The 120,751-nt window shown below is 38.6% G+C and overlaps 6 protein-coding genes and 1 pseudogene across 13 annotated transcripts in view; 3 read left to right on the forward strand and 4 right to left on the reverse strand.

Moving 5' to 3' along the window:
* The first annotated feature begins 9,810 nt into the window (after positions 1 to 9,810).
* Positions 9,811 to 18,879, forward strand: LOC307171456 (lysozyme g-like). 2 transcript variants are annotated; one of them, XM_079893068.1, is made up of 6 exons: positions 9,811 to 10,031; positions 17,222 to 17,355; positions 17,511 to 17,594; positions 17,704 to 17,900; positions 18,086 to 18,224; positions 18,557 to 18,879. In XM_079893068.1, the coding sequence occupies exons 2-6, from the start codon at positions 17,352 to 17,354 to the stop codon at positions 18,688 to 18,690; spliced, it is 558 nt and encodes a 185-aa protein (XP_079749194.1). In that variant the 5' UTR covers positions 9,811 to 10,031; positions 17,222 to 17,351; the 3' UTR covers positions 18,691 to 18,879. The 2 variants fall into 2 exon arrangements, with proteins under 2 accessions (XP_079749194.1, XP_079749193.1); XM_079893067.1 differs by lacking the exon at positions 9,811 to 10,031 and having other exon boundaries at positions 16,099 to 17,355.
* Positions 18,880 to 19,013: 134 nt separating this feature from the next.
* LOC307171659 (uncharacterized protein) lies at positions 19,014 to 62,094 on the forward strand. 4 transcript variants are annotated; one of them, XM_079893417.1, is made up of 14 exons: positions 19,014 to 19,126; positions 30,271 to 30,327; positions 38,960 to 39,039; positions 45,682 to 45,850; positions 45,986 to 46,118; positions 48,951 to 49,109; positions 50,893 to 50,952; positions 54,583 to 54,741; positions 54,942 to 55,038; positions 55,904 to 56,280; positions 57,043 to 58,246; positions 58,948 to 59,060; positions 59,412 to 59,499; positions 60,867 to 62,094. In XM_079893417.1, the coding sequence occupies exons 2-14, from the start codon at positions 30,278 to 30,280 to the stop codon at positions 61,028 to 61,030; spliced, it is 2,853 nt and encodes a 950-aa protein (XP_079749543.1). In that variant the 5' UTR covers positions 19,014 to 19,126; positions 30,271 to 30,277; the 3' UTR covers positions 61,031 to 62,094. The 4 variants fall into 4 exon arrangements, with proteins under 4 accessions (XP_079749543.1, XP_079749545.1, XP_079749544.1 ...); XM_079893416.1 differs by lacking the exon at positions 19,014 to 19,126 and adding an exon at positions 26,169 to 26,523; XM_079893419.1 differs by lacking the exon at positions 30,271 to 30,327 and having other exon boundaries at positions 19,015 to 19,126.
* A 661-nt stretch (positions 62,095 to 62,755) lies between these two features.
* Positions 62,756 to 71,608, reverse strand: LOC307171011 (uncharacterized protein). 2 transcript variants are annotated; one of them, XM_079892373.1, is made up of 4 exons: positions 69,961 to 71,608; positions 68,938 to 68,997; positions 65,874 to 65,976; positions 62,756 to 64,121 (listed from the first exon to the last, which is right to left on the reverse strand). In XM_079892373.1, exons 1-4 carry the CDS (start codon positions 70,171 to 70,173, stop codon positions 63,766 to 63,768), a joined length of 732 nt encoding a protein of 243 aa, XP_079748499.1. In that variant the 5' UTR covers positions 70,174 to 71,608; the 3' UTR covers positions 62,756 to 63,765. The 2 variants fall into 2 exon arrangements, with proteins under 2 accessions (XP_079748499.1, XP_079748500.1); XM_079892374.1 differs by lacking the exon at positions 68,938 to 68,997 and having other exon boundaries at positions 62,757 to 64,121.
* Positions 71,609 to 72,133: 525 nt separating this feature from the next.
* On the reverse strand, positions 72,134 to 94,287 carry rnf20 (ring finger protein 20, E3 ubiquitin protein ligase). 2 transcript variants are annotated; one of them, XM_079892354.1, is made up of 22 exons: positions 94,169 to 94,287; positions 93,107 to 93,279; positions 92,644 to 92,712; positions 92,386 to 92,484; positions 92,148 to 92,295; positions 90,155 to 90,340; positions 89,928 to 90,043; positions 89,704 to 89,850; positions 87,630 to 87,704; positions 86,561 to 86,680; positions 84,139 to 84,318; positions 83,894 to 84,029; positions 83,670 to 83,791; positions 83,408 to 83,564; positions 80,509 to 80,803; positions 77,678 to 77,795; positions 77,369 to 77,518; positions 77,061 to 77,273; positions 74,060 to 74,185; positions 72,866 to 73,006; positions 72,611 to 72,715; positions 72,134 to 72,516 (listed from the first exon to the last, which is right to left on the reverse strand). In XM_079892354.1, exons 2-22 carry the CDS (start codon positions 93,266 to 93,268, stop codon positions 72,340 to 72,342), a joined length of 3,042 nt encoding a protein of 1,013 aa, XP_079748480.1. In that variant the 5' UTR covers positions 93,269 to 93,279; positions 94,169 to 94,287; the 3' UTR covers positions 72,134 to 72,339. The 2 variants fall into 2 exon arrangements, with proteins under 2 accessions (XP_079748480.1, XP_079748479.1); XM_079892353.1 differs by having other exon boundaries at positions 83,670 to 83,812; positions 94,169 to 94,286.
* A 1,828-nt stretch (positions 94,288 to 96,115) lies between these two features.
* On the forward strand, positions 96,116 to 100,802 carry aldob (aldolase b, fructose-bisphosphate). The gene is made up of 9 exons (XM_079893535.1): positions 96,116 to 96,502; positions 97,163 to 97,275; positions 97,490 to 97,701; positions 97,863 to 97,917; positions 98,017 to 98,177; positions 98,346 to 98,429; positions 100,032 to 100,206; positions 100,294 to 100,493; positions 100,610 to 100,802. The coding sequence occupies exons 2-9, from the start codon at positions 97,164 to 97,166 to the stop codon at positions 100,703 to 100,705; spliced, it is 1,095 nt and encodes a 364-aa protein (XP_079749661.1). The 5' UTR covers positions 96,116 to 96,502; position 97,163; the 3' UTR covers positions 100,706 to 100,802.
* A 433-nt stretch (positions 100,803 to 101,235) lies between these two features.
* LOC307171744 (L-asparaginase) lies at positions 101,236 to 104,871 on the reverse strand. The gene is made up of 7 exons (XM_079893536.1): positions 104,753 to 104,871; positions 104,505 to 104,644; positions 104,296 to 104,391; positions 104,043 to 104,203; positions 103,880 to 103,963; positions 103,642 to 103,804; positions 101,236 to 101,485 (listed from the first exon to the last, which is right to left on the reverse strand). The coding sequence occupies exons 1-7, from the start codon at positions 104,757 to 104,759 to the stop codon at positions 101,396 to 101,398; spliced, it is 741 nt and encodes a 246-aa protein (XP_079749662.1). The 5' UTR covers positions 104,760 to 104,871; the 3' UTR covers positions 101,236 to 101,395.
* Positions 104,872 to 118,291: 13,420 nt separating this feature from the next.
* LOC307171405 overlaps positions 118,292 to 120,751 on the reverse strand; it is a 3,372-nt pseudogene continuing 912 nt past the window's right edge. The window contains exons 2-8 of the transcript in view: positions 120,378 to 120,411; positions 120,236 to 120,255; positions 119,793 to 119,832; positions 119,551 to 119,637; positions 118,880 to 119,030; positions 118,687 to 118,772; positions 118,292 to 118,470 (exon numbers count right to left, since the gene is read on the reverse strand). The product of the transcript in view is annotated as an uncharacterized misc_RNA (transcript). The remainder of the gene's footprint in view (positions 118,471 to 118,686; positions 118,773 to 118,879; positions 119,031 to 119,550; positions 119,638 to 119,792; positions 119,833 to 120,235; positions 120,256 to 120,377; positions 120,412 to 120,751) is intronic.

Here is a 120,751-nt window from a genome sequence, read left to right on the forward strand (position 1 = left end):
CAATGGCATTGCTCCTTTGCTCAATCTCCCTCCAACTCTTAGGAGTCCATCTTCCAATATCGGATCCAGCTTATAGATGGTACTTTGTCTGCTTACTATCCCTTTCTCAGATAACAAGGAAGTGATTTCATCCTGAAACCTTTGCTGTTGACAATAGCGAACAATAGCCAACTCCGCTTTCTCCAGATCCTTTGGTGTAAAGATATCATGCTTCGATGTAATTGTAACCTTTACTCTTTCCCTTTGATCAGCCTGTACATTTCCACTGGCCTCCAAACCCTTTCTTCCACGGCTGAGCTCCAACAGCATTGTCTTCAGCCTGAGAAACCAAGCCACTGCAACTTTAAGCCTCTTCCAGTCTGAAAAATAACTCACAAGACGATCTGTAGCTTTAAGTGTATCGTCAACCACACTGTTCACCAAGGCTTCTCTTTTGACCTCTGGATCATCAGTGTCCACTCTGATATCACCGTCATACCTTGCTGGCCAATCTTTCTCCAACTTCAAAAGAAACCTTGGACCCTCCAGCCAAGCGCTATTCTTCAGGAAGTCCGGAACTTTCATTCCTCTGGATGCAATATCAGCAGGGTTGTCTTTGGAGCTGATGTGCCTCCGTTGGAAAGGGTTAGAAACCTTATGGCGGTAATCCTGTTTGCCACAAAGGTTTGAAATTGTTTGTCTTCGTTATTAATATACTTAAGTACTGAAGTACTGTCCGTCCAAAACACAGATTCCTCCAACTCAAATTGAAGCCCTGACTTCAGCATCACATCCACTCTGGCAGCTACAACTGCAGCTGTTAGTTCCAATCGTGGAATAGTTATAGACTTCAGGGGTACGACTCTGGCTTTACCCAACAGGAAAGCTACATGAACTTCGTTTCTGCAATTCTGCAGCCTGATGTAGGACACAGTTCCGTAGCCATCCTTACTGGCATCAGCAAAGTGATGTAACTGCCTGTGTATGGGTGCTCCAAAGTCCTTCGGCCTTATACATCTGTCCAATCTGAATGAAATCAGCAACTTAATATCTTCCAACCACCGCTTCCATTGAGTCAAGATATCTGATGGTATGACATCATCCCATCCACACTTTCTCCTGCAGAGCTCCTGTTGCATCATCTTTGCAGACAAAGTGACTGGTGCCAAAATACCCAAAGGATCATACACCGAGCTTGTGATGGACAACATGCCATGTCTGGATAGCGGTTGCTGTTTCACTTCGACTTTGATCTTAAAGGAGTCTGACTCGACACACCAAAGTAGACCTAAAGCTCTTTTCATTGGAAGAGTATCTCTATCAAGATTCAACTCCTTTAACTCCTTAGCCCGCTGTTCTTCTGCAATTGTGTGCAAAACTGCCCGGCTATTGCTGATCCATTTCTCCAGTACAAATCCACCTCTTTCACAAAGAGCATTGAGTTCTTTAACTATCTGGATGGCCTCCGTTTCCGAGCTCATGCTCATCAAACAGTCATCTACATAGAAGTTTTGGTGAACAGCTTGAACGGTCTTAGCAGAAAAGTCCGATTGATTGTCAGTAGCAGTTCTCCTTAGTGCATAACTAGCACAACTAGGTGATGAAACTGCCCCAAACAAATGTACAGTCATCCTATAGTCCTGAAGTTCCTTGCTCAAGTCCCCTTCTGGCCACCAGAGGAAACGAAGAAGATTTCTATCTTGTTCTACCACCTTCACTTGATGAAACATAGCCTGTATGTCCCCCATTACTGCTACAGGTTCCTGCCTGAATCGAGTGAGAACTCCTAAGAGTGAGCTGGTGAGGTTTGGTCCTTGCAATAACTGGCTGTTTAATGATGTTCCCTTATAGGTAGCTCCACAATCAAACACCACTCGTAAAGAGCCTTTTCTGGGATGGTAGACACTGTGGTGTGGGATGTACCACACCTTACCACCTCCACACCGCAACTGTCCACACTATCCGCTAGCTGCCTGTCCCCTGAACACACTGTAAAAAAACGTGATCTCTGTAGACAGCCCAGGCTCCACAAACAGCAAGAAAAACAAACTGGCCCAGCCTGGACCACGAAACATAACAAACAGTGTTCCAGCCAATAACCGACAAGAATGATTTGGGGGTGGGGGTTGGGGGGTTAGTGCGCGCGTGCACATGAAGGGGGGGGTGTGGGGTGTGGAGGAGAGAAAAGCAAGAAGTGGGAAGTTAGCCCGAGGAGAGATGTCCTAGACAACAACGACTAACGTTAAAAATTTATATTCTTGAGAATTTTGATATGGCCGACACACGAACATTCAGATTTCAAATGCAGTTTGCTTTTGTAGCGTTGCGAGTGTAAGAGGATTGAGAAAGGTTTACCACACTTTTAACAGAAATGGCAATATATGATCGACTACGCCACCCCGGAAAACCAGGGAAATAGCCCTAAGGGCACACAGGTTCGTTTTGAGTGGATGGGTGAGAGGACATGAGACATATATAGAAAAATAGAAGTTTATTTTGCTCGTCAATGTTGAATAATAAATAGCTAGATATTTCAACGTTAAAAACTCACATTGGCATTATAATAAATGAACACCATCAATTAGCATCTACTCATAAACACACTTTAAATAACAAACGCAATTTAAAGAAACTCAACAATCAAGAGCAGAGGTATCTGGAGGTCCGGGCCGGCTGCCAAATTGGAAAACAAACCCGCCCAAATAATCCACTACAAATACCCACACACACACGTGAAGGGTTAAATGCCAGAAGACACACGGCACTAGGTGTGAACACACCACACAAATGGCAGCTTCGCCTTCACCCTCCAGAAACCCCCAGCTCCTGCAACAAAGACAAAAATGAGAAACACAAAACATGAATACAATCCAAAAGAATAAAACAAGTCAAATAATTCAAAGATCTAAACCACTTGACATAATTAGGACTCAGTACCACATAAAAACAAGTTAACATTGAAATAAACCAAATAATCAAACATACAACCATACATTACCCACAATTAAACATACATTCATACATACAAGATGCTTCAAACCAATGGAATTCAATAGATGGCGGCCAGAGGAGACAACCAACAATACACAATACTCAATAGCAACGTGCGACAGCATTGTTCAGCATTGATACTCGATTCTCACGAATAGCCCAAGAGACCCTCAGTTACGCAAGGGGGCCGCGGGATGATCCCGGCACACAAACCGCTTCGCAGTCGCGCACCATATTGCAGTACAGCAGCTCAGTCAGGAACACATGCTATCAATGACATGCTGTGAGGCGTAGGCAGCCAGCACACAGCAGACGAGGAAGCCAGCTTACAGTCTAAGCCTGCGGCAACCACGAATGATGTCACTAGGGCAATACCAAGACCCAATCACACATCCCTTATATCAAATAAGAAAGGGGCGGGGGCTTAAACTAAGCACAGGTGAATGAGATCCTTGTAAGAACAATGGGTCGTACATTAATATTAATATTAGCTCAAATGATCTATAGGGAATTTTAATAATTAATCATGAATATGATTAATATTTTGTATGTTACAGTTACATTAATTTATCGCAGCTGAACTAGATTGATATATGAACGATTACCGTAACGGGTTATGGTTCGTCATTAATACATCAATTGTTCTTATTTCAGCTCGAAGTTATGGGATAACTTTAATGGAATTAATTTAGTTATCAAACAATCTGTTTGTCCAGCGAACAGATTGTACGTAAGATTAAATTAACTCTCAAGGAAAATTATCCTTCTTACAAACACGAGAAAGAGTATCTTTTCCAGGCCTTGAAAAGACACTCTCGGTGTTTGTAGACTAAAATTAGGTTACTTAAATCGTAGCCTACCAAGATAAAGCATATAGCTAAGATCGAACATTTCAGGGACTAAGTAACATGGGCAATTAAATCAGAGTCAGTCAATGGCATATGGAATTTAATAATTGGACCAATACATCGAACTAAGGAATATATCAAACTACACAATACACACGGATTATATGTCTATGTACATCAAATACAGTTAAACAATACAAGATAACGAATAACGAAAATGAGAGAGAGAGAGATAGATAGATAGAGAGAGAGAGATCGGAAGATGCGAGAGATGGAGAGAAGGATGGGGGACGAGATCGGAAGTGAAAGCAAAAATCTGCGATCAGAGATCGCAGTTGGCTATGGCAAAATCACAGACAGTAACCCTTAAGACACAACAAAGAAATCACATCATAAGTTCAATTCAATAATCGATACTTGCATGGCATATGGTTCTCTTTGTATGAGGTGTGTAGGACCGCAGGGTTCTGCGTGTCTTTAAAAGCAGCGCGAGTCGTCTGAGGGGAGGCGTGCGCGTGCTGTCTTCCGGCGCGCGTGCGAGCGCGGGAGCTTCAAAGAGTTGCCGGGAATGATTCAGGCTAAGTTCATTCAGCTCGTGAATGAACAGAGGCGAAGAGGAAAACGAAACTAGACTATAGAAAAACATAAAAGAAATAAATAAAAAGAAAAGAGAAGCAGGCCGAAGCCGGTCCGGACTTGGGTTTTGGAGGAGGAAGGAGAGTAGGAATAAGAGGAGTTTCTGAGTCGGTCTTTTATGGACAATATGGGTTGACGCCTCTGTTCGCGCGAACAACCAATGAACGTCCAAAGGTCTGAAGCGGGAAAAAATGTCTTTGTCTCTGGGGCCACGCCCACTCGGATGAGTCATGAGGAGATGAGCTTTGAGCTGTTCGGCTCCCGAAATATGAAAAAGTGTAAAATAATGCACATTACTTCATTCTGCTATCGAAATTCGACTCTGTTAGATTGAGAGAATTTCAACGATATCACACACGTCATATGAAGATTAAGAAAATCAAGTTACATAAGATATGCATATTTACAAGCATTTTAAAGTTCGTTACATGTCTAGAAATAAGATTTACCCAAAATGTGTTGTACCCTATAGGGTACAAATGGATATGAAGCTTGAGGAACTAAACACGGTACACACCTGATTTGTCTAACCTTATTACCAAAGTTTACCAGAATACACAAACTACACCACGTAAAAGAAAAATTATGAGATGGGAAATTACATCCATGTTTACATTTCTTCGGTGGTTATGCATATAGAAAATTTAGGATTTAAGTAGAAAATGTAGGATTTAAGTAGGAGTAAAGATTACCACGTTAATTCTGCTCCACTCCTAAAAATCTTTGTTGCTGGACATTCCTTTAGGCAATAAAACACAGTTCAACACATGGGGGAAGGGATTGCCAGAGAATGTTAGTGAACCTTCTCTAACTAAAACACTATTGATTAAAGAATACATTTCAAAACCACACCTCTAGAAAATCATAATTATATGATCAAACAAATTACTAACATGCATACAGGAAGGTCAAACCCAAATCTGAGTTACATACATTAAAACTATATTTCTATAGGAGGATGTTTGTGTGTGTGTGTGTGTGTGTCTGTGTGTAGAAAGTTTCAAGTTTCGTTATCTCTCTGTGGTCCAGAGAGGGGAAAGGGGGGGTTCGGAATGTCTCTGAGGTGAAATTAGTGTCGTAAAAGTCAATTGGCCGACTAGCTGGAGCCAAAGCCTGATTTGCACTCACGAGTTCAAAGTGCACCAGCTTTTGTATTCAGGAAGAAATGTTTTTAGCAACACAGAGTATTTGAATTTGTTAATTCAAACCAACGACGAATGATTCGATAGCCAATGTTGTTACATCCTCATTAGTGGATTCAGTCACCCTGCTACACTTTCATTGTGACAAGACTGGCTGGGTTGATTACATTAAATAGACAAGTATCTTTACACTGGGAATTCCAACATGGGATCTTGACATCTAGTTTTCCCTATTTGGACCTAATGAGTGGAGTTTGAAGGTTTAGCCAAACCTTAACTTTACCCCTAAACCTAACTGGGTCAAGCTCCACACAGTTGGCACTGCTGTGAGCACCACTTGATTTCAGCAGTATTAATTACAACATGATTACAATGGGAAATATGCAAGCTTTGTTTCCAAATGTCCAAAGTACAGATACCGTGTCAATAGTGAAACTATTAGATGCAGCTTCTTATGCAATGTCTCGTTCCCATTATCTCAGGGAACCAGGAAACAGGACAATTTAGCTCATAGGGAATTCATATTTATGTTAAAGGGGACATATCATGCTAAATCCACTTTTTTAGCCCTTAAATGCATTTTGTTGTATATTTGGAGTGTTTAGAAGTACAGAAAAGTTGAAATTATTCTCCTCAGGTGCTTCGTTGATATCTTTATATTCTGTTTTGGCCTTATTTTTCAACCTGTTCCGATTTTTCTGTTATCTATGACGTTTTGTGAACTATTACGTCACAGTATTTGCAGCGGAACTGCCAAATAAGGACATTGACTTCCAGCCCAACACTTCGAGCAATCCGCCATTTTTATTTCTCGCTGCAATTTTGTAGTCCAAGCTAAAAGATGCAGAAGTTACGAGAGGGTAAGTTAAAATGTTCGGTTGTTGGATGTAGTAACCCACACGCTTCATTACACCGACTAATGTAGATGAACTGCCGCGCTTGTGACAGGCCGCATGTTTAACTGAAAGAACGAGCAGAGAGAGAGACCCGGTCGCTCGGAGCCAGGCGAAAATGTAAACAAGACACCGTCTCCAAACTAGACGCTGTCTTGCTCTCTCTCCCTCGCACACATTAATCAAAATAAATCGACACGGTGGTAAAAGGTCGGAAGACCAAAGTTTCATGTGTAAATCATAGAGGTGTAAATACAGTAACACACCATTGCGATACATCCATATGAAGACGTTGTTCTGCAGGTTCGTCGTCTTCATTTTCATCTCGCTCCGGCTCCGACTCTGGCTCGAACATGTAAGGCTGGCTGGACAAGTCTTCCGTTGTTGACATTTTGTTAATAACGTGTGAATAAAAAGTTTCTGTGCCGCTAGATAATCGTATCTCTGCTGTCAAACTACAAAAATGGCCGAACGGGGTGGAGTTGAACCTCTGCATCCTGGAGAGGGGGCGGGGTATGAAGTGTCTCAATTGTATTTAAAGAGACCGCACCAAAACGAGTTGCTCTCAGACGCACATCAGAAAAGGGTTAGAAAAGGGGCCTGTGGAGCTATAATAATGAGGAATTCAGACCCAAGCATTGCAGTTCCGCTTTATATAGACCACAAATGTATGATTTATATGTAAAAAGGAACGATTTAAAAGCATGATATGTCTCCTTTAATAGAGTATTTTGAAAGAAGCACTTGTTTTAGGGGCGAACAAATGAATCGTCCAGCACTCAATTGAACAGGCTGTAACTATCAACTCTGCAGCAGATATTAATATCCGAACTATAGTGAAAACACTAATTATTAGTATAGTAACAAGATCAGCAGTTTAAGACATTAAATTCGTAAGCACATAACATAAGACACTTCTCTTTAAATACAAACAAGACTTTGACTATTCTAAAACATAAACTAATATCTAACATATAAACACTCACACATACACATTCAAACGAGTTGCAAAAAGGAAGAAAGTGAGGAAAGAATTAATTTTAAGAGAGTGAAATGATGAAATTTATTTTAGAAGAAAGTTATTAGAAAGTTATAATAAACAAGTAATAAAAACTCGGTGAGTGTTTTAGCGCAATTTTCTCACCTCATGGGATCACAACACTAAGAGATAGTAAATCTTTTCCTGGAATTTTTTTTTTGTGCGTTCCCGAGATTAGACCTTCCTTAACATAATGCCGAAAACCCGAAGTCTCTAGGTGGTCTGATTGAGGAGTAGATAGAAGTGCAAAATTGGTGCGCACAGATGCACAGAACAGAAATCATGAGTTAACAAGCGCAATTTTGTCCGGTGGAAAATTGCGCTAAAAAGTTATTAGCAATGCAATTTATAAGACCTAACCTGAATGAAACATAAATCATAAAATTAACCCCTTTTCTTAGGTGGGGCTATTAAATTTTATATCAATGCACCAGTTCGGAGACGTTACTTGCTTTTGTTGTTTGTGTCTTTGATGGGAATTCCTTTCTGTGGCATCTATCTGGAGTGATGACTTGGGAAGCCAATCACGTTGTGATGTGTTACCAGATGAATGGAAAAAGGAGGCTGTGTCCCAATGCAAAGGCCACGCCTTCGAAGGCCATGAAGGTCGGACTGTGTCGTTAAATGGGACGGTCTAGCATACAGAGGATTGTAATTGTCACCTATCAACTTTGACAGCTACCGTTTATGAGTGACAGTAATGTTTGTACTAGACTTTTTTGAAAATGTTATTTGAAACTTTTTGGAAAGTTTGTACAAGACTTTTTTATGAACCCTGTCTAAAAACAAAACATGGTTCACAAACTCTCTAAATATGTTCAGCATGGGCCATTTCTGTATATAATATAGATATAAACTATATATAACTAGTATAAGTATATAACCATATAGTATAAACTATATTATATCTTAGTAAGATATAAGTCAACATTTGCTTTAAAGTGTCTTTTTTTACGTTTGTATCATTAGATATTTGAGTAAGTTGAAACCCAATACTTGATAAAAAATCATTTTATGTTCATCATCAACAGTAATCATAATGGAGCACATTTTATTATCAAGCAAAAGACAGAGACTTCAAACACATTTCAGAATAGCTCAGAAGATGACAACATACTTACTGTTCTCTTGTAATCTTCCATTGGTGAGTAGCTACTTTGGGGGCTTAAAGGCCCCCATAAACTCACAGCAAAGTTATTTTTTGTTCTTTGCTTTGGACTGGAGTCAAACGAAGTTTGAAATACCTGAGCAGAAGTACAGTACACTGTTAGCAAATTCATGATTCATCACTACTGAAACAGGCTTTGGGCCGCCCCCAAATCTGGTAGCCCACTCCTCAGAGCACTCTCTGCAATTGCTCATCAGTGATAAGGACTACAGTTTCAACTGTAATGGTAATGCCTGTAAGGTCGGTAGGAAGTCCTGCACGAAATGCTTCCATAAGTAATCACTGAGTATCTGTCTGTAATTATGTCTGTGTCTCCACCTCTTCTAACTGAGTAGATCAGACTCAGGATAGACCATCTGAGGTAGGGAGGAGTCAGGCCGCCCAATAAGCAAGGAATTCAGAATCATGGGATCTGGATCTGCTACATCACTAGAGACATAACCCCAAGGGGTTTGAATTTAAGATACCATCAACCTCAACTAAGATGTTTCTCAATACCTATATGGTGACAATCTGAGCACCCAGTGTCGTCCGTAGGGCTGATTTCATACACCTCTCACTTCTCTTTCCTAGGACTCACCAAAGTGAGGTGCGCTGGGAGGAATTAAATGGAACCTGATCTGTTCTTTGGTAAGCTGATCTCTAGGGTGGGTTTGCATATAATTCTACCAACAACAACGGGAAGTAAGTTTACTTCGTTACATTTACTTGAGTATTTTTTGGGAAAAAAATGTACTTTTAAGAGTAGATTTGAATGTGGATAGGCTACTTTTCTTTAATTCGAGTACATTTCTAATGAAAAAAACTGTACTTTTACTTCGTTACGTTGGGCGACGTTCCTCTCGTTACTTTATTTTAATGCAATATGTGTTGTTAAATGCGTAGTTTATTCCAAGCGTGATGTATGTTTTTTCTGGGCTTGAGCGATGCTCAATTCACAAATGAATCACTCTTTTGAGTCGATTCTGTTCAAAGACTTCATCAAACAAGTTGGCAGATCTGTCTAAATCGGTTCACGAATCAGTTTGAATGATCTGTTCAGTTCTACCAGAAAGACTCGGGAGAATAAATACTGTGACAATTATCCATTTATTAGCAACCCAGCAAGCAATAAAGTTCTTTGGCGTAGGCCCCGTCCGTAGCTCGCAATCTGAGGGTCCGGACTCTGCATATCCTGCCTGAAGATCAAGGCAGGGGCGCAGCCGACCCCCGTGAGGTATGGAAGGGACCATCCTGGTGGTGGTGGTGAGGAGGATGGAGGGAAGGATTCAATTTGGAGGAGGTGGGGAGGATGGTGGTGAATTGAAGCGTCAGCATCTGCGAACTCAAACATGAGTAAGTACCGATCTTTTATACCACAAGTGTTGGAATGTGATTGGATAAATGAAAAGGTAGAGTGACGTAACAATTAAGTCTTCCTGGCAGAACTTAATGCTAAATTTAGCTTTCATTTCCTGCACGCACTGAATCGTCTGAAGCGATTTCAATTCACACTCGACTCGGAGTCGTAACAGGAAGATTTAAGAACATCAAGAGCGTTGGATGAAGTGGCCATGGACCTACAGTACAGTCAAGTGAAAGCAAATCTTCAAATGCATCATATATTTGCCAGCGATGAAGATCTTTATTAGTTGAACATCTTCGTATGTTGTCTGTGAATGAATGATTCCACAGGACGATATATTCGATTTCATTTCACTCAGGTAATACATTTTACAACCAAACAGATTATTAGGCCACGATAGCACTACTAGAAAGTATGACATTACCTGTTTTTTGGACATATACATTAATTTATACATTAAATAAGCTACCTGTAATGGTCACCAGCTGGAGTGCCCTTGAGAGCCACTAGAGGGCACTCCACACCAGACTCTCACGTTCACTCACAGACTACATCTCCCATCATTCTCTGCCTGGACTCATCAGCACTCATTATCACATTCACCTGTATCTCATTATCTTGTTTAGTTCACCCCATATAAGCCTGGTTCACCCCTTCACTCACTGCAAAGTTTTGTTTAGTGTCACACTGCAACTCTGAGCGTTTTCCTGGTTTTCTTGTTTCTTGGTTTTTGGATTTCTTGCCTGTTCCTTGGATTACTCTCTTGCCTCTGACCCCTGCCTGTCTTGTTTTTGTTGTTGTTGTTGTTTGTTTGTTTTGTTTTGTTTTGTTTTGTTTTGTTTTGTTTTGTTTTGTTTTGTTTTGTTTTGTTTGGTTTTGTTTTGTTTTGTTTTGTTTTGTTTGGTTTGGTTTGTTTGGACTGTCTACCTGTGTTTGGACCCATTGCCTGTTTATTGGATTACGTGTCTGGATTGCCCCTTAATAAAGCTGCTATTGGATCTCACCTTCGAGTCTCGGAGCAGTTTCGTGACAGAAAACTTCGCCAACACAGATCCAGCAGCTAACTAAGACCCAGACCCATCATGAATCCAGCAGCACAGATCATGCGTCTCCGTCAGGGAGACCAGCCCATAGAGGAATACGTCATGGACTTTTTGGAGCTGGCTCGCTTGACCTTGAGTTATGTCTGATGATCTTTTTCGTGGAGGACTATCCGAGCCGCTTAGCTCCGTAATGCCACTTTATCACCCTAGCTAGACTCTGAAACAGTATGTTGACTTGGCCCTGCAACTGAGTGGCTCAACTTTTTCTGTGGGTTTCACGTCTGCCGATCCAGAGACTTTTCACGTCACGTCTGCCGATCCAGAGACTGTTCACGTCACATCTGCCGATCCAGAGACTGTTCACGTCACGTCTGCCGATCCAGAGACTGTTCACGTCACGTCACTTCTGCCGATCCAGAGACTGTTCACGTCACTTCTGCCGATCCAGAGACTGTTCACGTCACGTCTGCCGATCCAGAGACTGTTCACGTCACATCTGCCGATCCAGAGACTGTTCACGTCACATCTGCCGATCCAGAGACTGTTCACGTCACGTCTGCCGATCCAGAGACTGTTCACGTCACATCTGCTGATCCAGAGACTGTTCACGTCACATCTGTCAAACCAGTGTCTCCGGACAAGATGGCCGCCGCCGAGCCAGTGTCTCCGGACAAGATGGCCGCCGCCGAGCCAGTGTCTCCAGACAAGATGGCCGCCGCCGAACCAGTGTCTCAGGACAAGATGGTCTCTGCCGAGCCAGTGTCTCAGGACAAGATGGCCGCCACCGCCGCCGCCGAACCAGTGTCTCAAGACAAGATGGTCTCCGCCGAGCCAGTGTCTCCGGACAAGATGGCCGCCGCCGAGCCAGTGTCTCAGGACAAGATGGTCTCCGCTGAGCCAGTGTCTCAGGACAAGATGGTTTCCGCCGAACCAGTGATTCAGGACAAGATGGTCTCCGCCGAGCCAGTGTCTTCGGACAAGATGGCCACCGCCGAGCCAGTGTCTCCAGACAAGATGGCCGCTGCCACGTTGCCTGAGCCCTCAGCAGAGATGGCCGCCGACACGCCTGAACCTGAGCCCTCAGCAGAGATAGCCACGGTGTCTGTTCCTGAGTCTGTGTCTGTCCCTGAGCCGGTGTCCGTTCCTGTCCCTGAGCCCGGTGTCCGTTCCTGTCCCTGAGCACGGTGTCCGTTCCTGTCCCTGAGCCCGGTGTCTGTTCCTGTCCCTGAGCCGGTGTCTGTTCCTGTCCCTGAGCTGGTGTCTGTTCCTGTTCCTGAGCCGGTGTCGGTTCCTGTTCCTGAGCTGGTGTCTGTTCCTGTGCCAAGGTCGCCTGCAGGGTCGTCTCCACCCTGGCCGCCTGAAGGGTCGTCTCCTCCCTGGCCGCCTGCACTGCCTGCTCCGCCCTGGTCGCCTGCACAGCCTGCTCCGCCCTGGTCGCCTGCACAGCCTGCTCCGCCCTGGTCGCCTGCACAGCCTGATCCTGCACAGCCTGATCCGCCCTGGTCGCCTGCAAAGCCTGATCCGCCCTGGCCTCCCGTCTTGCCGCAGTCTCCAGGTCCTCTTCCACTTCACAGGCCTGGCCCTCCATCCCGCCCCCGGGTCCTCCTCTGCTCCACCATCCTCCTGGACTATTTTTCTGAGCGTCTGGAATCCGCTCCTTAAAGGGGGGGCTATGTAACGGTCACCAGCTGGAGTGCCCTTGAGAGCCACTAGAGGGCACTCCACACCAGACTCTCACATTCACTCACAGACTACATCTCCCATCATTCTCTGCCTGGACTCATCAGCACTCATTATCACATTCACCTGTATCTCATTATCTTGTTTAGTTCACCCCATATAAGCCTGGTTCACCCCTTCACTCACTGCGAAGTTTTGTTTAGTGTCACACTGCAACTCTGAGCATTTTCCTGGTTTTCTTGTTTATTGGTTTTCGGATTTCTTGCCTGTTCCTTGGATTACTATCTTGCCTCTGACCCCTGCCTGTCTTGTTTTTGTTTTGTTTGTTTGTTTTGTTTTGTTTGGTTTGTTTGGACTGTCTACCTGTGTTTGGACCCATTGCCTGTTTATTGGATTACGTGTCTGGATTGCCCCTTAATAAAGCTGCTATTGGATCTCACCTTCGAGTCTCGGAGCTGTTTCGTGACAGAAACAAAACTTTGCAGTGAGTGAAGGGGTGAACCAGGCTTATATGGGGTGAACTAAACAAGATAATGAGATACAGGTGAATGTGATAATGAGTGCTGATGAGTCCAGGCAGAGAATGATGGGAGATGTAGTCTGTGAGTGAACGTGAGAGAACGTGGTGTGGAGTGCCCTCTAGTGGCTCTCAAGGGCACTCCAGCTGGTGACCGTTACACTACCATTGTTCACAGTTTATGAACACCCACCATCCCGCGGTAGTTTGTGTGTATTATTGCGCAGTGGCGTGCGAACTCGTCTTGAAAACGAATGCCTTTGCCTGCCATAGACACAGTTAACCAGTTTAAACATGCTTGCAGAAATATACATTTGATTATATTTTGGAGAACAGACAGAAGAAGATCCGTCGATGTACTTTTGTTTGTTTTTATGTGTTCAGATGTTCAGTAGCAGTCATGAGCGCGAGTAGCCTGGCTAACGTCAGACCTCTTCTCATTGAGACGTGGTCTGGGAACCACATGTTCATTTTCTGGTATTTGAGGCATGGTTTACGAATGCCCAGAGCCGTTTATTGGGCGCTACGAATGTCTATCAAATGCGCCTGTACGTATCTCATAGCCAATCGTTTCAATTATACCAGATGACGTATGTAGAGCGACAGAAATTCGACGAGGAAGAAGACAAAATAAACTTGCGTTCTAAACTACTTAGAACACTATATAAGGCTGCATCGAAAGGTAACTTCGCGTCTGATGCCATGTTGGATCCATAGATATAAACAAACTGCTTCAGTGTGTCGCATAGACGTCGTCATCGTCTTGCTGCTCCCTCCCCGTTCTGTGATTGGTTCCCTTTTTGAGGGAAAAATCTGGTCCATGGTGTCCAGGCTGCCTAGCAGCGTGAATAAAATCGCGCTGTGCACAAGGCAGCATGGGGAAACCCAGGCTAGAGCGCAAGCACATGTGAAGAGTTTTAACTCTTCTCTGTGTCAATTACATGCCTTTGAATGCAACACTCTGCAGATTCACTTTATTTCGACATTGTCTAATAATCCAAATGTAGTTGTATAAGTTACTATTATACAAACCAAAGGACAGGGAATGATTTTCGGGCTACAGATGGCAGAAATAATGCTTGTCTCTTCTGTTTTTGTTGCAAAGATAGCCTATCTATTTATGATAATAATTGTCATTTAAATAAAAAAATATCTAAATAATATCATTTTATATATATGATGCAAAAGCCTCTAAGTACCATCTGAAATTTTCTTCTAAAAGAGCATTTTTATCAAGCTTGTATGTTTATGTTCAGTTATTTCAATGAAAAGTACCTATTAATTGTCATTAAAGTGAAATTACTGAACTTAAATATACAAGCTTGTTTTAGAAGAAAGTTTCAGATGGCACTCAGAGGCTTTTGCATCTGAAGTCTTCATATAATATATATATATATATATATATATATATATATATATATAAGCCTATATGATCCGAAGTAACTAGTAACTAGCTACTTGAGTAGTTTTTTCATTGGATACTTTTTTATTTTTTATTTCTATAAGTACTTGTACTTTTACTTGAGTACAGTTTTTGGATACTCTACCCACCTCTGTTGATCGGATAGAAGCTTGTAGCTTTTCCCCTACATAAAATCAAGCATTGGAGAGAAATCAAGAATAAATTAGTATCCATATGGATCAGAAGAAGTGGACTGCTCGAGTGGTGTGGCACTTAAAGAGGATATACCACCTTTTCTCTGTGCGACGACACACTTTGATAATAAAGTAGCCGGAACAATCCTCCCCAGTGGAGTAAAAGGGGGGTTTGAATAAAATAAAAAAAGGAACTTTTGGTTGGCCTCTCCACATCTGGCATTCAGGACAATAGTGTTGATGTTTCTGAACCGTCTCACTTTTGCTGTAGCTCAGAATATACCCATTAAGGTCCTAGATTAAGTAGCTGGGTGTTATAGTGCTGAATTATGAAATGAACAGGATGTAAAATGTCTTTGTACAAGTTGTCACATATTCTGAGTCTGCCACCCACTCTGATCAGGTCAGAGTCTTTGTCATGTTCAGGTGTAAGTTTTATCAGATGACTGCTGGTTGGGAGAGTCTTTGCAACCCTGAATAAGGCAGGGTTATTCAGGTGCAAACCGCTCACTGCTGCAAGGCATATAGTTGCGCACCACTACCCGTGCCCTCTTGGGACCCAGAGATAGAGGAAACTGTCAGCAGTGGTACAAAAACGCAGGGGAACAGACACCCTTGGCGAGGAGGCTGAGGGAGTAGCTTACAATGGCCTGGTAGCATTTCAGAGCGGACTCTTGATTTCCTCAGCCTGCTTCTGGACTGCCGAGAACTTTTGGGCACACTCCTCGACAGCGTCGCCGAAAAGGCCACCCTGTGAAATGGGAGCATCGAGAAAGTGTGCCTTGTGGAGATCTCACACCCCTACAAGGTTTAGCCAGGGGGCACTTCTCAACCACCAAGGTGGACATCATCCGGCCGGGGGTCTGCGCTGTGACTTGATCAAGGTCAGTTATCATGTGTAGTTCCTGCATCAACTCCGGCTCAGAACTACCCTTGTGCATTTGAGTGCTTTGGCTTAGTAGACTTGCGCCATCGTATTCATGGCAGAGGTGGCCTGACCAGAAGCACTATAAGCCCCAGCAGCGAGCTGCTGTTGTCTCACAGGTACTGGATGAGAGCTGCGGATGGGTGCCACCACTAGGTGGCAGCGCATTGGGGGCATGCACCGCAACTGCACACTCCACCTGGGGAATCCCCACGAACCCTCTGACTGCCCCACCATCGAGGGTAGCAAGAGACATTTTTGTTTTTTTGGCACCAATATGCTTCCATACTTCCAAAGTTCTTCACTTTTTAAAAATAACATTTTTAAAAAGATGCCGTGTCACACCCGTGTTTGCTCTTTTTAGGGAAATAAGCTCTTTAAGTGCTGAAGCGCACATGGAAATGTGAAACGGCCACAGCACAGCTTGCAGGAATTAGTGCAGCCTGCAGTATGCAAGGAAAGCTCTTTTAGGTTGTCATTGAAACAGCAGGAAATGCTCTCGAAGATCGTGACCACCGCTATAGTGCCTTCACACCAGCAGAGCTTCTTCCTGACTCGTAGTAAATCACTCGCACAGATGATTGCATTGGAACAACACAAATGCTTGGCTCAGAGGTGAAAAGCTGAACTGCGAGCGCACCCGCTTCCATATTTATAACGACTCTAAGGGGCAGAGCTCGCAATGCACGGTTTAGTTCATTTAGGTTACACTCGAAGGTGATTGTTCTCTCAGGCGAGATCCCAATTCGCGGATACGTTCCGACGTGACGTTGAGCGTGACCGACTGAAAGGAAACAAAGGTTGTGTTATCATTAGTTAATGCATTGTGAACTAACATGATACACTGCATTTTTATTAACTTTATTAACAAAGATTAATAAATACTGTAACAAATGTACTGTTCATCATTAGTTCATGCTATACATTAACTAATGTTAACAAATGAGACCTTACTGTAAAGTGTTACCCAATAAATCAATAAAATGACTTAATCTGGCTTTGTATTCTTGGAAAGTGCTACAAGACGGCTGCCAAATTGAATACATTTTTATTGGGGCCCATAACTTAACAAATCACACAAGCATTTGATCAAGGAAGTTGAAATTTGGCATGCTTTTACACTGGTACGAGTGCCAACATTTCCAGATAAAAGTACTTTTTCCCACAACCTTTTATTTCTCTTCAATTTCTTTTCCTGTCTGTACTAGCAAAGTTAGGAATTCACTTGTTATTGTTATGTATAAGTTGGTTAATCAAAAGTAGCTAAACCTCTTTGAGGTGTGTGAAGCCTCCAGATAAATCTGCCAGATTGTATGATTCACTGGGCTCGGGTGTGCTTAGACTAATAATAAAAAAAGGATTTGAAATTTTGCAGACACAGTTGCAAATTTTGTTACCTTACATTTCTCCACACCTCAGTGGAAGAACATCAGAGAAAAAAAAGAGAGACCACACCCTCTGTGATCGTATATAATCACGTCCTGCAGCGGTCTGATTTAGTCAAACTCATCAAACTCAGTGATTTGATCTCACACAGCAGTTATAAGTCATGGGTAAGTTATAAAATATCAGGTACTGCGTGTTTTATCTGATATTGTCTGAATTATGAGGAACTTCTTGTTAGTGTGTAGCATTGCATAAATGTGCTACAGTATAATTACTTAATGATTGAAAGAGCATCAGGACATATTTTCCATGTTGTTTCTAGCATGCATTTATGGAGACGTCAAGAAAATAGACACCACCGGTGCATCAGAGAAGACAGCAAAACAGGATAAATTAACCGTAAAGGGTGAGAAGAATGCATCACTGCTTAGAACTCACATCTGACTTTTGTATGATTGCCAAATATACAGCTCTACATTACAGCTTATATTAACATTGATTTAAACTTGTTATAGGGGTTGATGCCTCTAAAAAACTGGCTGAGGTTGATCTGGCCCGCATGGAGAAATACAAGAGTATAATCACTAAAGTTGGCAAAGCAAAGCAGATGGACCCGGCTGTGATCGCGGGGATCATATCCAGAGAGTCCAGAGCCGGAGCCGCTCTGAAGGATGGGTGGGGCGACCATGGCAATGGCTTTGGTCTCATGCAGGTTGGTTAGAGGAATAGGTCTAGTCTATTTCAAAGTCATAAGATAACATTTAACATAATAACTAAAGCTGATATCCCATGCTAAATATTTTGACATCAGCAAGGAAACGTTGCAAATAATAAGCAGAGAATGTTAAACCATTTCTGAACATTTCTTGTTCTCTTCTTTGATGGTGTTTCTTTCAGGTTGACAAACGCTACCACACTCCAGCAGGTGCATGGGACAGTGAGCAGCATATCACGCAAGCTACTGAGATTCTCATTGGCTTCATTAAAGAAATTAAAGCAAAGTTTCCCCAGTGGACTCCAGAACAATGCTTTAAAGGTAGGCTATGTTTACTCAAGAGATAAATAAAGATAAACAGCATTACAAAAAGACGAATAAATGCGGATAGCACAGGTACATCTCTAAGATGTTTGCTAAAGAGCACTTAATTTGGAAAACATCTGATAAAGTCTTAGAAAAAAGCAGTTTTACACTCTAAATCATAAACATCTTAAAGTAATTTTCTAAATGTCTACTTAACATCTGATTGGAAATATCTAAGAGATATTGCAGATGAGCAAACTAAAGAAATCTTGCAGATGTAAATGCACAATGCAGGGAGTTCATCCCTCAACTTTCATGTCTCAGTTGTTGAAAAATGTCTGTTCCAGGGGGAATATCAGCCTACAACGCAGGTGTGAAGAACGTCCGTACATACGAGCGCATGGACGTGGGCACCACAGGAGATGATTACGCCAATGATGTTGTGGCCCGAGCCCAGTGGTTCAAAAGCAAGGGTTACTGAAGAACAGCAGTTATGAACCCGTAAAACTGAAAAGAGCACAACAACTCAAGATGACAAGTCCTCATTTTTAATATTAAACCTTCTGTTTTGGAATGAATGCTGATAGGATAGCCTAGCTTTTAAGAGTTTGGGCCATTTTCAAAACAAATACATTTCCTATCTGATGAAATAAAAGTCATTTATTTACGTAAATCGTGTGTCCGTGTGTTTACTGTTTATCACATCTCTTTCTAAAGCCCACACCTCTCATATTCTTTGCTCCTGGAAGTGGAGCAGTGCAAACACGTACTGGAACAGCTTGTTGTTTTCCACGACAGAGGGCGATGTTGAGCTAATCCTGCTCTCACACACAAAACACTGGAGAATGTCATTAGTGAAAATCTGGTGTTTCGCTCGTTTTAAGGATGGCCAGATACCTCTAGGATTTCTTCGCGTCGTAAGTACATGTCTACGTTAAAGCAATAATACGTTCTTTCGGTTTTATTGAGGCTTTCTGTCGGTTTTGAGCTCACTAGCCTATACATTGGACAAAGCGGTTGTTTGGGAAGTTTGGGAAGCAAACATCTCCATCACTTTCCGCTAGTCCAGTGAATAATGTTATGCGAACTTTTTTTAGTGAGTTACAACCGACGGCGTGTTATCTTCTTTCGTGGTTTATCGCATTTTGAATTCTCTGTTGTAATGTTTGCTGTAAAACATGATAACTTAAGATAGTTGAATAGAGCTGTGTAAATATTCGTGCAGCGAGCTGTCATATAACGCCTAAAGATTTGCACATCTTGACATTTGCGGGTTTTTTTAATAGACTATATGTAACAACCTATACATTCCGATTGTATCCTGTACGTAGGCTACCTTTTTAGTTCAACTTTTTTCACGCTAGTTCTTGGTTGTTGTTGATTGGTTGTTTCTAAGTCGTGTTTATGTAGGCTATATCTTAATTTTTTTTCAAAAAACCTTTAGAGAGCCACAAAATTATCTTCACCTATTTTCTTCACCTTCATGGCTATAAGAAAAACACATGGATAGATATTAAATGACATAGACTATCTATAGCCTAATTGTAGATATTGCAACAATATGTTTTTTTCTTCTTCTGGGATTTACATTATTTACACAATATTGCAAATATATAATGTAAATCAATTTCTTGATAACCTATGTGAAAATATTAACAACATGATCTAGCCACCAACATATCTAGAAGGTTAAACAGTTTAGTTAAAAGAAAAATGAAATGTATTCTACAAACTAAATTGCAGGTTTTCATGCTCTTCAGGAAAAAACATCTGTGTTAACTGTGTCTGTGGTAACAGTGTTAACATTGTCTGTGGCGCTTGATCTGGCATCACCCTGCTGCTCAGAGATCAAATGACCCTCCTCTTGCTCTCAGTTGTGTGTGTGTGTGTGTGTGTGTGTGTATGTGTACTGTACAGGTAGTACAGCCTCATCATCAAATTAGACAAGTTTGGTCTCAGAATCATGTCTCATTTGATGTCCGGCTATACATTCAATTAGTATTTGGAGAATTTGACATGAAATTTCAAGCATTTTCAGTTTAGAGCCTTGTGGTGTGATATGTTCGAATTTATCATATTATTTATCAGTTATATGCTGACCTTATATTAATTGAGACACTAGATTTAGATATTTTTCCGTCGAAAAGGCTGTATAAGGCTAAAATGAACTTGTGAAGATATTGATTTAAAGGGTTGAAATTTTGAAAAGAAGTGGTAATTAGTTACAAGACCTAATGTAGACAAATCTAACATAGGAGCTTGTTTTCGCTATGGAATAAAAAATAAAAAAGGTAACTGAGACCCAACAACTGTGAGTTTATATCTCACAATTCAGGGTTTTTTTTCTCTCAGAATCGCAAGTTATATGCTTGCAATTTCACAGGGTATCCGCGGGGTCTTGAAAAGTATTAAAAGGTGATATATCAATTTTGGGAAAATTAACACCCTTAAAAAGTATTAAAAAGTCTTATCACGGCTTAAGTCTTACATTTTGAAAGTATTTTTTCTGAATTAGCTGTCTGAATTAGAGTCCCAAAAACATCGTAAAATTGTGTGAATTTAGTCATTTTTATTAAAAAAACAAACAGGTACATAAAAAACTAGGCTATTGTGGGTGCGTTCGTAAATTGCCTTTGAGAGCACCAGAGCGGGCAGGCGGGCGGAAGTTCAAAAGCACAATGTACGCTCTGGCGTTCCCAGTGCGTATTACAACGCACCGAAATGTTTTAAGAGAAGGTTGGTGAACGCATGAACAGAATGGGGAAGTGCAAATTTGCAGCGTCCTGGCTGGAAATGCCGGACTTCAAAGAGTGGCTGCAGCCAGTCGAGGGGAATGTCAGAGAGGCATATTGTACATTATGCAAGAAAAATATAAGTATTGTGTCAATGGGCATTAACTCGTTAAAGTCCTACATGTGTTGTGCTAGCCACAAAGCCGCTGCTAGCCGCCGAGAGCGGCAGCTCTCCATCGCTAGCTTCTGTGGTAATCGCGTTGCAAACTGAGTCCAAACTGAGAAGCTGCTGGGAACAAAATCAGAAGAACTGAGGCACATGTCAGCATGATTGTTGTTGAGGGTGGAGCAAAGTTTTGTTTTGTTTTTTAATAAACTTTGCTTTGATTTACTATCCCAGCCTATTTGATTTTTTTGTATCAGAGTGGTCTATAGTCTTTATCACAAAACTAAAACTGTTAAGTTAAAAGTATCACTGATGTAAATGGTTACAGCTTGAAGTGGCGGTGAGGTATTAAAAAATATTGAGAAGGTCTTAAAAAAGTCTTGAAAAGGTATTAAAATTAACTTCAAGATTCCTGCATATACCCTGTTTCAAGAAGTAAAGTGAGAATTGTGAGATATAAACTGACAATTGTGAGGAAAAAAAAGTCCAAATTGTAAGATGTCGGCTAAACACAATTGCGAGAAAAAAGTCAGAATTGCAACTTTTTTTTCTCGGAAATGCAAGTTTATATCTCACAATTTTGAATTTTTTTTTAAAAACTAGTAAACTTTATATCTTATAAAGTAATAAACTCTCGTAATTGTGATAAATAAAGTTAGAATTGCACGATACGTGCCCGGTTTCACAGAAAAGGCTTAATAGTCCCAGACTAAAATGCATGTTCGAGCTGTCTTAACTGAAAGCAATCTTAAAATAAATCAGTGCCATTGTTTTGCCTCAAGATGCAATAATGTTTTTTTACTAGGCACTTTTATAAAAGCTAGCCTACTTAAATGTCCTAATTTAACTAAGGCCTAATCCTGGCTTAATCTAAGCCCTGTCTGTGAAACCAAGGCTAAACTTGCAATTCTGACTTTGTTTCTCTCAACTGCAAGTGTATATCTATAAATTCTATAAAGTCAGAACTGTGAAATAAAGTCGCAGTTACAACATGAACAAGTGTTCAAGCTTCCATAATGTGACATACATTTTAAATTAGTTTTTTTGTTTTTTTGTTACCTTGTTAAAAACAAGAGATGATGCATCACACAACATCTACAGTAATTGACACTCATTAACTCTCTCTGTATTTCATATGAGTTGTGTAAGCAGGCAAATAGCTGAACTGTACTTTTATAGGTTATTAAGCCTCTCCGAGCATGTGTTAAGAGAGCCTGTTGTCCTGTGTTGATGATGAGCCATGTTAATAGTCCTGTTGTGTCGATACTTTCTAAGATACTTAGAAAAGAAAACGTCGTAAAACCCAGGGTGCAATTATTTCATTATGATCGTCTCATTAAACTATTAAGACACTCCATTTGGAAGCCTCCCTCCAGAAACGCCACACACCGAGTTTTAAAGAGCCTGGAAAACAGGGGGATACAAAGTTAACTGGTCACAGATAGAGGAAAAGAGCAGCTGAATGGGCCGTGTTCATTGGTCAAGCTGTGTGGACCCAGCTGGATACTTTCTATTGTAAGGGTGAAGGACTTAACGGACACATGGAGAGCCTGGCCTGCTCGTGGCTTTGTTTTAGGAGTTCTTTCTCAGGAGAAGATAGACTTTGCATGCTGAGAGGAACTTACATATTCATCTTATAAGTTATTTCGAAACATCAATCCACACGTCCCGCTTTTCAGGCCCTATGAGCCGAGGGGTATCATTTCTTGGGTTATTTACAGTTTGGCATACATGGCCTTAATTAGAGTGTGGGGTAGAGCGCTGCCTCAGAAGATGCGTTCCAGATGTGGGCTGGAATTCAGAGAGCTTTGTAAAGAAAAGAAACAGTGCTCTGCAGGAGATGCCTAAAGAAACTTGAGTCAGAGAAAAGTGTTGAAGGGAATTGGCAGAGTTGAGATGGGGAGGGGGTGCAAGTTTAAATATTCATGACTATGTCTATATGTCTTTAAAAGAATGTAGTCAATTTTGTTCTGGCTGATTCTGTGCTTAGATGTTTGATGTAATTGAGTGAGGGTTGGTATTACAGCACTATCACCTGTGACGGCCTGTGCCAAATGCTTACATGTAAAAGAAAATAATGATTTTAGGTTAAAATTCACATGGAAAAGTATTTTTTAAAACTACACTCTAACTCTACAGGTCAAGTACCGTTTGGGGTCGGTAAGACTTTTGAACGTTTTTGAAAGAAAGAAGATTAACGTTCGGAAACTTCTCCGAAGTTTTGGCTCAGACTTTTGATTTTGTTAGTATTTTTTCTGAAGAAAGAAAGACAAACATAAATGGTGATGAAAGCCAAAATATTAAATGTAATGGATGTATGTATATTGACTGACTAATCCGCTATTTTGTCGAGGGGGGCAAAATTACAATTTTCACAACAGATGTGGAGCCAAATTACAGGGAGTAAAAATTAATAAAAAAATGGCAGCATAATTTTTATTTATTTTTACACAGAGATTGCTAGGTTTATCAGTTAAATCTGTTTAATTTAGCAATCTTTGTTGCATTTTATGCCAATGGTGATAGTTCAAAAATGGGAAAAAGCACTTCTTGTGTCTTTTGTCCTAAGTTTGCTTGCCTGTAACTCATGAAATAGGCTATTAAAGATATCTTAGTATCATTTTAGATTTAGGTTTTTAACAAATATTTATTTTGGTATCTTTATTTTCATTTAATTTAAAGGCCAGATATGGACACTTTGCACACAGCTAATTAATATGTTGGCTTTTTTTCTTCATTTATGTATTTCTTTCACCAGAAAAAGTTGACACGGAATGACCCAATACTATTTTTTTTCTTTAACGAGTTCAAAGGAACAGCATTTTTCTGAAATAGAAATCTTTTGTAACATTATAAATGTATTTACTGTCACTTTTGATCAAATTAGTTCATCCTTGCTGAATAAAGGTTTTAATTTCTTTAAAAAAAAAAAAAGTGGTGTAGTAATCTTAGATGCTGTAACAAGTTTCTTGTATCGTTTGGAATCACCTTTTTTTCATTAACTAGCTCAATACTATTCCATGTAGTCTAATCAACTACTATGATCATGGAAAGGATGCATAATAATTAGCCTATAAAAGAATTGTAGCAATCATGACATGTCCTGTGGTGTGATATGCTATACATGACATGTCAGCTTTCCAAAAGTATTTAACTATCCAAATGTGAAGAAGGCTGTGGAGGGGAGTCAAGGACGTTTGATAGAGTTTGTTTTGCTGATTATCAGACAACCGCATACTATGACTGAATGAATGAATCTACTGATAATATGGCCCTTTTGAGTAACCATATGCCTGAAACAAAATATGGGTTTCTTCAGCGGCAGAGCAAAAAGGTCTCAGGAAATACCAACGTGTTTTTTTTTTGTTTTTTTTCATGACATTCCACCCAGTTTTGAGGAAGAGAACTGTAGGACATATGCCTGCAGTGCAACTCCATAGGCATTCTGTTCACCATATGTGTGAGGTTAAAATAAAGGGGTCTGAGCACCATTAACGAGTGTGAACTTGATTTCTCTGGATACCTATGTTGGTCTAAGCTGTTTAGTATGAAAGCCAGATCTCCACCCCCCAATACCGGAAGAAAATACTCTTTAGAAATCCAGCATTTGCCATTGTTTGTGTTTAAGAAAAGGAATCATCTGGCGGAAAGCTTGTTTACACTTTTGCTGGATACTCCTACACGATTTGCCTGAGGGGAAGGAAAATATTCAAAACTGGCAGCAAGGCGAAACATTTGTAGGCTATGTAGTGAAGACGTATGGGTTGAGGTTGAGTGCACAGCACATTTTCTAAAGAAAACAGGGTAAATGACAAATGTCCTGTTACTAAAAATGTCATTTGCAGCCTGCTGAAGCTTGCTCTTTAAAAGTCATCTTTTTATCTGCATGAACCAGCAACACTTTGGTAAACGTTTTAGCTAAGACATAATAAGCACTAAGTTTCCACTATTACACAGTACGCTCTTAAAAATAAAGGTTCTGTTGGCATCGATGGTTTCATGAATAACCTTTAATATCCATGGAATCTTTCCATTTCACACAAGATTCTTTTTAGTTCTTCAGATTAATAAAATGTTCTTTACACTCAGAAAGTGGTTATTTTCAGAACTGTTCACTGAAAGGAGAACCCAAAAATGGTTCTTCTATGTCATCACTGTGAATACCCCCTTTTGAAACCTTTGTGTTTAACAGTGTAACTTGACGTAAGGGATAATGTACATCCAGCCGGTTGTTATCACAGAATAAACCCCAACAGGGTGATCAGGACCCCGATGCGAAGAATCACCCCGAACTGGGTTTATATTGCAACCGCTTGGATGTACATTATCCCGCTTATTACACGGCTACGTACTTGCCACATAAGTGAATAATTAGACATGAAATATTGACTTATATTTGATTAGTTCTTTAAACGCAAAGCTTCCACAAAGGAAGCAATAGCTAGCAAGCGGCAAGTTCAAACTAGACAGACATTTAAGGGATACGGTACAGTCTTAATACACCACTTAATATACAGCATTTCGCCATGTAAATAATTATGGGGATACGAGTTATTGATTTGAAATTAAACTGTTTTAAAATCATACTTGTTTATTATCTTATAATCCGTTACAGTGTACAAAACAATCGATGAAAAATGGCAGCAGCTGCGTTTGTATGAAATGAGAGCGAGTCATCGATACCAGATGACATAATAAAATAATTGTTCACAAAATATTGATTTGAGTTTTAATATTTTATAAGCTCACCAAACGCAAAACTTCAACGAAGAAAAAAACATTCCTAGCAAGCGTATAGCGCTGACTTAAGTTACCTGGATGAGCCTGTGTTATCGGGGAATAACAAACCGCTGGATGGTGCAATTGACCAATCAGAATCAAGTATTCCATAGAGCTGTGTAATAAATATTGGGTAAAAATGTTACTAATGATTTATTCAGAGCCCTCAGCTGACTGGCTTTCCAACCCCCTTCGTGGGCCAGTATGAGCCTCCTCAGACACGAAGGTGGTATCTCTCTCCTCAGGGAGCTGCCCCATCTAATTATCAAATGACGCCTGGCCTGCCGGCGGTAAGCTGCTGGGCTGAGACAATAGTAGCTGATTCTCTGGATTAGGTGACGGGGGTTGGAGAGGGACGGGAGGGGGAATCCAAGAGGAAGAGACAGAGAGCATGCTCAGTCCTGAGAGACAGGCTACTGGAGCACACATGTGCCTTCCCTGTGAAGGATACACATTCTCAGCCAGAAGCTCATGTGAAGATATGAGAAAGGAGATATTGAGGATTTAACAAAACCGGCGTGAAAATTCACTTTTGGACCTTGAACAGATTCTTTCAAAGGATGCACTAAGGAAACTCAGTTTTTAGGGTGAACTTTGACACCATGTCTCGACTTTACAGCTGCTTTGGGGACAGAAAGTAAGTTGGAGTCTTTTGTTTATATGAAAAGTATAGTTTAAAAATAGTTTGTGGTAGCACTTATCTCTTGTTAGCGTGCTTGAGTTTGAGGTTTAGTCATGGTTGCATATAAAACTCTTTTAGTGTAGTTGTTTTTTAGTGGAACACTGATGAACATGGTCGTGTTGATAATATGATTACATACTCCACATGAAGTATTTTTTACTGTAAGGCTTCGGTTGTGCTCTCTGAGAATGTACTGTAATAGCTTATTTGATGAACTCGCTCAATTAGAGTCTCTTTAAAAGCTCTTCTATCTAATGGTCTCATGACATGTCCAACAAGACCCTACTCATCACCACTGAGAGAACATGTTGTTTACCATTGGGTTTCGTCCAGATTCTTAGTATGGAAAAGAGACTGTTTAGTGTACTATTTCTCTTCACTGAATTAGCCATTTATTATTGTTTATTGTAGTCCAGCCCCCCAGAGACTAGATAAATGTACAATAAGTGAGTTTGGACCAGTTATTGAGACATAATGTTCCATATTCACATATAAATGGCAAATATGCCCTTGCAAAGAGACTGGAACTTTTTTGTGTACTAGAATCAGCTTTATCTTTACATTCTGTCCTACCTCCATTTTCACACCATTTATGGTGCTTGCGCTCCTTTGAGAGTGCTGCTTTGTTTGTATCTACACAGTGAATCTATTTGGCAAGGAACTTGAGCCATCTCATGAAATAAGAGTCCAAATGTTAATGTTCAGACCCCTTTTGTGTTGACCTCAGTGTTTTCTCTGAGCTTGTTGATGTTGAGCATCAAACTCTTCCTAGTTTCTCATATTTTCTTGTGCAGTTGATGAGGTTGTTGTTTTTAGCAGGCTTCTGCTATCTTTTAAGATATCTGTTCTCAAAGAAGTCTCAAGTCAGTGAGAGACTGTTGGGTTAAAGTGTGAGCTAGTTAAATTTGCATATTGTGGAGAGTGGGGTAAGATGTGTCAGTGAGTACATCTTATTTTAAACATTTTTCTAATCCTGATATATAATCCTGATATTTCACCTCTCTTTTTTCTTTTTTTTTTTTTTTTTTGGACTGGCTTAAAGGAATAGTTCACTTAAAAATGAAAATTCTATCATCATTTACTCACCCTCAAGTTGTTTCAAACCTGTATGAATTTATTTCTTCTGCTGAACACAAAAGAAGATATTTTGAAGAATGTCGTTAACCAAACAGTTGATTTAGCCCATTGACTTCCATAGTATTGTTTTCCTACTATGGAAGTCAATGGGGTCCATCAACTGTTTGGTTATTGACATTCTTCAAAATATCTTATTTTGCTTTCAGCAGAAGAAAGAAATTCTTACAGGTTTGAAACAACTTGAGGGAGAGTAAATGATGACACATTTTCATTTTTAAATGAACTATTCCTTTAAGTAAAAGGTGGCATTTCCAACACCACTCTTCTTTACTCTGTAAAACATTTCTGCTGTGGTTTGCTTATGGATTCTCTAATAATGAATCATCCAATATCAGATAGCCAGAATGTGCTGCTCTTTCTCTACTGGTTTAGTTACAGCTAAAGGAGTTTTGTATTTTGTGGTTAAAGTTCAGAAGAACCACAAAAGTACAGATGGTTTTGTAGTATGTGTGGATTTATGCTGCCCCTGCTATTCATAAGAGTTTTTAAACTATCAATCAATATCAACAGCAAAGGCCTTCCAAACACAGCTCATTGAGTCCATGCAGTAATATTGCCTAAAATATCTTCCTGAATAGAAAAAACAAACATATTTTCAGATAATTCAGAGCTCGCTAAATGTTCTGTGTCTGTAATTTTAGGGTACTTTAAATATACAGCTCTTTTAAATTTTAGGGTACTTTAAATATACAGCATTTTTTTATTCACGTAAAGCTCCCACATTTTGTGTAAGATGTGTGTATCATACTTAAAGTCTGTCTATGTAAAACTTCAGGGGTGTAGCCTACATTTACCAGAAACTATAAAAACTCTATTTACAAACTCATTTTTTGGAAGTCTAATGTGATTACGAATGGTTTGTTTCCTATTCATGAGGAACTAATTTAATTTAAACCACTAATTTTGCTAGATGTTAGAATCTAACCAAAAATAATTTACTCATCAGTAGTAGCCTACTCATCAGTAGTAAACTTATGATGGTGTGGTGGCTGTTTAAAAGCTAAATAGCATGGTAAACTATATGAGAAAATAAAATGAAAATCACAGAAGATTGCTTTCATTTTGCTCCTGCCCTATAACAAAACTGCCAGGAAATAGAATTAGACCTCATTGTTTAGTGAGCCAAATTTTGTTAGCCCAGTAAATGTTTTAGGACGTTCTTTCTCTTCAAATATAAGTTAAGGAATGAGATGGGGATGGTCACCACTTTAGCTAATGTTGTCAACTGATTGAGCCAAATGGTGACTGCAACTGGTTGGTTTCATAACTAATTAGTGTAGTTTACTCCTCGTTTCTCTCTGCTTAAAATGTAATTTTTTGTATACAAAAGCAAAATACCATAATATGTTTGCAGATATTTAGGAAACATGCTAAGTTCACATACTCGTTTCTCTGATAAACAATACCACAGCCAGTTATTCTTCTTTGAAACTTCCATGTCGGAATGTCTGTTTTTGTTTTGGTCTGTGTGATCCCGCCCACTGCCCGTTTACCCAATAGTATTAGTATTTCCCAATAGTAATAGTTGGCGGAAAACACAGCGCAATTCAGTCATGGAAGCCGGCGAACAAAATTGCAGATTCTACCCGACCCAAAAAGCCTCGGCATCCTTCTAAAAATCTCTATGAATGGAAGCATGTTAAAATGAGGATGAATCAACTCATCGACTTACAGTGTGTAAGTCTCCTCGCCTTCCATTGTCAATCCTGCTTGCTCCTGTTGCATGTCCTTGGGTCTAATCCAGTATTGCATAAGATACTCTGATCATCAGGATGTTGAACGACGAGGGCTGGCATTTAAATAACTTAACTGATCAACTTCTGATAACTAAACTGATCTGACACAAATAATAAAATGTAATTATATAATGTAATAGAACAATTCAATATCAGATCATATTTACACAAAATTTGGTAGCCTTTATATAGGCTTAATATTGTGTGAAGTTGTGAACACACCCTTAATATTGATTGTTTATCTGTAAGCCTTTTAATGGAAATAATAATTTACCTGTATGCATGTATTTTCCTCACTTGTATTATTGGTGCATACCTACACAAAATTGCTACATTTTTACACTTAGTTTACACAGTTAAATTCACACACAAAAAATGTTGACAACAGAAAATGTGCACTTATATGAACACACACTCTGTCTGTTTGGAGCTGACACAAGATGGAATTACCACATTTGGTATTAATCCACAATGGCACAGTTATTGGCTTGTGCCAATACTCTCAAAATAGCCAAACATCAGCCTGGACTAAATATCAGTCTGTCACTAGGTCCATAGTAGTTTCATAGTCTTGATTATTCCTCAACCTTTCTTACTGACGTAATTCACACTGTGCATTTCAAGTATTTTGTTTAACAAAAGCAAGTTTTGCATATGCGCATATAAATATTTACAGTCTCCTGTCTGATAACTCTCTAAAAACAAAATGTTTGATGCTAACACAGCATGCTTGCTAATATCTTCTGCTTGAACGCTTCTCTCCACTAACTCTCATTCTTTCTTTCTTTCTCTCTCTCTTATTCCTCCATTCCTCCTCCCTGTCCAAAAGTTAAGACATGAAACGTCGGACGTCATCACAGAACTCTGGCGTTGGAGGCAGTCCAAGGTCAGTCCATTAGTCCCTGTAGAGCTCTGAACTACATCTCTGCTATCATAGTCACGCACTGGCCAGTGATAAGGACTTTTTAGTCAGAAGAGACTCTTGCAAAAGAGGTCAGTTTGGTTTGCTTGTTTAAATTATTTAATCATGTACTCATCCTCATGTCATTCCAAAACAGTATGACTTTTTCATCCTTGGAACGCAAAAGAAGATGCTTTGCATCCAGGCTGCTCTTTTCTAGTGGCAGTCTGCTTAAATCATAAAACTATACAACAGATTTTCAGATTTCATACAATAGCTCCAACAGGGCCCCAGACTTTCCGATGCAACTGAATTATTTTAGAGGTCGCACTGGTACCACCACCACCACGTTGCCCAACTGATAAGAAATGGCATTTCTGTTGCATATGAAAAATGGCAAGCTCAGAACAGGTTTACTTACGGGCCGATCTCGATCACGCGACACCATTCTACACAGTACTGCGAGATCTAGTGAGAAGCATTCAAATTCGATTCAAAATGCTCTGTATTAAACCATAGATATCATATCAAACAGTGCTGACATGGAAACTTGGATAAACATTGTGCCATGAACAAACATGTTATAGAAGGCTTTTCAGTCCACAAATCACCAACATTCACCATGGATTTAATGTAGCAATGCTAACTGTAACCATGAGATTGTGGCAAAAATAGTCGAATGTTTTCACAGGATTCATTTCAGGGTTCGTACAACCTTTTGAGAGTGAAATTCAGGCACTTTTTTCAAGGACTTTCAAGTGCTTCTCACTTTTTTCAGCACTGCAAAGCTCTAAATCTTATACAATTTAAATGTTATTTTAATGTGATGACCAAAAATATAAAGTTAACATTTTCCTTATGAAAAATGGTTTTTTTTGTTTTTTTTTAACGTTAGTGTTGTTAATAGAAGTTACTGTAATTGTATCTGCTTTTTAACTCAAGCTCAGTGCTTTACTGTCAAATGTGCATATCCAAGAAATACAAATTTTGTATTAGTTACTGCACTTAATAATGCGCTACCAAATCAGGTGCTGGCGCCACCATCTGTAGAATGCAAATGTTAGTCTGGAGCCCTGATGTAAGGAACACATTTAAATTGAAGTCATTATATATGCTAAAAACCGAACAAATTGAGATTTGAAATGCTGAAATCCTTCCCACCGGCTGCAGCTCTCAAATGTCTTTCAAAATTGTCCGGACAAGGGTGAGTGAAGGTGTGGTCACATTAGAGAAATTGATAACACTTCACAATAAGGTTTCATTAGTTAATGTATTAACTAACATGAACTAACAATGAACAATACACTTGTTACAGTATTTATTAATCTTTGTTAATGTTAGTTAATAAAAATACAGTCATTCATTGTTTGTTAATTTTAGTTCATGGTGGCATTAACTAATATCAGCAAATAGTTTTGATTTTAATAATGCATTAGTAAATGTTCAAATTAACATCAATTTAGATGAATTACCGCTGCAGAAGTGCAGTTCATTTTTAAGTCATGTTAACTAAAGTAGTTAACTATTGAAACCTTATTGTAGAGTGTTTCTGCGAAATTTTGTGAATTTTTGTGGGTAAAAAACAATGGCACAAAAGTCATTGTTACCCCAAACTCTCTGTTGGTCAGCAAAGTTATTTTCTCAAGACCAACTTGAAGGCATTACAATTCTGCATGGACAAGTCTTTCCCCCTCACGGGAAATTTCTGGTCATATGGATTCCTATTTAAATGATTGGGTCTCACCCACTAAAATTCACAGAACAATGGTACATGTGACTGCAATTAAAGCAACTCTAAATAACTTTTTTTTTAATAATGTTTCCAAAATCGTTTCAGTGGTTCATCAAGTCGTAACAGGGTGAAAGGCACTTCTGCATTCGCTTTGCGGCCCTATATCTGCTATAACCTTAAGTTTGCCAGATCGGGTAGCGTTTCTGTAGTTCGAATGAGACTACAAATTTGACTTGCTTTACAGCAACTGTTACAATAGTCATTATTTGTTTTTTCTTCGCAATACATCATACTTTCATAAAATCATGCAACATACTCTACCTTGTCTGTGGACATTGTTCATTCCAAAGCCGATGCTGGATAAACAGCGAGCATACGTGCGACGGTAGGCTAAATTATTTACGACAGCGGTAATGGACAATTCTGCTTCCAACCTGTAGGGTGACTGAAGAGGAAAAGTTCTTTAGTGTTGCTTTAACTGAAAATATATATTTTTACAGTATTTAGGGCTGAAGTGTGTAATGTCGCTGGTGCCAGCAAGCAGAAATGGTTTCTCAGGTTTCTGACACCAGATGACACGCACAACTTGTGCGTTTACTGTTTGGGCTCAGAGCATGCACAATCAGCTCTTGAGGGATCTGATCGTGCAGAATGTGAGAGTTTTTCTCTAAGAAAACTCCGCTCTCGTCTGCTCTCTTCTCGAGGGAGGAGGGACAGACATCTGTGCCAGGCGATTCAGGTCCCGCTCGCGCTGAGGCAGAGCAGAGACTGGAATCGTGGGGTTTCAGAGGGAGCTCACCGAGGAGTTTGAGAGAGTTGTTAATCTCTCACGCCCTTCAGAGACTCGCGAGAGTGAGCTGCAGGATGAGGATGTGTTGTCACTAACATCCTCTGATCTGACAGCGAGTGCTCTGCTGGCAGCCCAAGAAAGCAGGAGATGGCTGATGAGGGTGAAGAGGATTTACAACCCGAACCCTCACAGCCACCCTGCCCCGCGTATAATGAGTTGTGAGTGTTATAGAACACGTTCAGCGAGGCTTTGCTGCCGTAGGAGCGTGTGAGGGAAGAGACTGCTCGTGACAGACTTTACAAACGGGGATGTCTGCTGAACAGTCCCTTCAGACGAAACTGGATGACATGTTCTCTAGGCGCACTAGTAGTGACGTCATAGGCTGTCGCCGGTCAATATCGATTGCCATGATTGGATAGTTTTTCAAACACTGGTTCACATGGAGGGCGTTCCCCAATAGCGTCATCTACGCAGTGTCTCGTTCCCTGTTCTCAGGGAACAGAGGTTACAGTCGTAACCTAGACATTTTCAAATAAAAAACCTGAACATGTGGTGTTTCTGGGATTGGTTCAGCAAACAGATAGCCCCGCCCCAAACTCACGTCATTGGTTGACTCAGTGTTGCTGGGTTGATGCTCAAACAAATAGACCAATGTTTTAATGACAAAAGTGTTTACACTTTTCAGGAGAACCAACCTACAGATGGCTTATAATAGTTCCCTTTGCACTGGGATGGAAGAAAGTTTTACACACTTTAGCTTTATTAGATGGACTTGCCTGTTCGTTTTCTTGTAAAACGAATACGGAATCTGTGGCAAAACTCTCTTGGTAATGTAACATGTTTATTGGTTTAGAGACTTTCACAAGCTAAAAGTAACCAAAGTACTTGGGATTGTACTATTCTTTGCACACCCTTATGTAAATATCATGGTACATAGAGTACAGTATGGTAATAATTAACTACCAAAGTATCACTGTACCATGGTACTGCCACAGTACTTGATTGTAAGGGTTGTTTTCTTTGTGACCTAAAACTGTCAGTGAAGGAGATGTGTGGACACAAGCCCAGCTGTGTGAACAATCCCAGGTGGTCCTTCATCCAGAGTTTGTCACAAGCCACACAATGCTGACCTGAAAGGGGTCAAAAAGTTTCTGGAATTTAAAAAATGGATCTGATCATGATGCTGATCATAATGAGTCACATAACTTTCATATTCTCACCCTTAGGCAATAACTGGACGAAATGATCATGTGTATGAGTGTATGTTTTCATTATGTCTCTGAATATCCTCATCATCAGTGCTTTATGGTGTGTGTTTATGCTTTAGCCGTGACTGTTCTTTGTATCTGTGGTTTTTCTTGTTTTCTTGTCTTGTTCTCTCATATGCTATCATAAGCTATCTGTGAATCACTCGTCTGTGAATGTGAAGGAGACTTTATATGAACTTCCCCTGAGATAGAGAGAGGAAATGAATGAGTGCTATCTGATGACTTCACGTACGGGTCATCAATGTGCTCTGGTGTCCCACCAGCCCCTCTAACCATTACAACCCCTTCTAACAAATTAAGTATCACCAGAAACTGCAAATCTGGTTTCTGTTAAGCAGTGAAGGACGGATAGTACTTGCATGCCGTGGTAAGAAAGATTGTTTCTCATTAGATGACTGCTGTTATCTGGTCTCATGTGATGTGAAAGCTCAAAACATGAATGTTCTCAGTCTGTTAAATTGGCTTCCTGTGTAAATTGCATAAGTGAAAGTAGATTTTTACAAATGTGATTGGTGCTTGCCTGTGCGGAAGTGCTGTAGGTTAGTAGAAGAGTATTACTTTCTTCAAAAAAACAACAACAAAATATCCTACTGATCGAAAGTTTGTGTCTCATGTTTCTCTTTCATTGGCGGTTGTTTTATCATATGCCAGGTGGAATAAGTTTAATCTCTTCGAAAAGTAATAGTATTACTTGACTACATATAGGAGTATGTAATTGTAGTAATTGTAGTAATTGACTACATATAAGTAGTACAATAACTACAATAAGAGTACTCTCTTCAATCAGCTTTACGATTCAAGGCAAGGCTTGACATTAACATTGAATTTTAGATATTATGTTATATACATTTTTCAATTGTAGTCTTTTAAAAAGGCATCTGAAATAATAAACTAAGTGCAATGTAGTGTTGTCAAAAATATAGATTTTTCTATACACATCGACACTGAAATATCTGAAACATTCCCACAGATTTTGTGCTCACTCCCAAAGTGCGGCACATGAAGCTCTCAGTACTAATTTGAGTTCTTTTTTGCTGCTAATTGCACGTAAACTGTCAAATAAACACAAAATAATGCGCCAAAATGCCGGTCTTGGTGAGTATTCATGTAAACACAGTCAATATGTTTTAAGTGGACACAAACACATGTGTAACAGTATAATGGATCAATGCGTCAGGTCTTTAAGTGACAGCAGCCTAATATCCCTGCTACCAAATTATGAGATAATACTAAAAATACCTATTGCAGTTTTTCCCCATGGTATCGATGTCAAAGTTGAGGCTAGTAACTTTGGAAAACCAGTAGTCACAGTGGCTGGCGAGCAAAAAACGTTAATGTCAAGCCCTGATTCAAGGTATTAAAAGTGTCATGTCTGTAGTTCTCAATGTAGAGTCTCTCTCAATAATACTATGCTAGGGCTAGGGTTTTGGTCACCAAACAGGAGAAAAATGACCAAGAGCATCTTGATTGTGCTTGATTTGTAAAAATGTTGTATTGCTGTTGAATGTGAACGTGAATATGAATGATATTTGGCTCAGTCTTTGTTAAGCAGTGTTTGGCAGACATGTTGAAGGTGTGAGCCAGATGGAACTCACTGATGACTTGGGTTTTTCTAATTTTGCTCTTGCGGATGTATTTCAGTACATTGTTTCCTTTAAATAGTTATTTCTGATTGTCTTCTGCACTATATTAACAAGTGTCAGTAGTACATTACAATGTTATTTTTTAAATAACCTTCAAAACATGCAAATTATAATTTTTATAGGCAGATGAGAGGTGCACAAAATTCAGGGTTCCTACACATTTTGGAAAATAGATGACTACTGTATATAATGCTAAAAATAATGCTGTATGAACCATTTATGTTTTGTTCTGAAAAATCTACAGAGAGGTTTGGAAATTTGAGTCTGAAAAATATGGAATTTTGAAATGGAAAATGTGAAGGAACCCTGAAAAGTGTGCATAGTAAATAAACACTTTTTTTACACAATATTTGCTCACAATTATCGAAAAATATCTTAAAACAGTAAGATGCTGCTGATGATCCCAAAAATAGTTTATTTGAATTAGTTGATAGCTCAGTCGATACAGATTTGAATTTGGCTTGCAACTTCCTCTTCCTAATAATTTCCTGTCACTTTCTACTACTTCTGTTTAATGTAAATGGTAAAAATGCGAAGCATAACAGAGAGTTTAGCAGAGACTATGGAACATAATTATATTTAGCTGTGACTGCCACATGACTTAAATTTAAAAGATAACACATTTGAAGGTCTGATATGAAGAGTATCACATCACAACACACAGTCATGAACTCCACAGACGCCCTGCAGTTTTGAGTTGAAAATATTTGTCATTTTCCTCTTTTGTTATGTTGATGAAAGAATGCAGCAGAAACCTGCTTGAATCTAACATCACAGGAAGTGGATGGTGGGATGAGTACAGGAAGTGGTACAAGAGAGGGTGGGAGTGATGACAGAATGCCAGATGTTTTAGGTTACGTGAGTGTATGGATGAAAAGGAGGATGGGTAAAGATAAATACTTACACAAGTTAGATTAAAACCATTGCATGTCTCTTAAATTGAACTGAAACTATGTGGCATGCAAAATATAAAACTAATGCTTTGTATAGACCGATTTATGAAAGAAATGCTCATTTTAAAATAATATTTGTTATGACATCTGCTTCGAACATTACAATGCCATAGAAATGTACAGAGCTACTACAAAAAAACAAAGTTCAAACACAAAATTCTAAAGATGCACGCTTGTTTTTCTGGCGCATAAGGTCTATAGGCACTATTAAAATGAAAGGCTTTGAAAATGGCTTTACATAGGTCATTGTAATAGTTGCTTGCCATCAATAGAGAAGAGAACCAGTCAAGCAATTATATATCCTGCCCTAATTAAACTGGAATAATCCTTGTCAAATTGATGCATGTCAAACTAGACTGCAAATTGCCTCCACATCCTGTTGGGCCGTTCCTCCCGCCTGGAGCTTCAGCCGTCTGTCATAGATACTGTTTGAGAGTTTCCTCCTTGAGAGCTGGAGGTGTTCCAGAGGAGAGTCTGATCCAGGATTAGGCTGTAGTCGCTCGTCAGGATAAACACTGAGGCCTCAGCTGGTCTGGAGTCTGTTTTGGGCTGCTGCTAGTATCAGCAAGTCTGGTACTGCAGATATAGTGGATCCACTGGAGTGACTCGGCTCCAGTGTTGTAATCTAAATGAGTCAGCGTTAAATGAGTCTTATCACCAACACCTCCTGTGCGTCCTTGGGTGTATAGACACACTCTTATGAAGGACAGTATAGACAAACAAAGACAGACCTAAACAGTCTCCATTTTCTCTAATGATTAATTACTTGAATTACTTTATATATATATATAATTCAACCCCCATTGCAAATCAGGTTTATTGTCAAAATGAACAGACTTTCAGCTGTTTGCATTGAACAAATCAAACAAAAGTAAAAGAAAAAGTTTTTTTAAGTGGTTTCTCCAAATTCAACTGAAAATGCAACTTTTAATGACTTCTGCAGTCTCAGAGTTATTCAATCCCTTCATGGCAACTTGGCAAACATCTTTAGTACTTAGGAGCGTTTTGCTGTTATGACCTGCTGCAAACGAGATGTAGCCTATAACCAGACACCGGCTTTTTCCTCACCAGTGTTTCTGAGGAATCTTATCCCATTCTTCATGAGCCTCCAGTTCAGTCATTTTCTTGGGTTTGCGTGTATATAAGTATATAATTTACATATAAGAAATTATTTAGCCTAACCCCCATTGCAAATCAGTTTTTTGGGAAAAATGTATAGACGTCCAGTTGCTTGCAATGAACACATCAAAGAAAAATAATTGAAATATATTATGTATAATAGTACGCTATTTATTATACTATATAATATATTATACTATATAATATCATATATATTATATATTATAGTAATTCAAGCAATTACTCATTTTATATATATAATGGTTGATAACATGTTTAGTGTATTGATATGAAGTTATGGTGTAAAACATTGGTCGTCCAGATAAAATGCCAGGCATAGGAATAAGGAGGAAATTGAATGGGGACTGATGTTGTTGAAAGCACCATAAAAGTTTCACATTTTAAAACACATTATGTCATTAAGTTATTTTTTTTTTTTTTTTACTGTATTTTGGTTTCTTTCCCACACATATATGTGTATTCAGCTCCACAGTTTATTTTTGTCAAATGGAAGAGAACAGCCCAGGAATTTTGCTAAATTTCTTGCTTAAGGTGTGGTAACATTAGCTAAATTTAGGCAAAATTTTAGGGGCAAAAAATGGTTCATTCATCATCTATAGCGTAGCAATGTATAAAGCACAGCTTACACAGAAGTCACTTTCAAAAGTCAGCTTTCTGAAAATTTGCATGACTATCCTGAACATGAGTGGAATCTGTGTAGGGAACATTTTCGCCTTCGCACAAAACTCTGACAAAAGAAAAAAAGTCAAATCGGTTTGGAACATCATGAAATTGAATAAATAATGGCTGATTTTTTATTTTTAATGAACTGTCCTCCTTATGTGTGTACATTCTGAAAAATGCTGGGTTGTTTCAACCCGTGTTTGGGTCAAATATGGACAAACCCCAACCGTTGGTTTCAGTTTTTTAATTGAAATGGTTGGATTTGTCCATATTTGACCTGAACGTGTTGAAACAACCCAGCATTTTTAGATAGTAGGTTATGAGATTTAGATTTATGGTTCCATTCTAGATCACAGACCTCACATTCAGCTGCACATCAGTAGTAGTGTCCAACCATTTATCTGACAAACCTTTTTTTTCCTCAACAGCAATTGTGACATCATGGCCTCGGGATCTCCAGACGTCACAGATGCTACTGAACCATCAGATGCAGGAGAAGAGTGTTCAGGTAATGTTCAAGTCCCGTTCAGTGCATTATCATCTATGAGAACAAAGAGAATGTCATAATTTTTTCCTCATGTAGAGATCATACATGAAGAATTAGGACACTCTACTCAATGAAGTGATACAAGATGTTAGTTCTCACTGACAGGAAGCCATGTAGCACACAGACAAAGCCAACATTTGCCTCTCCGATACGAGCATGCTTTCCGCTGTCCGACATTTGACCTTTCTCTCCAGTTTAGTGTGGGAATGAGGAAGCTCAGACTGCTAGAGTCAGATCCTGAAGTACAGACAGCGGGCCTATGTGGGGATGTGGATTAGCCATTTCCTTGCGAAACAGGGTGCTTGCAAAGCATCCATAATCTCCTCTATCGGATTGTGGGTCTCTCTAAGTCCATTAAGTTCAAGAGTTAGCCAATGTCAGTGTGTATGGGAGGTGTTAGACTTGTACAGATTTATCACAGGATACTGGTAATTGATCCATGACCAGGGTCACATTAATTACACTAATGGCTGTTACCTTACACATGACATGAGTGAAAGGATCTAAAAATAGTCATATGTCAGTCAATAGTCAAAAATTAAAAATTTTAGTGTCATCTGAATCTTTTTCTTTTGAAAAAATCATTCAGATTCACTCTATTATTTGTTTAATAATTCTTCCCATAGGCTTCTTTATTATACACGTTAAAAGTATTTTTATAATTGCCGATCCAAAAATAGAGGCTAGATTTTAGATTTAGACTCGATCTTCTGATTCAGTTCACCAAAAAAGCTCATTCAGATTCATTCTTTGATTCATTCAATAACCCTTCCTGTAGACTACATTAATAGAGGCTAGATTTTACTACAGTCTCAAATCTTCTGAATCAGTTCACTAAAAAAGCTAATTCAGATTTATTCTTTGATTAATTCAATAACCCATCTTGTAGGCTACATTATTTCACCTTTCAGTTATTATATTGCACTTTGAGTATATTTGATCATCCAAAGTTACATGCAAATTGTTGGAACATTTATTCTTGCAAGTGATTCAAGTTATCTGAATTAATTCACCAAAAAAAGCTCATTCAGATTCAGTAACAATTGCTGTAGTATTATTTTTTTCACTTTCACAAACTCAGTCATACATATGTTCAGTAGGTTCATCTATTCTAATCAATAATATCCTCCTTTAAAATCAACACTATTAGGCTGTTTGCTTACGCTGTAGTCAATCTTTGAAGGTAGAAAAAGCAATCACATCTCTGCTACAAGGGAGAGACTTGAATGGAAAATATGAGTCATTGTAGTGAACGGAACTGCATGGCTCACTTAAAAGATTCATTCGTTCACGACCAAACCTAGTCAAATAGATGCAGTGCAGATCCTGGGAAGAAGACAGGTCTAGTACATTAAAAGTTAATATTAAATTTGATACTAATCGGAATATTATTAAATGTACCGTTATTTTGACAAAGATAAAGTTGATTTATAATAATCTTTGTGTGATGTACTAGCATAAACAATTGTATTGTACATCCCTGAAATAAAGCCACGCCGCAAACAATGCACTTTTTTCCCTTATGTACTTAGACATACTGAGGCTCTGTTCTTAGAAGGGAATATTTAGCATCCCTCACTGTGTAATCAAATAACCGAGCTTTGAGTGGTTTATAAGAGACTGTGAGATCTCTTTCTCTGTGCGTTGTTTACTGCCTTTAGATGGGCCACAGCTGGAGACTGTAGGCTTTGCCAGTAGAGCTGTATCATGTGAATCTCCCCGAGACGAGAGAGAGAGAGACAGGATGTCAGGCAGAAAGGGAACACCAATACACAAAGCCTTAAGTCATAATCTAGACTCCTCAAAGACTGTGTGTTGAGTTGTTGAGTTGAGTTGAGTTGTTGAGTTGAGTTGTTGAGTTGAGTTGTTGAGTTGAGTTGTTGAGTTGAGTTGTTGAGCTGAATTGAGTTGAGTTGAGTTGAGTTGAGTTGTTGAGTTGAGTTGTTGAGTTGAGTTGTTGAGTTGAGTTGTTGAGTTGAGTTGTTGAGTTGAGTTGTTGAGTTGAGTTGTTGAGTTGAGTTGTTGAGTTGAGTTGTTGAGTTGAGTTGTTGAGTTGAGTTGTTGAGTTGAGTTGAGTTGTTGAGTTGAGTTGTTGAGTTGAGCTGAATTGAGTTGAGTTGTTGAGTTGAGTTGTTGAGTTGTTGAGTTGAGTTGAGTTGAGTTGAGTTGAGTTGAGTTGAGTGACTGCTGTTGCAAAACCTAGCGAGACAGGTTTTTTAAGGGATCACCTGCAAATCTCATGACAATTCCAAAAGGTAGGCAGCAACATGTCTAAAATACCTTATTTTGGCCTAGTCTCATGTATCCTTCATAAAGAAGGCGATTGAAGAAAGAGAAATGTGGCGGAATTATAGCCTGGCAAGCCAGACCTACATCAAGATGTTAGGTCTGGCAACTCACCATAGACACGGCTCAATCCGAGGGGCGGGATAAACGGCTGTCTTTCAAATTCCCTCTGCACGCAATAGGACAGCGCTTCAACCAACCAGGGGTGCGTTTCCCAGAAGCATCGTTGGCCAACTATGGTCGCAAGTTCATCGCAATGTCCATTGAACTCTATTGATAACGAGGGAACTTGCGACCATAGTTGGCTAACGATGCTTTCGGGAAACGCACCCCAGAGCGTTTTCCCAACAGCGGAGCTAGTTGATAGATTCAACTTTTGCCATATCTGGCCGGCAAAACTACGAACACATCTTCCTTTTTTTAAGAATGACTTAAGTGCCGTTCTTTGCTCTTTTCTCAAAGAAAAACTTAACTCCAAGTCCTCCAGAGTCGCGGCCAAAGCCGATTCGAAAGACTGTTCGCCGGCAGCAGCCGCCATTCTTTGTTTTCAAGTAGCAGCAACCGTCGCAACTCTGTCGTCATCATGTTAATCCCGCCCCGCCTACTCTATACACGATGTGATTGGCCTGACCCAATTTAGGTTTTTGCAGCTCGAAAGTCAACGGAGAGTTGCTAGACTACCCTGGCTGCAAAATACATTTTGCTGCTGCTAGGGTGTGTCTAGATTTCTAGGCTAGCGGAATTAAACATTGAATTAAATTAGTCTTTTTTATCATTTTTGTGTGTGTGTGTGTGTGTGTGTGTGTGACTACTACACATGTGTTTGTGAGACTATCATTTTATTAGCCAAATTCTATTTGAATCAGCTGTGATTGGAGTCAATGGCTGATAGGATGAACAGATCTGGCATGCTCAAAGGAGTCAAATAAGGATTTTCTAAAGTTATTTTTAAAAATCACCCCACAACAGCAGGCAAGCCAGCACTGAGAATTGTTTGTTCTCAGTAGAATGAATGACTCACTAATAAAGGTTGCCGTCCCAGTATTGTTCACACAGCTGTACTATTTTTTTAAATACTGGCTCTTTCACTTGAATGAGAATGACCTTTCAATGTTTGTTTTGGCTTTTAGAAGCCTTTCTGGGTCTTAACCTTTGGCATGAATAAAATTAGTTTGTGATCTAATTGTTAAAATAGCAGCTAGATTGTGGCTGCGTCCGAAAGCTTAGGCTGCTGACTTATTGCCTTGCTGCCTAATGGCAATGACTTTGCATGCAGCGTTTGCGCACCGTATAAAACCTAATAAAACTGATTTCAGTTCACGCTTCAAATGCCCTGTTTACACCTGGTATTAAAATGAGTTTTGGTCGATCAGATCACTAGTAGATGGAGACAAATTTCCGTTTGCACCAGGTGTTTTAATCTGTCTCTTTTGTCCACTTTCAACCTCTGCTGTCCTGATTTCTTCAAGGTGAAGGTCTATGGGCGGGTAAATGAATGGGTTTTTTCAAATCTTTCGATCTAATGGATGAAATAAGCTTGTGCAATTTACATATGAACACAGCCAAAGACAACAGGAAAACATACAGAGAGGAGAAGCTTTTGTTTCTGCTCTGACAGCCACAAGACCAGCCGAACACTGTGACTGGGTGTTAGAAATCAGGAATGGTGAGAACATTGTGCTTGGTACTTTTTTCGTCTTCAAACTAAACTTGGGTCTTCAGCTGACAAAGTTTAAATCCCGTCTGGCTAGAGCGCTTCCCATAATGTTTAAGCATTAGGTCAGTAGGCGGAGAGCAGAGGGTCTTTTGTGGCTGTTTGAACTCATTCGATCACATGAGCATTTACGCTATGAAAGCTATGTTAAATGCGTCTTCGACTATCTCTGGAAGTGGTTGAAAGTGGACGAGCTCAAAACGTTTTAGACCCTGTTTACACCTGTAGTTAGCGTTGTCCACTTGTGATCCGATCGACCAAAGAGCATCCTAATAGGTGTACACTGGGCCTGAGGCAGCGTAACGCTTTAATGATCTACCACAAAATGGAGCGAGCTTGGGTGATTACTAAGAACATATTTAATTACTTTAATAGTAATTTCTCTCTAGAAATGACATCAAAAGTGGAAAAAGTGGAAAAAACACAAACTGACCACCAACCGCAATTTTTAGACGCAATATTTAGCTCGACTGTCACAGAATGGAAAGCACAGGATTGTGGGATATCAAAGGCAGTGAAGGATACATCTATGCTGCCTTCAAAAATTGACCAGATGAAGGTATCTCAGGAGACAGGAAGTGAAGTTAACATTGTTTTCAGACATGTCTTGATGCCTTGCTACCTCCGAAGGCAGCATTTTTAAGCTTTTGGCTTAAGCCAGTGAATTAGCAGCTGTTCCTATGGACTGCTGTACATAAGCTAAACAGCATATTGGAATGGTCAAAGCCAGATTGTAAACACTCGAGCGCAAGTTTACTGCAACCTACACTGAAAAATATATTTTTTTTTTTTCTTCATTACAATTATATAAACATTCTTAAGTCAAGATACATTTACTTGAGATGCAAAATGATGATATTAAGTCTTGTTTTCTGAAAAATGTATCAAAATGAAGTGAGTTTACACTTAAAACAAGACAATCTGCCAATGGGGTCAGAAAAAAATAAAACTGAACTCAAAGGGAAAACAAGATTAATTCTCTGACCCCACTGGCAAATATTTTATTTTGATAATTTTTTATTTTCTTTATGCTTCTCAAGTAAATGTATCCAAGAATGTTTAGATATTTGTACTGGAAAACAAGACAAACATACTAAGTAAGAAATTAATTTTGCAGTGTAATTATTCACACCACATGTTACATTTACATTTATGCATTTGGCAGACGCTTTTATCCAAAGCAACTTACATTGCATTTCAATTCTTATCAGTTCTTGCTTTCCCTGGGAATCAGACCCATGACCTTGGCGTTACAAGCGCCAACGCTCTACTGTTTGAGCTACAGGAAAGTCTGTAGCATTATGTAACATCTATATCTGCAATACACACTGGCAGCTCATTTTCACTGGGTTTAATTTATCATTATTATTAGATGATTCTTTGGTAAATAAAAAAAGAGTATTAGTTAAATCTCTTATAAATATACATGTTAGTCATCAGAAAACCTTAAAACCATAGGCTGCACAGTTTTTATAAAATTCATTGATTTGTTAGTGTGAATGATGAGCAGCATCTGAAATGTTGACTTGACTGGAACATGCATTATCTAGGTATAGATATCTATGATAAAAACAAGAATGTTTTTATATTAAACTCAACTGCATCATTGAATAACTCAGAAATCACATGATTTAACACTAAGGGCCAGATTTAGCTCGTGCCAGTGCAGACCCTCTTTTGGCGTTAAAAACTACCGTCAGGATTTACTAAAGACACGCAGTGAAGAATTAGCGCTGAAAAGTCGCGGACACAGTTATTTTTGCGGCTGACCTTATTGCATATGCATTTGTAGGAGTTTCCCTTTCAGACGCAAAATTTATGGGAGAGTATTTAAATGAATCACGCAAGGTGATTTACTAAGGTTTGCGCTCGTCAATTTACTGGTAGTTGTGCCATTTATTACTGGCCAAAAAAAGCATGTCTTAAACCAGACGCTAATTCACGCTGCTCTTGGTAGATTGCGTTGGTCATTATGGAAATGATCTGGCTGCGTTTAGTAAACCTGGCCCTAAATGTTAAACTACAGGAGATCGGTTGTGTGCTAGACAGTATTGGTGTGTAAAATTATCCAATATTAAACCTCACTGGACCTATTAACAGTTTTTAAGTTTTTAAAACAAAAGTAACAGTGGATCAATTTTACAGCCATTTCAATAATGCAATTAGGACTTTATTGGCAATCTGAAGATAAATTAGTGTTATGTAAGCACCCAAGAATATTTAGAAGTCTACAATGACAGTTTGTTAAATAGGTATCATATAAGCACATTTTAATGGATGTATTGAACCATTTAAGGGTGCTGTCAGATGTACTTTACCACGGTCAGTAGGACTCTTCACTTTACTTGCTTGACCCCGTTACAAGTTGTATTTGTGTCATAAATTACAGCGTGATTGTTTAAACATGCTGTATGTGTAATTTCCAAGACTTGAGGGCCAGTAAACATGATTGTCTGCCAGTTGAACTTATTTTGTTTAGATAAGTGAACATTGACTAATTGACAGCATGTGTTCAGTGTTTGCTGTATGCAAGCCTCTCAAAATCCAAGATTCTCCTTTAGTGGTACTCATTTAAATATGTTTCTGTTTTGTTTTCACTCCAGGGAAAAAGAAGTCCAAATTCCAGACGTTCAAGAACTTTTTTGTGAAGAAAAAGAGGAAGGAAAGTCCTGCTCCATCGGGTGAGAGTGGCTTGAAGGCCAGTCAGTCGAGTGATGATGTCAACACCTCCGAGCCAACCATCAGCCACGCTAACAGCGACAATGACCGGGGGTGAGGGAATAAAGTCATTATTATACTTCTCCATTTCTAATATTTATATTACTATCTGTTTTCATCACATGCTATATACAGTATTAAACATTACCAATGATATGACATTTAAACCTCACTATCTTTCATTCAAAGATCCAAGATCAACTTGGGAAACAAAGCCATGTCACATGATAGTGTCTTCGTTTCTGATTCGCCCTTATCAGAGACAAATGAGGGTCTGGGGGCGTCCCAGGACAGCATTCATGGGAAAGTGAAATCTTTACAGGTATTCAGAGGCTATTATGATTTATTCAATTATGAACTGTAGGCATGTCGCGATTATTGATTTAAAGGGGTCATGACATGGCCTGGGAAAACCCAGACAACTTCCGGCAAATTTAGATTTGCTCTGCAAGTAGTCTGGCAAAGAGCTCATTCAAGCCCATTTCTAATCCGTCGAAATCGCGGCACCAATCAGAAACGTTGGGGCGGGCTTTACACAATGACGATCGCTCTGATTGGTTTTAGGTCTATCCAATTGCGCCCAGAGGCATTTGAGCAACATCCGTTGGTGAAGCACAACAACTTTTAAATGCATTATTATATTCAAATTGCAAACACATGAGGACAGTCTCCATGAAAGACCCACTGGCAGATGAATGTGCTACTACATTTCTCTCCGAAACGGTAGGAAATTAAATTAGATTTAATAGAGGATTTTAACTGTGACACGATGATTGACAGGGCAGTTTACGTGACAGGATGCACGCGACAGATCCGTCCGATAAAGATGACGAAGTAGTATGTCCCAAAGCTTGCCTACTTTTTTGCTACACATTCAAAAGTAAATACCTTTTCTTCACAAAAAGAGTACATACTGTGTAACTTAGGCGAATTGGGACGCAGCATATGGCTTTACACGATGCCGATCGCTCTGATTGGTTTTAGGTCTATCCAACTGCGCCCAGAGGCATTTGAGCGACGTCCGTTGGTGACGCCCCTTTGGAAATGAGTTATTAATGAAGCTTTGCCAGACCATAACTCAGTTACTACTGAGAATGGTCTGGTTTTAACCAGGCTAGTCATGACTCATGACATGGACTTTTTTTATTTTTCATTTACAAAACAATCTGCAGTCAAATTCCAGGACGCCATTAAAAATAAACCATCCACTTGTTTCAGTCGCTGGGATCCTTCTGAATCTATAAAGTAAAGAGCAAATGAGCTGTTCAAACTTAGTGTCGAACAGTCAAAGATTGTTCAAACTTTAATGTCAAAGCGAACAATCCTTTATGCTTCTATTTACTCTTCCTTTTGTCCTCTTGTCGGCAGACTCAAGCGCGTGGAGTGAAGTCAGTGAGCATATGTATACTGTATCCAGTGTAGACAGCGTCAGTGATTATAATGGGGTTTATTTGCTTTTGACGCAACGTGACGCTCACGTTCAGTGTAGGCCAGTGTCAGCCGTTAAATGACTGAAAGCCAGTGGGCCTATGGTGTGATGATGTAAATCTATTCGTCGATGTCTTGCTCTGGAGACAGTCATATGCAAATGTGAACAAGAACAAATGTGAGGCTCGACTTGATTTTGTCCATGGGGAATTGGTTGGGTGGTTGTGGTTTGCTATTGGTGGATCTCATGTGAGTGACAGATTGTCCCGCCCTCAAGCCAGTTGATGCAAGAGGGAGGGGAAGTCATTTTGATTAAAGATTATGAGGACACATGATGTGCAGGGATAAATCAATTATAATATATACTGCAATATTCCATAAAAATTAAAATGGTAAATTTAGACTTCATGGTGACTTTCAGGCCGTTTGTGGCATATGTGTCCTCAGAGGGAGTGTATAAGCATATTCACTTTCCTGTCCTCTTTCTTTAATGAGTATTAGTGATGGCAATTGATTGGACTTGGTATAAAATTAGCAAGTCTAAGCCTCAAGACACAGAGCCTGAGATTTTCACTGTTGACATTTTGCCACCAGCCCAATCTAGGCAGCAGGGATCATCATCAATGTCACTGAAAGACAGAATAAAAACAAGACCAAACAAAAGTGAGCTACAAAATGTCTTTCAAATGTGTACATGATGTTCAGTTAATCTTGATTGTAAGTGTATTTAAATCATCAATAATGTATCAGCATTTGAAATGGTCACCAGATGCCCACAAAAATGCACTCGTCTCGTCTGTGTCTTGGCAATGATTAACTGCTACTTAGCGTAGCCTTCTTAATGCGGTTAGCTTATTACCCGTAGACATTCCGGATAGGCACTTTGTCATGAGCCAGACATGAGAGTATCTCAGCAATGAAAGTTACCAGTCCATTAAGAAAGGAATCAACATTTCACCCACTGTTTGAAAGAAGCAGATCATCTGTGAATAGCTGAGACTGGGCTGAATGAATTTCTCCGAGGTGTTTGAATGCACTGGCTTTTAGTCTTGATTTAAAAAAAAAAAAAACATTTCTCTAATTTTTATTAAAGGACAGTTCAGACAAAACATTACGGTTTAAAAGGTTTGGGTCGGTAAAATGTATAAATGTTTTTGAAAGAAATTTCGAAAGATCTCTTATGTTCACCAACGCTGCATTTATTTGATCAAAAATACAGTAAAACCAGTAATAATATGAAATATTATTACAATTTAAAACAACTATTCCTGTGATGCAAAGCTGAATTTTCAGCATCATTACTCCAGTCTTCAGTGTCACATGATCCTTCAGAAATAATTCTCATATGATGATTTGATGATCAAAAAAAAAAAAAAAAAATCTTATTATTATCAATGTTGACAACAGTTGTGCTGCTTAATTTTTTTGTGGAAACTGATACATTTTATTTTTTTCAGGATAATTTGATGAATAGAAAGTTCCAAAGAACATTATACATGTCTTTACTGTCTCTTTTGATCAATTTAATGCATCCTTGCTGAATAATAGTATCAATTTATATAAAAACAATCACTATCACAAGTTTTTGAACATTAGTGTATACTCATTCCCATGTCAACACATTCATTTACAATATACTGCTGCGTAGTAGTAATAATAGTAGTATTATAGTTTGATTAATCTGTTTGAAGAGTTATTGATGCTTGATGTTCTGTCCCGTCTGTAGCTGCAGCTGAAACATGCGATTTGTCTGGGCTCGCCACCATCACTCCTCTGCGGGAGGAAAGGAGAGGACGCGGCGGCTTTTTCTTCTGATGATGGTCTTCCCTGCAGCCCACAGGACTATTCCAGCCTCCACACTGTGCTGACCACTCCTCTTCACACGGTACTCCTCTCTGCACACTTTGACACTCATGCATTCCTATAGCACTGATTTGTGAAATGCCCAAAATGCCGAAATGTGTCACACAAACAAATGATCAGAAACCTTGTTAAAAATAAACTTCAGTCACTCGTTTCTAATGTCGAGATCCTTCAGAAGGATCTGCAGAGAACAGCAATACAGGTTTGACAGACTTTGACACGTTTTACTTGTATTATTAGTTGTACTGGTGTTTTTAAAGGCCCCCTGAAATCGTAATTTAAGTTTTTTAGCTTTTAGTATGAAAATGTTAGCCTTAAGGTTATGAAAAAGCTGGTGTGTTCCAAAACAACAAAATTCGCATTTAGGAGATTCGCATTCAAAACTTAGTCTCTCACTAAATGGATGACAGATTTTTGTCAGCTTCTCATCACATCTTCTGACCAATCAAATGCTCTCTAGAATCTAAAGCTCCGCCCCCTATGCTATAAATACCACCTGGCCAAAGCAACGGTTGTTTTCCAACTCTACATTGGAATGATATGGCTAGAATGTATTCACACCTCTACTATTGAATCCAACATATCATCAGCCCTCGGGTTCGCTTCCATGGTGCTGTCTGTACTTGCAGTCTGTGATTTTAAACTAAACGCTATTGGCTATATGAAAAGGGGGAGGAGCCATTCAATATGCCCCGCCTTAGCTTCCTGTTTTAGTGGAAATTATATCAACGCATCACACAAAGCTGCGCGTTCCAAGGCACTTCAGTGGGCCTTTAAATAAAAATATCTATCCTACCTCCTTATTAGCTCACCCTGAATGACATGCTCTTTTTTTTCTGGGAAGTAAGTTTTGAAAGCATGTTTTCATAGTTTGAATGGCTTTTCCATATGAAACGAAATGGGAATGAAAACCACACCTATTATGCTTCTTTTGATCGTACCTTTCCTTTAATGTGTAACATTGCTGCTTGTAAATCAAAGAGAGTGAATCTCTCCAAAAGAAAACACTCGCCTGAAACGCCTTGTTTGTAGTCCTGCCATTATTTCTGTGTCTAAAGAAACAGGAGTGTTTCAGGCAGAGGGTGAAAAGAGGTGCTGCAGCAAAAGTACATTATGAGAAAAATTTGGTTATAAACTTCAAATCATGTGAATATATTCTAGCAGAACCCACAAATCTAATTATGAACTTGTAAATGAGCATGTTATGGGGGCTTTAAGCAATTTATTTGCTGCCAGTACTGGTTATTTATAACATCCAGGGGGGTTTTTTCACACAGATTTTGAAGCTGTTTTCTCATAACCAGGGTTTACTTTCATCACCGAATCAAACCATATAGAAAGTCAAGTAATGAGACGCACTGTGATGAACGTGTTCTGCAAGCGTGGCTATTTTTGGCTCTGTGAAAAGCGTGTAAGAGCCTCAGACATCACTAGGCATGATTGAAAAGACATGAAGCTCCCTGCTGCGTTCTGTAACAGGATTAGGTGCCGTGCCGTTCCCCTCTCTGTACCTGAAATCTCTTCAGAGATGTACACAGTCCCTGTCCTCACCTTCCCCGAACCTCAGCCCAACAGAGACCAAAGCTGCTCTTTAATTTAGAAAATCAAGTTTGGTTGGGAGGAATGTTTGATCAGCTGCAACCTAAATATTTTAGTCCTGACTATCAGACCATTAAAACTGTATATCAGGCAAGCATATTGCTGTGATACTGATTAAATATCAAAGTCATTTTATTAAGGAAAACATGGTTTATGTCAAACATTCAAGCAGGAAATGATTGTAATATGTCTCTATATCATTGCAGTCGGTGGATTTGACCCAGAGTTCCTTGAGCATGGAGGCATCAGACAGTGATGATGATCAGGTGACACATGCAGCACACATGGATCACTTAACACTTCATTTACCAAATATAGGAAATGCCTGGATGGTCTGTGAATGACTTTAAGCTTGTATTAAAGGGATAGTTCACCCAAATTTACTCATCCAAACCTGCATGACATTCATTCATCTTCGCAACACAAATGAGATATTTCTGTCCCAAATATGGTAAACTGAAATTCAACCTCACTAACCTCATTGGCTCTCGCGTGTCAAACAAGCACATTTGATTAGCCGATTTCCATATTTGATGTGCTCTATGTATGTGTGCTCATCAATTATGAGAGCATGAGACAGTGACATAAACCACACAAAATCAGTTTAGAGCAATCAGAATGAAACGGATTTCCAGAAATGCAATTTGAATCGGATTTCAAACCACATATGAATCGGATTTGCACAATAATCGGAATTGGATTGAAAGTCAGATCAAGTCTCAAGACCAGAAATGGATGGGTCAGATAAGATAGACATCCAGCTGTAAACACACACTTTTTTTAATAGTACTTTTTCAAATCAGTTTTATTAAAGCTACACTGTGTAGGATTTTCCCCCATCTAGCGGTGAAATTGTATATGACTACCAACTGAATATTACTTTCTAGCCCCTCCCATTCCGAGGGCGTTTTAACTTCTACGGTGGCCGTATTATTTCAAATCTGCCGGCAATTCACGGTGCCACTGAGTGTAAAAACGCGAAGGGCGAAGCTTGAATTTCCAGGTATGTCCCTTTTTGGCTAATGTATTTTCAAGATGGAGGCGCAACATGGCTGCTGCCATTCGAGCGACTCGCTCATATGTATTCTAAATGGCAGATTCTACGCTTACGAGAATACTTGATTAGTTGGTAGAAGTAATTACACATTAATGAGCACATATCATTTTGATAGAACAAAGTGTTTTTTGCTGAGAATCAACTTTAAAAATTACACAGTGTAGCTTTAACAAAGTTTGGGAGGAACACGTTCAAATGATCTATCCAATCAGAGGAGGCCTATATATGCGCAGCCGGCTCACCTATGATCCTCGACAGTTTTCAGCATCCCACCGCCACCCCGAATCCTCACTCTTGGTTGAATCTTATCCCAGCTAGGGATACGGGGAGGGGGAGTACTCTGGGTTCTGGCCAAAATACCGAGCTCTGAGCCCTCTCCTCGGACAGCACGCCAAATACGCATACTGTTTTACTCTATCTGTGAACTCGAGAATAGCCTGTTGCTGAATTTTCTGAGAAATGGTTTCGAATTATTTGTTTGCCGGTGTCATTTAATATTCGTGCATTTAAATGGGACTTAGTTTTCCAAGTAATGTTTTGAATCACTGGGACGCAGACGCTTGACATGTTTGGAATGTACCCATAAAGTCCAGCACTGGAGAGAGCCGTACTTACCCTGAGAATGTGCTTATCTGCTGTTGTTTTGGCTAGTTAGGATAGTGCAGAACTTGCTTAACTAAGTGTTGTGTTATCAGTGGTATTTACAGATACTGACATGTATTCTGAACAAGTACTTTCACAGTCAAAGGTAGTTGACAGGAGACGGATTGTATCTAGTAGTAAGTTGCATTTGAATTTCAAATAAATAGACACGCATCTCACCAGCAACTATCCAAGACTGATCCAAAACAATCTCAAACCACTGAAAAACATGCACTTTTGGATTTGTCTTGTTGCCAGGGCTTAAAATAGCTGTCATGTGTTTGTGTCATGCAATGCTCTGAGTTGGACCAGAGGCTGTTTTGGGAAATGTAATCCTTGTTGGATATTCTTTCTAAATGGGAATTCATTTTTGCCAGCTATAAGATCTGCGGATGCATGTTACTGTAAATATGCAGTATATATGTGTATATATTATACAGTATACTGTATATATACAGTTCAAAAGTTTGGGGTCGGTAAGCTTTTTTAAATGTTCTTGAAAAAAGTATTTAATGCTCACCAAGGCTGCATGCAAATCTGAATTTTAATATGCTGATTTGCTGTTATCAATGTTGAAAACAGTTGTGCTGCTTAATATTTTTGTGGATAATGTTTTATAACTTTATAACTCTCGCTTTGAATCGATTTAATGCATTGTTGCTGAATAAAAGCATTATTTTATTTTTTTTTAAAGTGCGGCGAACAAATACTATTGAATGAATAGCTTAGGAGCAATGCAGGATGGGACGCCTGAGATGCTTTTCTCTGTTCTGGATAATAAACTGTTTCTATTTTCAAATTGTCTAGTGAAATAAAATTGATGAAAAAAGTGTTCCTTACATTACAGCAATTTTTCTGATTTTCTATATTAAATGTTTTGCATTTATTGTCACCCAGCTCCCTAGATATTGAGCATTGGCCATTAAACACCCTAATTAGTCGATCTCTACTAAAAGTTCAGCGCATTAGCATTATTGAGTCCTGCCTGTCCGTTTCGGGGTCACGAGTGAAGAAGGCGTGTGGTCTGAAAGGCATTCCAGCGGTTCACCCTCGCAGCCTGGCTGTCTGCTGGAAATGGGATATTCCAGCAATCTGGGTCAAAACGGCTGCCAAGCTGGACCTGAGCACTGCACAAACACACTGCTGTCTCACATTCACACCAATCCCTAACACAGTGCGCTGTAAAAACCACGTTAATGCATGTTTTTCCACCTGCAATAATGTTCATAAATGTTGATGCCCTTATTTTGAAAAGAATATTGATGTTATATTTTTCTGCTTTTAATGGTTTTATGTTGCCACAGAGTTGCTTTGAACATCAGTATGAAACTATGCATGAAACCTTGCTTCAATAGGATAATTATAGTTATTATAGTTAACTAAAGCTAAAACCATAAAAAAAATGTTGTTACTTGAAATAAAAATATCAGCTAGTTCCCAAGGAAACATTTCCTATTTTCATTCAGGGGACGTTTGCAGGACAACGATGTGCTAAAAACGGAAAAGGTTTTCCCTTTGTTTTTCGTGCACAGATGACAACATTGTCAAAAAGACCCTGGAAAATGATTAAAAACGCTGTATTATGCTGCCAGGCCAGTAGTTGCCACTTTGTAAAGACCACGTAATACGCGTGCACATGATGTCAGAAATTCGCGTTTTTGTAGTTTACACGGAGACAATAACGTATCGTAAATCTAAACGAGTATTTCAACTTGTTTTCAAAAGTTTGCATTGTATAGGTGGTTTGAAACACATCTAATGATACTAAAAGAACACTGGTCTTCAAAGGTAAGGAATCGCGACAGTGCCGACATAACCTACAGTTGTTTCTGCTGGAGAAGCTTTTGTTTGCGTTTCATTCAGAGAGGAAATAGCTGAGGACAATCATCATAATTGGTCATGATGAGTCGGTTGTGGCGAGGTGGCGGTGGGATCTGTTTTTATTATGGTTCATGCTGTATGCGTGGGTGACCTTGCACAAGAGTTGCCTCTGCTATCATGATGCCACTCTGGTTTGCTGGCGGTTAAGAGTAGGAAGGAAATACTTTGAATACGACCATCTATTTAAAATCGCAGGCCACATATGGAGGTTTTGGTGGGAAGTGGTTTGAAAGAACTTGTAGTTGCAAACAAATCAGTTGTGGAATGTAACCGTAATTTAGATTTATTAATGTCTGTCTTTGTCTGTCGTATAAAGATGTCTTACGAAGCTTCTTCGAGACCCGCCACCCCTCAGGCATCCGTCCCCGTGGACTTCAGTCTTCCCGCCAGCTCCGTGTCCTGCTTAGACAGCTCAGCTGCCCGTCACCGCATCGCCGTCAAAGCCAACGCTCGTGCCAAGAGAAAACCTGCCAGCGTAAGATTCTTCACATTAAACATTCATGCTCTTCCATTATTTACGGTGGCCCATCATGTCAGGCCAACGAGCTGTTAGTGATGTTTTATTCTGGTGTAAGATGTCTTTTTTAACATTTAAAAGAATAGTTCATCCAAAATGATTAATTCTGTCATCAGTTTGTGTTAGTGGTTGAACTGTGTGCGCTTCTTTATGTTTAGAGGGAGATGCTGGACAAGAGAAGAGACCTGAGAGAAAGAGTGCTGCTCAGAGACACGGAGGACAAACTACGGAGTATTGGAAAGGAAGAACGGGAAGGTATGTCGGTCAAATGTTTGGGAAAATTAAGAAAATTAAGGCTTGATTACAATATTACATCAACAGTAATATTGTGAGATATTATTACAGTTTAAAATAACTGTTTTCAATTTTAATATATTTTAAAATGTGATTTATTCCTGTGATCAAAGCTGAATTTTCAGCATCATTACTCCAGTCTTCAGTGTCACATGATCCTTCAGAAATCAGTCTAATATGATGATTAGATACTCAAGAAACATTTATTATTATTATTATCAATTTTGAAAACAGTTGTGCTGCTTAATATTTCTGTGGAAACTGTGATTCACTACCATCCAAAAGTTTGGGGTAAAAAAAGAAAGAAATGAATACATTATAAATGTCTTTACTGGGAGTTTTTTCTTATGAACTTTATATTCATCAAAGAATCCTGGAAAAAATATTTTCACTTTTTGTTAAAAAATAAAAAATACACAAAGAAATGTTTAGCAGCAACAACATTTTCAACATTGATATTAACAATCATTATTAATAACTGAGCATCAATAATAATTGAGCAGCAAATCATCATATTAGAATATTTCTGAAGGATCATGTGACACTGAGGACTGGAGTAATGATGCTGAAAATGCAGCTTTGATCACAGGAATAAATCACATTTTAAAATATATTCAAATAGAAAACAGTTCTTTTAAACAGTTCTTTTGTAGCAATATTTCACTGTTTTTACTGTATTTTTGATTTTGAGTATTTGTATTTGAAACTTCTTTAAGAACATTTGAAAATCTTACTGACCCAAAACTTTAGAACAGTAGTGAATAGTAATTCAATAATTGTTGTTAGTAGTTCAATAATTGTTACTCTATTGTTCAAATTGGTCTAGATTTGGTGAATGATTCAGACCATGAGTCCTGTGCTTCTGGACTCGAGGATGAGGATGAGGAAGAGGAAGAGGAAGTGACTGACTCCAGCCAGTGTCACAAAACCTCCCCAACATCCTCCATCTCAGCAGAGAGCGTCTCTGAGGGAGAGGAACACGTCCCTGCCGAGAATCACGTCCCCAAGTCTGAGCTCCCAGAGTCCTCTTGGGAGATTCCAGTAACACTTGAGCTGCAGGCTGATGACTTCCTGTTGGACACAGGATGTGAGGTCGTTCCTGAGGAGCAGGGGTCACTGCTGGAGGAAGTGTTGAGCTCCCTAAAGAGCCCTCTTGTGTCAGGACTAGCACTGGAGCATGAGAACGTGGCTCTTCAGAGTGAGGTACAACACATTTTCAAGAAGTATTCATTTGTATTCATGTTGGATTTATATGGTTTTGAAAAGAAAAACTTGTTTAATGTTTAAATGCATCAATGTAAAATTGTAATAAAATCAAATCCTAACATCTTAAATACAAGAGTGTACATATTTTAATCATCATTTTCAAAATCGTTTTTTTTTGCAAATATAAATATTATACATTTGAATTCAGTATTATTATAGCATAATATATTGTACAAAATAATATAGTATTTTAATATAGTAATAATAAAATATTATGCCAAACTGCTCAATGAGAAATTCACATTTTTATTTAGGCAGTTGCAGTGTTAGTATCATTAACTAAAATGAAAACTATTAAAAACATTTCTGTTAATTGAAATCAATCTGAAATAAAATAAAATATTATTTTTAGTTGAAAAACTAAACGAAAAGAAGTTTAAGTTCAAGCACTAAAATAAAAAATAAAAATTCACTTTAATTAGCAATATTACAAAAAAAAAACCACATAATGAATAATAAAGCACATAATGAAATTACAAAAAATAAACAATCAACATGAAAAATATAAAAAATAAAAGCTAATTCAAAATATTGATAAAGATATGAAAACTAAACTAAACAACTAAGCATTGCGCAGTTAAAATTGTATGTTCAAGTCAGTTATGTATGAATAAATTATGTATTTTTGATGCGTATCGTCATTGACCCACATATTAAATTGAACTTGTGAATTGTAACTCTTGTGCTTGTTTTTTGCAGGTGAAAGACATAAACAGTGGGAGTGTGGTTGCTCAGCTTGAAGAAGAAGACAGCAGTGATCTTCTCGATCCCTCAAACCCTATAGTGACCACAGAGGAACCGGCTCCTCTGCCTGACTCGCTCCCAGAATCACCTGTGGATTCAGAAGACATCTCAGAGGAGACCACAGAAGAAGAGGAGCTGCTAGAAGAAGAGGAGTCTGCTGATGAAAGCCACCAAGTGCCTGAAGCTGATGCTGACAAACAAGTGGACACGGCCAAAGAGGACCAAGAGTTCTTTGAGTCGCCAAAAGCTTTCGCAGTAAACGTGAAAGAAAGAGACGAAGATGAGGGACGTGAAGATCTTGTTGAAGAAGAAGCTGATTTGGAGAGAGAAACCAAAGACGATGGAGACGATGTCGAGAAAGATGATGAGGTAGAACCTGAGAAAACCGAGAGCTCTACGAATGACGAACCTCAAGAAGCTGGAGGTCCGAGGCGAGATGAGACTTCAGTCGGCGACGGAGAATCAGTGGAAGTCAACGTTGAGAGCGTTTCTGAATCTGATCAGACAGTCAGAGATGATATCTGGAGCTCAACAGAGACCGCAGAAGCCTCTGAGGTCCTGCTTTCTTCGGCGTCTCCTGCGCTCGAGAGTCCGACTCTCCACTCTCAATTCTCCGATGCTTCAATGTCTCCTCTAGAGCAGGAGGAGGAAGATGAGTCCAGTGAGCCGGATGTGTCTACAGAGCCTCAGGAAGAGTCTTCAGAAAAACGCGAGGTTGTTTCCGAGCATCAGGATCGGCCAGTTCTTGAGTCGCCCGCAGGAGAACCATGGAGCAGCGCTGAGGGTCGACCTCGCTTCACCATCGCCCCTGCCTGGCAAAGGTCACTGTCTTCTGGAGGAACCCAAGAGCAGACTCTAGAGACTAATGCTTCATCTCCTCAGACATATGAACTCTGCACTCCCGTAAAAGAGGACCGACCCGCGGCAGATGGAGGTCAGAGTTCCCCGTCGCTTCCCATGCAGAGAGAGACGAGCCCGGAGAACCCGTTCGGCGTGCGCTTGAGGAAGACTCCCGTCCTGCACCGTTATGGTTTAGATGGAGAATCATCTTCAGGGGCGCAGGAGACGCCTGATCAGGACCAGAACGCCAGGAAGCCCGTCTTGCCAAAGAAGCCTGATCTGATCGTGGACGCTGTGATGTCGGCCAGGAAAATCCCAGGTACCTCCATTCTTAAAAAGCTGATTGTAAAGATAAATGTAAATCTTCAAAAAAAAGATACATTTACTTTAATTGCAAAATTAAATTAAATACTTTTTCTCATAATTTATAAGCGATTCTACATTTTGTTAAATCCAGTCATTAAAAAAAATTATAAAAATCTTTTTGTTACTTTTCTGTAAATTAAATTATTTTAAAATTACATTTATTTTTATTTAATTTTACAACTAAATTAAATTTATCATTTAGATATTATAGATATTTTATTGGAAAACATGACTTATTATGATGATTATTACATTTAATTAATATTTATTATTTAATAATTATATATATATATATATATATTTTACATTGCAATATACATCATAATTAAATAATAAATATGATTGTAAAATCTGTAATGCTGCTTTATAGTTAATTCAGTTTAGAAAATGTTTTTCTTTGTGTTCCTTTGGTATTTATTTGCAGGCACAAATTGAAATAATCAGCAACAACTTAACATTTGCAATATATTTAACTTGCATAACTTGACATAAATAAATAAATAAGATTATAAAGAATATCGGGGATGACTTTTGGGCAGGATTTGACTAGATCTTGAAAAATTTATTATTATATTATTGTTTATCATTATTTTTCTCTTCCATTTTATGTCATAAAGTAAAATGGCGGTTGATATTTTCTTCGGTCCTGTTCAGATGCGGTGGGCAGGACGTCTGCCGGTAGCTGTGAGTCTCCGAGCTGGATCTCTGTGGCCAGACAGAAGCAGAAGAACTTCATGGAGATCTCAGCTGAGAAACTTCCCTCACAGGTGTGTTTCATAGAATCAACAGAAATGTGTCATGGACAGTCTTTCCCGGTTTCAAGGAAGTGCTTGAAAACTGTCTTAGCGTTAAACCACAGGACAATCAGATTCACACACACATCCTACTTGGTCATCTTTGCATGTTGCAGCTTGGGAAAGTACAGTGTCCTGTGACATTTTAATGAAGTGAATCAAGCTCTGTTCCTGATATCTGATATTTTCAGATACAAATGTAATCTATAGGGTTTGTATTGAACATCCCTTTCAAAGTTTCATGGACATTTTTTCTCATGGCCCTTTTGTTCATCTCTGAAATACTGTTTCACTTATATTTAATATGCATACACTTGTTTTCAGGGGGATGACAAGAGACCGGATTCACCGCCCAGTTTATCAAATCCAGTCACCAAAGAGCAACTAGCACAGCCATGTTCACCTTTACAAGGTAATAATCTGTCCATTAGTATCAGCAAAGCTTTTCTGGATTTAGGTTTGTTCTGTTGGGTCTGAAATGTGCAGCGACCTGCAAAAGTTACAGAATATGGGTTTAATCTCTTAATAGCATGAGGTTGTGCTGTAAGCTTCGGGTGAAAAGGGAAATTATATCGATAAATGTCTGCCCCCTCGTGGATATTTATTGTAACTGTCTAAATTTAATCTAAATTAAGCATGAAAAAAAAAAAAGTCCGAAAAAAATTTAATTGAACCCTTAGACTAAATATTTATTTTAAAAACAGCTATATATATATATATATATATATATATATATATATATATATATATATATATATATATATATATATATATATATATATATATATATATACCATGGTCTGGGTGAATACTCGATTCTGATTGGCTGCAGGGTGTCGATTAAAAAGTGATAGAGGATAAACCGTCAGGCGTAACCAGGGAAACCAAGTTATTGTTTGTAAAAACTTTAGATTTCGATTGTAAAACTAATTAAAATATAAACTAATGTTTTAAAAATGTGTTATTTGGCAAGTGACCATAGTATAAGCGGGTTAATGCCCTTCGAGGTGTCCATTGTCAGGTATTAATCCACTGTCTATGGTATTAATGGACTTCGGCGGAGGCAACCGTCGTCCATTAATACCTGACAATGGACACCTTGTCGGGCATTAACCCTTACTTGTATATATTTACACACACTATATATACACTATATATATGATATATAAACTAAAGAAAAAAATTTTGTTTGGGTTTTTTCTTGTTGAGTACACATTTGATACGTCAGGCTTTTATTACCTATACACTTTGATATAATGAGAATATGGAGCTCATATTTGAGGAGGAAAAACACCTCAATTTGATTCAGAGACCCAAACTGAGCTGGAATTTGTTTCAGATATTATTTATTTAACCGAAAAGTATGATGCAGTTCTGATAGCTTGTAATGTAACTCAATGAGATCTTTATAACTATATAGCAGACCACTTACATAAAATGCATATAAATATCATTTCTCACTCTATATCTCTCAATAATATGTCTTAGTAATATTTAAATGCTTAGTTTAATGATCTGTAGTTTTAATTCTGGGAGGCAAAGCATTTAACGTAATGTAACAGAAAAATAACAATTGAAGATTCAGACAGAGTTCAATTCTGCTGTAAAGACAATAGTAAAAAGTCACTGAAATCAGTTCAGTGTTGATTCACTTCAGTTCTAATGTGTCTAATAAAGTTTGTCAATTGTGAAATGAGTTCAGTTCATCTATAAAGCAGCTCTGGAGAAATGGAATAAATGCTGTATAAAGGAAGATGACTAATATGAGCTGTTTTACAGTGTGCTGCTCCCTGGAGCTCTCCAACACGTCCATGCTAGAGAAGGAAAGCAAGAGAAGCGCTGACCCGTCCGCTGCGCCTCTGGCCCAGGACGAGCCCCCCTGGCTGGCTCTCGCCAAGAAGAAGGCCAAAGCCTGGAGTGAAATGCCACAGATTGTCCAGTGAAAGCTCAGCTGGCGTATGGACTTCAGAAGCATTCACAGGATGACGCTTCACTGACTTTCTCATCTATATGTGCACACACACGTGAGCAGTAATAGGAAACATATACAGCCTCGTTTTGCTTAATCAGCCGGTGTCATTTATTTTTTGACGTCATAAAGAATATAGATGCACTGTAGACTGGGGCTTATGGGTAATACATTGTATTTGTATTATGATTTGGTTTTCCACAAAACAGTCATTTTTTTAAACGGACTGTTTAGTCACAGGACTGAGTTGGTCGTTCAGATGGAGTGCTTCAAACTGAGGAATGAGTTTTGCCCGTTTGAAAAAGCTGTGTTTTTATTTGGGACCGTGTGAATGAACACCTTCACCGCTCTTTACTAAGTAACTCTGCTATGTCATGCTGTAGCCTTTAACGTTAGTAACACAGTTATCATCAATGGAGCTGAAGGTGTCTTTGTATTTATTTATCTCACTCTTGTATGTTTTATGTATTTTTGTATTTACGTGCACAGTTTTGTGACTTGTACATAAAATGTGAACTACAAAAAAAAACCTGAAAAATAATAAAATGGAGTCAAGTTTATTTGATCCGTCCAAAGATGCAGATATCAGATTTCCTTTCTCTCAGCAGTACTTTTTTTTCTTCTATCTATCTATCTATCTATCTATCTATCTATCTATCTATCTATCTATCTATCTATCTATCTATCTATCTATCTATCTATCTATCTATCTATCTATCTATCTATCTATCTATCTATCTATCTATTATATGTCTATATCTATATGTCTGTCTATGACTCGGTCTATCTATCATCAGTCTGTCTCTGTGTCTATCTGTATCCATTATCTGTCTTTCTATATATCTATCTGTCTGTCTCTATCTGTCTATATATGTCTCGACATACATGACTCTACATATGTCTGTCTGTCTTAATTATTTATCATAAATGTATTATTAAAAACATCAGAACAGTCTAAATAAATCAAGTAGCTGCCCTTTGAATGTGAGTGGCGCCATCTACTGGATAAATTATATATCAGTATTAGGATACAATGACAAAACTAAAAAAAAAAAAAAAAAAACAGAAAAGGTGCAGTAGATACTATATATTTGGAGACCCTTATTGCCTCTCTATATTACTCATCTTGTTAGAAAACTCAATATCTATTTTCTTTTTAAGGAAAATAGTAACACTACAATAAGGTCCAGTTGTTAACAGTTAATGCATCCACTAACAATGATCAATATATTTTGACAGCATTTATTAACCTTTGTTAATATTTATTTAATAAAATGTTAGTTCAGGGTGCATTAACTAATTGTAATTTTAAGAAAATGCTGAAAATAGCATTAGCTAAGATTAATAAATGCTGTAGAAGTATTGTACATTTTTAGTTCATGTTAACTAATATAGTTAATGAAACTTTATTGTAACGTGTTTGCTACTTGATAAACTTGTATCAGCTACTACAATTAATGACTTGTGCTCTCACACGTTTCCCCAACAGTTATGAATATCATTTTACTTGAACGATAATATATTGTGTTTTAATATATTGCTAATTTAGTAGAACTAGTTATAATTTATTAAAAAATAAATAAGACAAGAAAAACATGGCGTCTCAAAGTGACACGTGACACATCGCAGATAATTGGAGAACTAAAAACACTTTTCAAGCAAAGACATTTTAAGGTCGTTATGTCCAAAATGCTCAAGCAAAATAATATAATCATTTTAGTGCTGAAAACATATCAGTATTTATGGTTGCCAAACGGTAGCGTATCATCTTTAATGTGATTCTTTCCACCTGTGTGAACTGAATGAAAATCACCAGACGCTTCAAATAAGGACAACGTGGCTCAGAAAGGTTAGTTTCAAGATCATGTCTAGCAGCATTTGTCCATTTATACACTGTAAACAATTATATGACCAATAAGTTATGAAAACGTTTTCTCATTGCTCATCAAAATTTAAGCAACTCGTTTTTTAAGTCAGTTTAATCTAATTTAAGTTGAAATGATTTAAACAGCCCAGTTGATTGTACGTAAAAATTTAAAGCAACTTATTTACAGTGTTAAAACCAAAATTTAATGAAATGAATACATTTTAAGCATGGTGTATGCATTCAAATATCTTTTGAGGCTGCTGTATAAAAGCTTTTGCATATGGGAATAAGTCGATCATAGCCAACCCACAGCCTTAGGCAAATTAGCCAGATTTATTCAGGCGTGATGGTTATATGCAAATATATAGGCTATCTAATACAGTTTATCCATATTGTGACAAATAAAGCCAGAGAACATTCAAATGTAGGCTGTAGTCCAGTCAGACATTGCCATATTTGCATATCTATGCGTTTCCCTAATCAGTGTCTTCATTGTGTTGATTTTGTATTGCCACTGTTGTTGTACAGTTGAACTGAACATTAATATGATCATGCAATGACAGTCATAAAGCAACAGGCAACATTCAAGGATAGCTTTAATTATACCACATGAAATTCACAGAGCTGTCTGATGGAGTTTTGTCTTCTTGCTTTACAGAGAAAATAAAGCAATTCCTTTTCTGGTCCAGTGAATTATGCAATATATTCAAAGCAGGATAAAACCAGACATAAATACTCATAAGGCTGCTTCAAGTTACATGAAACACTCAGAATGTCATCCCTGAGTCCTCATCCTTCTGTTATCATGAGTCCGTATCCGTATACTAGTTTTGAGCGGCTCGTCACTCTCTTTTCTTCTTTTCCATGCCTTTGACTCGACCCTCCAGACTGCTGATTCGGGTCTCCAGACTGCCTCCTCCTCCTCCGCTGCTCGCAGCGACCCCAAACGCAGCGCAGACGAGCACTAGTAGGGTGAGTCTCATCGTGGTGACCTCAGGGGAGGCGACGGGGTCACTGACGATCCGCACAAACAGCCACAGCACTACAACCGCTTTAATCAGCCAAAACACTCTCCGCACAAGCGCCACAGTGACCCGCAGCAGGAAGGACAGCAGCCAGTAACCAATCAGAGCCAGCACGGCACACTTGGTCACAGCAGACACTCCCTCGGCAGTGAAATGAGGGATAGATAGTGTCTCTTTGAATAATACACACACACAGAGGAAGAAAAAAAGAACAGATGTTAATTAGATGTTGCATTGAGTGTGATTTCTCAGCACCATGTTTTGTCAGAATTGTCTTTATTATTGTGGATGTTGCTGTTTTTCCCCCAGTATCCCGTTTGATACAGCAGGGATTCCCAAACTTTTATACATTTACATTCTCCTCTCCTCAAATAAGACGTGTCTATATTTATGGCACAAACTAGTGAGTTAGGGGCTGTTTTTTTCTTTTAAAAATGTGAAGTCGCACAATAGTATGCAACTACAGAGCCACAGCGCTGATGAATAGAAAACAACGCAGAGCCTCGACACGCTTTTAAAGACTTCTTTTAATCTGAAAAACAAGGCACTCGTGTATGAGACACTGAAAAACAGCAAGATATATCTTAAAATATATCCGTGCCATTGTTTAGTCTCAAAATGCACAGCAGTAATGTTTTTTTCATTGGGCATGTTTTTTAGAAGGAATGTCCTTATTGAACTAAGGCCTAATCTTGGCTTAATTTAAGCCTTGTCTGTGAAACCGGGCTGTGTTTACCCAGGAACATGTCTAACTTGGCGAAATCACAGTGAGGACTCTGTGTGTGAACAGAACAGCCCCTTGCATCCAAAAGTTTAACTATAACAATAACTATATAAGCGAGTGTTGTCACCAACGCACGATATAACTGCAGTGTGAGCGGATAATAAACACAATGTTTTGTCTTCGCCATTTTAAATGCTTGAATTCTGGATTCTGATTGGCTCTAAATGTGTTTATCATTCCTCAACTGGAAAAGAAATGTATCTGAAAGTGATTCCAAAGATATCGTTTCTCTGTGTCATTATCGTTATAGTTGTGGTGTGGAATTCACTATTCTCATAGAATTAAACCGATTATTAAAATTTTAGTTACAGTCCTTGGCAGTTTTCCAAAGTTTCACTAGCCACAATTTTGACATTGATGCCATGGGGAAAAACTGCCATATACATATTTTTAGTATTATCTCATAATTTGGCTGCAGCAGGGATATTAGGCTGCTGTCACTTTAAGACCTGACGCACTGATCCATTATACTGTTACACATGCGTTTTCTTTCTCAACTGTTTACATTCACTTAAAACAACTGACTTGTGTTTACTTGAATACTCGCCAAGACCGGCATTTTGACATTATTTTGTGTGTATTTGACTGTTTAAGCGCAATAAGCAGCGAAAAAGAACTCAATTTAGTACTGAGAGGCGGCTTTATGTGCGCACACTTTTGGGTGTGAGAACACAATCTGCAGGAATTAGTAAAATTATGCGCAATATGCACAATCCCACTCCGAAATTGAAACCCTGTAACACCACTGTCGAAGAGATGAGAGCGAGAAAGAGCAGCTGGTATCATATAGGTTATATCTATTCTGCAGAAAGTTAGTATTGGAAGCATTTCAGATGTTTCAGAATCGATATAACGAAAGATCTATATTTTTGACAACACTACATTGCACTTAAGGTACGCTTACACAACAACAATATGCTTAAAACTTATCTGTCATTCCACAGATACAAAGTGATAGTCATTTATATCAGCATTACGATAGCCTAACATATGTTCTCTGTTAGTTTTCAACAGAGTAACAGCTCAAGCTTGCCAGATGATAGATTTATATTATAATGTTAATTACACACTGAATTACATTCATCTTTGATGTTATGCATATTGAAGTTACGTAGACCCTTGCGAGATGACCTTTACTCACCGTTCACTCCTGTAGCTCTGAGTATCTCGGACACATACACAGCAATGACGTTCAGCCCACTGGCAGCTCCTTCAGCAACAAACTTCAGCAACATTTCCACAAACTGAATAAAACATTAAGGAGAAGTATAGCGGTTAGATTCCAGCACGTGTCTAGGTAGTGAGGATTGAGGACGGTCTATATCTGAACTCAACTCACAGTCACTGACTCACTGCCCATAGTTGATCATTAACTAACACTCTGACACAATGCACATGTGATTCAATTAAAGGAATGTTTTGGGTTCAATACAAATTCTACAGACAGCAAACTAAATCATGTTTTTATTAATGCACTGAACAATGTATGTCTATGGGGCAAAATATGGGGTAGAGGTACAGTAAGGTTTTCTGGTCACAGGCCTGTTTTTATAGGGTCACAGACAGCAAGGCAAACACTGCAAATACGAATATTTATACAGTATGCAGGCTGGGAAATTTTTTAACATTTTCTGAAAAATTATAAAATATCATGCCAGGGTTCTTTTCAAGAATTTTATTCTTTAAAGTTCAAGATAACTAAATACAATTTACTTAAAAATTATTCAAAATGTGCATGTCGTAAAAGAGATGTGGGTCCCACTTTATATTAAGTGTCTGTAACTACTATGTATATACTAACATTTAAAATGGTGATTTGATACATTGCACTTATTGTGAAGAAACATATTTTTACATTGTACTTGTATTTAAAAAGTTGCATGTAATTACTGCTGTAATTAATTACTGTATCTATAATTACACTGTTGACCCTTCCCTTTTTACCCACCCTTAGCCCCTTACAAGTCAGCCCCAATTTTGGCAGGTGATGCATGACATACCCACAATTAAAAGGTTGCTGCTCATAAGTAATTCTGAATAGACACATAACCAACATATATTTAGAAAGCCAACCCTTGAGAGTTTACAGTTCAAGACTCAAAATTAACCAGACTGTTATTAATATTGAGATATATAAGCTCAAACGTAAAAACAAAAACAACAAATATTAAGAATATATTTATTAAATGTATAAAAATATTATGTGAATGTAGGATTGCAATTTATAACCACAACTAAAGTGTAGCCACAATTGTGGTCATGCTTCATTTCAAATCTGAGGATGATATCTCTAAAATTATGCGTTTTATGAAGCCTATTGTGAGATCATGTCAGGGGAGACTTTGGAGAAGTTTCAGAGAAGGCTAATAAGATTCATATCAAATGTTTTATTGCCCTGTAAACACCCATTTACAGTCTCTGACTAATGTCTGGCGAGGAGAACTGGCCCCATTCATGTTCTTTTCATTTAAATCGACCAACCTTTCACACCTCTGCCGGTATGAGACTTAATCTTCATTATTCTTTTATCCTTATTCTTTTGTTTGAATTCAGCCATTATAGCCTTTCTTCTGGTTCATCATAAACAGTGGTCAAATATCGAAGCTGGAGTCTTAAACCTTTCTGATGATACTCAGTTTGTCCAGATCAAGTAAGAGTGTAATGTTTTAACGAGTAATGAATGTTGAACAACAATAATTGGGGCCGTCTGCGATCCTGTGACGCGAAAGGGGTTAGTCCTACCCATAACACTAAACCTGTCCCTATCATTGCAAAGATGCATAATATAAAATGCGAACGAGTTGTGTTTTAAGTCATTGAATGTACGAATTGCACATTTGATGTATTTTTGAAATGAATGAACATATCTGGACAAACAAATATGAGTGTCACGTCATAATACAGCATTTGGCTCAGTGTTAATTATATGTGTTAGGCTGGTAAATCATAGTTCCACTGCTGCTTTTGCATTTACAAAGTAGTAAAGCTTTTATTTAGTCAATATCAAATGAATAATTTCGCTTATTGTTGGGCATATGCATTTCATGGTAATATTAGTCAGGTTTAATGTTTGATTATGAGGGCATTTTTGTATAAAAAATGTATTGAAGCTTGTTTCCGCCACATAATAAAACAATTTAAAAGATAATTGCAACTTTTTATCTCACAATTCTGACTTTTTTTGCGAGTTATAAAGTCAGAATTGCGAGATTAAACTCAGAGTGCCTTTTTTATTATTTATTCAGTGGTGGAAACAAGCACCCATACAAATGTGATTTTGTGAATGTGAATGTCACATGATGTTCAGTGTAAAATCTGGGTTGAGAACATGCGATTTAAGGCTGGAATACACTACATGACTTTTAAATCTGAAGACTGACTTTGATTTTTAGTTTATAATTCTAGCATCAACTCCTTCAGACAGTAAATGGAGGGAAAATCTGGGAAAAGTCGAGTTGTGTATTCCAGCCTTTAGACAACTTTACAGCTCAAAACACACATTATTGTAAGGAGGAATCAAAGTGATTCGATATATGAGCTGCACATTTCGAGTTTAAAGCTTCCAGAACGTTAGTGTATAAACCATGATTTTAACTTGTTTTTACGAGCTTCACTTGTACTGAACCCAAAACATTCTTTTAAGTGGTGATAAGATAACCCATCAGCTGACTGGGATCAAACAAAAAAAGCAAACTAGAGGTTGGGAGTCTAGCTTGAAAGGCTGAGGAGGAGGGCTAATCTTTAATAGTATTTGTACGATAACACACCACAATACTAAGAGATCTGTGTGTGTGTGTGTGTGTGTGTAAAGCTGGCAGAGTGACAGCTGGGCACCCCGCTTAACTCAATAACTCACACACATGCGCAGCTATCACTCATACGTTACTTGTGATCAGATACACTCCTCTCTGGCATAAGGTCACCTCATTTGCTGAAGGACGAACACAAGCAAACGTTTACACACACAGAGAGAGAGTGTGTGTTTGACTTCATGAAGAGAGTTAATGGGAAAATAATCACTGAGCAAAGTAGCATTGTTTGGCATTCTGGGCGTGAGCCACCAAGCACTTGCACACCTGTTCTGGCATTTTTTTCTTCTCAGTAGCAGTTGTCGCTTTCACACACACAGTAACACAAGGATGAGCAGTGCACGTGAACAAATCAGTCCGTGGGACACGAGCTCCGACACTTTTACTTGTTCTTACCATAGCAACAGAATAGATGTTCTCTGGGCCAAACACTGAGTCAAGGTACAACACAGCATTCTGGGTCAAAGAGAGGTGGGTGAGGGGGACACAAGCAGAGGAAATTAGGCCAATGGAGGAGAGGAGGGGGTTAAAGAAGGATTAACAAGTAGAGGGAGGACATGAGAGAGAGATAAAAGTAGGAAGAGAACCGTGAATACCACAAACCAAAAGTATAAGCATTCATTAGTGAAGGTTCAGTTAAAAGGTAACCAGAATTCAGTAACCCAGCTTACAAAAATACGTTCTGCTAATGTTCATAATATGTTATGAAAACGTTATTTCTGAACGTTCTCTGAATGTTTAAAACATTCTAAAAAAGTGTCTTGGTTATGTGGACACTAAGGAAACATTCCATTTTATCATTTTGCCAACATTATGGAAAAATGTTTTAACCTTCCATGAACTATATAAATAATGTTTTTGTTCTAACATTCTGAGAACATTATTAAAGATCAGATAACTTTACGAATATTTTATTAACGTTACTGGAAGAACGTGTGTTCGTGATTTTGAGAGAACTTTGCCAGAACGTTAGCAAAAGTTCTGAGAACATCCCCTGTTAGATGGGAAGACAAATGTTTAATAACCATATATTTGTTTTAAAAATGTTTTAAACCATCACAAAAGAGATCTATTAAGTATCGCAGTTGTTTCCCCGGCTAGATGTCTTGAATGGAGTCTCATGCTTCTCAGGTGTTTCTCCTTAGGCAAAAACCTGTGCATTATCATGTCTCCTCTAAAGTCTGCCCAGGCAGCAGATTTCAGTATGAACTAAAATATTTCATATTTTCTCAATATCCAACAAACGTCACATTTGTGTCTATTTTCAGGAGATACGTTTGAAACAAATGTCAATGAAACAATAGTTCAATATATTACCACTATGCAATATTTTGAACGGTTAAATTAGATATATTTACCGTAGAATAAATAGCCTAATTACATCATCTCACAAATAACCCACAAAAAAAGACGTTTTACCTCAACACAAATCTCAATCACATGGGTGCCAACAATGGACTCCACGTATCTTCTCAACCCGTCCAGAGGTTCCAGAACAACAGACCCAAAATCATAAGAGCCCGAATTGAACTCTTCTGCAAACCCATGACATAAGACTGAACGAACCAGAACCAAAAACCCAAAGAACAGCAGCTTTTCCGAACTTCTCGAGGCAACGTTGTGAACAGACATCCTTATGCCGGACGAGCACGCGACTTCTGATAGTTGAGAATAGAAAAAATCGATGTGCACAATAGCTCGATACTTTTGTCCAGTGTTCTTTTTTTTCTTTTCTTTTTTACTTGGGAAAAAGTCTATGAATAAAAATATCTACTGATAGTTCCTTATGACAAAACTATATTTCATGGCTGAACAGATTCAGTCTCTTCAAGAAGTCCGCGGGCACGCGCGCTTGCCAAGGGCACTTAAAAATAGCGTCTAGATGACTGTATATGGTATCGAACAACAAAGCGTTAAGACAAAGATAAAATAAGTTACAACTGAATTTTGAAACTGTCTAATACAAAACGAGGGTTATTTTAACGCGCAAAATTCTATTTTCTTACGAGAACGAAACGTTTTATTGAGCGAATATCTTAAATCCAGTGTTTGAGGATCTCTTCAAATGTTAAAGTGTTTGAAGAGCTCGTCGTGCACGGTGGGGTAAAGTTTGAACACTATTGTTGGACTACAGACATGTTAATACGGTTATGCCTCCGCCTCCTGCATTCCTGTGCCATGTAGAGAAACGCAGTGTTGGCACTTCAAGCGAGCGACGCGACGCGACAGTAACGCTCGCGAGCTGTTTATTATGAGATTTACAGAGACGAGGTGCGTGAAGATCTGCACGCTGGGACATGTGCTTTTTCAATAAATACAGGATTATGGAGTACAGTACCAAATATGAAAATAGAAAAATGAGAATATAAAATGTGCATAAATGGTTACACTTTATTTTAAGGTGTCTTTGTTACGGTGTAATTATATATTTAAGTACTGAGTAATATTAAGCAACTACATACTTACTATAGGGTTAGGGTAGGATTAGGGTTTGGTTGAGGGTTAGTTGCATGTAATTATGCATAATTTACTGATATTACTATGGTAAGTACATGTAACATGGACACTGTAAAATAAAGTGTTACCCATAAATTATACCAGGTTACAAACTGACAATGAGTTGCTAATGTCCTACATTCCTGCTGTGCCGGTTCATGTCCCATCATATATTATATAAATATATTGAAGAATAGCAAATAATTACACAAATCATTAGGCCTTTGTATGTAGCCTCTTGTTTCTTAACCTTATTACATGAACTTGCTAGTTATAACAGTAAATTATGCATAATTACAAGCAACTAACCCTGAACCAAACACAAATCCTACTCAGTTGTATAATTACACTGCAAGGGCATCTTAAAATAATGTAACCATACACTTTCTAATAAACTTATTAATATACTAAACCATTCTCGATTTAAAAATAACAAGGAAAGAAACTTTCCAAGGAGTTGATTCATAAACTATTACCAATGCACAAAGTAAACATACTATAAAAGTTTTTTTTTTTTTTTTTAGTATCAGCAAAATTACATATTAGTGACAACTTTGGTTACACTTTATTTTAAGGTGACGCGGTTACATTGTACCTACTATAAGTACTAAGTAATATTAACTACATGCACTCACTATAGAGTTAGGGTTTGGTTTAGTGTTAGTTACTTTATGTATAATTTACTGTTATCACTATAGTAATTAGATGTAGTAACGTGTAACTACTTCACCTCAAAATAAAGTGTTACCATAACTTTAATAAGAAAGCATAAAGACATTGTCAATACATTTCAATATTTTAATGGATTTCAATGAAGCAGTTGCACAACCATCACTATAAGCAGTCATAACAGACAGTACAAAAATGCAATACCAGCTGTTCAGCAAACTGAACGCAAATGAACTACTGCACAGTCGACAAGGCAGCTTGTTTTCAATCACAGGTCTGTAAGCTCACTCATGTTGATGGGTTCACATTGGCTCTGGGTAGTACATGTAAAGTTGAGGTGGAATGGGAGATCTGGTTGAGGCAGTATTAACTCAAAGGAAGTCAACAAACATTCAGGACACTCCTGAAAGCAAGCAGCAGCAGCAGCTTTTATGAGTGAAAAATGTTTGCCAAGACAGACCTGTGGAATGTGACCAGGTTCTGCTAAACCGATGCAACTGAACATGTTGGTTGTTTTCTGAAAAGCAATTTCAAATGGAATGTAAAACTGTTGACGTGCGCCCAACATTACAGGACAAGCTCCACCAATGTTGAGGAACTGGACCAAACAGAGGCAGACACCGTGAATAAGTCTCATCCAATGTAGATGCGATGGAAATCATTGGCACCAAATGCAGCATTGCACTTCGGGCACTTTCTCTGACGGGTGTCGTAGCGCGTCTTCACGCACTCGAAACAGAAAACGTGGAAGCACTTAGTCAAAACGGCGTCCTTTACACGTGAATTGCAGCATGGACACGTCAATCGGGCCTGCAAAACAGAAAATAAAAAAAAACAGATCCTTAAAGGCTATGAACACACAACTAGTTCTAGTCCCCCATCCAAATGGACAACATAAAATTACCTTGTAATCGTTTATTTCTTCATTCAGGATCTCATCTCCATTTCGAATATTCTCAGCCGGCTTCTTGGCCTTCTCAATCTTCCTGCGCAGTTTGGAAATGTCCTCCTAATGAGATAAAAGAAACATCACGGTTAAAAAAAAAAAAAAGTCAGTTCAATCCACAGATGAACAACAGTATGTAGATCAACCCTATTAAACCTCTGATTACGCACAGCTGGCGTTGAGCTAAAGAAGGGTTCATCACGGTCTGCTCACCTGTGCACGACGGGCATTGAAAGACTCTTTCTCTCGAGAAATGCTGTTCTCAACCACCTCCTCTCTGACCGCGCTCAACCTCTGCTGCACCCCCTCCAGCTGAGTGCGCACCTCCTCCGAGAGCAGCACCGACTCCTGCGCCTGAAACACACAGACAATTCATGGACGTACTTCAGTGGCGTGCAGTGCTGTTCTGAAATGAGGCGGCAAAGTCTTCAATGTTTTCTAATGTGAATTCATGTTAAAGGGACAGTTCACCCAAAAATGTCAATTCTGTCATCATTTACTCAAGTTGTTCCAAACCTGTATGAGTTTCTTCTTCTGAACACAAAAGAAGTTATTATGAAGAATGACCACCATTGACTGCCATAGTATGTCAGAAGGGTCCATCAACTGTTTGGTTACCCATATTCTTCAATTAATCTTCTTTTGTGTTCAGCAGAACAACTGGAACAATTTGAGGGTGAGTAAATGACAGAATTTTCATCTTTGTGTGAACTATCCCAGATTTTTCAGGTTAAATAAATTAACATTAACAACAACCAATACAATTCTAGTTTTACAACAATTAAAATATAATTAATGCTCTATTTATTACGATTATATTTCACATCAAGCTAGTGCTTTAAGCATTTATTGCATTTGCTACAAAATAATAACTATACGAATGCATGAAACAAATTTCATGTATATTTAACTGATGTTCAGCTGTCCTTTTTAATAGTCAACTTATTTTCAGATAATCATTCCATCAAAGCTCAGTGAACACTATATGTCATGATGGTCACAGACACGGAAATCCACCTGGTGAAAAAGTAAGTAAAGCTTACTTTAAAAAAACTCACAGATCATGTTTTCAAGTTATTTCAGGTTTGAATGCTTTGTAACAAAGTGGTGATATTTAAGTGGGTGAGTTGTTTACTTACTTTTCAATTAGTCTTCCCAGTAAACATCATTATTTATTCATTCAAACCGATTTGCGAATGCGGAACGCGCATAAAAGCGAGAGGCAGGATTTATCATGTGAACAGCACGATAGACCAGCTCTCTAGTGTCTTTCCCCATTCATTCTCACTGCCTCCTTTGCCTCCTCAGAGAAAACCAATTTTACTTGCTACTTTTCTTCACATAGTATTTATGATGTTGCAAGTACACAAACTGCATTTGTGTGAGGTGATCTGCAACTGTATGTACCTTGCGTTTGTTCATCTCTAATGCCTGTGTGCGTAGACCCAGCTCCCTCTCCGCAGCGCTGATGGTGCCCTGCAGCAGGCGCTCTTTCTCCTCTAGCTTCCGAACCACCTGCAGCTGAGCGTCCACCTAAGAGAAACGCAGAAAAATGACATTTTACGTTCTGTTCAGTTGCATATCATTTAAGTCCTGTCAGTTTAAACACTCACGCGGGTTTAAAGCATTTAAGCGCAAGACGCAAAAGAGAACTCAATTCAGAACATCGAATTCAGTTCTCTTTCTCGACTTTTTGTGCTTGAATGGACACATACATGCAAAAATGTCAAACAATTCCCGTATTGCGGAGTATCCTCGTGAACACAGTTGTAAATGATAAACTTCCACTCTATGATGGTTATACTTTTAATTGAATCCGCGAATCACATGCGTTCTGGTCCGTACGGGTCACAGATCAACTACGATCCCTAACTACTTGACATGGCACATCATGTGATGTCGATGCTGAAACAATAGATCATGTAGCCCTAGATCTGCATGATTAATCATTACAAGATTAATCTCGACCCACATGATCTTATTCCTAAATGATTCTTCTGTCTATTAAACCTTTGACAAGTAATAAGGTCACAGCGAACGTTCAAATCTACGTTTGTGCTGCCGTTGAGCCAGAGAGAGCAGTTGTCATGTAGGTATGAAACAGCTTCACGAAAAGTCTTTTTAACAACACAGTATCATTATTTATATTACAATAATTTAAACTATCATAGAAGAACTGGGATAAAAGTTGGTAGTTCAAATATAAACACTGATTTCTATGGTAGCGATCAAAATGGAGAATCACCTTTTGAAAGCAACTTGTTGCTTCAAATAAAGATTTTATCAATTACATACTTACACCAGTAGATGGCGACAAGTGACTTAAAATTTATTTGTCATTGAATCATTTTATTCAAGAGAATAGTTCAAAAATGTGAAACAAGTAATGAAACCAGTCATTGAATCATTTGTTCAAACTATGCAGTGCAAAGGTGGATTTTGTTGACAATGATTTATTTTGATTGGTAACATCCCTATAATCTATTATTATAATAACTGATTTAATTGTAAATATCTGACATAAAAGATAACGGATACATTTAATAAGGTTAAACATTTGCCCTTATAAAATGTAAAAAAGCCTCAGGAGATCAATATAATGGGGCAAATGTCAGCCCTTAACGGAAAAGTTAATTCTGTCACTTGTAGATTATATATATATATATATATATATATATATATATATATATTTATTTATTTATTATTTATTCAGAACAGAACATGAATAGAATATGACATTGAATGTTTCTCATTTGTTACAGGGTCTTAGTGTGACTGTCCATTAAACTTAAGGTGAACAGACGTCCCGTTTTCCTTGGGACAGTCCTGTCTTTCAGCTCTATTTTTAGTGTCCCGACTTATAACGAAAAAACATGTTTTGTCCCGTATTTCTTCTTTCCTAAATTTTCTTTGCTAGGTGATCATAAAAGTGAGTAGTAGTCTTCTTCTGTCACACAAGAATAGCCTAATCAAAGATGTAGCCAATCTCGTCATATTATATTTTGGAGAACAAAATTAACTTATATTCACAATTCGTTATTGATTAACTTGCAGTAAGTGAAGGCGGAATATCAGAGAATGCGGAAGACAAGATCAAGTCAGATGCGATGTCAAAGAAGCGTATGTGTACATTTAACAAGGATCTTAAAAAAAAAAAAAGTTTGTTATGCAAAATAAGTTGTTAAAAAATAACTCCAGGTTTCGCGCTGAATGACACACACCAGGGGGTATCTGAGGGGGGGCATGTCCATCCTGTCCCGTATTCCACCATGAGAAATCTGGTCACCCTTATTATACTTCATAGTTGCATTATACACACCTATGCATCTTCCCAAAACAAACAATTGCATGAACTGAAGATCATAAAAATAAAACACCATAACCCAGGGGTTTTCAAAGTGTGGGGCACGCAAGGGCACATCAGGGGAGGCGTGGATGAGTAGGGCTATATCCTGGCGAATGTGGCGACAAGTTTTTGTTATATTGTTTATATTGCAGTATGTAAATGTATCCATGCAGCACAGAACTGCTTACAGTTACTGACGCGTTAAGAGTGAAAAATGGGTGAAAAGGTGAAACGTACTTAAGTTATTAAAAACCACTATAAACCGAGCAAGAGAACTGAATTCGATGCTCGCTAGATGACAGGCGGCTTTCTGCACACAGTCAAAGCATGTGCACAGAAAGCCCCCTCTAAGACAGCGTTTTATCGCAAATTGAGTTTTGTGGCTTATTGCGCTTGAACGGTAAAACACACACATTTATGTATTAAAATGCTCGTCTTTGTGAGAATTCAAGTAAACGCAGTGGCGTATGTCTTAAGTGAACGTAAACCATTAAAGAAAGAAAAATATGATGAGTAAATTGGATCTGTGCATTAGTCTTAAAAATGAAAATTGTCATTAATTACTCAACCTCATGTTGTTCCAAACCAGTAAGACTTTCGTTCATCTTCGGAACACAAATGAAGTCAAAAATCAAATTTTTTTTAATGAAATTTGAGAGATTTCTTTTCCTCCATTGATCCATTGACAGCTACGCAACTACCACTTTGAGGCTTCAAAAAGTTCATACAGAGATTGTAAAACTAATCCATATGAATGACTGTCAATGGAGGGATTTCAGATGAACTAAAGTCTTACAGGTTTGGGTGAGACACAAGGGTGAGTAAATGATGAAGGAACTTTCATTTTTGGGTAAACGATCCCTTTAAAGTGACAGGCAGCAGCCTAATAAAACTAGTATTTCGAACTTGAATACTAGGTTAGGCTGTGGGGGCGTCATCATGCACGTTGTGTCAGAAGGGAGGCCCACTGTTTTTGACTTTGAAAACCCCTGCCATAACCCAAACGATTTCACTCAAGAATTCATTCAACATGATAACAATCCATCTCAAAAGCCCACCCACCTGTGTTTTAAGTGTGAGCAGCTGGTCAGCAAGCTCCTCTTTCTCTTCCTTGAGGAGTTTATGGATCTGGTTGGATTTGATGCGTTCGCTCATGAGTTTGAAGTTGGCATCATCTTTCTCTCTGAGCTGCTGCATCAGACGAATGTTCTGCTCCTGCATGTCTTCGAACGCCTGGCCAGTAACATCCATTTCACTCAGCAAAGCATCTTCCTCCTGAGAGAGCGAGAGATAGAGAGACCGATTCAGACTTTTCCGATTCAGACTGAAGTTTTGTCAGTCTCATATATTTGTGTAAATTTGAGCTTTACCTGCTTAGCAAGAGAGAGTTTCTTATTGAGTATATCGATCTGCTCCTCCACTGAGCGGATCTTTCTCAGGGCCTCTTCGTCGGCCATCTTCTTTCCTTCTCTCCTCTCTCTCTCCTCCAACTCTCGCAACCGCTGACGGAGCTCCTCGGCCTGCACAAACATGCACATAAACATTTTAACACTGAACTGTTCTGATAAACTATTAATCTCTTGATCTTTTCATTGATGAATCTGAAATTCCACTTTGCTTCCAACAATTTGCAATTTGAGCTCTATACAGTGTATGCATGTACATTTGGTTATATGTACCTCTGACTTCGCCTTCTTCTCCGCTGCCATCAGCTGTACTTTATCTCTCTGTTCTTTCGGTGCCGAGCGGTACATGTCCAACAGCAGCTTCATCTCCCTCTGGGACTCTTGGGCTTTCCTGTTTCATAATCACATCATTACCATCAGCTTCCCTATTATCATTATTAGCACTTCCCAAAGTCTTTGGACTTGGGAATTGCAAATCAGAAAGAAGCAGTTAAGCAACAGGAGGTGACAGTAACTAAGTGTTTTGTATCTTTTTCTCATTTGATTTAAAATGCAGTTGTAGTTACTAGGAAACAGTGTTTGTTTACTGTGCTCAAGAGCTGAAATCTCGTTGATGAAGTCTTGTTTGTTCGCATTTCTTTACGTAGGTAAACAGTTTAGCTAGTGAGGCGTGTCCAGCTGTATTCAATAACGACATTTCAGGTGAGTATAAAGCAAGCGGCAGCCCTCGTGTGAAGCCCTCATCGTGTGAAGACCGAAGAGTGTAAAGACCGAAGAGTGTAAAGACCGAAGAGTGTAAAGACCGAAGAGTGTGAAGACCGAAGAGTGTGAAGACCGAAGAGTGTGAAGACCGAAGAGTGTGAAGACCGAAGAGTGTGAAGACCGAAGAGTGTGAAGACCGAAGAGTGTGAAGACCGAAGAGTGTGAAGACCGAAGAGTGTGAAGACCGAAGAGTGTGAAGACCGAAGAGTGTGAAGACCGAAGAGTGTGAAGACCGAAGAGTGTGAAGACCGAAGAGTGTGAAGACCGAAGAGTGTGAAGACCGAAGAGTGTGAAGACCGAAGAGTGTGAAGACCGAAGAGTGTAAAGACCGAAGAGTGTAAAGACCGAAGAGTGTAAAGACCGAAGAGTGTAAAGACCGAAGAGTGTAAAGACCTTCGTGTGTAAAGACCGAAGAGTGTAAAGACCTTCGTGTGTAAAGACCGAAGAGTGTAAAGACCTTCGTGTGTAAAGACCGAAGAGTGTAAAGACCGAAGAGTGTAAAGACCGAAGAGTGTAAAGACCGAAGAGTGTAAAGACCGAAGAGTGTAAAGACCTTCGTGTGTAAAGACCGAAGAGTGTAAAGACCTTCGTGTGTAAAGACCGAAGAGTGTAAAGACCGAAGAGTGTAAAGACCTCATCGTGTGAAGACCGAAGAGTGTGAAGACCGAAGAGTGTGAAGACCGAAGAGTGTAAAGACCGAAGAGTGTAAAGACCGAAGAGTGTAAAGACCGAAGAGTGTAAAGACCGAAGAGTGTAAAGACCATCGTGTGTAAAGAACCAAAAAGTGTAAAGACCTTCGTGTGTAAAGACCGAAGAGTGTAAAGACCGAAGAGTGTAAAGACCTCATCGTGTGAAGACCTCATCGTGTGAAGACCGAAGAGTGTGAAGACCGAAGAGTGTGAAGACCGAAGAGTGTAAAGACCGAAGAGTGTAAAGACCGAAGAGTGTGAAGACCGAAGAGTGTGAAGACCGAAGAGTGTGAAGACCGAAGAGTGTGAAGACCGAAGAGTGTAAAGACCGAAGAGTGTGAAGACCGAAGAGTGTGAAGACCGAAGAGTGTGAAGACCGAAGAGTGTGAAGACCGAAGAGTGTGAAGACCGAAGAGTGTGAAGACCGAAGAGTGTAAAGACCGAAGAGTGTAAAGACCGAAGAGTGTGAAGACCGAAGAGTGTGAAGACCGAAGAGTGTGAAGACCGAAGAGTGTGAAGACCGAAGAGTGTGAAGACCGAAGAGTGTGAAGACCGAAGAGTGTGAAGACCGAAGAGTGTAAAGACCGAAGAGTGTGAAGACCGAAGAGTGTAAAGACCAAAGAGTGTGAAGACCGAAGAGTGTAAAGACCGAAGAGTGTAAAGACCGAAGAGTGTGAAGACCGAAGAGTGTGAAGACCGAAGAGTGTGAAGACCGAAGAGTGTGAAGACCGAAGAGTGTGAAGACCGAAGAGTGTGAAGACCGAAGAGTGTGAAGACCGAAGAGTTTAAAGACCGAAGAGTGTAAAGACCGAAGAGTGTAAAGACCGAAGAGTGTGAAGACCGAAGAGTGTGAAGACCGAAGAGTGTGAAGACCGAAGAGTGCAAAGACCAGCGACTCTACCTGCGCGACTCCACCGAGCCAGGACACCGACAAGGCACTTGAGTATTGTTTTCTTGTTGTTTACTCTCTCTTCTACACAACTTTTCTTCTCATCTTTCTATTTGTGACCTCTCTTTCACTATGTGTTTTCAAATCCCTACTATTACTAACACGCTTAAATCAAATGTCACACGTAGGAGGCAGCACAATCCTAGCTACCTGCGTACCTTTCCAGTGTCTTCTAGTACTTTATTCTCTTTTCCCATCGGTCTCTGGAATTGCCAGTCCGCTGTAAACAAAGCTTATTTCATTACATCTATTTCTAGTCATTCAGGTCTTAGCCTACTGGCCCTGACTGAGACCTGGATTAGACCAGAGGACACTGCCACACCTGCTGCCCTCTGCACTAACTTCACCTTCTCACACACCCCTCGCCTGACCGGAAGAGGTGGAGGTACTGGTCTGCTCATCTCAAACGATTGGAAATTGTATCCTTTACCACCACTGTGTGACAACAGCTGATTTGAATCGCATTCAATTACCATCACTAGGCCTATTAAAATCCATTTTGTAGTTGTCTTTCATTCACGTACTGCGTTAGATTAAACTGGGAAGGGTCTTAGCACTTGCATATTGTTGTCCTGTTGTTAGTTTAACTGCTTCTATTGTTCTCATTTGTAAGTCGCTTTGGATAAAAGTGTCTGCTAAATGAATAAATGTAAATGTAAGTCATTTTCATTATTACAATAATCGTTTTGAGCAGAATGACTTACTTGAGCTCCACCCGCACTATTTTCAGCTGCTCCACCTCCTTGCGTTTAGGTCCTCCAATCACAGTGCAGCGTTCAACAGCTAGGTCTTCTGATTGGCTGCTGCTAGTGCTGGCTTTCTCCCTTTCTTCTTTCACCGCTTGGCCTCCAGTACTCCCACGAGTCACCCTCTCTCTTTCTCTCTGTTCCTTCTCTTTTTCCTTGTCTTTTTCTTTCTCCTTTTCCTTCTCCTTTTCTTTTTCCTCCTCTTTCACCGCAGTCTCCGCATCCGTACCTGGTTCAGTCTTAACCGTTGCACCTGAAGGGAAAATATATCATATATAAGTGCTAGAATGCGGGTTATATAAAAAGTTAACAAAAATTTACACACAACTGAAAATACAGAATTATGTTAGACTCATTTGCTTGCACACTGTCACTGACTACATATTTAAAATAATGTAGGCCCTTTTTTACTGGTGCAGATTAATCTCAGCGTTGATAGTGTTGACAAAGAAACGCATAAATCCAACAACTTTGAGGACAGAAAGTTTTCAGGTAGAACGTCACGGGTTGCCATCTTGTAATTACGGTTGCGACATGGCATGAACGCAGCATTCGCTCGTAGCTTTGGTTCAGGAGGAACTGTTAAAGGTGGCTGCTGTTTGTTTGTGATGCTCGGTGACTAACGTCTGTCAACAACTCTGCATCGCCTCATTGAACACGCTGATGACGTGTGACGTCTGCGTGAGCAAGTGAGTGGAAGTATGGAAATACATATGTTGACAGGCAGGTAAGGACATCGTATCCTCGTATTAGGACTGAATGCAATGTTTGGAAGAAAATTTTTTGGTCCTGAGACTGAGAAGATATATGCATGTTTTAATATTTAAACCACTTCTATTATTGATTTCTAGCAGGATGTGAAGAGAGTTTCAACCAGTATAACAAAGTTTTTACAAATCAAATTGCCTACCCTACCTTAATGTATTACTGTCACTAAAACTCTGTAAACTCCCATTTTCTTCTTACGCAGCACACTCGCACTTTCAATGCAACCATTCGTTATTCTTTTTTACACAGACAAGCTGGTGCTCACTATGTCCTGTCTTTCCCTCTGGTAATGCACTTACATGATAGTAAACCATCTAAAACGTTTTGAATCATCGTACTACTAAAACTAAAAATGTTGATTTAAATGATTTTTGTGCTTTCAGTTTGAGGAGCTCAGATGAGCTTCATTTGCAATCAATGGTCAGTGCAATCAATCACAGCTCTAATCGCAAAGCCTGTCAAAATGACTATTCCCAAACTTTCAACATTTCATAACTTCGTCCAACAACTTCATTTACTCACCCTCATGTTATTCTCACGCATCACACACGCACATACATTTGATTGTCTGCATTTACTACAAGTATGTGCGTTGATCAGTAACTCAGCTCATATAAAGTGACCATGTCTCTTCATAAGACTTGGATTAAATTATTGTTTTTATGATGCCTTTATGGCCTTTTTTACGTTTTAGTGGAATGGACTTTAAATGGAGGGACAGAAATCTGTCAGGTTTCATCAAAAATATCTTAATTTGTGTTTGGAAGACAAACGAAAATCTTATAGGTTTGAAACAGCACAATACTTTTATTTTTTATGAGGGCTGGTTAATGACAAATTTCACGATTCGATTCAGATTAAATTAAATTCGATTTGGATATATATCAGATACAGTACATGGCAAATTTTCTCAACTAATGCAGTAAACTATACAAGGAGTCAGTTGGTACTACATAATTATAATATTGAAGGTTAAAATGAACTGATTTGTATACAAACAACTAAATTACACACAAGGAAGTTTTTATACTAATAAATTTATAATACTAGCTTCATTACATATTTATTTATTATAATAATTTAATTTGTACTGCAATTCGTTGTTTAAAATATAAACATTTAAATGGTGGCTGTCATAAATTTATGGATTTAATCAAACATACATTAAATATTGAACAACAGTAAAATGTATCATGAATTTGTAATATAATGCATAGTACATTTAGCAAAATGCTCCTGTCTAGATTTATTTTTTCTTGCTGACTAACGAGCTTTGGACATTTGAACAATGTTACATTTTCTGAGGTAAAAGTAACATTGTTTACATGCTGTTTTATTGACATCTTTTCAATAAAACATGTGATTGACATGAGACAAGATACAGAATTTCGGTATGTACTGTATCTTTCAACACACCATCTTTCGTGCTGTAACTAGAAGTAAAGAGGAAGAGATGATCAATTCACATGGCGCATGAACTGAGGCGCCACATTTAAGGAGCACTAAAATTATATTTATTGTTTGAATTTCATAATAAAATGAACCGAATTTGAAATATTTTATGTTTTCATTTTAAAGTATTAATTTTATTGTTTTTGTCATTGTATTAGTTTTTTTTTTATGTCTATATAGATTTTATTAATTCAGTTTTAGTTATTTTATTACGTCAACTCAAACTAGAAATTAGAAATGTTGCCTTAGAAATTATCTGAAATGTAAAAAAAGTTTAGATTTTTTTTACAATTCAACTTATTTCAGTTAAAATTAGTTTTTTTCAAGTGACAGTTCTTTTATGTTTTTAGTTTTAGTTTACTTTAATAACCCTGCTGATTGCGTTAGAGACATCAATTTCGATATATCGTGCAGCCCTACATAACATTACAATATTCATATTGTCTGCCATGTCAAAATCTTATTTTGCTCATTTAGAAAAGTAACAACACACCTCACCCGAACAAGCCAAACAATTTGAGGTATTACTCATATCCGTAACACAAATGGTGCAGGACGAAATACACACAGAAGTTTAATACATAGTTTAATACCTCAGCAAACACCCCCAGTTAAAGATTAAAAACGCAGTGTGTACCAGTTGTGCTGGGTGTGGCGGAGCCGCTATCTGGTTCAGTCTTCACAGTGACGTCCCCCGTCGGGGCAGGTGTAAGCGGGGAGGCGGACTCTTCCTTCACATCCATCTCTGTGCTCGACTGTGATTGGACAGCAGCGTTACCTTTGGCAACACGGAGCTAAAAGAGACAACAGAAACTTCAGCAACCACTTATTTTCTTTCAGAGTAAATATTTGCTTCTAATACTTGTTTTATTTCAGAGGCAATAAGTTTGTGTTCTCGCCTGGTTGTGCTCTTGCTGAGCCTCTCTCAGTCTGAGTTTATATTTGACCACCTCTCCCTTCATCTGCTGGTTATGATTCTGCAGCGTACTGATCAAATGCCTCATCTCACGGTTTATAGGACCTGAGAAAGAACGAGAAGGCACTATAGACTCACTTCAAAGGCTGATCTTAACAAAGAGACAAACATGAGCACATCATTATAAAGAGAGCAACGGAATGTTACCTGCTTGTTCATTAGCAGCTAATGTCTGCTCAAACTCGATCCTGAGCATCTCGTACTCCTTGCGCACCTGTGCTAACGTGTCTTCCAACTGAATCACTTCAGTGCGGACCTTACGCTGCAAGGACACCTCGTCGTTCTGAAATAACATCCACAGATTGTGATCCATCACTGAATCAGGAGATGTACAGCCATCCAACCTCAACATCATTTAATTCCCAGTTCATTCACATCATCACCCCACGTACCTCCATGTGGTCCAGCTGGCGCAGGCGGGCGGTCCTGGTCGTGTTGAGCCGTGCTTTGGTCTCGTCCAGCTGAGATTTCAGCACCAGTGATTCATTATAAAGCACAGAGAACTGAGACTGCAGACAGCGATACTCAGCGCTCTCTCTGGCAACCTCCTCGGCCCTGGACAACAACTCCACCTGACAGAGAGAGAGAACCACGTACGTCCTGTTAGTCAATCTAAAGGGGCTTTCACAACGGGTAGTTCTAGAGACTAGCCACCAGGGTGGTTCCCCAATAACTAATGGTTCCCACAGGAACGTTTTCCTGGTTGCATTCGCACCGGCAGTAGGAACTCTGAAGTGACATAAGCCGGGCTTGTTGTTGTGACTTATTTTGACCACGCAGAGAACGGCAGCCCATAGCCTGAGCACACAGTGCTAGCATTCTCCGTGCTCAATAGTTTACGATCTGTCTAATACGTTATTATATAGAACTGTTATACATAGAAAGGAGACGGTGATGAAAGGTTATTAGCGTATGCTGTGTGGTTGATGTCCAGTGTTGCTAACTGAGCAGAAATACATAATCATGTTTCTCTTGGTCCCTTCAAAGTTGCGTTGGATTTTCTACTTAGTGTAAAGGTTAAGAGGCCCATCTATCACTGTTATACATGCTCGTAGAGTTAGTTGTAGAGTAAATATATAGGCTATAATCTGTGTTTACACAAAGCTTTTTTTAAAATGGTGGAACACCAAAATGCTGGTGCTTCGCGTGCGTTTGGCCAATCAGCGAACACTAACGTCACTGGTAGTTCCTATAGTGCTGGTTTATACCCTACTCTGAAGTAGGAGCTAAATTAGGTCCTCCAAAAGGAGTTCCTAGAACTAAAATCGTTCCTAGTCCTTGCGGTGCGAACACGCCTAAATCCAGATACTTCTGCCAATAGTTCTAGGAAATGTGAAAAGGTTCCTCCGGTGCGAAAGCCCCTTAAGTGACTAACAACATTATTCGGTAGTGCACTACCATTCAAAAGTTTAAGGCTACGATTTTTGTATGTTCTTATGCCCAGTAAGACAGTAATTAACAGTAATATTGTGAAATATTATTACAATTTAAAATAGGTTTTTTACTTAAATATATAGAGTTGTCAAAAAGTACCGAATTTTAAAATTATGACACTTTGAGCGCTGTTGAGTGGAATTTAAACACCTCTGATTGGCCATTGTGTTCACGCGCTCATCGGATATGCCTGTGATTGGCTACAATGATCAGCACACGGAAGTGTTTGAAAGTGTTTTAAAAAACGGGAGCGGAAGCGTTTGAAAGCACAAGCGGGATCATATTTCTGTGGAAACAGTGATACAACATTTTCAGGATTCTTTGATATTTAATGGGCATTATTTAGATTAAAAAAATGATGGTAGTGTATGGTGAACTGGTCTATAAAACCACCTCTTTTTGTATATTTGCATGCTGTTTATTTGACGGTGACCTTAATATTATAGTCTAAGGGTGTATTCAGACCTGTAGATCATTTACTTTGTTCCAAAACAGAGACAATGTTGTTACAATGTTGCCTTTTCTCCTTGTTTCGTATTGCTTTCACAAGGCAGCATTTCAAAGCTTACCAAAAAGTGTTTATGTGATTCACATGAGTAAAACTGTCCTCTCATTGGTCTGAGTGCACCTGTTTATATTCCACTCACACTGTGAACCTCACAGCGAACACTGCAGTTTTTTACATAACGCGATACATTATGAATTTTGATAGTTCGTTGGACCATTGGGTTGGCTTGCTCTCTTACCACGAAATGCTCCAGAGTTCATTTTCAAGTGGGCCGAGACGACCTCGCTCAGGTGATCTCGGGTCAATTGTTTTGGTGTGGATACGGGCATGATTGCCATGTTCATATATTTGCCTTAATGAACTGAACTAAGAGAGAAAACGTGCCAGCTTCTGAAGCAAATGCTTCAAATATAGGAAATGTAAAAATGCCCTAAGAATGTTTAGAAAAACATAAAACACAGAAACCTGTGATTATTATCATTACTGATACCACAAAATGTTTATGAGAGACAAACTCCATTTATCATCCACTTTGATCTTCAAAGATTTGCAGACCTTTTACATTCACAAAGGTAATATATTGTTTTGTTATTATATTCTATAATTATTTTTGTTCAGAGATAAATTAAATTCCACCATTACTAAAGGAGTGTTTTGTTCCAGAGTATCTGTCTTCAAGTGTTGCATGATAAGATGCGTTCTTTCGAGGACAAGATATAAAAGTGTGGGGTTTAATTTTCCACTCCAAAGAGCTGAACAGTTGATTGTCTTGAATATCAGATTTAATCAGGTAATGCCTGAACAGGCGGTCTCACAATAAACATAAGATTAATCTAAGAGGATAATGGTGTATGTGGTCTCGAGGGCTTTACCTTCATGTTAGTGTTCTCCTGGTAAACTGTCTGCAGGTCCTGCTGGAGTTTCTGGAGCTCACTGAGCCGGTTCTCCGCCAGCTCCCTGTTCTCCTCCAACTCACTGTCCATCTCCTCAAACTAACAACAGATGAGAAAGGATTTAACTGATTCAACCTTTATTATGAAGACAGCATTCAGGAACCATAACATAAACAATATTTATATAACAACATATTCAACATTTATATAACCTTTTATTGTATAGCAAAAACATTAACAAAAACCTGCCAATGTCATCAATATATGGTTGAGCAAGTCAGCAAATATTAAAGATACATAGATTTTTTTTTATTATTATTATTCAGCAAGGATGCACTAAATTGATAAACATTTTTTATAATTTTACACAAAAAAATCTATTTCAAATAAATGCTGTTCTTTTGAACTTTCTATTCATCAAAGAATCCTAAATAAAATGTATCACAGTTTCCACAAAAATATGAAGCAGCACAACTGTTTTCAACATTGATAATAATTTAAAAAAGCATCAAAGCAGCAAATTAGACTGAATTCTGAAGGATCACTGAAGACTGGAGTAATGATGCTGAAAATTCAGCTTTGCATCACAGGAATAGCCTGACGTCGTCATACTCAGATTCTAGTCAGAATTCTACTTCCCGACCTACATTTTTTTATGGGCGGGGCTAAGTTCGGCTGGCATCCAGGCTATCGCAGGAATAAATTACATTTTAGAATATATTCGAATTAAATCGAAAGGTTATTTTAAATTATTTTTACTGTATTTGTGTTCAAATTAATGCATCCTTGGTGAGTATAAAATACTTATTAAAAAACATAAAAAAATCTTACCGACCACAAATTTTTCAATTATAGTATAAAATGGCTAGAATTGAAATCAGCAATTGATATACATGATGCATCTGCTAGAGGACTGAACCAGCCTAATGCTCATTTGAAGGATTCTACAGTGTGCAAAAATGCAAATACCTGCTTGCTTCATGTTTACAGTGAGATTCAATAAGAAACATTGACACCAACTGTTCACAGGACATGACTAGTCATTTACCTTTCTTTTGTTGATGGTGATGGTTCCACATACACTGCTGGCTTCGCCACACACCTTATAACCTTTGCTGTTCACCTGGTTATGACGGAAGAGCACAACATCAGGTCTGCCACATTGTAAAACAACACCACCACTATATCTTGGGTTTACTATCACAAATGTCTGTCGGAGTCGATATGTTTTGACATTTGACATAACATCTTGACATACCCCAGTGCCTTTTTTTAAATCCATTGTCATTTGCTATTATTAGAACCGTAAACCTTAATACATAACTACTGTTAACTGATATTAAAATGCTGGTAACTAAAGAAAGGCTGTAGCCTAAATGGAAGACTAAAAAGTTCTTTGCCTATTTATTAAAGTTAATTTTGGCTTAAAAAGTTAATCTTTATTAAAAAATCTTAAGAATAACATGCGATAATCAATCATACTCAAGACCAAGAACGTGTTTGAAATGAAAGTAGCAACAGATCTTTTCTTCTGTATTGTGACATCTGAGTGTAATGAATTATTGAAAAAGATAAACTTGTAGGGCGGGACTCAGTTCTCTGCATTGATTGTTGATTGGGTGGAGACAGATCTGAATGTGAGCGGAAGCTGACTGTAAGAAAGGGGCGGGGCTTAAGCAAACTAAATGATTGGAGAAGTCCTGCATACATCCTTTCAGCAGAAGATCCAGTCATGATCAATGTTCCCTCTAAGCTACGCGTGTGTGTGGCCGCGCACTTCTGATGTCGTGCAGAGGACAGATTTGAAATGTGCGGGGAAATGCATTTGATAATAGTTTTAATGATAAATAATTGTAGTGCTCTGGTGAACCGCTAAAGAGCTTGTGTAGTTATAATCAGCGGTCTACAGGTTTCATAGAAAGAGAATGATTGTGTGTGAGCGGCAGTGAGCCAAATCAGTTGCGGAAAGAATACCGTCATGTTAGCAGAACAAATAGCTCAATACCAGAGGCAAGAAAAAAAAAATACAGGGAACATTGTTTACGATATTAAAAAAATAAATGAGGTAATTTATATATATATATATATATATATATATATATATAAAAACCTTTTCATTTAACGCAGACTTTAAAGGCCCGATATACTCAGTGTAAAAAGTTATTTTTCATTCTACGCTTAGGGGTAAAAGGAAGTTTGAAATACCTCTGCAGCAGTAATACAATTAAAAACTTATTTTGTTCGAAATGACGCCACACCAGTTCGTTCTTTGATTGTGCTTAAAGTATATCAGGGCCTTAAAGGAGAACTCCGGTCAATTTTAACATTGAGCTCATTTTTTTGTACATTTGGAGTGCTGTCAATACAGAGAACAACGACAAAAATCGGTGTTGCCTACACCGAGTTATTCTATTTTTAAAATTTGCACCCTGTTGACTTCAATGGGGCAAGTACTAAACCTGCTTTTAGCCTCTTAACATCCTTGATGTGTCATTACAAGTGCACAGAAAATGTGAGTGATTCCTTCTGAGTGAACACAAGTGAGTCTGACTGCAGTAGATGTGAAAGAAATGTATAAAAATGATGTTATTTAAGCCAGCGCAAATACCTTTGTTTACATCCTGTTTTTCGGTTGAAGTCCAAAGTAGTCGATTGCCGAGTTCACGCGCATAGGTTTAGTTACCTATGATCACGCGCGTAAACTCGGCAATCGACTACTTTGGACTTCAACCGAAAAACAGGATGTAAACAAAGGTATTTGCGCTGGCTTAAATAACATCATTTTTATACATTTCTTTCACATCTACTGCAGTCAGACTCACTTGTGTTCACTCAGAAGGAATCACTCACATTTTCTGTGCACTTGTAATGACACATCAAGGTTGTTAAGAGGCTAAAAGCAGGTTTAGTACTTGCCCCATTGAAGTCAACAGGGTGCAAATTTTAAAAATAGAATAACTCGGTGTAGGCAACACCGATTTTTGTCGTTGTTCTCTGTATTGACAGCACTCCAAATGTACAAAAAAATGAGCTCAATGTTAAAATTGACCGGAGTTCTCCTTTAAGATGGCAAGTAGTGTCCATTTTGATTTCATGTTGACTGTTGGGCAAAAACCCCTTACCCTTTCCAGCACCTCCGCGAGGTGTGTGTTGAGGCGATTCTCCCTCCGTCTGATTTTCTCCATGTCCCACTGCAGCTCCTCAATGAGACCCTGCAGCTCACTGATCCTGTTATCAGCACGATTAGCCGCACGGCCCAAAGAACGAGACTAAATGCACACACACATACGTTATGAGCAATACGGCAAAGTTAACAGATAAACGTGTCAACAAATCAACCACCAACCTCACTGGTCATGTGACTATGCTTCTGCTGGAGGCTGTTGGTCAGTTGGCGGAGACGTTCATTCTCATTGGTCAGGAGGGTGTTAAGGCGGACAGCGGCGTCCCAGAGACTGCCACCTGAAGGAAGTCACATGAATACACACATTAAATACAGACAGTAGATATAAACTTAGTTAATTTGATGGATTGATCAACAAGAGATGTTGAGCTGCTTAGAGTTGGTCTCACCTGTCCCGGACTCCACGTCCTTCTTCAGTTGATCGACCGTGTTCTTCAGGTTCTCGTAGATTTCCACCACACGACTGGCCTGTTTGCAGCTGGACTCCACTCGCTCCTGCAGCTCCGTGTCGATCTCCTCACTGCTGCTGCTGGCCAGCGTGGCCAGAAAAGAGCTCACTCCCTCCCCCTGTTGACCTGTGTGAAACATCACAAGAGGAAGAGGTTTACATCAGGGTTAGAGGCGAGACCAGACCCTGAGAAAAAACAGAGATCTGGCCTTCAAAGAACAGAGAGAATGGGAATTAATTGCAATATTATATTCAAACACCATGAAACTCTAAGTTGCTGTTATAGTGTAATGATGATCACCATGAAATTATTAGTGACCATGAAATGCTTGTTTTTTTTTTATGGAATATTGCACTATTTATTATAAATGATTTATCTGTGAATATTTATTTTTGTGTCCTCATAATCTTTAATCAGAATAACTTCTACTCTCTCTTGCAACGACATCTCTTCTCTGATAACGTGTTTACTGGCGTGAGGGCGGGACAACCTGTCACTCACATCAGATCCACCAATAGCAAACCACAACCATCCATCAAAGCCCCGCCCTTCATATGTTCTTGTTCGAGAAGCCGTTTCGCTCGGATATACATACGTCACAATAGGGAAGAAAAGACTATTATAACTTCTGTTTCATGCCGACTTAAATATATTTGTTAAACGGACTGCGGTCTTGTCTGAAGCCACAAGCCTAAACTTTAGGTGTTGATACACCCTAAGCAAAAATCTGACCGAGACAATCAAACTCAAGAATGTAGTGATGCATCAAAATGATTTTTTTTTTCGCAAAAGCAAAAATGAAAACCAAGAGCGAAGATAAAGTCTATTTAAAAATCAATTATTACATTTATTTGTTTTCATTTAATTACACATTTAAACTGGATAAATATCCAGTTTTTAAGAATACAGCTTCAAGTTTTCAAGATGAAGACGATATTCAGAACAGCAAATTAAATTCAAATTCAAGTCAAGCTTGCGGGTTCAACAGGGAAGAGTTTTAGTACTAAATATATTTAGTAAGAAAGTGATTAGCATGCCTAAAAGGACTTGCACGTCCGACGAGAAGCGCAGCGCCACGTCTTTAAAATTCAGGACCCTGTTCAAAATCCAGAGAGCCATTTACCGTTTTATATTACATTTACATTATATTTGTCTCAAATCATCGTACATACTGACTTCACCCTGTGCTGCAAGATACATTTAGATTTACATTCATTCATTTCGGCTTCAATCTGTGATTGAACATGAATGTGCAATTGTGTTCACATAGATCATTCTGTGATAGATGTGAATCCACATCAGGATTTTATTTCAAACAATTACTGGTATTTTGAGCTCAAGACATGAACAATACAAATGAACATTCAGATATGTGTAACAGCAGAGGCGATTACATGATTCATTTCTGCTTAATATCATACAAATTTTAGGCTTTTAAAGGTTAATTCTACTTCAACTCCAACAAAAGCCACACACACAACTGTATGGCTGTCGTGCCACGTTAAAGAGCACCACAACCACATTTATTGTTTGAATTTTGTTACAAAACTGACAGAATTTGAAAGCTCAAACTATGCTTCATGTAAAAATTGAAACACAACCGTATTGCAATTTAGGGATAGTTTACACAAAGATGAAAATTCTGTAATTACTCTTCCTCAAGTTGTATGAGTGTGAGTTTCTTTCTTCTGCTGAACACAAAAGAAGATATTTTGAAGAATGTTTGTACCCAGACAGTTGATGGACCCCATTGACTTACATATAATTAATTTCTTTTTAAAAATACTATGGAAGTCAATGGGGTTTTGGTTACTGACATTCTTCAAATATCTTATTTTGTGTTCAACAGAAGAAAGAAACTCATACAGGTTTGGAACAAGTTGAGGGCGAGTAAATGATGACAGAATTTTCATTTTTGGGTGAAATCTTGTACCTCTGTCTTTTGCGCGCTCCTGGTTCGAGTCTCCATCCGGTTCTGGTGTCCCAGGTTTTAAGCTCCGCCCTTCCGGCGGTTGGCTTTCCACGGGCTCGCTCCCCGATTGGTCATAGCGATGAACAATTAATCGCACATTTTCATCAAACTGAAAAAGCAGGAATAAAAAAATGGTGGCGTTTGAGAGAAATATAATTTCAACTTATACAGACTGTAAATACAACCCAAAAAACTTTACCTGGTTCCAGTATCTGTTTAGAATCAACAAACTTGCATCATCTGTCGCCTGACGAGTCTCCAACCTCTCAACTCTCTCTCTCAGTTCATCCTCAATCACCTACATCAACACAGAAGGAAGAGTCCGTGTTTGCATGTATACATGTGTCCCACTTTTCAGTAGGAAATGGAATGTATTGTAATGATGATGTAATACTCTGTTCAATGTTTTTTTTTAATGTTTTTCATAAATAATGAAAGGGTTGTATTATGTATCTACCTGTCTTTGGTCTAGGGATTCTCCCAACTTCCTGTTTTTGATCTGCAGGGCTTTTATATCTTGTTCTTCCTGCAAGAACAACAGTGTCAGTAGGGACCAGAATCAGGAGTCAGAAGTGAACAAATTCAGAATTCATTTTTCCATAACACCGTCACATATTCACACAGATTCAAGACAAACAATTAAGTCAGGAGTACAAACAACCTATATATATATATATATATATATATATATATATATATATATATATATATATATATATATATATATATATATAAACAACCTATCTAAATATTAAATATAAGACATTTATACATATACATACATATATACATATATATATATATATATATATATATATATATATATATATATATATATACATATATATACATACATACATATATATATATATATATATACAAAGAATGCTCAAATGATATCCCACAAAAGAGCTTCTCACCAGGTTGGATCCTCCTCCCAGTTTGATGACGGTTTCCACAGCAGTGCTTCCTCCTGATCCAGTGCTCATTCCCTCTCCATCCTCACCTCCCTTCTTCTTCTCTGGAGGAGCGCCGAGGGGAGCAGAGCTACTGGGATCACTGGGGCGCTTCTGACCGGACATCACGCACCTCACTGTGGAAAAGACACCATCAGAGTCCACACACAGTCATAAATCACAAAAGTACTTATGGAATAAAGTGCAGAGCATCTGTATTATTATTTAATTGTGTGGGGAGAAACTTATAACACAAACAATCTATGAAGAAAATCAAGGAATCGGGAAAAGAAATGTTCAAAGACTTAAATTATGCTTCAAAACAACAGGCTAATAAAACAATAATAATAATTTACATTATTAATGTTGTTGTCATTATTATTATCGCTATTATATACAATACATGTTGCATAACAATTATAATGGTTGTTTCTTATTATCATCATAACATAATATTAGCAGTAATATTATTTTAAATATTTATTCATTTATGATTGTATTAAATATGTATTCATTTATTATGCTTATATTTAAAATGAAATATGCCTGACATAGAGGTATCTGCATATTTAAGATTTAATAATTATAACGTTTTAATTGTTCTAAGTAATAGTAGTAGTAAAGTAGCGCTAAGCTTTACACCAAACTGTACTAATCTTCCGTATTTCAGCATGGTACACTGCTACTAATGGTAAAACATGATAACATCATAACACCTTAAAAAAATACCGTGGTACTCAATCATATACTATATACATTGACATGGTACTTCATGATATTTGAGAGGATACAATGGTACTTTATTGTTAGGGGACACAATAACACACACTCGTAGCCGTCAATAATAACTTATATTATACAGCAACACGAATGTAAGAAAATATATTTATTGTTAAACTGCGGCGAGCCAGTGTAATCCCCGAGCACAACACTGATCTATGAAGGCACTGGTACACTCTCGCGCTAAAAACGCACTGTGCATTATATAACAACGCTCTAACTAAGTAGGTTTTGTTCATTTCTTACCTAATTTTGAGTGTTATTGATTGTGAAATGGTTTTGTGGATGTAGCTGTTGCGCTTCATCCAGCGGCCGAAACACCTCCCGGAAACAGCGCAGCTTCTCTTCTTCTACCGCGCGCTGAGCTGACGGAGTCTTCAGAACTGCAGCGCCACCTCGTGGTGGAAGGACCATTACAGGCCATGAATACTCGATTCTGATTGGCTGTAGGGTGTCCATTAAAAAGTGATAGAGGAGGACACCTAGTAAATAAACCGTCAGGCGTAACCAGGGAAACCAAGTTATTGTTTGTAAAAACTAATTAAAATATAAACTAATGTTTTAAAAATGTGTTATTTGGCAAGTGACCATGGTATAAGCGGGTTAATGCCCTTCGAGGTGTCCATTGTCAGGTATTAATGGACTTCGGCGGAGGCGAGGCAACCGTCGTCCATTAATACCTGACAATGGACACCTCGTCGGGCATTAACCCTTACGTCTCACTGTCACATCCCTGTAAAAACTGTGCGAATAACACTATTCCACACAACTCAAATGAATAGTTCACCTAAAAAGGAGTTTATTTCTTCTGTTGAACACAAAATAATTTATTTTGAAGAATGATGGCAACCAAACAGTTGATGGACCCCAATGATTTCCATAGTATTTTTGTTCCTACTATGGAAGTCAATGGGGTCCATCAACTGTCTGATTATCGACATTCTTCTTAATGTCTTCTTTTGTGTTCAGCAGAAGAAGAAAAAAATCATACAGGTTTGAAACAACTTTAGGGTGAGTAAATGATGACAGAATTTTCATTTTAAGTGAACTATTCCTTTAACGGATCTATGTTCTTTATTTGTTTGATGCATTCATTTTTGGCCACACAAAATGAATAAGATTAAACAAGATGAGACATGTCTTGTTTAGCATAATATTATACGATCGATATTCAAGCAAAGTAAATATTTTTGTGAATTCCACAAGCATGCAGCAAAAACCGTTTTCAACAGTAATGATAATTGAAAAAGAAGAAATTAGATAGTATTGAAATGCAAAATAGCAGAAAGGTTTCTGTGAGGATCCTTATACCATTATTTGTCACTCACTGCAATTGTGTGTGTCACGCTCTGAGCACGAACTATGACTATTTGGACTCTGTCCTTGCATGCATTTCAGACTCCTGCCTTTGAATTCAGAGTTCATGTTGTGAAATCCTCAGGTTTTTCCCCCTTGGTTAAAAGGTTCTGGTCATTTGTGCACGTCTTTGTCTTCATCATGCTGCATATCACTGGCCTCACTCCTCGAACCCTTTCATCAGACCATGTCTTGTCTGTTTGCCAAAATGATTTCATCAACTGCTCTTGATGTAATTCTCTGTGTTTGACTGACGTCACAACAATCAGACAACTTTGTTAACCACACTCATTCAGCACACACACACACACACGTTGGGTTTTCATGTTTTATGGGGACTCTCCATAGACGCAGACAAATAGATAGAAAAATATGCATTTTTACCTTTCCAAAACACATAATTTAGTATGATTAATACGCTTTTTTTCCTCATGGGGACCAAAAAATGTCCCCACAAGGAAAAGTATTTAGGATATTGTGTAGGCCACACACACACACACACACACACACACACACACACACACAAAGTGGCCTAATTATTTGAGTAGCCTAGATGGCATTTTGGGTATTTTATGTTTAGTGTATAATTTACATAAGGTGCCAACTGAGGACATTTCTCTTACAAGAAATGTTTGTGAAAGTAGGCTATGTGAAAACAGCATGCGTTTTATAGTTCAAAAGCATCAAATGAATGCTCTATTTAGAGTTCCCACTTCAGGCCCCTCTGCACATCCAAAACACAGTTCAGAGAACACCCTGTCTGTGTCGACCTACAAAGTGAACATGCTTGAGAAGGACAATGCGGAAAATGAAGAACCTGAAAATCAACTTTATCTCAGAACTCGTGTTTCCCAACCCTGTGCTGCACAGTTCATCCATGGTTTTCCAAATATTTTGCGAAATAATTTAAAATATGTGTATTACACTAAGAGTAAGGATGGGTGTAGCCAGGCCTATTATGGACATTTTGGAGTTAAAAGCCTTCTTCCAAAGTCGACATAGGCAGATATTTTCCCACACCCGTCCACTCCCAGCCAATGGCGTCCCCGGAGTCTGAGCACGCCCGCTCGCATCACTCCTGCCCGGCCTCTGCGCTCGCCTCATATAAATACACACTTGTTCCAGTCGCTCGATCCCGATTCATTCAGATCCATCGGCGTCAGTGAGGAGAGACCACTTCATCCATTCACACACAGTAGTGCTACTTCCCTGCAGACCTATCAAGTAAGAATGGCGTTCGACTTTTAAACTCTTTTAGTTGTATTGTCATCGCATCTTGTGTCTTAATATTAATTTCATTAAGTATAATATGAGTTTGGAAGGGTATACTTATACATAAACGTGTGTTTTGAAACGTTAACATGCAGTTGTTCTCAAACTGTGCAGATGTGTTATGCAATTCTGTCGCTACATAGGTTCTGCTCTTTAATTTATGTCATGAATCACATTAGCAAAAATCCCTGTTTGGTTTGGGTTGACAGTGCAAAATGATCTACTGAATCAACGCAGGCTATGCATGTTGCAATTTATCCATGCGTGGCATTTTCGTGCACTGCGAAAAATGGAGGCAATTCATAACTTTAATAAGTACACAGGGTGTAAAAGACAGTGTTGTGCAGTTCTTCATGATACTGCACTAATGTGTGAAACTTTTTGCACATAATCGCAAAGAAAACTGCAAAATCTTCAGCTCTATCAGTAGTGTGAACCCTGGACTTGTTTGTTCAGTGGGAGGAGCCAGTGTTTCTCTCTGGACTAAAGTTCAACAGTCAGGCCAAATATTTACAGATAAGAGTGCATAACCCAGTGAGCCGAATAACAGAAGTTCTGTAAATTATGGGTTTATTATTTTTGCTAATAACAGACATCTGCTCCTCTTGCCAGCATGACGCATCAGTTTCCAGCTCTCTCTACGGAGCAGAAGAAGGAGCTTGGCACAATTGCCCAGCGCATTGTGGCAACTGGAAAAGGCATCTTGGCTGCAGATGAGTCCATAGGTAGGAATGTGTGGCGTATTGCATTTGATAGAGTACCACCTTTATGCAAAATGCCTTAATTGATCAACAAGAAGTTATGAATATGCTTCAACTGTCACTATAAATGGTTATTAACAGTGTTATCTTACTGTGTTTACTCTATCAGCTTGAAGATATAGTGATAATGAAATGTATCGCTCTCCAGATGGTCTTAGATGTTTGTTTCATATTCTAGGCACCATGGCGAATCGTTTTCAGAAGGTAAATGTGGAGAACACCGAAGAGAACCGTCGTAGCTATCGCGACCTCCTCTTCTCTGTAGACCCTTCTATCTCTGAACATATTGGTGGTGTCATCCTTTTCCATGAAACACTGTACCAGAAATCAAACAAAGGAGTTCTGTTTCCAAAAGTTGTCAAGGATATGGGCATCGTAGTTGGTATCAAGGTGAGCTTTCGGTGCATTTCTGAAGATATTGTCCAAAATATAGTTTGGATGCATTTATTCATGATGTAGCAACCGAAGGATACAAACACAACACACAAGGTCTTCTCATTAATCTTGGCAGTAATGTTATGAATTAAAGTTTTGTGTTTTTGTGCATAAAGGTGGACAAAGGCACATCAGGCCTGGGCGGTACAGATGGAGAGACAACCATACAGGGTAACTTTCTTCCTCAAATACTTCTTAACATGACAGTTATCTATCCTGACTTGTATCAATTTTAAATGAAGCTATTTTTGCCTGATTTGTTTCACTCAGGGTTGGATGGTCTGTCTGAACGCTGTGCCCAGTACAAGAAGGATGGTTGTGACTTTGCCAAGTGGCGTTGTGTACTTAAGATCTCTGACAGCTGCCCCTCTGCTCTCGCAATAGCTGAAAACGCTAACGTTCTTGCCAGATATGCCAGCATTTGTCAACAGGTATGTCTAAACAGAATGTGGCTGGCTCATGGAATCCTATTTATTGTTCATAAACAGCCTTTACATGACTCTGAACAGTTGATAGTGTGCCAGTACTATTTATTTTGTTTCCAAACTGTCTATAAGATCTTTTCTTCTGATTAATTCATTCTTCCTCAATTCCTTTAGAATGGCTTGGTTCCCATTGTAGAGCCTGAGATCCTCCCAGACGGAGATCATGATCTGCAACGGTGCCAGTACGCCACTGAGAAGGTAAGCTTCCTTCCAGAATAAACAAGGGTTAGTTCACCCAAAAAAATGAAAATTCTGTCATTAATTACTCACCCTCATGTCGTTCCAAACATGTAAGACTTTTGTTCATCTTGGATGAAATCCAAGAGGTTTCTGAACCACCCATTGGCTGCAACATCATCGCAACTTTCAAGGCCCAGAAAGGTAGTGAAGACATTGTTAAAATAGTCCGTGACTACAGTGGTTCAACCTTAATGTTATGAGGTGACGAGAATACTTGTGAAAAAAACAACAAAAATAACGACTTTTTTCTACAATCTCTTCTCTTCCACGTCATTCTGCTACGCTATTCACCTTATTCCGCCCCGCCCACTTTTACTTCTGTCCAGTACTTCCGTTGTAAACCAACTTCCGGTTTAGCGGACCCTCATTCAATTTCGAGGAGAACTGCAGAGAAGTCTCACTGATAAAATGTCACATAAGATAAGCTAATTTGTGCCAAATGTGCTATGTACGTGTGTACCAACAGCACAGCAATGCACTGTTTCTCGGGGTAATTTTTAAACGACTTTTAGGTGTTTATATGACCCGTCTGCCTGTCTGATCGCAGCCCGGCCGATGTGTAGTGTTTAGCCTACATTAGCCACAAACATCTAATGTTGTAATGGTCTCACTACAGGACACATACACATGCTATACCTTGTTTGAAAGCTATGGTCCTCTTGAATTCAGTCGCTGGATTTATTTTACAGCCATTACTTGTGTTAGAGATCAAACCATAAGAAATTGCAGCTAGCAGTTAGCTAAGCTAACGTTCCCCTCTTGTTCATCTAGTTGAGGCTCTACTTTCTTTCTACACCAGTTCGTGGCTATTTTTTTCTCATCTGTTGGCTATACACTGCAAATGTATCTGGTGATTAAGCAAACAAACTGTGGTGTAATAATGTTTCAAACTTTACATGTAGTAGTGTTTGTGCACATCTTCATAACTAAGTAATAGCTATTAGAAAGACACAGCTATTAAATAATTTGATTGTGGCATTGTTTCAAAAGCTTCAAGTGAAATGTACTTTAGTACGTTGCAGCAGTTGTTAATAACCATAGGCCAACGCATTTGGCTATAATATTATAGTCTATCTACTTATATCAAGACAGATAACAGATTGGACCAGGGCAAACAAAGCGCTAAGTAGCTAAACCAGGAAGTGAGATTACGCGGATGGCGCCACCCAGTGCTACTTCCGGAATAAGGTGAATTAATGTAGTAAACAGAGTGCAGGGGTTCCTGGTTCTACATCAGAACGCCGACTCACTATTGGCCGACGCTGGTCACATGAGCACCACGACACATGCGTGTGATGCTGACGCAGGAGCTAGCCAATAGTTAGTCGGCGTTCTGACGTAGAATAAAGTCATTATTATTGTTGTTGGGTGGTTCAGAAACCTCTCGGATTTCATCAAAAATATCTTCATTTGTTTTCCAAAGATGAACAAATGTCTTACGGGTTTGGAACGACATGAGGGTGAGTAATTAATGACAGAATTGTTAGGGGAACTAACCCTTTAAAGCAGAGCAATTCCAAATTATCCATTAAAAATAACTCCCAACAAATTGCAACCAAGGTCCTGGCGGCTGTGTACAAGGCTCTCTCTGACCACCACGTGTATCTGGAGGGAACTCTGCTCAAACCAAACATGGTCACTGCTGGACACTCCTGCACCAAGAAGTACACCCCTCAGGAGGTTGCCATGGCAACAGTCACTGCTCTCAGACGCACTGTCCCGGCTGCTGTACCAGGTATGTCAGTCCTCGCCCGGTCACTATAGAGGAAGGCCTCCATTTAAGTGCTCTTCAAATGTTCAACATCTCTCTTCTGGTTCTCAGGCATCTGCTTCCTCTCTGGTGGTCAAAGTGAGGAGGAGGCCTCTCTGAATCTGAATGCCATGAACCAGCTTCCCCTGAACAGACCCTGGAAGCTGAGCTTCTCTTATGGCCGTGCTCTCCAGGCCTCGGCTCTTGCTGCATGGAAGGGACAAGCAGCGAACAAGAAGGCTGGACAGGATGCCTTCGTCACACGTGCCAAGGTAACCAATGTCAAACTTAAAATACTGTATGTGGGCAATATTGTGTTGTCAGTTTATAGGCCTACCATATTAAATGAAGCGGCATTCCTTGATTCAATTTTTTGTTTCCTTTTCAGATCAATAGTCTTGCATCAAAAGGCGAATACAAGCCCTCAGGCCAGGCTGACCAAGCATCTAAACAGTCCCTCTTTACCGCCAGCTATGTCTACTAAACTCAACAACAAACAACTGCAACTTGTTCTGGACAATGCTAAATTTACATGCATAATTGTTCTGTGATTTATCAATAAAATAGCTATGAAACTGAAACGTTCTAGCATATATTTCTTAGTAACCAAAACCGACAGATTCACTATTAGTGGAGACTCTGCCAGGCAGAATTAATTTACACATGCTCTCTCACTAATGCATTCATATAAATGTAATCTTTACTGTGCTACTTTATCTGTATCTGATTTCGAACGAGCAGAAATCTGTGAGTAATACAACGACAAAAGAACTGATAAAAATAAGCTGTTATGTAGGAGCAATAGCTTTGTGGGCAGCGCTGTGTCAACTGTGCACAACCGCATTCGCTTATTCATTAATGACGTCATCAGCGACTAGTCGACTCAACTTTAATTATATAAATATCGACTTTAAAACATCCAAAGTCGTTCAACCCCTACTGACAACACATGAATGTGTACACTTGTTAATTGTTCTAAAAAGAATGTTCTACCAAAAATGACTCGAACAGAACCTGGATTAGTTTCAGTTTAATGAACATTAAGGGGGAGTTGATTTTAGTTAACAATTTTGTAGTGCTCTACTTTACTAAGAACTTGTCACAGTATAAAACCTTAGGTAATGTGCCTTTGCATTAGATGTCACCTGGTCTGTCTGACTTCCTACAGTGAGTTTCAAATAGGAAGGTTGAAGAGCACCAAAATGTCATGCAGGTTATTCTTTCTTGCTTCATCTGCTGCTGTTCTTCCCCAAATATCAGTAATCTGATAGGGAAAAGACAAATCTTACATGTTACAGGTTGTTTTCATCGGAGTGGTCCAAGTTTTCATCGGAGTGGTCCAAGACCTTATGCTGGGTACACACCAAAAGATTTTTTACATCTTATAAGATTTTCAAAATGTGATAGACCACAAACATGAGGACAAAAAATCCTAGATTTAAGTGTTTTGCTCCAATAGTGTGTGGTGTGCCATGACGTGACAAAGACAGCACACCACACACAAACAGATTTTCAACCAGAGTCTCGACTGTGAACACAGGAAATCTCGCAAAATCTCACGAAACTTCAGAATAAGCATGCCGGATGATATGCAGGAAGAAATTGCGATGATAGTGTTTGGAATGATTTTCACAGAAAATTCATGTGAAAAAAAAACATTATACCCACCATTATATATAACCATTTATACAGAAATATATTCATTCTTTATTGTCTTTATTTATTCTTTATTGGATTTATTGTCTCTTTAGAAAAAGTTATTTAATCCCTCTATAGAACCTCACTGAACCCTTAACACTCAGCTTCCTGCAAGTGTGTGTGTGTGAGAATGACTGTGTCTTCCATCATCTCACTTGTCCTCGGAGTTCCCCCCACACATCTGATCGTAAATATTAAACATGTTGAATATTTACGATTCGCGATCGGGCGGCTCCGACGTTCTTCCAAGCAGGTTCGGACACTCTTAACACACCTCACACCAAGGGAAAATCTGATAAGATAATCTGTTGAACCATCAAGATAATTGGGACATAGCTAGGATTGTCGGAAGGGGGGAAATCGGCCCAAAATCAGCCCGATTATCTTTTGGTGTGTACCCAGGACTATTGTCACACTTGAACTTGGAATACATGTGTGGTTGTAATAAAAAAATAGTAGCAATCCCTTCCCTCGCAGGTCAATTTGATCCACATAGGAATGAATGGGAAAAATGTGGTTTTGTTTTTTTATTGTCCAAAAAAAAAAAAAAAAAAATCTGGCACAATCCAGAACAAACACACACACACACACACACAAATGTAGGCATGAGACAGAACATCCCCAATGCAGAACATTTAAAGTGGCTTGCCCTGTCAGATACTCTGACAGATATATGTGCTGACAGATAGATACTTTAATGTGTTGAGATGTTGTTGTTTTTCTCAGTGCATAAATTTCACAAGTTTATTCTCCATCTGTAAATGTTAGAAATTAAAATAGTTCCATTTTGCTGTCAGAAGTTGACGAGCCTTCATAAGCAAATGTCCGCTAAACTTTACAGACGTGCACCAAACAGACGGAGAACGATAACATAAATGGAAGCACAATATTCTTACTAAAATATGCATATTGCTAAAATATTTGTTGTTGGATACCAAAGTGTATTTTTATGATAGCAGTAATTCAAAAAGGTACTGTACATTAATGGGGTAATCAGACATAATGAATCTGTGCTTTGTTTTTATTTTCATTTTTAGTTTAGTGGATTTAAAAATAAAATCATTACTTCAGTTTTTAGATTGTAATGTTACAATGTTAGAATTTAATGTGATTTTTTTGCACATAATATATAGTATTACTGAATTCACTATATTTGTTTTCATAGCCTTAAATATGGACATTGTTTATAGGACATCATTGGCCAGGATGTGAAATTTTCAGATTTAAAAAAACAGAACAGATTAAAAATAAATAAAAAATTAAAATAGAAAAACAGAAAATACAAAGATATATAACGTTTCCATGCGATCGTCATGCGATAAAAATGCTAAAACTTTCCCAAAAAATGATTTTATAATGTCTAAATCGAGTATTTTGTATTTAAGTTGAAAGAATGTGAAAAAATGTGCTTAAATTATATTATTAAATTAAATCATTGATAAAATCTAGTAATTTAGAGGTAAATAAAACAAAAAATAAGGAAAAATCTCCAAAATATTGCATTCAAAAAATTGAAAAAATATTATCAAAATGAAATGATATAAGCTTTCTGGACCAAAAATGTATTAAGTATAATTTTAGGTCCTCACGTCATTTTGACCCGGGAGTGAAGGGAGTGCTACAGCTGCATGTTGACTTGTTAGAGTGCCACCAATCAGAAAAGTAAAAATTATGCATTCATAATGTTCAATATACATGTTAACAAATCTACTTTTATTATACCTCTGGGCTAGCGCCATATTGAAGAAGTTTGGACACCATGAGCTCGTTCCTCTTCTCCACTGCTGCATGTAAAGCAGTCCGTCCATTGTAATCACGCTGGTTCATGTTTGTACCAGCTGAGAACCACGCATGCACAAGCCTATAGTCTTTAGCCAAAACTGCCCTAAATTAGAGAGGACAGTTGAATGCAAACGTCCACAACAGACTGACAAGTTAATTGGTTGTTTGAAAGACTGACTTGATAAGATCCATGCCGATTCGCACAGGATTTTGAGTTACTGTGGCTCCGTGCTGTATCAAAATCTTGATCAGGTCAAAGTGCCTGGCATATGTATAAGGCAATGGTGTAAAAAATGAAATGTACTTAAATTAAATAATTTAAACTGCTGAAAACCACTTACTTTTTTTTAATGGCAAGATGCAGTGGCGTGTAACCAAAGCGGGTTTCCAATTGGCATGTTCCTCCAAGAGTCAGTAACTGTATTGCCATATCAATGTTCCCCGTTTCACAGGCGGTGTGCATGGCAGTGTATCCATCATAGTTTCCAGCATCTACATCCATCTAAAGAAAGCATGAGATAAAGCATGGATTAAGAATTATATAACCGGCCATATGAAAGAGAAGCTAAATGAATAGTGTATTCTACATCTTACACGCTTGAGAATCTCCTGTAAAGACACAAAGTCGTCGTTCTCCACGCATCTGCCGGCAAAAGAGGGCATCAGCATTTGGTGAATCGATTCGACGTCCTGGGTAGAAACAAGTTAATCGGACGTTACGACACTTCATTCATCCAAAAGACTTTGATTCACCTCAATAAATGAATACAAACAAAGGATGGCAAAAGTGTAAGCTCACTCACTTCAGGCGTCTTGTTTTTAAGCCAGGGGAGTTTTAGCACCAAGCCCAAGGTGCGGAGGAACTGCCGGTTTCGAAGTTTAATTTTCGATATCGATAACGGAAGAAATAACGGATCATACGGTTCCGCTTCTGGTTCCTCGACTAGTAATTTATACATCAAATGAAGCTTTAGATTAAAGAGATTTTAATAACAACATGACTAAATGGTTTCTATTTTTTTATATTCAAAATTGTGAAATCTTTACTTACAGTACATGTTTGAAGATGTTTTTTTTAATCTTGCTCAGCTTTGTTGAAGTTAAACTACCGTTAGATTCCGGCTCTTGCCGCGCGCGGGTTTAGTTGCGCATACGTCAGTGTCCTGAGACGCGCGCTTAGGATTGCACATGCGCATTGGCCTGCCGCCTGACCAATATAATATACGTAGATAAAGGCTAATGTTCGGGCCATTCTACAGGATTGTTGCAAACTGCTGTCCCACAACCAAAAAACAAAAAAAACACACACATTTAAAAAGCATTTAAGTATTCAAATCCTTCTATTATCTATTGAAACCCACAATAATATTTAAAATAGTAGGCTATGCCTAATAAAATCTTAATTTATTGGGCTACTTTCAATTGGGAGGTGGCTGTCCTGAACCCAACCCCTAAATTTCAGCTTATGAAAATAATTTTGAAATAGTTTTTGCATTTTATTCCATTGTTTTTTTTTATTCGTTTCTGAATATAATAAACAAAGAAGGGGATTTAGAGAATCTGCATTTATGTATAAAAAGTATTTTGCCAATAATATAAAGTTATTAATCAAATTAAATAAAACACAAAAATGATTGCTATTCCGTTGATTAGGGTATATTTTGTAAGGTGTAAGTGAAACCATCAGCGACCACGTCTTTTTCCATCAGCCAGACCTGTTATGTTTTCCAAACGGAGCCAGAGTAGGCTCATGAAATGAAGAACAAAAAAATGTACTGTATCTTCAGAGAAAGAATTTAAAACATGAGAAATTTATTGGAACGATATGGGCTATGTCATTTAATGTTCTAAAATATTTTACAGCATCAAATGTACGATCCAATTTATTTCTTAAAATGTGATTGGATGTTAGCTTGTCTTATAATGTTTATTTTTCAAGTTTATTTTTTATTTGATCAAATTCAATATCACCAACATATAGAAAGGGAAGGGCTGCAGTCAGTTTTGGATAAGAGAGGGAACATTTTCAGGGTATTGCATTAATAACCGTGAAGAACTGTTGGATGACAGGCAAATCCATGTTTTAAAGTGAAAGCATTGTGTAAGATGTTACCATTCTCATCCATTACCCATCACAGACCAAAAATATTAGTTCATTTTGTATTTTGTTCATGTTCATGTTAATGGTCTTAAGTATGACAATCGACATGCTCTTTTACAAAGGGATTTTGTCTCTAGTCCTATTTTTCTGGAATGGCTGTGTTGATGGTCTGATATGGCATAAAATTAGGAAACAACCTCATATTTATTTAATCACTAATAACAGTAAACAGATCCAGTTGTGATCTTGATATACTTTGTACATTTTGTGATGTAGAATAGATCACAAAATTTACAAAGTATATTTAAATATCACAATTTTGTCAGATTTCTCCTTATTTATGCGTCATATAATTTTGGTTCAGCAATACAATTTCTATAATCTGAAAAACACGAAAGCTGTCAATTGTATTAATGTATAACATTTCAATGTTTTCATATAAGTTTTGATTTACTTTTTTATTTTGTATTTTTCTCTCTCTAAAACTCTTTACCACCTGGCTCTAAAAAAAAGTTAGCTTAATTACTACCCTGTAAAAAAGTGTTCAATTCATTTAAACAAATCTAGTAAACCTGTTGCTTTAAAATGATTAAACAATGCTTAATTGAAAAAATTAAGTTATGCGAACTTGAAGTTGAAGCATGAAGTTTATGTACTTAATTTTAAGGCAATGGGTTTCCTCAATTTTTTGAAGTTGAGTCAACTGATCACTTTTTAGTTTTTTTTTTACAGTGTAGCAATAGCATACAGATACCCGAATTAGCCTGCATAGCTTGTACTTGTCCTATGTATTCACAATCATGATTTAATGTAATTAAGCTAAGTGTTAAATAGCTCAAACATGCATTTTAGTCTGAGACTAGGCTTAAGCCTTGTCTGTGAAATCAGGGGGTTAATGTATTAGTGTGAGAAAAGAAACAGTGAAGTGATTCGCAAAATATCTTGAGGCCACGAAATTTCAAATAAAGACTTTCAAACCCAGGAAAGCAAAGCAAAACATATCTAGATACATAAAAAAATAAATAAAAAAAAAACCTCAATTATGTTGGTTTATTTTAAGTTCAATCCTGTTCCTATTTTCCACGCAACTGCACACATCAAGCATATGTACACACACACAATATGAACATTGTAAGCGGACTACTTGATTACTATAAACAAATTTATTATTTACACAGCATTTCTATAGGAATGATTCTGTCCCAAGCTTTTTGATCCATATAAGTAGTTGATCACTGTAACTGTGATCACTATAAGCAGTTTCCACTGTAGTAGGATCATGCTCAGTGATATTCTACCACTTTTCTTTAATCACATATCAAGTACAGCACTATAGCGGCTCGGTGGGTTTGAGCTCACAGACGGGGAAGGAATGGAAAGGCTGTGGTCTTTTCTCCGAAGATTTGCCAGAGTCACAAAGGAGATGACTCCATCTCACCGCCTTGACCTGTTGACTGATGCCCTTTTGCATTATGGACGGAGGAAATCAACTGTCCTAGGTTTGTCCACTGCTGCATAACCTGTCAAAATTCTGTGCTGCATGGTGCACTGTTTATACACTGTTTGATATTTTCTGGAGTGAAGATGATCACTCACAATTTGGTCAGCATAAGTAAATTAAACCCTCTTTGCAGAGATGCAGCTCCTGCAAAGAGACAAAGCAGAGAAAATATCGAGACATCTCATCTGTCATCAGAGAGGCACCAGGTAAACAATGCACATAAGCAGCAGGTAACAATAGTTGTAATTTTAGATTCCATTTACAAGCGCATTTTGCATGGGGTATGTAGTATTGATGTTGTCTTGTTTTCTGTTGTCTAGTGTTGGTTTCTGAGGGAGACATGGAGAAATGGAAGAAAAGGGAGATGGCAATAAGTGAGCAACTGAAGTGAATGCGTGAATGTATTGAATACTGTATGAAGGTCATGAATATTATTAGCAAAGAATGTTGCAAATATGTTATACTTACCTTTCTGTGTACAGTAATGAAATATAATCCAGTAAGCCATGTGAAGAAGTTACATGAAATGAAGCACTTAATTAGAGCAATAGTAATGTCTTTATCTGTGGAAAAGGGACTACATCATCAAGCTGATTCAGTTCTACAAGTTCAAGTAAGAGTTCAATGTGTTTATGTAAGACATATGGTAATCACAGCATCTTTAAGTGCCCTGCCGATGAGCTTCAACATGGAAGCCTAGGTTTGATTACAGTAACAGCACAGTTTTGAAGGAAACTGTTACAATGGTTATACATTGAGAGTTGCTATAATACTGCAGTAATTTAATATGGTGTGATTAGTAATCAATTATCAGCAAGGCCTCCCTTATAACGTATACACTGTTTGGTCAGGTGTACCACAGTAATGCTTTCTGCTTGGTAGCTACTGAATCTTTGTGCTGTGTTTTTATTTATTTTATGCATAGATCTGGGACTCGTGAGTGTGAAACAGATTAAGTAAGCAGTAATCTGTCTGTCACTGTTCTCTGAGCAAGTGTGTAAATAATTAATACGATTTATTTGCTGACCATTGTAGAATTGAGGACTCTCTGCTGAACATGGAGAAAAAACACCAGATTGGGAGAAGATGTCAAGAATATGATTCAGACTTCCAGTCTACCCTTAAAAGATGTTGACCGTGAGCTCAGAGGCCAGCTAATCTGCAAGGCTAGAACTGAATCGAGGGAGAGAGCAGTCCTCCACCATCTGAAAAGAAAATATCCAGGTAAAGTGCTGTGGATAAGTAGATACATTAAGATATTAAGATCAACTTTGAAAAGGACCATAATGCAAACTAATAAATTAATTTCTCTGCATGTGTGTTTCCTAACTTTGCTACAGATGGGCGGGGCATTGCCATTACTGTCCAAGCAGGAAGCCAGCTCCAACAAGAGACTGAGAATACAAAAGCAACAATTGATTTTCAGGAAGCATGCGATCCCTCTTGGCATGTCTACTTCTGCTTTGATGACGCTGTAAGTATTAGTTACCTAACCATAGTAACCACACAGCAGTCACTCTAGAAACAATCTTACAACTGTAAGGCTGGTGCCAGTATGTCTGATCGACCCCTCGATGAAAAACAAAAGGCCCTCCTGAGAATTAACACTTGAACTATCTCCTGCATATGTAACAGGAACTTCCGAGAGTGCTATATATACAGTACTTCGCTCGAAAGTATTTTATTCACAGACACTTTTTTAAATGATAAATTCAACATTTGTCCACAGAAAAACCATAACTTGATAACTCAACAATAAGATATGTTCATGTTAAGGTTAACACTTTTAACAATTTCTCCTTCGAATTCTGAGAAATACGGAAGTGCATTGTGTTGTGGGCGAGGTTTACGGGTTCTACTCCTGTTTCGGCTAAAATATCTTAAATAAACCAACATATTTACATTTTCTTAACGTAAATCATCTAGATACAGTGTAATTAATAGATTGGCTGTACTAGATAATATATATATATATATATATATATATATATCTTTTTACAACCCTAATTTACAACCCTACTGTGCAAAACAGAAAAACTACAACTGTAGTGCTGATTTGTATCAAGCTGCATTGTGTAGCTATAGGGAATTGTAGTTTTTAAAACATGTTTTTCTTAGAATTGGAGGTTGTAAATAGTGAGTTGAGAGTACAGTGAGGAATTTAGAGGGATTGTAAACACATCTATGTAATCAGATTTTAAATATCTAATTTTTAAATGGTTTAAAATTATTTTTAACCATACCTGACAGTGTCCAAATTGTTGACTATATTCACATGATTACTGAGGACAAGAGCTCTCTATAAGAGTTGGTCCCATGTTTGTAGCCCCTTTTATTGCTTAATTATAAGCCTTCAAACATGCACCAGGCGTGTAGTCCTTCTTTACAAACCAACCCTCAACAAACCCCTTGTCTGGCCTTAAAATTTATAATACAGAATTTTTATCGCTTCCGCGTAGCCACGCGAACCGGAATTATCCCGACAACGTTTTATCTGTACAGAGGTAAAGGGAAGGAAAGGAGGCCTTCACAGGGGAGAGACTAGTTGACACTTCAGGACTGTGTTGTCTTCGTGTCCAGCTGCAGGTCCTTCATCCGATCTGGATACGGCCTGGATCCGGCGGACTGCGGTAAACCTCGGAATAAACAGAGACTAATATTAGCGTAGACGCCTTTCTTCTTATGATGTAACTAACAAGTACATCAGGATTTATAGGAAGTGTTCCCGGTTCTGGCTGACCTAATCTATGCAGCCTAATAATCATTTAACTGATTTGAATAATAGAAATGAAATGTTCTATATCAGTAGTCTTCACTATTTTTTTCACGAGAGCCGCACTGATTGGACAAAGTCAGTAGAGAGCCATTTTTACCGCAAAGTATAAAAAGTTACATCCAGTCATAAATACCATGTCTGCTTATCAATCTGTCATCCCTGAACAGTCAATATGCGATGCAATAAATACAAAAGGGTGAAAAAAAAAAAAAAAAAAAAACATTCTTTATGATTTACCAGTCAAATTTGTAACTGAGACAAGATGATTTCCCTTAATATTCCCTCAATATTTTAAATGTATCTAGTCAGTGACAGAGAAACATGTTTGTCTAAAATAACTGTATTTTCAGCTTCAGAATCATAAATATTTTTATTCTGGTGTCTCTATTGGCCTGTGCTTTGGGTTTCCAGCACCATGTCCAAGAATATTCATTTATACACACAATGTAATATCAAATTTATCAGTTTAATAAACAGTACATTTTTTGTTAACCTTTTATCATATGTCTTGGAGTATCGCAATAATATTGTATCGTGAGTTCAGTATTGTGATATGTATCGAATCGTGACATGAGGGTATCGTTACACCCCTAACATTAACCCATCATGATGTATCTAACCATCCAAGAGCACATGCAGCGTTAAGAGCTGGAAAGACCACCATAACTGGCAACTGCGCAGAGACTGATATGTTTACATGCACAACTTTAGTTTCAATCACATTGAATTAATTCCGATTGATGAATCTGAATGTATTGTAGTTTACATGAACGCTAAACATTGTGATGTGATACATGATCGGGTTGATGAGCGCATGCGCACACTGCACAAATATACAAAGTTTCCCGTTGTTGTTGCTTAATAACTATTCTCCTACATTGGTTCTTTATTTGTTTTAAACAGCAGACTTAATATTTATCAAATGCTGGTCATAATTTGGAGACTATGAACATATGAACCGTTGTGCCATGCTGTTTGTATTTATCACGCAGTAAAAATGCCCAAAACCAGTCGTCTGTGGATGAGAATCTGAAACAAGGACTGGTGAGCCGTTGTCCTGCTTCACTTCACAGATGTTAGGTGAAAGGAGAATTATAGAATGACAGGACACTCATTTATATGACACTATTCATCAGGAGAACAGCTCGTTCAGCGCGTCAATCGTCGTCCTTTCAGTTCCGGTTCAATCAATCAAGTGGTTACATCTCGATAAACCACCCCTTTCTATCTGATCGAAATAGAGCCCTACTTGTTGTTAAAGGAGAACTCCGGTCAATTTTAACATTTTTGTAAATTTGGAGTGCTGTCAGTACAGAGAACAACGACAAAAATCAGTGTTGCCTACACCGTGTTATCCTCTTTTTAAAATTTGCACCCTGTTGACTTCAATGGGGCAAGTTTTAAACCTGCTTTTAGCCTCTTAACATCCTTGATGTGTCATTATGTCACCACTAGGGCCGAGGACAACCACCACTCCGGAGGAGCTACACCAAGACACACCAAAAGCCAGACAACGACGTGATGTAAAAACTTGATTATTTTTATTGAATATAAAAACACTTTAAAGGAATGTCACTGCCCCAGAACTCTTCATAAGGGCCACTCATCGGAACGGGGCTTCAGTGGAGGAAGGCTCAGGTCAGCCGCCAGTTGATCACCTCCTTGCACGGATTGGTACAGGGGGAAGGGGAAGGGACAAGGGACGGATGCCTTCGGTTAAGCAACAGCAGGGACTGGGAAACTCTGCTCACAGGACCGCAATAGAAGGGGGGAGGGGAAAAAAAAAGGACGAGGGACAGATTGGTCTAAAGGCCAGGCCCTTCAGATGGCAGACAGCAGGCCAACGTAAGTAATAAGTAGGACACAGGAGGCTACAGGTAAGGATCGACAGACGGTGGGTTTTCTCTTCTCACAGGACAGCATCAGATAACTGAGTGTCACCTCTCTTTCACAGGACGACGGGGATTGGACGGAGGACCAGGACCTTTTTGGTGGGGAGCAACGAGCAGTATATGGTAGGCAGAAGGCAATAACCGTCAGATCAAATGCAGTAGTCAGCAGTAAGTGACGGGCAGGGTACAAGGGACTACAGGTGGGTGGCAGCAGACAGTGGGCTTTCTCTTTTCACAGGACAGCGTCAGCTAACTGGGTGTCACCTTCCTTTCACAGGCCAGCGGCAGTTGGAGTACAGCGACGGATAATAGGATCCCTCACCGGGCAGCGATGGCAGCATGCAGTGACGGATAGCAGTTTCTCTATGTTCACAGAACAGCAGTGGTGAGTACAGAATCCAGCAGTTAACAACTGAGTCTTCTTACCACAGGACAACGATGGCAGCATGCGGTGGCGGATATCAGGTCCTCTATGTTCACATTAATTCTTGGTACTCCACCAGACTAGATGGTCTCCAACTAAGTTTTCAAAGTGCTGGTAACATCAAACGTTCAAACATTCATGCATGCATCAAACCACTTTAAATATTCAACGTGCTCACTTCAATCGTCAGACACTGCAATGACACACCGCTTAACAGTGAAAAGTGTACCTTCACTTCAGCTCGTCGGGGCCGGCCGATCGACTATGAGGATACTTTCAAAAAGGAGACACCGAGTTCGACCAACAATCTGCAATTCAGACCCCACTCATTTCCCTCGCCACGCCAACCGTCTTTACTTCCGCTGCCATCCTGCCGCCTCTGCCTCTCGTCTTCTCGTAACCTCGACTTTGATCACAACCGCTCTGCTTGCCTGCGCACTCCTCCCTTCAACCTGCCGCTTCTCTCTCTTCAAACCGCCACGCACCCTCACTCGTTCCCAACACACGCTCAAATAGCCACTTGATTATCCACCGCAGCTGTTGCTCATCAATATGGGCGGCCATGACAGGCCGCCGGAACCGGCCTGGTGTTACACCGGAACTGTTTCCCCAAGGGAACTCGTTCCGTTCATCGTAGTTCCTATTCGTCACCCGGTGACAATTACAAGTGCCCAGCCATGTGAGTGATTCCTTCAGAGTGAACGTGGTGAATCTGACTGCAGTAGATGTGAAAGATATGAATAAAAGTTATGTTAATTCAGCCAGCGCTCATACCTGTATTTTCTTCCTGTTTTCGGTCGAAGTCCACAGTAGTCCATTGTCGAGTTCACGCGCGTGATCATAGGTAAGTAAACCTATGCGCGTGAACTCGACAATCGTATCAAATGCAGCACTAAGATCGTGTAACACTAATAGCGAGATACAACCACGATGGGATAATACGAGCAAATCATTTGTGACTCTAATGAGAGCTGTCTCGGTACTATGGTACGGTCTAAATCCTGACTGAAAAACCTCACAGATATCATTTCTTTCTAAAACTTTACTTTTTTGAGTGTCTGCAGAGCTGTTAAGAGAGGTGGGGGTCTAGCTGCTCTTTTTAAAGATATCTATCAATGTAAGCAAATATCATTTGGGAATTACCCTTCTTTCGAATATCTGGGTATTGTGTTAAAAGGTGCTCCACGCATTTCACTTATCATTATTTACAGGCCTCCAAAATACTCTCCAGCCTTTGCTGAGGACTTTACAGAACTGTTATCAGCAATTACCTCAGAGTTTGACTGTTTTGCCATTGCTGGAGATTTTAACATCCACATAGATAGTGCAGAAAACAATATGGCAAAAGAAATCAAAAGTGTTTTAAAAACTTTTGATCTGACTCAGCATGTACATGGACCCACACACAATCGTGGACACACTCTAGATTTACTTATCAGTAAGGGTCTAAACATTTCATCGATTGTTATTAAGGATGTAGCACTGTCTGATCATTTCTGTATTTTCTTTGATATATTGATCTCTCCTGCCACTGAAGCTAGATCTGTGTCTGTCAAGAAGAGATGCTTAAATGAGAACACTAGTGTACTATTTATGAAGGCTATATCCTTAACACCAAGCATATCTGCAGACTCTGTTGATTTTCTCCTTGATTCTTTTAACTCAAAAGTTAAAGGTATAATTGATGATATTGCTCCTGTGAAAGTCAGGAAGAAGAGTGGCAGACAAAAAGCACCTTGGAGAAACTCAACAGCAGTGCAAACTATGAAAAGACAATGCAGAAAAGCAGAGCGCATGTGGCGGAAGACTAAACTTGTAGTCCATTATAACATCTACAAAGACAGCCTTCATGCTTTCAATATGGAACTAGGCAAAGCTAGACAGACTTTCTTCTCAAATATTATAAACAGCAATTTAAACAACACACGCACTCTTTTTGCTACTGTAGAGAGACTGACAAACCCCCCAAGCCAGATTCCCAGTGAAATGCTCTCAGAGAACAAGTGCAGTGAGTTTGCTTCTTTCTTCTCTGAGAAAATCAGTAATATCAGAAAGGTGATCAGCACATCCTTGAGTTGCACTGAGGTCAGACAGATCAAACCACCTGAGAAAGTAGTTACTATGTCTGATTTCAAAGAAATTGATGGCAAAATTTTGGAAGAAACTGTACAGCACCTTAAAACATCAACATGCGCTCTTGACACACTTCCCACATCATTTTTCAAAAGTGTGTTAAACAGTTTAGAAGCAGATCTTCTAGAAGTGGTAAATGTCTCAGTTCTCTCTGGGAGTTTTCCAAACTCCCTGAAAACTGCAATTGTCAAGCCCCTCCTGAAAAAGAGCAATCTGGATAAGACCATATTAAGCAACTATAGACCGATCTCAAATCTTCCTTTCATAGGCAAGATCATTGAAAAAGTTGTCTTCAATCAGCTGAACAAATTCTTAAGCTCGAATGGATCCTTTGACAATTTTCAATCTGGTTTCCGACCGCACCACAGCACAGAGACAGCACTCATAAAGATAATAAACGATATTCGCTTAAATACTGATTCAGGCAAACTATCAGTGCTGGTGCTACTCGACCTCAGTGCTGCATTTGACACTGTCGATCATAACATACTTCTTGACAGGCTGGAAAACTGGGTGGGGCTTTCTGGGATAGTCCTAAAATGGTTCAGGTCATACTTAGATGGGAGAGGTTATTATGTGAGTATAGGAGACCATAAGTCTGAGTGGACATCCATGACATGCGGAGTCCCTCAAGGCTCAATTCTTGCGCCACTCCTGTTCAACCTGTATATGCTCCCAATGAGCCAAATAATGAGAAAGAACCGAATTGCTTACCACAGCTATGCAGACGACACACAGCTCTACTTAGCCCTATCGCCTAACGACTACAGCCCCATTGACTCCCTGTGCCAATGCATTGATGAAGTCAAAAGTTGGATGTGTCAAAACTTTCTTCAGTTAAACATAGACAAAACTGAAGTCATTGCATTTGGAAACAAAGATGAAGTTCTCAAGGTGAATGCATACCTTCACTCTAGGGGTCAAACAACTAAAAATCAAGTCAGGAATCTTGGTGTGACACTAGAGTCAGACCTTAGTTTCAGTAGTCATGTCAAAGCAATAACTAAATCAGCATACTATCATCTGAAAAATATTGCAAGAATTAGATGCTTTGTTTCCAGACAAGACTTAGAGAAACTTGTGCATGCTTTCATCACCAGCAGGGTGGATTACTGTAACGGACTCCTCACTGGCCTTCCCAAAAAGACCATAAGACAGTTGCAGCTCATACAGAACGCTGCCGCCAGGATTCTGAGCAGAACTAGAAAATATGAACATATCACACCAGTCCTCAGGTCTTTACACTGGCTCCCAGTTAAATTTAGGATTGATTTTAAAGTATTATTACTGGTATATAAATCATTCAATGGCCTAGGACCTCAATACATTGCAGATATGCTCACTGAATATAAACCCAACAGATCACTCAGATCATTAGGATCATATCAGGTAGAAATACCAAGGGTTCACTCAAAGCATGGTGAATCTGCTTTTAGCTATTATGCCAGCCGCAGCTGGAACCAGCTTCCAGAGGAGATCAGATGTGCTCCTACTGTAGTCACATTCAAATCTAGACTCAAAACACATCTGTTTAGCTATGCATTTACTGAATGAGCACTGTGCCAATGTTCGTCCGACTGTTTGTACTGTACTGTATTTTATTTTTTTATTTTTCTTAACTGTTTTAATTATTCTTATTTCTTTTTATTATTTTAATTTCTTTTATGTAAAGCACTTTGAATTGCCATTGTGTATGAAATGTGCTATATAAATAAACTTGCCTTGCCTTGCCTTGCCTTGCCTTGCCTTGCCTTGCCTTGCCTTGCCTAAAAAAGGAACATAGTTGTGAGGATACCGCCTTTTCTAGTATCTTTGACAGAAAAGGTAGATTCGAGATTGGCCTGTAATTGACTAACTCTGTACGATCAAGGTGCGTTTTTTTTAACAAGCGATTTAATCATAGCCAGCTTTAAAGTTTTTGGTACGTAACCTAGTGACAAAGATGAATTAATGATATTAAGAAGAGGATCTATGACCTCTGGAAGCATCTCTTTCAGTAGCTTAGTCGGTATAGGGTCTAACATACATGTTGTTGATTTAACGAGTTTAGACAATTCTTCCTCTCTTATAGCAGTGAATGAATTAAAATTTTCCTCAAGGAGACTACAATACACATCCTGATGTGATACTGTAGTAGACAGTTGCATAGTTTTAATTTTCTCCCTGATATTATCAATCTTGTAAGTAAAAAGTCATTACTGCTGTGCTGTATGGAAATGTCCGGTGTTGAAGCTTTATTTTTCGTTAATTTAGGCACTGTTTCGAATAAAACCTAGGGTTGTGTTTGTTTTCTTCTAAAAATGTTGAAAAATAAGCAGATCTAGCAGCTTTTAAGGCCTTTCTGTAAGCAATCGAGCTCTCTTTCCACGAAATGCAAAAAACTTCTAATTTTGTTTTCTTCCAGTTGCGCTCCATTTTTCTGGCTGCTCTCTTAAGGGCCCGAGTGTGCTCGTTGTATCACGGCGTTGGACTATTTCCTTTAATCTTCTTTAAGCGCAACGGAGCAACTGTGTCTAAAGTGCTGGAAAAGAGAGTCAATCATTTCTGTTGGAACACGAGTTCTTCTAGGCTATCTGGGATGCTGACGAGATGAAACTGCTCAGGAAGATTATTTATAAAGCAATCTTTAGTGGCAGAAGTGATAGTTCTACCATATTTATAACACCGAATCGGCTTTGCAACTTTGGCTAAATTAAGTATATGAATTACAGCAATACCTCCCCCTTTTCCTTTTAAACGAGGCACATGTTTTAGCAGTAATTTTGCGCGGTGGACTCATTTATTTTAATGTAATGTAATGTAATTTAATTGTCTGTCAGCAATGAAGGACTTGCATTTGATAAATGCAGGGAGACAGTCTATGGAAGTAAAATAATGCCAAATGTTTTTGAAACAAAAAAGCCTGTTGAATTGCACTACTTGTAAAAATTTGCATTGCATTAACCATGATTGCATTTTAATGCATTGTATTTTTAGGGCTTGCATTTTTATGGGCTGAAATTCAGCATGGTTGAATATTTAAGCTGTTAATATTTCAATTCAAAACATTTCAAACACATTTTCATTATTAAAAATTCAATAATCCATATTCACCTTTCATATTTCACTTCCAAAATCTTCAAACTGTTTAAAAATACAACCTAAAATATTCAACAGGTAATTTCCAGTCGATTTTATTTCGCTTTGCAAATTCGCTTCCACAAATTTAGTGGTTCAAATTCGACAGAAAATACTACGTTGACATCCTGGAACTGCAGGAAAAGCAGTAGATTACCGAGCATACTCTCCATCTGCTGTTAGTCTATCTCACCAGCAGGTGGTGCAAAAGCACGTGTTGTTGACGAAGACCAGCAACAAATAGAGCAACGGTTGTGTGTTGGGGGGGGGGAGGTGTGGCTGAGCCTTAACTTTTACAAATAATATCTCTTTGGGTTTGAGACTTTGAGCTTTGTAACTCTGAAGATCTTATACATGCACAAACAGCAACATAAGTTAACACACTGAAGAGAAAGGAAAACAAGAAATCACATCATATGATCCCTTTAAGAGGCAGAAACCTCAAGCAGAACCATGGCTCAGGGTGGGCGGCCATCTGCCTTGACCGCTTGGGGTGGAGGGACAGAGAGAGATGCAATGGCCCAGCACTATACAAAGACTCACATGTAGGCCTGTATTATTCTTTAGTTAACTTATTTTCCCCACTTTGCATAGAGCCAAATGGTCTCCCAAAACTCAAAGTGGAGAAATAAAACCAATGGTAATGTCACTTACTTATTTCAAATGAAATCTCCTCTGCAGCTTTCAAAATGCCTTCCAATTGGTTCCTTCCATAAAAGGAAGGTTTCTTGAGGGTAAGGCTTGTGGGCAGTCCAGCAACTTTAATGGTCATGCCCTGATTCACCAGGGACTGGTAGGGGAGCCTTCCAGTACCTCCAGCCTCCTCTGAAAGACACAGGCACACACATGCATGCACATGTTACACAGTTGGACAATTGTGACTCTCCCCTCTAGTTGATAGCCAGTGTACAGGCTGCAAACAGTCATTTTGGTAAGGTGTCATAATCTAATAGTTGATGGGCACATTAGATAATTTATTCAGGTTATCAAGATAAGCAGTTTCTTTACATCAGTCTTAAAAGTATTTGAACTTATGCTTACTATATTTTTGGTTGCATAGATCTTGCACTTTTGAATAGATTCTTGCACATGATCTCTGGTACTGGGTGTTGCGGCTGAGGAGCTGGCTACAGATGTAACAACAGACAAAAATTAGTTTCATAAAACTGTATTATGTATATTTGTACTATTACGGGCCTGAGTCTATTTCTGTGGATTTTCATATAACCAATACCTTTGAAATGCAGTGCAAAGTTCACTGTGTCCGTTGAATCAAGGAAATCAGTGGCTCCTTTGCTGCTCAGTTCAAACACCTCTAATGTGGACTTCTAGCAGTCAAGTGATAAAATGGCTGTTTCCACACCCAAATTCTCAAGCTTGGACACCTTCACAATATTTAGATAAAGAAGACAACCACAAAAATAGTAAATAATTGACTATACACAAAATAGACAAAACCTACTTTTAAAAATCCAACACACACTGAAGAAACAACTCATAACAGGGCTTGGCAATGTATGAAAACAGTGTTGTCACACGTGGCAAATAAGTGGTCAGGGACCACCTGGGTTACATTAACTATACATTAGCTGTGTTTACATAAGTCCAATATCCAACTAATAATTTGACTCACAGCCATTTGTGACTACTAATGCTTCAGCACCTTGATCTGAATAGACTAGCCCAACCAGTAGGAATTTAGTTTGAGAGGGTGGTATGAGCCTTTGGCAATTTCTTCAATGTGAGAATATTTGATGTTGATAGCCTTGTAAGCAAAAATCAGCTGGAATATATATTTGTGATTATTTCATTTGAAATGAGCTTTTCATCTTCCCCCAATGTGGCCCACCTGCCTTTAATATCATTCATTTTGCCTGAGGAAAAAACAGATGCACAGAAAACTACACACTTTAGAGTCAGCATCTCTTTTTTAAAGAGGGGCTCAGACGAAGCTTTTGTAATTACTGATCTTTTGTAATTACCGATCCAGTTCTGAAAAAGAAAAACAAAAAATAACGAAAGAGCATTTCATAAAACACCAATTAAACTGAATGTTAACAAAACACTTCATTTATTCAAGAAGTGCAGCATAATGATATATTTATTTGACATGTTCTTTGTTAGTGTGGCACTAAAGTAAACCTTATTTCTATGACACTGGTGTCCAAACCAGTAGCCGATGCAGCTCTTGGTATTAATAATTCATTACATTTATATAGCGCTCTTCTCGGCACTCAAAGCGCTTTACATATGGAAGGGGGGAATTACCACCAATGTGCAGCATCCACCTGGATGATGCGACGGCAGCCATATTGCACCAGAACGCCCACCACACACCAGCTTACTGGTGGAGAGAAGACAATGAGTATATATTAATTCTGAACCAACTCGTGTCATTCCATCCTTAAAAAAGGATTTCAGGGTTTCCTTTTGATTGTCATTAATGGGAGTTCTCTCTTGTTGAATAACAACAAAGAAAGAAAAAGCTAGTCAGTAATAAATCAGTGATAAAAAAAGACAGTTGCAGATCATACCATCGTTCTCAGACACACTTGCCTATTGCCTCTAGATTAGTAACTGTAAGGCTTACCTCTCTGGGCCATCTTCAACCTAAAACATAAACAGAGAGAAACTTGCACAAAACAGATTTTTGAACGGGCCCTAAACAGCCCAAAACCAAATTTTGGATTGTTCAACAAAGACAGAGCATGGAAGTAATAAAACAAACTTACCACAGAAGTCCTTGCAACCCGCTGGAAATTGATGCTGTAAAGGGAGACAAAAAAGTTCTCTAAAGAGATATTAATGTTACACAGGCAGGCAGATAGATAGATAAACAGACAGCTAAGCAGACAGTCTGTGGATCGTACCACACAACACAAGTCTTGTACGTGACCATTCAGCACATAGTTACAGGCATCTACAGATTTATATGCCCTCAGTTTCTCTTTATGCTTGGTTTCTCTATCAGGTAAGTGTAGATGTCAGGCCACTCAACCGAGGTAGTGTTAACGTTAATCCTGTCAGATCGTCCATCCATTGAGTGAGCGTGTATGGGTCGGCCAATCTGGTTCCGTCCGTTAAAATTCACATTTGCAAAAAACAA

The sequence above is a fragment of the Squalius cephalus genome (genome assembly GCF_949319135.1).
Source record: "Squalius cephalus genome assembly, chromosome: 14".
Lineage (NCBI taxonomy): Eukaryota > Metazoa > Chordata > Actinopteri > Cypriniformes > Leuciscidae > Squalius > Squalius cephalus.

What these genes read in the sequence shown, in the direction of transcription:
- LOC307171744 (XM_079893536.1), bottom strand. An exon ending in CATCTTGCCATTAAAAAAAA is followed by an intron (nt 103,964 to 104,042) that starts GTAAGTGGTTTT and finishes TACATATGCCAG; the next exon opens with GCACTTTGACCTGATCAAGA. An exon ending in ATCGGCATGGATCTTATCAA is followed by an intron (nt 103,805 to 103,879) that starts GTCAGTCTTTCA and finishes TCTCTAATTTAG; the next exon opens with GGCAGTTTTGGCTAAAGACT.
- LOC307171011 (XM_079892373.1), bottom strand. Translation starts at nt 70,173, where the DNA reads ATGTCTGTTCACAACGTTGCCTCGAGAAGTTCGGAAAAGCTGCTGTTC. An exon ending in TGATTGAGATTTGTGTTGAG is followed by an intron (nt 68,998 to 69,960) that starts GTAAAACGTCTT and finishes TCTTTGACCCAG; the next exon opens with AATGCTGTGTTGTACCTTGA. An exon ending in CAGAGCTACAGGAGTGAACG is followed by an intron (nt 64,122 to 65,873) that starts GTGAGTAAAGGT and finishes TATTATTCAAAG; the next exon opens with AGACACTATCTATCCCTCAT.
- rnf20 (XM_079892353.1), bottom strand. Translation starts at nt 93,268, where the DNA reads ATGTCCGGTCAGAAGCGCCCCAGTGATCCCAGTAGCTCTGCTCCCCTC. An exon ending in AATCCCTAGACCAAAGACAG is followed by an intron (nt 92,485 to 92,643) that starts GTAGATACATAA and finishes GTGTTGATGTAG; the next exon opens with GTGATTGAGGATGAACTGAG. An exon ending in TCACCATCAACAAAAGAAAG is followed by an intron (nt 86,681 to 87,629) that starts GTAAATGACTAG and finishes ATCTGTTGTTAG; the next exon opens with TTTGAGGAGATGGACAGTGA.
- LOC307171659 (XM_079893417.1), top strand. Translation starts at nt 30,278, where the DNA reads ATGAAACGTCGGACGTCATCACAGAACTCTGGCGTTGGAGGCAGTCCA. An exon ending in CCAAGAGAAAACCTGCCAGC is followed by an intron (nt 54,742 to 54,941) that starts GTAAGATTCTTC and finishes CTTTATGTTTAG; the next exon opens with AGGGAGATGCTGGACAAGAG. An exon ending in GTCGGCCAGGAAAATCCCAG is followed by an intron (nt 58,247 to 58,947) that starts GTACCTCCATTC and finishes GGTCCTGTTCAG; the next exon opens with ATGCGGTGGGCAGGACGTCT.
- aldob (XM_079893535.1), top strand. Translation starts at nt 97,164, where the DNA reads ATGACGCATCAGTTTCCAGCTCTCTCTACGGAGCAGAAGAAGGAGCTT. An exon ending in TGGAGAGACAACCATACAGG is followed by an intron (nt 97,918 to 98,016) that starts GTAACTTTCTTC and finishes TGTTTCACTCAG; the next exon opens with GGTTGGATGGTCTGTCTGAA. An exon ending in GCCAGTACGCCACTGAGAAG is followed by an intron (nt 98,430 to 100,031) that starts GTAAGCTTCCTT and finishes ATTGCAACCAAG; the next exon opens with GTCCTGGCGGCTGTGTACAA.
- LOC307171456 (XM_079893068.1), top strand. An exon ending in GGATAAATTAACCGTAAAGG is followed by an intron (nt 17,595 to 17,703) that starts GTGAGAAGAATG and finishes AACTTGTTATAG; the next exon opens with GGGTTGATGCCTCTAAAAAA. An exon ending in ATGGCTTTGGTCTCATGCAG is followed by an intron (nt 17,901 to 18,085) that starts GTTGGTTAGAGG and finishes TGTTTCTTTCAG; the next exon opens with GTTGACAAACGCTACCACAC.